Source organism: Neoarthrinium moseri (assembly GCF_022829205.1).
Source record: "Neoarthrinium moseri strain CBS 164.80 chromosome Unknown scaffold28_Wmoseri_CBS_16480, whole genome shotgun sequence".
Classification (NCBI taxonomy): domain Eukaryota; kingdom Fungi; phylum Ascomycota; class Sordariomycetes; order Amphisphaeriales; family Apiosporaceae; genus Neoarthrinium; species Neoarthrinium moseri.
Window position 1 is genome coordinate 1 of NW_026055142.1, and position 135,515 is coordinate 135,515.

The 135,515-nt window shown below is 51.8% G+C and overlaps 41 protein-coding genes across 41 annotated transcripts in view; 22 read left to right on the top strand and 19 right to left on the bottom strand.

Annotated features, from left to right (window-relative positions):
* Positions 1 to 433: 433 nt before the first annotated feature.
* JN550_007304 (uncharacterized protein) lies at positions 434 to 4,023 on the bottom strand (the record flags this gene model as incomplete). Its single annotated transcript, XM_049319140.1, has 6 exons — positions 434 to 1,109; positions 1,169 to 1,365; positions 1,421 to 1,989; positions 2,076 to 2,889; positions 2,942 to 3,628; positions 3,787 to 4,023. 6 exons carry the CDS (start codon positions 4,021 to 4,023, stop codon positions 434 to 436), a joined length of 3,180 nt encoding a protein of 1,059 aa, XP_049170586.1.
* A 1,505-nt stretch (positions 4,024 to 5,528) lies between these two features.
* On the bottom strand, positions 5,529 to 6,876 carry JN550_007305 (uncharacterized protein; the record flags this gene model as incomplete). The annotated part of the gene is made up of 3 exons (XM_049319141.1): positions 5,529 to 6,030; positions 6,133 to 6,218; positions 6,304 to 6,876. 3 exons carry the CDS (start codon positions 6,874 to 6,876, stop codon positions 5,529 to 5,531), a joined length of 1,161 nt encoding a protein of 386 aa, XP_049170587.1.
* Positions 6,877 to 8,471: 1,595 nt separating this feature from the next.
* JN550_007306 (uncharacterized protein) lies at positions 8,472 to 9,243 on the top strand (the record flags this gene model as incomplete). The annotated part of the gene is made up of 2 exons (XM_049319142.1): positions 8,472 to 8,751; positions 8,807 to 9,243. The coding sequence occupies 2 exons, from the start codon at positions 8,472 to 8,474 to the stop codon at positions 9,241 to 9,243; spliced, it is 717 nt and encodes a 238-aa protein (XP_049170588.1).
* Positions 9,244 to 10,679: 1,436 nt separating this feature from the next.
* JN550_007307 (uncharacterized protein) lies at positions 10,680 to 12,089 on the top strand (the record flags this gene model as incomplete). Its single annotated transcript, XM_049319143.1, has 1 exon — positions 10,680 to 12,089. The coding sequence occupies one exon, from the start codon at positions 10,680 to 10,682 to the stop codon at positions 12,087 to 12,089; it is 1,410 nt and encodes a 469-aa protein (XP_049170589.1).
* A 255-nt stretch (positions 12,090 to 12,344) lies between these two features.
* JN550_007308 (uncharacterized protein) lies at positions 12,345 to 14,153 on the bottom strand (the record flags this gene model as incomplete). The annotated part of the gene is made up of 1 exon (XM_049319144.1): positions 12,345 to 14,153. One exon carries the CDS (start codon positions 14,151 to 14,153, stop codon positions 12,345 to 12,347), a length of 1,809 nt encoding a protein of 602 aa, XP_049170590.1.
* Positions 14,154 to 15,591: 1,438 nt separating this feature from the next.
* Positions 15,592 to 16,822, bottom strand: JN550_007309 (uncharacterized protein; the record flags this gene model as incomplete). The annotated part of the gene is made up of 4 exons (XM_049319145.1): positions 15,592 to 15,767; positions 15,851 to 16,582; positions 16,687 to 16,715; positions 16,776 to 16,822. 4 exons carry the CDS (start codon positions 16,820 to 16,822, stop codon positions 15,592 to 15,594), a joined length of 984 nt encoding a protein of 327 aa, XP_049170591.1.
* A 1,169-nt stretch (positions 16,823 to 17,991) lies between these two features.
* On the bottom strand, positions 17,992 to 19,807 carry JN550_007310 (uncharacterized protein; the record flags this gene model as incomplete). Its single annotated transcript, XM_049319146.1, has 7 exons — positions 17,992 to 18,069; positions 18,132 to 18,217; positions 18,277 to 18,388; positions 18,445 to 18,897; positions 18,954 to 19,187; positions 19,272 to 19,483; positions 19,543 to 19,807. 7 exons carry the CDS (start codon positions 19,805 to 19,807, stop codon positions 17,992 to 17,994), a joined length of 1,440 nt encoding a protein of 479 aa, XP_049170592.1.
* Positions 19,808 to 22,169: 2,362 nt separating this feature from the next.
* JN550_007311 (uncharacterized protein) lies at positions 22,170 to 24,750 on the bottom strand (the record flags this gene model as incomplete). Its single annotated transcript, XM_049319147.1, has 4 exons — positions 22,170 to 22,946; positions 23,046 to 24,089; positions 24,158 to 24,583; positions 24,652 to 24,750. The coding sequence occupies 4 exons, from the start codon at positions 24,748 to 24,750 to the stop codon at positions 22,170 to 22,172; spliced, it is 2,346 nt and encodes a 781-aa protein (XP_049170593.1).
* A 647-nt stretch (positions 24,751 to 25,397) lies between these two features.
* Positions 25,398 to 26,715, top strand: JN550_007312 (uncharacterized protein; the record flags this gene model as incomplete). Its single annotated transcript, XM_049319149.1, has 2 exons — positions 25,398 to 25,463; positions 25,534 to 26,715. 2 exons carry the CDS (start codon positions 25,398 to 25,400, stop codon positions 26,713 to 26,715), a joined length of 1,248 nt encoding a protein of 415 aa, XP_049170594.1.
* A 1,724-nt stretch (positions 26,716 to 28,439) lies between these two features.
* Positions 28,440 to 30,033, bottom strand: JN550_007313 (uncharacterized protein; the record flags this gene model as incomplete). Its single annotated transcript, XM_049319150.1, has 2 exons — positions 28,440 to 29,842; positions 29,895 to 30,033. The coding sequence occupies 2 exons, from the start codon at positions 30,031 to 30,033 to the stop codon at positions 28,440 to 28,442; spliced, it is 1,542 nt and encodes a 513-aa protein (XP_049170595.1).
* A 378-nt stretch (positions 30,034 to 30,411) lies between these two features.
* Positions 30,412 to 31,065, top strand: JN550_007314 (uncharacterized protein; the record flags this gene model as incomplete). Its single annotated transcript, XM_049319151.1, has 1 exon — positions 30,412 to 31,065. One exon carries the CDS (start codon positions 30,412 to 30,414, stop codon positions 31,063 to 31,065), a length of 654 nt encoding a protein of 217 aa, XP_049170596.1.
* Positions 31,066 to 31,894: 829 nt separating this feature from the next.
* JN550_007315 (uncharacterized protein) lies at positions 31,895 to 35,982 on the top strand (the record flags this gene model as incomplete). Its single annotated transcript, XM_049319152.1, has 9 exons — positions 31,895 to 32,104; positions 32,161 to 32,947; positions 32,992 to 33,489; positions 33,553 to 33,695; positions 33,750 to 33,895; positions 33,943 to 34,468; positions 34,521 to 34,970; positions 35,021 to 35,467; positions 35,533 to 35,982. The coding sequence occupies 9 exons, from the start codon at positions 31,895 to 31,897 to the stop codon at positions 35,980 to 35,982; spliced, it is 3,657 nt and encodes a 1,218-aa protein (XP_049170597.1).
* A 1,257-nt stretch (positions 35,983 to 37,239) lies between these two features.
* On the top strand, positions 37,240 to 39,992 carry JN550_007316 (uncharacterized protein; the record flags this gene model as incomplete). Its single annotated transcript, XM_049319153.1, has 8 exons — positions 37,240 to 37,636; positions 37,696 to 37,854; positions 38,242 to 38,705; positions 38,768 to 38,909; positions 39,144 to 39,464; positions 39,518 to 39,625; positions 39,676 to 39,904; positions 39,965 to 39,992. The coding sequence occupies 8 exons, from the start codon at positions 37,240 to 37,242 to the stop codon at positions 39,990 to 39,992; spliced, it is 1,848 nt and encodes a 615-aa protein (XP_049170598.1).
* Positions 39,993 to 40,980: 988 nt separating this feature from the next.
* On the top strand, positions 40,981 to 42,222 carry JN550_007317 (uncharacterized protein; the record flags this gene model as incomplete). Its single annotated transcript, XM_049319154.1, has 1 exon — positions 40,981 to 42,222. The coding sequence occupies one exon, from the start codon at positions 40,981 to 40,983 to the stop codon at positions 42,220 to 42,222; it is 1,242 nt and encodes a 413-aa protein (XP_049170599.1).
* Positions 42,223 to 42,653: 431 nt separating this feature from the next.
* On the bottom strand, positions 42,654 to 44,634 carry JN550_007318 (uncharacterized protein; the record flags this gene model as incomplete). The annotated part of the gene is made up of 3 exons (XM_049319155.1): positions 42,654 to 43,759; positions 43,816 to 44,216; positions 44,279 to 44,634. 3 exons carry the CDS (start codon positions 44,632 to 44,634, stop codon positions 42,654 to 42,656), a joined length of 1,863 nt encoding a protein of 620 aa, XP_049170600.1.
* A 646-nt stretch (positions 44,635 to 45,280) lies between these two features.
* Positions 45,281 to 46,120, top strand: JN550_007319 (uncharacterized protein; the record flags this gene model as incomplete). Its single annotated transcript, XM_049319156.1, has 1 exon — positions 45,281 to 46,120. One exon carries the CDS (start codon positions 45,281 to 45,283, stop codon positions 46,118 to 46,120), a length of 840 nt encoding a protein of 279 aa, XP_049170601.1.
* A 1,305-nt stretch (positions 46,121 to 47,425) lies between these two features.
* On the top strand, positions 47,426 to 47,936 carry JN550_007320 (uncharacterized protein; the record flags this gene model as incomplete). Its single annotated transcript, XM_049319157.1, has 3 exons — positions 47,426 to 47,588; positions 47,665 to 47,743; positions 47,822 to 47,936. 3 exons carry the CDS (start codon positions 47,426 to 47,428, stop codon positions 47,934 to 47,936), a joined length of 357 nt encoding a protein of 118 aa, XP_049170602.1.
* Positions 47,937 to 49,138: 1,202 nt separating this feature from the next.
* JN550_007321 (uncharacterized protein) lies at positions 49,139 to 51,299 on the top strand (the record flags this gene model as incomplete). Its single annotated transcript, XM_049319158.1, has 3 exons — positions 49,139 to 49,587; positions 49,655 to 50,506; positions 50,582 to 51,299. The coding sequence occupies 3 exons, from the start codon at positions 49,139 to 49,141 to the stop codon at positions 51,297 to 51,299; spliced, it is 2,019 nt and encodes a 672-aa protein (XP_049170603.1).
* A 1,529-nt stretch (positions 51,300 to 52,828) lies between these two features.
* JN550_007322 (uncharacterized protein) lies at positions 52,829 to 53,702 on the top strand (the record flags this gene model as incomplete). Its single annotated transcript, XM_049319160.1, has 2 exons — positions 52,829 to 53,081; positions 53,140 to 53,702. The coding sequence occupies 2 exons, from the start codon at positions 52,829 to 52,831 to the stop codon at positions 53,700 to 53,702; spliced, it is 816 nt and encodes a 271-aa protein (XP_049170604.1).
* Positions 53,703 to 54,526: 824 nt separating this feature from the next.
* JN550_007323 (uncharacterized protein) lies at positions 54,527 to 55,828 on the top strand (the record flags this gene model as incomplete). The annotated part of the gene is made up of 1 exon (XM_049319161.1): positions 54,527 to 55,828. The coding sequence occupies one exon, from the start codon at positions 54,527 to 54,529 to the stop codon at positions 55,826 to 55,828; it is 1,302 nt and encodes a 433-aa protein (XP_049170605.1).
* A 1,810-nt stretch (positions 55,829 to 57,638) lies between these two features.
* On the bottom strand, positions 57,639 to 58,697 carry JN550_007324 (uncharacterized protein; the record flags this gene model as incomplete). The annotated part of the gene is made up of 1 exon (XM_049319162.1): positions 57,639 to 58,697. One exon carries the CDS (start codon positions 58,695 to 58,697, stop codon positions 57,639 to 57,641), a length of 1,059 nt encoding a protein of 352 aa, XP_049170606.1.
* Positions 58,698 to 60,253: 1,556 nt separating this feature from the next.
* JN550_007325 (uncharacterized protein) lies at positions 60,254 to 61,131 on the top strand (the record flags this gene model as incomplete). The annotated part of the gene is made up of 2 exons (XM_049319163.1): positions 60,254 to 60,625; positions 60,694 to 61,131. 2 exons carry the CDS (start codon positions 60,254 to 60,256, stop codon positions 61,129 to 61,131), a joined length of 810 nt encoding a protein of 269 aa, XP_049170607.1.
* Positions 61,132 to 63,572: 2,441 nt separating this feature from the next.
* JN550_007326 (uncharacterized protein) lies at positions 63,573 to 64,604 on the top strand (the record flags this gene model as incomplete). Its single annotated transcript, XM_049319164.1, has 2 exons — positions 63,573 to 63,875; positions 63,939 to 64,604. The coding sequence occupies 2 exons, from the start codon at positions 63,573 to 63,575 to the stop codon at positions 64,602 to 64,604; spliced, it is 969 nt and encodes a 322-aa protein (XP_049170608.1).
* A 225-nt stretch (positions 64,605 to 64,829) lies between these two features.
* On the bottom strand, positions 64,830 to 66,235 carry JN550_007327 (uncharacterized protein; the record flags this gene model as incomplete). The annotated part of the gene is made up of 4 exons (XM_049319165.1): positions 64,830 to 64,842; positions 64,900 to 64,965; positions 65,017 to 66,061; positions 66,130 to 66,235. The coding sequence occupies 4 exons, from the start codon at positions 66,233 to 66,235 to the stop codon at positions 64,830 to 64,832; spliced, it is 1,230 nt and encodes a 409-aa protein (XP_049170609.1).
* Positions 66,236 to 67,754: 1,519 nt separating this feature from the next.
* On the bottom strand, positions 67,755 to 69,241 carry JN550_007328 (uncharacterized protein; the record flags this gene model as incomplete). The annotated part of the gene is made up of 2 exons (XM_049319166.1): positions 67,755 to 68,129; positions 68,180 to 69,241. 2 exons carry the CDS (start codon positions 69,239 to 69,241, stop codon positions 67,755 to 67,757), a joined length of 1,437 nt encoding a protein of 478 aa, XP_049170610.1.
* Positions 69,242 to 75,406: 6,165 nt separating this feature from the next.
* On the bottom strand, positions 75,407 to 75,757 carry JN550_007329 (uncharacterized protein; the record flags this gene model as incomplete). The annotated part of the gene is made up of 1 exon (XM_049319167.1): positions 75,407 to 75,757. The coding sequence occupies one exon, from the start codon at positions 75,755 to 75,757 to the stop codon at positions 75,407 to 75,409; it is 351 nt and encodes a 116-aa protein (XP_049170611.1).
* A 2,817-nt stretch (positions 75,758 to 78,574) lies between these two features.
* Positions 78,575 to 80,278, bottom strand: JN550_007330 (uncharacterized protein; the record flags this gene model as incomplete). The annotated part of the gene is made up of 4 exons (XM_049319168.1): positions 78,575 to 79,848; positions 79,914 to 79,991; positions 80,044 to 80,120; positions 80,178 to 80,278. 4 exons carry the CDS (start codon positions 80,276 to 80,278, stop codon positions 78,575 to 78,577), a joined length of 1,530 nt encoding a protein of 509 aa, XP_049170612.1.
* Positions 80,279 to 91,452: 11,174 nt separating this feature from the next.
* Positions 91,453 to 91,908, bottom strand: JN550_007331 (uncharacterized protein; the record flags this gene model as incomplete). The annotated part of the gene is made up of 1 exon (XM_049319169.1): positions 91,453 to 91,908. The coding sequence occupies one exon, from the start codon at positions 91,906 to 91,908 to the stop codon at positions 91,453 to 91,455; it is 456 nt and encodes a 151-aa protein (XP_049170613.1).
* Positions 91,909 to 94,873: 2,965 nt separating this feature from the next.
* On the top strand, positions 94,874 to 98,891 carry JN550_007332 (uncharacterized protein; the record flags this gene model as incomplete). Its single annotated transcript, XM_049319171.1, has 7 exons — positions 94,874 to 95,143; positions 95,301 to 96,359; positions 96,426 to 96,570; positions 97,148 to 97,161; positions 97,264 to 97,356; positions 97,439 to 98,471; positions 98,536 to 98,891. 7 exons carry the CDS (start codon positions 94,874 to 94,876, stop codon positions 98,889 to 98,891), a joined length of 2,970 nt encoding a protein of 989 aa, XP_049170614.1.
* Positions 98,892 to 99,658: 767 nt separating this feature from the next.
* On the bottom strand, positions 99,659 to 105,628 carry JN550_007333 (uncharacterized protein; the record flags this gene model as incomplete). Its single annotated transcript, XM_049319172.1, has 1 exon — positions 99,659 to 105,628. The coding sequence occupies one exon, from the start codon at positions 105,626 to 105,628 to the stop codon at positions 99,659 to 99,661; it is 5,970 nt and encodes a 1,989-aa protein (XP_049170615.1).
* A 2,758-nt stretch (positions 105,629 to 108,386) lies between these two features.
* On the bottom strand, positions 108,387 to 108,898 carry JN550_007334 (uncharacterized protein; the record flags this gene model as incomplete). The annotated part of the gene is made up of 2 exons (XM_049319173.1): positions 108,387 to 108,669; positions 108,783 to 108,898. 2 exons carry the CDS (start codon positions 108,896 to 108,898, stop codon positions 108,387 to 108,389), a joined length of 399 nt encoding a protein of 132 aa, XP_049170616.1.
* Positions 108,899 to 110,671: 1,773 nt separating this feature from the next.
* JN550_007335 (uncharacterized protein) lies at positions 110,672 to 111,799 on the top strand (the record flags this gene model as incomplete). The annotated part of the gene is made up of 3 exons (XM_049319174.1): positions 110,672 to 110,867; positions 110,922 to 111,722; positions 111,777 to 111,799. 3 exons carry the CDS (start codon positions 110,672 to 110,674, stop codon positions 111,797 to 111,799), a joined length of 1,020 nt encoding a protein of 339 aa, XP_049170617.1.
* An 859-nt stretch (positions 111,800 to 112,658) lies between these two features.
* On the bottom strand, positions 112,659 to 114,423 carry JN550_007336 (uncharacterized protein; the record flags this gene model as incomplete). The annotated part of the gene is made up of 5 exons (XM_049319175.1): positions 112,659 to 113,000; positions 113,114 to 113,473; positions 113,583 to 113,984; positions 114,054 to 114,068; positions 114,130 to 114,423. 5 exons carry the CDS (start codon positions 114,421 to 114,423, stop codon positions 112,659 to 112,661), a joined length of 1,413 nt encoding a protein of 470 aa, XP_049170618.1.
* Positions 114,424 to 115,441: 1,018 nt separating this feature from the next.
* On the bottom strand, positions 115,442 to 117,421 carry JN550_007337 (uncharacterized protein; the record flags this gene model as incomplete). Its single annotated transcript, XM_049319176.1, has 1 exon — positions 115,442 to 117,421. One exon carries the CDS (start codon positions 117,419 to 117,421, stop codon positions 115,442 to 115,444), a length of 1,980 nt encoding a protein of 659 aa, XP_049170619.1.
* Positions 117,422 to 119,534: 2,113 nt separating this feature from the next.
* JN550_007338 (uncharacterized protein) lies at positions 119,535 to 121,137 on the top strand (the record flags this gene model as incomplete). Its single annotated transcript, XM_049319177.1, has 4 exons — positions 119,535 to 119,730; positions 119,795 to 119,944; positions 120,082 to 120,682; positions 120,735 to 121,137. The coding sequence occupies 4 exons, from the start codon at positions 119,535 to 119,537 to the stop codon at positions 121,135 to 121,137; spliced, it is 1,350 nt and encodes a 449-aa protein (XP_049170620.1).
* Positions 121,138 to 122,413: 1,276 nt separating this feature from the next.
* Positions 122,414 to 123,614, top strand: JN550_007339 (uncharacterized protein; the record flags this gene model as incomplete). Its single annotated transcript, XM_049319178.1, has 3 exons — positions 122,414 to 123,038; positions 123,109 to 123,284; positions 123,354 to 123,614. The coding sequence occupies 3 exons, from the start codon at positions 122,414 to 122,416 to the stop codon at positions 123,612 to 123,614; spliced, it is 1,062 nt and encodes a 353-aa protein (XP_049170621.1).
* A 1,397-nt stretch (positions 123,615 to 125,011) lies between these two features.
* Positions 125,012 to 125,774, top strand: JN550_007340 (uncharacterized protein; the record flags this gene model as incomplete). Its single annotated transcript, XM_049319179.1, has 2 exons — positions 125,012 to 125,122; positions 125,172 to 125,774. The coding sequence occupies 2 exons, from the start codon at positions 125,012 to 125,014 to the stop codon at positions 125,772 to 125,774; spliced, it is 714 nt and encodes a 237-aa protein (XP_049170622.1).
* A 1,381-nt stretch (positions 125,775 to 127,155) lies between these two features.
* On the top strand, positions 127,156 to 129,230 carry JN550_007341 (uncharacterized protein; the record flags this gene model as incomplete). The annotated part of the gene is made up of 4 exons (XM_049319180.1): positions 127,156 to 127,905; positions 127,958 to 128,015; positions 128,066 to 128,273; positions 128,330 to 129,230. The coding sequence occupies 4 exons, from the start codon at positions 127,156 to 127,158 to the stop codon at positions 129,228 to 129,230; spliced, it is 1,917 nt and encodes a 638-aa protein (XP_049170623.1).
* Positions 129,231 to 129,844: 614 nt separating this feature from the next.
* On the top strand, positions 129,845 to 131,384 carry JN550_007342 (uncharacterized protein; the record flags this gene model as incomplete). The annotated part of the gene is made up of 6 exons (XM_049319182.1): positions 129,845 to 130,123; positions 130,184 to 130,324; positions 130,378 to 130,414; positions 130,465 to 130,543; positions 130,598 to 130,992; positions 131,065 to 131,384. The coding sequence occupies 6 exons, from the start codon at positions 129,845 to 129,847 to the stop codon at positions 131,382 to 131,384; spliced, it is 1,251 nt and encodes a 416-aa protein (XP_049170624.1).
* Positions 131,385 to 131,603: 219 nt separating this feature from the next.
* Positions 131,604 to 133,542, bottom strand: JN550_007343 (uncharacterized protein; the record flags this gene model as incomplete). The annotated part of the gene is made up of 5 exons (XM_049319183.1): positions 131,604 to 132,236; positions 132,287 to 132,546; positions 132,602 to 132,994; positions 133,046 to 133,170; positions 133,358 to 133,542. 5 exons carry the CDS (start codon positions 133,540 to 133,542, stop codon positions 131,604 to 131,606), a joined length of 1,596 nt encoding a protein of 531 aa, XP_049170625.1.
* Positions 133,543 to 135,399: 1,857 nt separating this feature from the next.
* The window catches only part of JN550_007344 (uncharacterized protein), a gene marked incomplete at both ends in the record, with an annotated part of 3,569 nt that continues 3,453 nt past the window's right edge, over positions 135,400 to 135,515 (top strand). Inside the window, one exon of the mRNA XM_049319184.1 lies at positions 135,400 to 135,515. This exon is cut by the window's right edge and continues 333 nt beyond it. Coding sequence (XP_049170626.1) covers positions 135,400 to 135,515 — 116 coding nt within the window.

Below are 135,515 nucleotides of genomic sequence, written 5' to 3' on the forward strand. Positions count from 1 at the left end.
CCCCCCCCCCCCCCCCCCCCCCCCTAAAAGAACGAAAACTGCCTACGTTTGAATTGCACCTTGGGCTAACGCTCGTGAAATGCGTCCCAACTCTATACAACCCAAACTTGGATGCGCGACTTCAAACTTTTCTTCATGCACCCAACATATTTAGTTGAGCTCACGTACAGTTTTGTTCATATTGATCGTACGAAGAGCGCGTGGCGTCACATGGCAGGAGGTTTTAACAAGAGAACTAAAGCGACTGCTGTGACAATGTGCATATAATTTCCTCCACAGACCTGGAATTTCGAAATACATCCGATGATGCGAGGCTTGTCATCATGATACCGATGATAATCAGAAATTGTGCAGAAATTTAGCCTCATATCAAGAAAGCAATAATCTCTAATCCCAGAGCGCCCAAATTGTATGCATGGAAATACCCATCGGATCAATCAAACACATCCGTGGCAAAGCGCTCGTTCCGATGCTTCTCGAACCACTCAGCCGCTTCCTCTTCCGTGACAGGTTGCCCACTCTTCTCATTCTCCTCCTGGATGATGCGCACCAGCACCTCCTTGACACTCTCTGCCAACTTAGTTGAGCCACATACGTAGATACGAGCTTCCTTATTCCACAGCTTCACGACTTCCTCCCTCTCTAGCCACAAGCGGTCTTGAACATACTTGCATCCGGCCGAAGCATCAGTTCTGCGGCTGAACGCCCGAAATACCGTGACAACACCTGCATCCTCCCACGCATCAAACTCATCGCGGTAGAGATCATCGTCTTCGGGATCCCGGCAGCCATTGAAGAGCAGTGCTGGCGCCAGTTTCTGACCGCTACTTTGGAGGATTGCACGTTCCTGGATGAAAGCGCGGAAAGGAGCTAGACCAGTCCCAGCAGCGATGCATATGATGGACGTTTTATCGACCTCCAGTGGGAGGTGGAAACCTCCCGCGGCATTTCGCATTGCTACTTGGATCTTATCGCCAGCTTGCAATGTCGATAAATAGGAGGATGCGACGCCGACGTGGCGGCCGACGCCCGAATATGCTGGCACATCGAGGACACCATACGTCAGTGTGACTCTTCCAGGTTGTGCTAGGTTTGAAGACGAAATCGAACTGGAAAGGTGCGTGAATTAGTTTGTGATGTTTCGTCACACTTTGGACAATGTACTTACTACTGCCGGACTCGCATGGGGGGTAGCATTGAAAGGAAGTGTTGGAACGGGATGAGCAGACTAGGGAATTGTTCAAGCAGGTCCAATATTGAGAGCTTCTTGGCTCGAACTTCGTGGTCGAAGTCATCCGCTGCGAGATGCTCAAGTTTCGCCTTTATTTGTGCGTCTTTTGCAAGTTCAATAAGAGTTGACAGATTCTAACAGATATGTTAGCTGCACCGGAACAATCTGGCCACTTTTCATTATACATACCCGCTTTGTAGCAGCCTGTGAAAGCTCCACATAGGAACTTAGGACTTCAGAGACTGGAAGACTGCCGCCTGTTGGTAGTGTCGTCACGGTAGAGGCTTGAATAGACACATGGGAATCCCATGCCAGGTGGAAACGTCTCATGGCCCGGGCGACTGTCTGTTTGGGGTTATGAGGCAACACTGCCAGGTAGTCGCCCGCAATATAGGACCAGCCACCAGGCAGCTGGATCTCAATGTGCCTCTTTTCTCCGCCAACATTTGCTTTAGTCAGGCACTTTGCATTAACCACCAGCGCTTCCTTCACATCCTGCCGTAGGTGTGAGACCCTTGGCGCCGAGAAGGAGACCTGCAAGCTCGCAGGTGAACTCTGTCCATTCTCATTACCACCAAACTCGTTGGCGATGGCTGGCCACAGGGTTTCATCCTCCCAAACCTCAAAATCGGAGAACATATCACGATCTTTTGCGTCAGTGGTCCCGATGGGTGCAATCCTCTTTGCTCCGAGTTTCTCAAAAGAAGTGTCCACTAGTTGAGGGACGCGATGATAAGTCTTTGCCCAGTCGCTGTGGCCTGCTCGATCGTTGGGCAATTAGTTTCCGTGCATCTCTCTGGGCTAGCTGGCTGACATAAGGAAAGAAAATTGGTTCATAACATACCGCAGCCCCAAACAGCGTATTTGACGTCTTTCAATTCATCATTGCTCAGACTTTCCATCCAATTGACAAAGTGTGAAGCGTTCTGTGGTGGTTGCCCCTCGTAGGAAGATATGATAATGACGACTGGAACTCCCACAGGAACAGCTTCCTTAGCAACATCCAGAGTGTCGACTGAGGCAGTAAATCCATGCTCAGCAGCATCCGACGCTAGTCTTTGGGCCATGTATTCGCATGTGCCGGCGTTAGATCCGTAGTAGATCGCAATCTTCTTTCCCGAGTCGACTTGGGGCTTTCCATTGCCAACGGGAGCTATTTTTGCAGCTCTCGTCTTGGCATTGTCACGGAACGAGCCAGCTAAGCGCGCTTCGAGTTGCGATGGAGTCAGTCCATCCCTTGGAATTGCTCTGACATAAAGGTCTTTAGGCTTGACAGTCAAGGCCTGGGTAACCTGAAGGGTGTACGACGGGTTATCCATGACAAAGTTGAAGTTCTGCAACAATACGGCAAAAGCCAGAAGCAACTCCTGCCAGGCGAATTGGCGGCCAATACAGCCACGCATACCCGTCCCGAAAGGAGACCAGCTATGGGGGAACTCCTTCTGTATGCGATCGAAATTTTCGTCAAGCATTCTCTCAGGGTTGAACTCGTCGGCATCGGGACCCCAGACTTTTGGATCACTCTGCGACTTGGAAAGGAAGCAACCGATCTGTGTACCAGCTTTGATCAAGTATTTGCCACCGACTATCTCATCTTTGATAGGCTCTCTGGCGAATATAGTGATTGGGGCATTTAACCTGAGAGTTTCCCGCAGAACCTAGAATCAATCAGCCCAGCACCTAGTGATATCACCCCCGGAACGTACTCACCGCGGCCAAGTATTTGAGCTTGGGTATGTGTTCTAGAGTGATGGATCCAGTGCCGATGACGGTGTCAATCTCTTCTTGTACCTTACGATAACATTCCGGGTGTTTGAGGAGGTTGTACATAGTAAATTGGAACGTGGCAGCGGTCGTCTCATGGCCGGCGACGAGGAAGGTGATCAAATTGTCAATGATGCTCTCGTCCGTCATCTTGCGACCAGTCTGTGCGTCGACACCTTCCATCATCGCAGTCAACAAGTCCCTCCTGCTGTCGCCGCCTTTGGAAAGTTTTCTAGCATCAATGACTTGGCTTGCGGTTGTCCGCAGAAGCTTGATATTCTCCAGAAACTTGCGATCCTCGGAGTGGTAGAAGAAACCAGGAAGGAATCGCATGCCCCGCTGGCCCGCTTCCACCAGGACGGCATACATTGCCTTGATGAATGGGTGCAGGTCCTGGCGGTAGTACGAGTTAAAACGGAATCCCATGGAGCAGAGAGCTACAGTATCAAGAGTTAGGCGAGTTAAATCCTCGCCGATATCGATCGCTTCCGATGGCCCTTGTCTAGCCCACTTCAACGCCAACTGACTGGCTACTTCATGCATTTCGTCGAACATGTTCTTGATCGATAGAGGACCAAAGGCTGACATAAGAACGCGGTGGGCGACCCCCCAATTTTCCTCATCTCCTCTGGCCTAAGTTTTTCATTAGATCAGCGGGATCCGTCTTCATCGAAATCGAGGGTGGACTTGCCGTGAACAGCCCATCATGCACTGCAGTTTGGAGCTCCTACAGTAGTAAAGTACAATTAGTCGACGCACAAATTCAGCATGCGCTTCGATAGTTCACTGACCTCTAGATCGCCTTTGATAGACTTTTTAAACCTTGAGTCATCACAGACTTCGTTGACTAGATCCCAATTTGATATAATGACGAGGTCTTGTCCGGCTAACGATAGCTTGTAGATGGCGCCGTACTTCTTGGCTAGGTGCAGCATGGATCCGGTAGGGTAATCCATATCAATGTCGGCTAGATTGCCGATGAACGGCGCTGTTGAGGGTTGCGGTAGTGGCACGGTTTTCTTCGCCATTTTGGCTGTGTCTTGAGAACCAATGTCGCGACTGCTAGATTTCTTGTGCGAGCTCGATTTTGAGCTACTAGGCTCTCTGGTTTTAGTCGTCATGATGGAAAGGAAAACTCGAGTGCTATGCAAATATTGCCAGAAGCCCAGGCAGTGTATTCTAGTAAATACACACATAGAGCTGAGATCTATATAGTTCTGAAGCCTCACTGTGGATATGTTCTCTCCTAGAGACATAAGCCACCGGGCCCCGAGTGTCCCGTCCCATTGAATGATAATCGGGTACGCCGTCACAACTAGGCTCAGATGTGGCCCCCCGGCCGTGCGGGGACTAAGTGGCTGTGGCGACTTGGATGCAACTCTGCCAGAAATGTCGGTTTTATTTTGGGTTAATCAAATATTTCATAAATCAAGTTGTTGGGCATAAAGGGCCGAGGTTGATTGGCAGACCAGTATTACATTTAGTGTATATTGGTCACCATGCTATACACAAGGTTTGAAGGTGGGTTTGAGGTAATTGAAAGGTTAAATGGGATAGTGAATGTTTGTCAGGATTGGCGCAGTCTAGGAGCAGTATAGAAACGCCCCAACAAGTATTCTGCAGCGTCCTATGTTTCTTGTCGCTATATCTCTCTCCCTCTCTCTCTTGCTCCATCTCTGCTTTTACAGCCGTATAAAACAACCGTCACAGCAAACGGCGGCCAGAAATTGCCAATGGAGCTGTCAGTGCTCACTTTTGTGAGTGAGCGCAGCAGGCGCACAGATACGTACCAGTCGCCGCAGTAACCCGTAAGGACTCACGCAACTCCACATGCAACTGAGAGTACTCGTGGGTGTGAGGTGGCTCAGTCAAATGGTGAAACGTAACGCATGCGACGCCCATAGTTAGTCCACGATGTACACGGCGCACGCTCCATGCAGTCAATTTTGCGTATTGTGTCGGCTGTCCGCGGACTCCGGGGTGTGGACCCTCTTTGATGCCACCATAGCTATGTCCCTACTGAACCTACTCAGGTAAGTGAGTGCCATTACTCGTCAGGTCTCAGAACGCCTTCTGACTGGATCACGTACCAACTTGACGGATACTCTATAGCGGCCCCTTGAACGACCACCTTGCCTCCCGACCGAATCTCGGCACAGATCGCCCTCGTCCCTGCAGAGCGAAGTAAATCTAAAAGCAAATCTGAATAAGTGAGTATTCCTTGCTCCTGACCTGGTAGGCTTTCAATTGTCACGTGTCTTGGGACGACGTCTTATGGAGGTCTCTTATCACACAAGTTGATTCTCTCATGCTATGTTTCGTGTCGCGCGTGCCCGTATCCCCGTCAAAATGAAATGCCAATTGAATCAGCCCAGGCCGGGCCTTACCAGTGAATTTTCGTCTATAATCTATATCTATCATGTTGGCTTGGAAACTAGTAACAAGTCATTGCTTTTCTCGTCTCTCTTGGATATCTTGTTTCTCAAATGCGCGCCACAATCAAATTCAGAGTGCAAGATCGTGATGCCCGCCATTACACCATACTCCTCAACTCCCTGATCCAGTGGCTCCTCTCTTTCTTCAGCTGTCTTTGCACGTAAACAATAGTAGCCCAAGCCCAGAAGCCAGCCCATACAAAAGGCAGGCACCAGCCAATGGTATAAGCGACATCGGGATCGTCCAGCCCGTACACGAGAGCAGTTGTCACACCTGCACAGGCCTCAGCACCAACAGCCCAGAAGAATCCAAGCCGTCGTAGCATAGCTCTAAAAATATGGCTCGCAGCGTACCGCCGGTCAAGGGCCACACGAAACTCTGTCTTCCCTCCGCCATTCACGGCGCAGACATCTTCGATCAGGGGATATATTCCTGGTCGCAGCTGTGAACCCTTTGGGATCGACGAGATACGGACAGGGGCTGGGATAGCGAAATAGTGAAGCGCGTCTATAGTGAGGAGAACAGTACCGAAGATGTATAGAACCGTCGCCAGAGGCATGGCAAGCAGTCGTCTCAAAGGACGTTCGGGAGACGAGGCACTAGATTTCGTTCTTCAGGTTAGTAGTCGTTTCATGCAAGCTGAATGTAGAAGGAAATGTCATCAGGACACTTTCTGGATGGACAATGGGGACGTAATTTACACAGCAAGCTCGACCGCAATAGCTATCCAAGAAAAGGTGAACCACCAATGGAACCAGTCAAACGTCCATCTTGTGGCTCCAATCACCTGTGATGCACATGCAATGATTAGTTTCCAAATGCATGCAAGAAAGATGCAAATAGACCAATTCTGGGCTCCTTGCCATACTCACCCTGCAATCGCTGTCTTTCTTCCACAATCTCCAACACCGAAGCACCAACTCGAGGATACTTGTTCCCCCAATGAATGCAGTGACTATACTGAACACAGTATTGGCGCTTAATGGGTGATAGTCGGGGTTGCCTGGCCCGAATCCATACCACAGACCGTAGTAGAGGCCAACCGGCAGCAGCGCGCTGTCCAAAACGAGCAGGATGGTGAAGATGATAATAGACCTGGTCCGATCGCGTAGCGAATAGTTCAGCGACGGCGGCAGCGGAAGATATTCTCGGTTCCTCGTCAAAGTCGACGGCGATGACCATATATCCTCGTAGTCACCTTGCAGACGTGCGCTAGCAGGAGATAAAGTAGATATTCCTCTACCGTGCACTGGGGCGTGAGAGACATCTCCTTCATCTGGGGAATGGAGCAGCGACGTTGCACCGGATGGCTCCTGTGGGACTGAGCGTCTCCAAAAGCTCAAGCTGGGTCGCCCCGACGGTCCATCGAATCTCTGGTCAAATTCCCTACTTGCCCGGGATGATCGCAAGTCCCTCATTGCCGTATCGTTGGTGTCTTTGATCATGACTGCGGTGGTGGGCTGGCCCGTTCCTTAGCCGTCGCTCGCAAAGGCTAGATTGCTTCCTTGACAACTAACGAAGTGTCGAACAACTGGCGGCGTAGGCAGAAGTAATACACTGGCTATGGCCTGGGTTGTAACAACTCTATGCATCCGGGCGTATCCGGGCATCCGCGGTGTCCGCAGACGGGCTGAGGCCGCGTTTCGTCCGGGCGCTTTGTCTTGCCTCGTCATCCAGAGGGCTTACAAACCGTCGTAACACCAAAGGGGAGGGTATATGAAGTTAAATTCACGATATCATGGCGCAGCCATCGCCCAGTGCAAATGCACCCGCATTGCTCGCCAATCAATTCTTATTGCAATCTGAAGCAGCGAGGGTCTTTTCGAGACAGCCACTGAATCGCAGCACGCATTGAGTCCTGGTATACAAAGCTAAGAAAGTTAAAAAAGCCCACGGACCCTGGTTCAGTCGCTCAATGCCCGAACGCCGTTGACGAGAATTGGGCAGTGGACTATCAGTGGGTTCTTTAGCGCCATCGTCGAAGATTCCAGGGTGCATGTATTCCCCAAGTACGAAACTCCTCTGAGTCTCTGAGAATCAGCATAGACCCAACGGGTGCAGCTTTCGAGCCGCTGTAGCCGAGCATCCAGCCCAGCTCCGTACGCACGCCTTTGTTGCTTCTAGAACCCTTTTCAGCACTTCAGCTGTTGGGATGGGTGATAAGAAGCAAGCACCAACCGTCACTCCACGACTGATCAAGACCGAAGCCAACATGGATTACTTTCGCTCTGATGAACTTAGGTATGATTGAATGATCCCTTAAAGTGGTAAAGTATACCTTCCGTGGATCAGCAGCAAGCCTAACTGGGCCATGCCAAGCCCCCATTGTGCATTTTCAGTGATTCTTGAGTCTCCCACTTGGAGAGGACTTGGTAGTTGCAGGGCGACTCATTTTCAGGGCTTTGCCGCCCTCTTGCTCGGTACGCTGGGGCCGGCCGATGTTGAGAATGACTGATACAGAAGTGCTTGGGCAGGGTAGAATAGCGTAGCCTAACTTTCGATCAAGTAACCAATAGGTGTCATCGGCTCAGCTGGTATAGATAGATATAGCACCTAGGTGCAGCTGCCAATTTAGTGGCGGAGGAAGTTGGCTAACGGGGAGCGCAATGCCCAGCAACCCCTTCTGAGATGGTAGCTCCCAGTGTAGACAACCCCGTCACATGAGTTTTCGGTCATCCTCAAAAGCTGGCGATGAGATGCGAACCCGAGTTCAAATAAGATGCTGACCCGACAGGACGGAGCCGCCTTGCATACGGCTCCGTCCATTTGTCTGTTTTGACGGGCGATTATAGCGGGGTTGTCTCGGCAGCGTAGCGCGCCGCTCCACGGCCAGAAGGTTCCAATGTTCTTGGTCAGGCAGATTTCGTCATATTTCCGCGAAGCTATCTTGTTATTTGCCTAGGTACATCCATTGGCACTTATGTCGGGAATCATCATTCCCAATTGATCTTCTACTTGTCAACCACTCTTCATCAGGACCGGCCCAGTACCATTCTACGACAATATTGATTCTGCAAACGAGCGCGCATCCAGATCCACCATGACGACAACAGCGGTCTTCGGCAGCACCGGCTTCGTCGGCTCCCACATCCTGTCCACCCTCCTCGGCCTGGACTCCGTAAAGGCCGTCCACACGGTCTCCCGTCGCGCCCCGAAAGCTGAAGGATCGAAGCTGTCTGCACATGTCGAAGGCGACAACTCGAAATGGACAACCGCCCTGTCCTCGATCGCGCCGCCGCCCGAGGTGGTCTACTCCTCCGTGGGAACGACGAGGGTAGCTGCCGGAGGGATCGCAAACCAGTGGAAGATTGACCACGATTGTGAGTCCATCGGTCTCTACTGATAGACAAGAGCTGACTGTTGCGCGCGTACCAGTGAATGTCGAGATTGCGAAGGCCGCCAAGGCGAGCGGCGTCAAGACCTTCGTCTTCATATCATCCGGCGGCACCCGCGGCTTCTTGGCGGACCGAGTCCCGTACTCCCAGATGAAGCAGGGAGTGGAGGATACAATCCAGTCTCTTGGCTTCGAGCAGGCTATTATTGTCCGCCCAGGTTTCATCCTCGGCGAGCGCGAAGCCGGCCCCAAGCATGCTACGACCATCGCACATACCATCGTTGACGCCATGCCGGGCATGTTCAAGGACAAGATAGGTCAGCATGCTTCTGTTATCGGGCGTGCCGCTGTCAATGCTGCCGTTCTAGCTCAGCAAGGGAAGGCGCCGAGCAAGTACTGGGTCATTGAGCAGGCCGATGTTCTGAAGCTTGGTCGCGACGATTATAAGCTTGATTCGGAAGCCAAGCCGACTGCTTAAACCGTTGCGCCGATATCCTACTCTTCTTCAATAGAACCCAAGATACCCTGTTGTTTCTCCGTAACTTTTAGTGTCCTATGCCATATGATCTCCGAATACCGTCAAATCATGTGATGATCCATGCAGTGTGCACCGATGCCCCAACACCATGCCTGTGATGGCCTCTGCAGGACTTCGATGACTATGTTACCGCTCAAGGTCGGGGTGGCATGCCAGTTGTTGGGTAACCGTCCGCCGAAGTCGTGGCACAACACTTCGAGATAAGATGCAGTTCATCAACAAGTAATTAAGCCGCAGAATCGGTAATCTGCTTAGAAAAATCAAACTTTGCGCCTAGTACCGATATAGATACTTGAGTATTACAGTATAGTTGATGTAGGCCAGCCTCTACAGCTGGCAGTTGACTGCCAGAGATGGCCACGTTGAATCCCTACCTGTGCTTAAGTCTTACTCTTCAGCACCTTCAACTGACCTCGGCCGTCAACTTCTGTCTTTGATTTTTCTTGCGTTTCGTCGTAATCAGCACAGCTCTATCGCCTAATAATTTCCAGTGACGACGGGCGGTAGAAGCCCATGTTTGTTGAAAGCGGCTTGGCAAATATCACCTGAAGATGCCTCTGCAACTTCAAATATCAAGGCCCTGGTTTCAAAGGTTGAAATCACGCAGAGCACCAAGGCGTAGTAGTACAACAGACGATCGTGAACCAGATCAAACAGGTCACCCAGTGAGCAGACCTCACACAGGCGAGGCGCATTTGACCCAGAGTCTTGGCTAGGAGGACAAATATATCGCTCGTCGCTGGGGAAGGGGTGAGATATATCAGGCAGAATTAGACAATACAGTGTTAAGCATCAGCCAAGACCTTCAACCACAAGCAGAGCTCGTGTTCTGCTCACGGTGCAGGAACTGTGTCAGCATCATACTTACAAGCGTCTCGACGAACTTCGCTTATGGGTTTAGAACTCGCCGCGGGCATCACCATAAGAGTCTCGGTGACATAGTCAATTCCCGGACGGCTGGATGTCGCCTTTGCGAACTTTGTTCTATTATTACGGCATATTCCCAACCAGCCAGAGGAGGCGACTGCTGTTGGACGAGGGAAAACCTCAGGCACTCGACATAAATTGGTTCACTTCAGAGGGAACAGACACCTGGCGGATAAACCTCATCATCGACAACTTGAATCCTCCCAAGAAGTCCTGTGGGACCAGAGTCTCTGGCTCCGTCCCACCACCAGTGAGCTAGTGCATAGAGGCGGTAAGTACGATTCTTACACGTGGCTAGTGTTGAGGTACACCTTCTAACACTGCTCGAGATCCTGTGGCCGTTGAGGCGTTGACTGGATCCAAAACATCTAGCCGTCAAATTAAAAACAATGGATAAGAATCTGTGATGAGAACCATCAAAACTTGCCGGCTGCCAAAACCCCCCAAAAATGCTTCCAACACGACTCGTTGAAATACGGCCAGACTATGAACGCGATGTCGTATCTAGCAATCTTACTTCACAACCTGGTGAGGACTTTCGATACGCGACACTAAGCCATTGTTGGGGCAAGTTGGCAATGTTCACATTAAAACGTGACAACCTTGAGGAGCTTCAAGTGCGGATACCCTCCCAGCAGGTTGCCAAAACCTTTCGGGACGCTGTGGATATTACTAGACGAGTTGGGCTTAAGTATATATGGATTGACTCGCTATGCATACTGCAGGACGACGATGGTGATTGGTCCAGGGAAGCCGTGTTGATGAGCGAGATCTATGGTAGCTCCAGCCTCAATATTGCGGCCACGGGAGCTGCTGATGGCAGTGTCGGCTGCTACCAAGAGAGAGACCCTGCCGCAGTCGCCGCCCAACAGCTCACCGCATCTGATCAAACTGGCTCACAAGCATTCGACGGCTTCAACTTCGACATATACAGGCAGAATATCGCTGAGAGCCCCTTAGTCTCACGGGCTTGGGCACTACAGGAGCGTTTTCTCACCCCAAGAACGATTCATTTCACTTCACAACAGCTGATATGGGAGTGTGGACAGAAGCTCGCATGCGAAACCTTTTCCGAGGATATGCCCTCCCCGTTGTCGACGCAGCACGCTTGGTTCCAGAAGCGTAAGAGTAACCTCAATGTTTGGATCGATACTGTCACCCAATACTCGCGGTGTAACCCTACCGACCATTGGGACAAGTTGATAGCCATATCTGGCATTGCGAATTGGCTACAGGGAAAGACCAACGACGAGTACATTGCAGGGCTATGGTTGAAATACATCGAGCATCAAATGGTGTGGTGCACAGAAGACGGGGCAGTAACCCGGCGGCCAGCTGGATTCCGAGCCCCTTCTTGGTCGTGGCCGTCTATCGATGGGCTCATCAGATGGCCTTTTTGGGGCGGTGTGCATCTTGAGATCTCCATTGCTGTCATCCAGGTCATCGAGGTGTTGAAACTGAATTCTCGGTCGAGAACATCATACGAAAGCGCCGGGCTGCTAATCAGATGCCTCGGAGTTCGCAATGCCAGTCGCTCGTCTATCCTCGACACTCCATCGCACGGAGACAAGCTTGTCAAGTCATTTGACGCAGGTACGCCAGACACAGAATATAAGGCTTTGCAAATCACTGTCAGGGCACCAAAGAGGGCGACGGACTGCTTGGCCGCAGGACTTCTCGTGGAAGAGGTAGGGCTGAGTATATATCGACACGTAGGAATGTTCCGCATCACGGCTGCGTATGGGGCTCCTGGACATGTAAGGACGAGGTTGGCGCCAAGAAAAGTATCGAGGAGCGCGACTGCAATCGGGCCAGTGGCAGAGGACGGGCTAGAAGAGGAGATTATTACACTGGTCTGAAGCGGTTCCACAAGAGAACGAAATTCACCGTGCTGTATTTTTGATGGGCTTTGATAGAATGGGTGTCACTTGTATATGCCATCATGTGACGTATAGTCTTATTAAGCCATTGGCGTACGTGCCTGACCTTCATGCAATCTATACTACTACCTGAAGCGACCCAAATGTTGAGATCGTGTCGCAGGATCTACCTTTCTAGATCGCACGTGTGGTTGACTACAGTATATCCAACGCTCATCCCATGGCTATCGTGCTCTACAATCTAATAAGGCTCACATCCAAGATACCCTCCTCGCCAGTCAAATCCTGCAAGACCTCCTTGCCCACCACACCACCAACACCCAGGATCATCAGCGCCTCGTTACCCCTCCCCTTGGTGTTACTGCCATGGGCCTCCATCCCTGCGACTGCACTATCTACCTTGCTCAACTCCAAGCCCTTGTCCCCTTGATCCCCCTTCTCCAGGCTTGCGACTTGCATCCACTCGATATTGACGCCGCGGCGGCCCAGGACCATGCCGACGCCGCCGATTTTTCCGGGCTCGTCATAGTTATGCAGAATGAGCAGTGTGCCCTCGGGCGTGAAGCTGGCCGTGAACCGGTCCAGCTTGGAGATGTAGACCGTCTTGCCGCTGACGTAGCCCTCGATGATCTGCTCGGCGCCCCGTTCCTCCTTGCCGGCGGCGGCCGGGTCCGTGTCGTACGATCGCAGCGTCACCAGGCTGGCGTACGTGCTGCCGCTGTTCTCGCGCGTGTGCACCTCGTTAATCACGATGCCCTTCTCGCGCGCGATAAGCGCCGCGTTCACGATGTTGACGTCGCGACCCCCGGAGTCTGAGATGGAGGACACGAGGCCCTTGACCAGGGCCGCGAAGAGGGGCCGGGTGTTGTTGATGCCCGCCAGTTCGCCCTGGTACACGAGCTCGAATTTCCTGCCCCCTACCATGCCGCCACGGGCCCCGACGTAGTGTTGCGTGTACAGTCCACCCATCTTCTCTATGAGCTTGACGAAGGGCTGCAGCTTGCGGTACTCCTCGGGCAGGATCAGAGGCGCATTGACGGCAGCGGTCGGCAGGCCGCCCCGGAGGATGAGCAGGACCTGGCTGCAGACGTCAAGACTGACGTTATCCTGGGCCTCGACGGTGCTCGCGCCCAAGTGCGGTGTCGAGACGACCTTCTCGTGGCGCGCAAGCTGGGCCGCGACGCTTCCTTCCTCTGGCGGCTCTTTTGTGAAGACGTCGAGCCCTGCGCCGGCGATCCAACCCTCATCCAGGGCTTTCAGAAGGGCGGCTTCGTTGTACACCCCACCTCGAGCAACGTTGAGGACGCGCGCCGTCTTCTTCATCCGCTGAAACTCGGCCTCGCCTAAAAGGTCGAGAGTGCTAGCTAATAAGGGGGTGTGGATGGTCAGGAAGTCGACGACCGGGAGCAGGTCGGCCAGGCCGGGTACGAGCTCGACGCTCGCCTGGCGTGCCACATCGGCACTGGCATACGGGTCGACGGCCAGGACCTTCATACCCAGGCCGACGGCCATGCGCGCGACCTTCATGCCCACCTTGCCGAGGCCGATAATACCGAGCGTCTTACGGCCGACTTCGACGCCAACCAACTTCCCGCGCTCCCACTTGCCATCCTTGAATGTCCGGTCGGCGCGGCCGATGTTGCGCGCCGTGGCTAGCAGCAGAGCCACCGTGTGCTCGGCGGCAGCGACGATGTTGCCCGCAGGCGAGTTGACGACAATGATCCCCTGGGCCGTGGCGGCCTCAACATCGATGTTATCCACGCCGACTCCGGCGCGGGCCACGACGCGCAGACTCGTGCCGGCGGCGAGGACGGCCGCTGTCACCTTTGTCTCAGAGCGCACGATCAGGCCGTGATACGAGGGGATCAGGTCGATGAGCTCCTGGGGCGAGAGGCCGCCCGGCCGGGAGTCGACATCGAAGTCTGAGGCTAGGAGGGCCAGGCCATCGGGCGAGACCTTCTCGGGGACCAGGATGCGCGGCTTGGGGGAGGAGCGGCCGTTGGAGGCGCCTAGCCTGTCGTTCGAGACGGGGCCAGGAACCATGGTGATGATTGAGGCGTGAAGTAGGGTACGAGTTGAACTTGAACGACGAGAAGACTAGTGCTAGTCAGATTGCTCGAACATAATATGAGACGGCTGACTTACAAAGGGGCAAGTTACCTTGTAATCAAGTGAGGTGAGGGGCACCTACTTTTCAAGCAAGAAGAATATGACGTGCCAGTGAACAAAGAGGCTCACATGTCCCTCCGCACTCGCAGCTGACATCAGTGGAGGAAGTCAAACAGGCACGCAGGGGCTAAGTAGCACCAGAGTGCTGCTTCGATATTGTGAAAACTCAGCCCATTGGCCTCAAGGAGGCTTCCACAGGGTGCCTCGCGGGTAAAGCGGGCGGGATTCCGGAAAGGGAGGAGCTTGCAGGAGGACGTAGATTGGTATAATACCAAGTGGCTGCCCAACACCACGCCACGACGAGGACACCGCTGTTACCTGCCTTGATCAGGGAAAGCCCCCTATCAGTCATTTCCACCTGTAATGAACTTGGTGTGCTCTGACCCCCGACGGGCCACGAATACCCCCATCATGCCTCTCGACTGCTTAAGTGAGCATCCGTTCCCGGAATGACTTCAAGCTCTCGACCCCGCGTAAGACGTGGGCAAGGGAGTTGGGGTTAGTCTCTACCCCACGCCGCGCTAATGCAAGTCAAAAAGATGGGCGACCCCCGCGGACAGGGGGCTGCTTGCCAGTCGTGATCTGGGTAGCTTGACTTCATTCGTCAGATGGGATCACTGGGCAAGGGTCTCGCTGTCATCCAGGCTGACGGAATATTGGACCAGCGCTGACACTTGCGAGGGTGTTGTCGGTCTACTGTGTAGCAGCATGACAAATACTCGAAGCTACCCTAAAACGCAATGAGAGTAGCACTGCAAAAGAACCTGCTCCTTTCGGAGCTATCATTAGACCTGGTTGAGACCTGGTTGATCGTCTGCTTAACGAGGTGTCGAAGTGGCGGGTGGTGGTGCAGGCTCGTTCAACTCTAGTCCTCGCACCAGGCGTATTAAACATGGCAACTGGAGTGGCTGAAAATTGAAGATGCAAAAATTGTTATTGACAAATGAATTAGTCTGCTTTGAAATGCCGACAGACCACATGAAACCAGAAGAGTGGCTAACTCCGTTGTTAGCATTCATTCACCAAGGAGAAAATGGTTCAATAGCCGAATGTACAAGAGCGGCAGGCAATGAATGGTGGCATTGAAGGATGAGACGTCATGATTGGGATGTTACGATCATTGATGACGTTCTCGTAAACGGTCATTGGCTTAAGGAGATAGATGCAAGCCGTGCTCGCAAGTATCACTTGACATATTGAGTCTTGTCGATCATAGTGTCTGGTGCTGAAATTGGCAGATATGAAGCTGGAGTGCAACTGGTATGGCAGTTCGTCATGTTAGTACCAAAAGGGCCGAACGTCCATCACCAAATTAAAAATTGGCCTTGCCAGCAAACCGCTCGTTCTGGACAATCTCTACCCAGTAGCCATCAGGATCCAACACGAAAGCAACGTTCTTCATGCGCCCATCCGTGAGGCGCTTCTTCCAGTTGACGTTCAGGGTCTCGAATCGCTGGCACGCAGCATCAATGTTGTCTACCGAAACACCTAGATGTGGGTCAGCGCAATGCTTCGTATGGGTTGCGGTCACCGATGGACGACGGCTGCCAAGGGAAATGTCGACTACTCACAAATATGGCCGAAACCTTGCGGCTGCGAGTTGCCATCGTGGTACTTGAAGTTCTCGTCCTTCTCGGTGCCGTAGTTCCAGGTCAGCTCGAGGAGGCCCTCGTAGTCGGCCGTGAAGCCGTTCTCCGGCACGCCCTTCTCGCCGGGGTAGCCCAGGAAGTACAGGTTGAAGCCGGCGGCCTCCTGCTCGACGGTGCGGAACAGGGTCATGCCCATCTTGTCCTGGTAGAACTCGAGCGACTTCTGGGCGTCCTTGACGCGGATCATGGTGTGGTTCATGCGGTAGGACTTGGGGTCGGTGGCGCTGGGGTCCGAGGGCTCGTTGGGGTCGTCGGCGCCCTTGGTGCCTATCTTGAGGCTCACGATCTCGACCCAGTAGCCGTCCGGGTCGAGGGCGAAGGCGATGTGCTTCATGCGGCCATCGGTCAGCTTCTTCTGGAACTTGTAGCCGGCCTGCTCGATGCGGTTGCAGGCGGCCTGGATGTTGTCGACACTGATGCAGACGTGGCCGAAGCCGCGGTGCGGCTCCTTGTTGCCATTGTTGACGGTGTAGTTGTCGTCGTTCTCGGTGCCATAGTTGTGGGTCAGCTCGATGACGCCCTCGCGGTCAAATGTCGAGTTGCCCGAGGAGAGGGCGTTCGGTGAGTCGTAGGCCAGGAAGTATAGGTCGAACTTGGCCTCGGGGAACTGCAGGTGCTTGATCAAGCTCATGCCCAGGAATTCGTAGAACTTGACTAGTAAGGGACGCCGTGCCTGTTAGTACTACAGTATTGGCTATATTTCCAGCGCGGTGGTTTGCGCGAGGACCTTGAGGGGCAGTCGGCGGCTTTTATCTTACCAGATGCCTTGGGATCCTTGACCCGAAGCCTGTCCCATTTCCACTTTAGCCAACGGCTCTGCAGCAGTAGTGCATGGCAAACCTCTTACATCGAGTGGTTGAACTTGTAGTTCTTGGTGTCTGTAGTCGTCGCCATGTTTGCGAAGCCTCGGAATGCGCCTGGGCCCCAGTTAGACGCCATCAACGACTGATCAATCGCATGCATGGGATGGGGATGGATGCTGTGTCTCACCAAGTGGGCGGGGAGCTTTTTGCAGCAGTCCTGTTTGAAGTCGGATTCTCTGAAAGGCGCGAAGAGCTGACATGTAATGCGCAGACGTGGAACGATATCTGCGTCGGCGGTAGGCGTGGTCAAAGTGCTACCAAAATCTTTATTTCTTCTCCCTACAAGTCCGAAGGTGAACTTACCTCGATAGATCATCGTTGGTCAGCTTGTTATGTTATGACGTGTGGGTTCGTTCCAGCGGGGCGATTCACCACCCCTCGGCATTTTTGCCAAGCCACAAAAGCTCAAGCTACCCCGCCTTGGCCGCTCGACTTGTAGCATAACTAAGCTAAGATGATTATTCCTACATTGCTCGAGATACCACCCGACCTGGAAGCCAAGCGTCTCTGCAACATGGATTAGATGAGAATTGACGATGACGTTCAGGAGGAGGGCAGCGCCGAGGATAGCGGTGAAGAGCAGGAGGGCCCGGCTCACCGCGGCCGTGGTTCCACTGCCGCACAGTTGGCAAGCTTGCGTCGCTCCCCTCGCCTACAAACCAGAGAGTCAGGCGCGAGTTGAGACTCTAGCGAAAGGTATAGATAGGTGATATTAGTGGTAATTAACAGGGTCCCCGAGGAAGGACTCACACACGTGCCTCGTGGATGCGGATTCACAACGCTGGTGACTACGACCATAATAGTATGCCTTTAGATGTCTGCAAATAGCCAAAGAGGAAAAAATATAGTACATATTGAGGGTATGGATTATTTACTGGTGACTTTAAGTCAGCCAGGTACAGTCATGGCTTGGTGGTAATGGCACATGTCAGCGCCAAAGATGCAGCCCTACGAAAGTCGCTCTTTCGGTATCTGAACGACGGCCGCTGACCTGGATTTGACTGTATGATAGATAGATGAATGGATGGATGGATTGTAAGGAAATATTTGGTATCCCTGGACTTCTGTCCTTTTGATGTTGACAGCCGTTGTATGTGTAACCTGCTGTCGCCGAGGTCCAACTTCCGCCCCAGCAAACAACGCTGCGCCGCGCTTCCGTGTGCTCGGTGATGTGGAAAAGGTTCTCGCTCGACCCCATATTTAGAGGGAGTTGTCGTCAAGCGCTCCGCTAGGGGTGACAAAGAATGCTACAGCAATGATGATGTAGAGAGCCATCAACTAGACGAAAGTCAGTATACATATTTCGCAGGTTGAACGAGCTGGGCTGTAATGAGACTTACCATGGCACCCTCAAGGTAATTGGACTTGCCGTCCTGCACAGTGTACGTAACCACCAGAACAGACAGCGCAAAGGAAACCGTCTCGACTGTGAACGCGTCAGTATAATGCAAGTCGATTTCTGGGAGAGGTCGTTTTTCCACGTACAGGTTTCAAAGTGCAGGTTCATGGGCCGGTTCATCATCCAACCGAGGATAACCAAGAACGGCGTAACAAATAGAGAGATCTGGATACTCGAACCAATAGCAACTCCCATAGCCTGCGTCGACAGATTAGCATAAATCGCCCCCAACAGATCTGCATGAATAGGCGTACCAGGTCCATCTTGTTCTTGATGGCTACAACGACGGCAGTGACGTGCTCGGCCGCATTGCCCACAATTGGGATCAGGATCAGACCGATAAAGTTCCGGCTGAGGCCGGCTCTATCTACCAGTGCGTCGATGCTGTCAACCAGATAGTCGGCGCAGATCGAGACGAGGATGGTGGTGACAATGAGCACTCCACCCGCGGCCCAGGGGCTCATGTGTTGCTCCTCGGGCTCGTCTTCAACTTGCGCAGGTGTCGCAACGGGGCCACTTCCTTCGAGCGATTCGACGTTGGCTGCGGCGGCCTCGGCGCCAAAGAGGTTGTGGTGCGTCCGCAGTTGGAACCACAGGTAGAGAATGTATAGGAGGAGTAGGAGGACAGCAGTTCCACGAGACAGATTAAGAATTGTCGCGTCGCGCTGCTCTTTATCGTCTAGGGTCTGGTTAAGGACGATGGACAGCTACAGAGTGAATCAGCTTCGGCGTTCAAGCATCACAGGGTCATAGCGCTACTTACCGCGCCGGGCAGAATCATAGAAGCCGCGGCCAGTGTCATGAGGGAACAGGTTGTCTGGGCTGTAATGGAAGCAAAAGTCTGTTCCTGGCCGTTTCCTGCCCCGTCCCTCATGTTGGCGATGCCGCCGAACACGAAGCACATGCCCATAACAAGAAGAAGGTTCGACAGGATAGAGCCGATCATGGAAGACTTGACAACCTCGTACTGGCCATCCCGAAGAGCGATGATGCTGACCTAATCGGGGCAGTGTCAGCAATCGGCCTAGCAGAAACCCAGCAGAAACCACGAGACATAAGTTGGGAGGAAGAGAAAGCGTACAATCAGCTCAACCGCGTTTCCAAAGGTGGCGTTCAACAGGCCTCCAAGCGACTCGCCGAGCTTCACAGAGATCTCTTCGGTAGCGAAGGAGAGCACGGCGGCAAGCGGGATGATGGCGAGGAAGTTGATGACGAATACTGTCACCGGATCCCACTCGGCAATGCCCGCGATGATACCAATTGGCACAAAGACGAGAAGCACATTCACGTAGTCTGAAATACTGGTTATCCCATGGCTGCCCACCAACTGGACCGAACGCGTCTGAACTTACTGCTGAGCAGTGTCGCCTTTGCGATATGCCACACAGTGGCCGGGATCCTGACCCACGGCTTCGAGCTGTCCGCGCCCGGAGTGTAGTGGCTGTTCAGGAAGAAGTCATACGTCTCGCTGTGCTCGTGGCTTCCACCGAGAGAATCCCCGGCAAGGAGAGGTGTGGCCTCGTGAGCGCCTCCATTCTGATGGTTCTTGGATGCTCCTACGCTGAAAGTGCGGCGCACGCGCTCATGGAAACTCGGTCCTACTGCATTGCGATCCATCGCGGTCCTGATTAGCCACAAGTGCGCATGGGCGTTCGGTATTGGCGGTTGTGATCTCGAGCGGCCATAGACACCACACGATGCGCGACGACGAACACGGCTGGCCGATAGGCTGAAGAGCCGCACCGGGGGAGGCGAGGAATGTATTTGCGTTTGGGTGCAACAACCAGCACCGTCGACGGATTGGGTATCCCGCTGCTCTCAAGGCAAGGGGAGGGACAAAGGCTGCCGGGTGGATATGAAGGGGATCAAATATGCTCTACTTACACACCATGGTGGAAGAGAAACACTGCTTCACGAGGAAAAAAAGGGTAGAGTCGCAAGATCGCAAGGCAGATCCCAATGTGGCTGGAAAGTCTTGGGTATGGGGATACCAAGAGCCTAAGATGTGCTGCGGCAAAGATTGGCTTTTGCAGACGATGGAAAACTAACTGGCGACTCAGGGAAGACGCGCACTATCGATAAAGTGTGGGCGTGGGCGTGGGCGTGGGCGTGGGCAATGGGGAAAGCTTGGTAGGCCTGTAGAGACCGCACAGTAGGTTGAATGATGCCTCCGGGAGCTGCAATGGGTGACGATCGATAGTGAAGATGCAAGGTTGCAAGTCCCGCCCTGCGTTGACTGGAGCAGACCAACAGGATGCGAGCGCCAAGGATTCGTCGATGGGCCAGATTTGCGAGCCACGGGGATTGGCCTGGTTCGTCGAGAGGTGATTTTCTTGGCAGAGGTCGTTTCTGCACCGTCACTTGGGGCTGGAGGCAGCAGGGGGAGTATGTCTCGTCAAGCGCGTAACTATGTTTTGTAACTTGCTGTGGGCAGACGAGCGGATGACGACGTCAGGCACACGGCCGTTTTCTTCACTCGCTGCTGTGGTTCATCTGAGCGTCCTTCTCCGCCCTGCAGTCTTGTGCGTCACACAAGTCTGCAACCTGCTCCGTGCCCCACAACAGCTCAGGGTAAAACGTGGGAGCTAGGCAGGGGGAGCTTGGTTTCAGTTCACAGAGAGCTACCAGACCTAGGTACATCATACCAGATTGAGCCCTCCGTTCCACTCGGATGGGAACTTCTCTCCTTTCCCGTCGACTTGGACCCAATTCTGGCAATGTCGCAGCATCGCTCTCACGCCCTGCACCGACGCCCGACTTGCTAAGGAAACAATACCACGACTCGACGCGAAATTCGCCAAGCGTGGCGGAGTGGATGGTAGAAAGTTTGATGGACTTGGCGCCGCAGTGAGCTGGAGGCCTCCGATTCAAGTTCCAATGAAACAACCAAACCATGGCAAATGGGGCCAGGGGTCTGCTTATCGATAAAGCTGGGTCATCGAAAATCGATTATCGATAGGTACAGTAATGTGACTTATGTGAGAGCACGGCGCATTCGCATTGGAAAGCACCGTCTACAAATCTGTTCACCACCAATATGCCGCTACGGTTGATTCTTTTTTGAGTACGGGTAGGTCAAGGGCTTGTTTTTGAGAGTATGGCACCAAATCTCGAGGGGGAAAAATATATACTTGTATTTCTTTCTTGTGAAATTTGCCTCCGGGGGGGGGGAGGGGGGGGGGGGCTGGCCTGATAAGGGACCATCTCGCTCAATAATACTCTTCAACTACGGATCTTTACGGAATTCATCGCCATTGAATTATCATAATTATTCTCCCATGGGTGGGAGGTACTGCTCAAGTTGCCGGGGAAAGGGATGAGGAGGACGCATGCATGTTGACTAGCGCGCTTAACTCCAAAAGATTTGAACCCATGGATCAAGCCTGTCGGACAGGCTTACTGAGCAATTGCCAGATGTGTTTATATTGTGAGCCTATATAGGTACCTTCAAGTAAGGATAAGCCAGCCATCGAAAATCAAAAGATTCGCACAATGGATCACGGACCACGCACCACAAAATGTCCAATCAAATGAAGAGAACTTCTCGCTATCCCTAAAATAGTCTCTATTTCCCTTGCTATTACCGGCCTTCCCATACAAACAAGTACTGGTCAGCGCTTTTTGCTTCTATGTATGGGAGTTGGTCCGTGATCCATTGTGCAAATCTTCAGAGTTTCAAAGATCAATTCAATGTACCCTATAGGCCTATGAGGTAACCCCGGCCTTTGGCCATCACGCCCCTAAGGGAACTCGTCGCATAGAACACCAGCCGACAACTCCACGTCCCGACAAAGTTGGGAGAGAGACGATGCACGCTGAGCTCACTTTGATAACTTTTAAAGAGACTAGTAGTTCATTTCGTTCGTTATCGCTAAACATTGCTCATATATGAAGCGTCCTAATTTGCCAACCATAGTACAATGCTAGTATACACCACACACTCGCTTCTTCGTACAGGCATATACACACAAAACCCTCGTCAGGAGAGGTAAATCTGCTCAGTTCCTATGAGGAAATCATCTCCCATCATGCCCCACAGCTCATCGAACTGAAGGTCCTCGAACAGCTCGGACGGCAGTTCATCAACACCGCTAGCTCCGTGCGATGTGGTCACGGTGGATGGGAAGGCCGTTGCCGTGGAACCACCACCTGGCAGCACCTCTTGCTGACTGATCCCATCTTGCACCGGCTCGCCGTTCCGGGCGTAGGCGTCACCGCTCCCTGTGCCGGCAGTATCTGCCGTCAGCGGTGTTGCCGCAGGCCCCTGACCGCCCACGACGCCGACACTGCCACTAGGGCTGGCATGGTACTTGGCAAAAGCCTCGCCGATGCGGTCTCTCAGGACGGCACAGCCCTCCACGAAGGACTCCGCATCGCGGCCTCTGACCCAGCGCGAGAAGTGATCCTCGACGTGCTCGGTGGCCAAATTGAGGAGCTCAAGATCGGCTCTAGCGAGGCGGCGGGCAGGCTGGCGGAGGATGGTCAGAGCCAGAATGTTGGCAGCCAAGAAAGGAGGTGTGGCCCCGAGGATCGCGGGAGACCGCACACCTTGGTCTGCTAGGTGAAGAGTCTGGGTGATGGTTGCCCGGGCCGCGGAGGCACAAATCATGGCGCCGTTTTGAAGCCGGGTGTAGCTTGAAGACGACGGTCCCCCAGAGGCGCTGGTGGAGTTGAGGAGAGCCGCATGCCGTGAGACCTCGTTCACGTAGCTATTGTGTGGGAATATTATGGCAACGCGGAGGAGCGTTATATGCGCCTGAAAAGAGTGAATGGTCAACAAATCTGTAATGCCAACAGCACATCACTGGCATAAGATTGCGCAGTCGTTACGTCGGGAAAGGGTGGAGGGACTTACGAAATGAAATTGCAAGGCCAGGAAGCTGGACAAATGCAAAGACTGCGTCTGTACCCCATCACCCGGGCGCTCGCCTATGTTGCCGCCAGCACTCTGACCTTGCTTCAGATGATCCGGTAAGGATCGTTCCCACTCAACGAGCGCCTTGTCTAGGCTCGCTGTCTTGCTGAAGAGGTCCAGGGAGCTCTCGGGCTTACGCGAGTAGATATGATCCGAGATCTGCCCCATGATACATGCAAGCGAGACCCAGGCCGTAAAGATGTCGACCCTCGCGTTCGGCGCAAACACCGTGGGGACCATAGGCACCTGGTCTTCATCATGGTCACAAATCGTAGACGGCCGCCCGCACTCGAGCTGGGTCAGTTTCTCGAGGGCATAGAGCGACCACCAAATTCTTTGATGCAGCTGAGCATCGGTGCGATATCCTTGTGATGCCTCGCCCGCACCTTCACCTCTGCGCATAACCTGCTTGTGTAGGCCAATAGAGTGCGCCGTCCTGATTGCCTGCCCCAGGACATGCCATGCCTGTCCGTCCTTGACTTGGCCTCGTAGCGCGAGGGAGATGAGAAATAACGCCTGGACGCTTGTCAGGTATGGGATTGCAATAAGATGGGCAATCAGCGAGTAGGCCCCAGTGAGGAAGCGGGTACTCAAATCTGATAGTTGCCGTGACGTTTCGTCGGCCCCGATACAGACTATAGCATACACGATGGCCAGCATTGGTATGCTTGTAGGCGCGAGGCGACTTGCGAGCGACCCTGGATGCTTGATCTGAATATCCAGAATGTTGTCGATCTCAGCCTGCACAGCATCACAGTCTACCACTGGAAAAAGTGGCCATACTCTGTCGAAGAAGGCGTCGACGTATACTTTGAGCTCTTCAACAGCTGGTAGCTCCGGCAGGGACAGGGTAAGGGGCAGGGACATCTCCTCGCTCTGGCGCATTCCATGCTTGAACCGTCCACTGGCTGGCTCTAAACCCCTGTGGGCGAGGTGCAGATCTACAAATCGGCAGAGGCACTGAATACTGCTCCCACCGAGAAACTGAACGCGATTAAAATCAGCCTGAAACCCTGATGTACTTGCTGAAGAATTGCTATGAAGTCGCTCACCTTTACCCTGTAAGCAGTGTCATCTGTGTTAACCACTAGATCGGGAGTTGAGGCTGGCAGAGGGTTCGCTCCGTTTCCCATCGTGTTCTCACGATATGCCCTCTCCTGCCACGAAGTTCCTTTTTCCCCACCGCCCGCGATTGAAGCGCGCCGGTGCGGGCGTGGCGACAGATCTGAGAGGCTGGACTCCGGTGGCGTACCCGCACCCGGACCGGTCCCGGACGTCTGAGATCCGGCGCCGAAATGAGACATTCGTCGGTCTCTATCCCAGTCACCAGGGCCACTGCCATCCTTGGTAGCCCAGGTCCGCACGCTCAGCCCTTTGGTCGGGTTGCGCGGGTCTGTGGTTTGACAGTCCTCATTGCGCAAGATGCAATTGCGACACTTGGGAAGAGTTGTATCACATCTAACCTTGCGCTTGCGACACTGACCATCATGTTAGTCTCGAGCCGGGAGTCATTATCACAGAAAAGACAAGAAAAAGACATCCGGACCTGGTTACAAGCAAGTGAAAGCCGGATCCGCTTCCGGTGAGGTTGATCGGCCGCAGTAGCGGAGACCGCCGGCAGACTGCGGGACGGGGACAGAGACATGAGATCGAGAAACTCAATCGTACGACGAGTTGTGTAGGTGGTTCGACTCCAGACTTTTCGGTTCGGGACGCGGTGCCAGCCTGACATATACGTGAACAACTGTTCGCCCGGCCCAGTCCTCGGCTGTGCGCTAGCTACCCCACATGACCCCTAAAACACCCTAGACGGTCCACGACTCTGAGCGTGAGGGGATAGTGTCAGGGCATCTCCAGTTGGCTTCCAGTGGCTTGGAGAATGTGGAGAGAAACGCGGGGAAGTTGGAATTGATGGGTCTCGACCGTCCAATCTCGACACTATCTGACACAAGCCCATGGCCCACTCTCGGTTCGGTTCGGTTCGCGAGAAGATGTCCGCGTCTTACAAGGGGGAGCTTGAGCGTCTCCGAGTTACCGGATGGCGGCCGACTTGGAGATGTTGAGAAGTCCCATGAGGGGGTGTAAAACCAAGCAATTATTTCGCTTCAACTGATTGTAGGATGTAAACAATTGTTACATAGAGAACTCTAGTCGACTTCCTGCTTCAAGACGAGGCCTTCTCAAAGTGTGAAACCGAGTTGTCCTTTGCCCCGTTGAGCACATACACTTATTGTGTTGCGGTTGCAGATCTCCCTGACACGGAAAGGACAGCATACATATAATACTTCAAACATGAGTAGCCTCACGGAGGAAATCAAGATTATAATCGTGGGCGGCGGCATTGCAGGTCTAGCAAGCGTAAGTTTGGACATCACCGCTACTCCAATGCACATAACGGACAGAAGATCTAACCCGCCGTGTTCTATAGGCCATAGCTCTGCGTTCGCCCAGACATCGCATAACTATCCTCGAACGATCACGCATGCTTCGAGAGACCGGGGCCCTGATCAGCCTGCAGCCCAATGCGACCAAGATCGTCAACTCTTGGGACATATCGTCCTTCCTTGAGCCCTGCCAGCCCATGGTCGACAAAGCCTTCCGGCTATTCGACGTGAGTGGCAAATTAGTCAATGAGGTGCACCTCGACACGTCCATGTTCGGCGCCGACCGCATCCTGTACCACCGGCAGGACCTACACTCCGCGCTTTTACAGGCCGCAACCTCCCCCAAGCTGCCAGGACCACCGGCCGAGGTGCTCACTGGGAAGAAGATATCAAGCTGCGATCCCGAGGCAGGGCTAGTCCGAACGGAGGATGGCGAGGAATACGTGGGTGATGTCGTTGTCGGCGCTGACGGCATCCACTCGGTCCTCCGCAACTCCATCGTAGGCGAGCCCCGCGCAGCAATACCTACGGGTATCAGCGCGTATCGCGTGCTCCTGCCTGTCGAGCAGCTTGCCGGCATCGACATCCCTAAGCATATCCTGGACCCGTCGAACCCGGTAACAACGATGGTCGTGGGTCATGACCGACGCGTGATCATGGGGCCAGGGCGTGGAGGCTCTGTTTTTGGCATCGTGGCCCTCGTACCCGATAGTCTGGCGCAGGGGGAGTCTGCGGCTGATTCTTGGGTGGCCCCCGGCTCAGTACCGGCACTGCTGGAGGCATACAAGGATTTCCCAGAGTGGATGTTGGAGATCTTCAGGCGAGCCCCTGATGTGGCTCTTTGGCAACTCCGCGACATTGATCCGCTGCCAACCTGGGTGCGCGGGCGCGCCATCCTCATTGGTGATGCAGCACATGCCATGCTTCCGACTCAAGGCCAAGGCGCGTCGCAGAGCATCGAAGACGCGGAGGCTCTAGCAGCATATCTGGTCGACCTGCCCGCTGGTGCATCTGGTGGTCAAGTCAATGAAGTTCTAAGAGAAATATTCGATGCACGATACGAGCGAGCAAGCCTGATACAAAAATACAGTCGCCAGCAGGCGCGGCCCGGGACAGACGCGAACTCCAACGAGGTAAAGCTCAACCCAGGACAGTTTATGAAGTACAACTGTGCGTACGAAGGTGCGAAGAAGTGGGCAGAAACTGTGAAGGGAGCTGAAACCTAAACCCAAAATACATGGGTGCATACTGTAATAATCTGCTTGCAATGCAATAGAAGAATACTGCTTAGACGCCACGTGCAGGAAGTAATGTCATTGCGTAAACATCGCTTTAAAGAACCACACTGAGCAATTAATGTCCACAAGCCGCGGCCGCAGACCTTGGCGTCATGAACTATCGGTAATTGATTGTGCCGACTGCTTTAGCTTCAGGCGAGCTGCCTCGATGTCTTCAATGGAAGGGGCTCGACTGGCCAGGGTATTCGACTCCGATATCGTCCAAGCCCAATTCCGTGTATGATTCCTGAATTCTTCCAGTTGCTGGGACCTGGCTTTCCTCCTGGCCAGGTATATCGCATTTTCAAACCTCTTGTCTTCGGGCACCCCAAATTCCCCAACGGTTTGAAGACGAGTGATAGTACCGGGCACCTTTCTTCAGCTCCATGTCCTCGCCGTCATGACATGCGCAATAACTCCAACGGCCAAGCCCTGCTGCGACAAGCGGATTACATCACTCTTGTATCGTGATTGGAAAGCTTTTGTTTTGTTGATGCACTCTTCCAGCGGTTTTGGTGGCTTGGTCAGCGTGCGTACAGCCTGTGTACTGATGTTGTTAGAGGACATAGTACGGGAACACAATGCCTGGGATGGTGCCAACCGACTCTTTTCCGGAAGCCCTATTGTACGCGCCAGCGGCTGATGCTCTTATCTGTGACTTATACACCCTTAGCGATCAGGGCACCAGCAATTTGTTCGCAACTCTCGCCATAGCACGTGCGTTCCTCAACTTCGGCTCTTAAATCATCGGCCTTGGCCCGCCGCTCCACCTGGTCAGCGCTGGTCATGCAAACTGCTCAAGTCCTTCCGAAGCCCCGCGGCTTGCCAGATTTTCTGCCCGGCGCGACTGTGCTAGTTTCGATGACAATTTCGTGGCCATTTGTACCCTCACGATCACCATTGTCTTCATCCTCGTCATCATAAGTGTTTATTCCACAGTCCATGTTAGTCAGCGGCTGATAGATCTAGCTTCGCTAAGGCTGGGTGTCCAGGGGAAAGCCATAGTGATGATTTGGGCCGGGGTATGTGTCTGGAAGACTTGTGGTAGGGCGGGTTACATCGCCAGTGAAACAGACGTGTATTACTGGGGGTATACTTCAGGAAAGATCGACCTGAGTGAGTCCATGGTGACCTCGGAGCATTGTGGGTACAGATGTAAACTTCTTGGACGGTATCTCACTCTGCCTCAGACGCTATGATCCAGGTAAGATGAAGGAATTAGACAAGGCGCCCCGGTCTGGGTTAGAGGTCAGTTGTGGGGTGTAACGCCCAGACTCATAGGGTACATAGCCCCTGACAGCACGCATATAGATATGCTTGCGGATATGTTTTAACTGGCGGCCGATTCGTACTATCATAACTTAGGACTAGGTGAAATGTCTCAGGCAATATTAGAGCACTGATTCCCAAACTAATCTGGACGTTATTGCGCCCTTGTTGATCTATATAATGATAATGATACATGTATGCATTGATCGGACGGCCGTATTACTGTCGTGAAGGAGTACATAGCGCGCGGAAGTCTTCCACCTGCCATCTCTCATCCGGCAGATGTCATGGATAGTACATCTTAGTGATCAATTCCAAGATTGTACCACAAATGTACCGCAACTGAGGGACTATGAGGTGATGGAGAGATACTATCGGTATCAGAGTCCACCTTTCCAACAAGTTTACTTCGTGTTTTCAAGACCTTGGTTTTGATTCATTTCATCCCGCTCTTTCCACTTGGCTGCATACTTCCATGTTACAGCGACGCCGGACAGGGCAAGGGCTTGAACGGCAGCACAAATAGTAAAGGCAAGGCCAACACCGATACGATCCACTAAGGGCATCACAAAGCTCGTGCCACCCGCAGCGAATAAGCACCTGGCGAGATTCAAGCTAGCGCTCGCCGCCGCACTCCGATCCGAGAATATGTCCACCAAGTAGGTCATTATAACCGATTGTGTAGAAACTGCTGTCCATCCGGTGATGAATGTAGATACTATAGGAACTGCGATATGGACGCTCCTCGGGTACTGGATGGACCATCCAAAGAGGAGGATCGAGAGACATTGGAGGACGGAAAACACCGGAACAAGCCGAAGCCGAGCTTTCTCGAGTGGAAATGCCTTCACTGGAAGCCTTTCAGGATCGTTATCCTGGGGGTTGCTGGTCGGACGTGGTGTTGACTGGCCCTCATGCTTGGCTTTGACTCGACGATAGTCAACATCAAGGATGCGGCCAGTGACAAGAGTGCCTACCATGGAGCCTACTCCATTGGCAATAAATGTCAGCCCAACCTGTGTTTCCGTGAGACCGTAGCGATCGGTGAAGAGGGATGACATGGCAGTGATGCTCATCTGCCAGACGGCGTAGTGGATAGCGAGAAACACAACAATGGGAGCTGCAGTCTTGTTGAGAATGATCCGGAACGGTCCCGTCACATCGATCCGTTTCCTAGAGCCGATGATCGTCCGATCGGCGTCTAGGCTCATCTTTGTGCTGGAATAATGTTGATAGACGACCAAAGGGTATCGGGCAATCGCATTGGAAGGTGTGCGGCTTCCATTTCCGACTATAGACCTCAAAGTCTCAGGGAGTAAGACGACCATGACGAGCAAGAACGCCGCACAATAGATTGTCAGGAACCAGAAGATTGCCCGCCATCCTAGGGAGCCTGCCAACGCACCACCAATGATTGGCCCAACGGCGACAGGTACAAGCAATCCGGCTTGAAAGATTCCCATGAAACCGCCCCGTTCGCCACGTGTTGTAATGTCTCCAATGACTCCGGACCCTATAGCAATGGTGCTTGCACTGCCTGTACTTTGAAGGCATCTCAGCACGATCAGTGTAGCATAGTCTTTCGTCTCCGCCAGACCAATGCATGCACCGAGAAACACGACAAACGTGCAAAAGTAGGCAATTCGACGGCCCTTGACATCAGATATGGGGCCCCAAAGACTCGGCGCTATGCCCTGGAAAATGAGGTATGATGTGACAGTAAGGTTGACAAGCTCGATCGATACACCAAGGTCATTGGCAATGGTAGGGAGCGCTGGGAAATAGATATTGGACGCGAATCCGGAGACTGATTTCTTCAAGTGAGCGTAGAGGCTTGGATGTAGGGGAACGAAGCTTACAGGTTGCAGCAGTTGATATGATGATTACTATCAAAGCTTTCTGTCGCCTGTCGAAGATGCTGTAAGGATCTTGGGGTTCTGCTGGCGGTGGTCTTGATGAGACGTTCAAATCGTCTACGGGGGGTCTGGATTGAGTCATTGCAAGTTTGTGAGTCTCTGTGAATCTCTGATGGACACAGACAGACTGAATAGTCCAAGGGCTTGTTTCTACTTATAAGCACGTGCCAGTTGAGATCTTTCGTCGTGGTGCTGAGCACTAGCGACTTTTTAGCACCCACCAACCAGCGGACTTGAGCCTGAGTTCCGGAAGTTTGAACGTCAACTCCGGTCAGCTGGCCAATCATAGCCAACCTTTCAACTAGGACCTCCAGGGCCCACGCGAACCCCCGGAGTTGAGCTGCCACATGGCACACTCTGTCTTGGTGTTATCTCTCCAAAGAAGTCATATAAGTACCTCGATCTAAATTTGCAGGAGATGGCTCTCTTCCGAGCACCGTTGACCTTCTCTCAAGCAATCATGATCAACTTCGGAAAGAACTATGCAGTCCTAAATCTGGACCTGATGACTGTTCTCATTGACGCAGTTCGAGAAACAGCCGAGGGACAAGCTTTCATCTCAAACAATTCTCGCTGGGTAGACGCTATCCACTCGACAGCCCAACGTCCTATCAACATCTTCACCAGTTTATTTTTCGAGCAGGGATATCTAGAACTAGCAAAGAGTGCTCCATTCACGAGACTCATTGAAGAATTTGGTTCATTTGCTGCAGGGTCTCCTGGAGTATGCATAGCTTCGGACTTTAATATCGACGAACGAGACATCCTCCTCCAAAAGACAAGATGGTATGCCGGCTCTGGCAATGCCCTGGAACAGATCTTAAAAGCACAGAACATCGACACTGTTGTCATTGTAAGAGACTACCCCAAACTGCACTGCACCGCTAATCAGGGAATCCAGTCGGGCCTTAGTCTTTCAGGAGTTGTCATGAGCACGGTCTACAGGTTGCTGGAATTTGACTACAACATCTACGTCATCTCAGACAATATTCTTGAATTACCTACAAACCAGACAGGCGAGGTCTCGAGGGTGATGCTGGATATACTATTCCCAAAGCTCAATGCGAGAGTCATATCCATCGACGAGGCACTGGAAGCATTATCACAGATCTGAAAACTCCATGTATACTTACGATGCCGTTCTACACATCTCCAGTGTCCCGAGATGTGCGATATGTTCAGCGCCACGACGTTCAAATTGGAAGTGAGATGTGTTATTGAGAATGAGGATATCAAAGTTTTGAAAAAGGATTACAGCAGCATTACCGACAACGATGGTTATGGATATGCCTGGGCTCATTGTCGGTCTGGGAGGCAAGACTATCTCGTGAAGGTGATATTGCTTTATCAAGTTTTAGGGTGAGAATAAGGATGTCAAGTTAGACACTCCAGTTTCCTCTGAAGCTGGCAAACAATAGTATATCGTCAAGTGGTCAGAAGACTTTTGAGCTGGTGAACCAACCCCACTTAGGTTACGAGCCCAGCAGCTGTTCAACTAATGACGCATGTATATGCACATGCAGTTGTACTACCCTGTCACTTCACACCCCATCAATCAGTCAGTGTATTTCATCCATACCGTCTCTCCGCACGGCAATGTCGATTAGCCTGAGAGCACCAAAGGTGTCTCACGAGCATAACTTGAGCTTAATATCAATTAAAGGCCAGATATGGGACGAAATGGCTACTATTCAAAATGCTACGCGATGGGTGTGGTCCGAATTCCCAGCTCCCAGGTGTATAGGGTTGAAGGATTACCGGTATACTAAATTCTCTTTTAGGTGCTTGGATTGCATCACGTGATGACCCATACCCAGCCACCCGCCCGCTACGTTAATTAGCCCCTGTCAGACGCTTACGGCCTTTTACACCACCACGAGGCAGTCGGACTGGAGTTTTCGATGCGTAACGACTAGGTGTCTCTGTCCGTTGTTTTCCAGGTTATGGAATCTAAGCCCGATAGTGCCGGAGAAGAGTCTCCGCATCGCCGCCGCCGCCGCCGAAGCACTGGGGGTAGATCCCAGCGTTCCCAGCAGCGGGTTGCCGACCCGCCGCGTGCGCGGTTCGACAGCAACGTGCGATATGTCCCGCCCCGAGTTTACACAGAAGAGCCTGAAGAATTTGACGACTTGGTACGTTTCCCCAGAAAATTGGTCAGTGAAAATACTGCCAATAGCCTCCATGCCTCAATGCTGATTTGCGACGGCAGTACACCGCTCAGGCAACACAACCGCTTCGCTATTTCACGGAAACCGAGCAAGTGACATATGAGAGGGAACTACCCACTAACCGCAACTACGCGCAAAATGATCATTCCCCTCCTCTGCGAAGGATATGGTACCCAGCGCCATCCGCACCACTAAACTCTGGTCCGTATATTACGCCGCTGGCTCCCTACGAAAGACGCCAATTTCACGCCCAGCCTTATCCCAATCGTGAGACCGCATTCAGTACGCGACCACTGAGGCTGGGCCGCCGCAGGTACTCCACCGAGTCGAGGTCAAGAAGTCCTAGCCGATGGCGGTCTGAGGCCAGGTCGGACTCCGCATCGGATGATATCTCGATATATCCGCGCAGTGAGCCGTATTGGACTTCGAGTCGACGACGTCGCCGGGTCCGTAATTTAAGGCAACACGAATTGTATCATGAGAGACCTTCCACCGCTGGTGTTGATCGGAGAGGATGGAACGAGGACAGCGAAACTGAGGGCGAGTACGAAGACGTCCTCGGAAGGAAGATTTACTCCTTCACGCCCAGAAGGAGTTCGAGCAGCGCTGTTGAAACTACATCTCTTGGTACTGACGACGACGATGGGGATGCAAAACTACAAAGTGAGGCTCTACCCTCATCTCCAATCCAGGTAGTCGAACTTCGAAAAGTGGCGAAACTCGAGACCAGAAATGGGAAGGAAGCTGGAACAATCGACGCAGCGTCAGTATATACCAAGCTGCTGCATGTCGTTGAATCAAAGTACACTGGGGATGCCATCTATGATGGTGACCATTCAGCGAAGCTGAAAGTTATACAAGACCCAAAGCAGTGCGGCAGTCTCTCTACCGATGGGTTCACTTGCAGCAGACACAGTTGAATCTCGATGAGCTATCAGCTGAGATCACGCGGATACCTGGGCTGTCGACTGACGAGCTACATGGACTTACAAAGCTTCTTGGCCAGGTCCGCGGACAGGTCAAGAAGCCGCGCACCGCAGATGGTCGCAACGTCCTTCACATGGAGCCTGGCTCGCTTAGAGTCATGATATCGGGAGACAATCGCGCCAAGGGGCCCGGCACAGGCCCGGCTAAGGGGCCCAAACGATCATTGGCTTGGTTCTGTATCCCATACTTCACACTTGAGAAGTACTCGGGACTAATGGCGGCTAAATCTGCATCAAGTTTTCCCACCGAAACCCTGCTGCAGAATGACTATGGCCCCACCAGCCGAGCTAGGGACATGGAGCAGGTCGTTGTTCTTGCTGATGCAGCTGAAGTTGGCGAATGCGTCCACGTCGCTCAGCTTTGGTGCATTGTTTTGGGTGACTGTAAGTGGTATAAAAGACCAGAGTAACCTACGGGTGGGGCATGATCTCGACTAACAATCACAGCTCTTGTGATCACTTGCGGCCGCATGTCACGAAGCGCTCTTCAAGATGATATAGAACCAGCTTCAAGCACAAGGATGATCTGTGTTTCATACTATCAGGCTTTCCTCTGGGCACTGCCTTTGGACGAATGTTGGACTTGGTTTGTAAGTGCTCAAGTCCACACAAATTGGAGACCGTGTATATTGACATAATTCAAGACATTCGTGAGGCATTTCAAGGACTTTTGGCCTGACGCTGTCCGGTTCTATCACAGGGATAAGGCTCTGACTGAAAATGACTGGCCAAGGATCGTTAAGCTCGCCAGACAATCCAGTACGCGGGTTACACTGGAACTGCGAATGAGGTAATATCCGTTAGAGCCTACAATAAGTAAAAGCTAACGATACACAGTCATCTTCCTCAACCACCCGCAGCAGGTGTACTGCAAACTCTGAAGCCGGACCAAGATTTTGAACCAAATGATCACGGGCCCTCAACGCAAACAATCCAGAATGAGGAGCCTGAAGTTATTGCACATGTCCCTAAACACGAGAATAAGCAATTTCATGTCTTCACCTGGATGGATTGCGGGCGTTCGGCTACCGGCTTATCTACAGATTCGCATAGAGAGCTGATGATGAAGCAGTTGAAGGATATGAACGAGTACTTGCTGAGATCAACTTCCAATGGCGAGCGTGGAGCATACAAATGCTGTAAAACGTCTTCTCGGGAACAGGTCCACGCATATCTTGTAGGCCAAGACCATGATGTTGATGCCAACACGGACGAGGATCTGGAACAGAAGCAAGACCTTGACGATAAAATCGACTTGTATAACGCAGCGGACCTCATTTTCTGCTTCTTCTTCCCCACGTGGTTTGATTCAAAGGCGCCGACAATTGGGAAGTTTTGGTCTGCCGTTGAGAGTATGATCACAGTGAGTACTTCCGCTATTTCTCACACTTATGTTGGAGCTGATTTTGTTGCAGTCGTCCCGTTCTGAGAGCGCGGTTGTTAATCTGAAAGCACGGAATTCGGGGGCAATTGCTGCAAACGTCAGCCCCGTGCGTTCCGCGCTTCGCAGCATGACCCGAGAAATACTCTCCTTCCAAGGGATCATGTCCAATGTGGCACATTCTGACAGATTAGAAATCACTGTACCGGACGATCTTCTCCGCGCTTGGTTACATCTCGTGATGGCACTGGTACAGGCTTCAGAAGGTTCTGAAAATTGGATCGAGAACATGGACGCTACTGAAATACTCCTTTCCAAAGGCATGAGCGAGATTATGCAGGAATTGCCCGTGCATAACCTTCTAGATTATGCTGTGGTCCGCCCCATGGAGCTTGTGCCTATCATGACACGGAAGCTTACACAGGAACTCCAAGGATCCGATTTAAACTTGAATGATACGTACTCACAGTACATCAAACATCTGGTAAGAACAAATCCTTTTGCTCATTATTGGCTCATTTCTAAATGTTTCAGGAAAACATGATTATGGAACATCCGGATCGGTCCCATCAGTATCTCATTGGTCAGGTGAAGAAGGAGATCGACATCATTCGACGTGTGATCAGCTCTCAACAACGAACTTTGGCCGGAGCAGTGATGCAAAAGCCGATCATAGAAGCCACGAGACACAATCGATATGAAGCCCAGTTGCTCGAAAAGAAGGTGGATCATATAACCGTGAGGAGTGAACATCCTCTACATCGCAGCCGAGCACGGGATGGATATTATGCCTACGATCCTTACCAGCACGGTCTCGACTTCGTTGGAAGTAACCGTGACCCGGACGAATTTTCCAAGCTTTCATCGACGGATCCAGGTGGCTTCTCAACGTTCTTGGTGCGCGACTGTCTAAACTTGCTTGATCGGAAAAGCAGCGAGTTCCGCGACTTTTTAATCGAGGCTGACCGACTAGAGGAATCTGTAAGTGCCTTTTTCCCAACTTACTCGTTTTGCGTCCTGACTTGCAGCCGACTAATGTCCTATAGAATGTAACCAATCTTGATATCAACAAGGACAAGCAGGAGAAGGCGGTCTACGCCTTCACAATGGTCACCATAATATTCCTGCCCCTTGGAACCATCAGCAGCATCTTTGGTATGAATACCAGCGATATTGCCAACCTGGAATTGAGTCAATGGATATACTGGGTCACTGCACTCCCAACGACAATATTGGTAATTATCGCAGGGCTATGGTGGATGGGTGAGTTGGAAGTGCTCAAACAATGGCTTTTTGGTGCTCGAAAAGGGCAGAGATTTCGGAGAGGTGGTAGATCAGGTTCCTTGATGACCACTGTGGTAGGAGAAGAAATTTTGATGCCGGATTCTCGGGCTGCAGTTACAAATATGCTGCCCCCAAGATTTCCCAGACGAGTAGTCACGTTCCAGGAGCCAGCGGATGTCTCAATCAAGCCCCAGGAAGAGCGTCGTCGGTAGTACCGCATCGGTCACAGCAGCAGAAAGGCGCAGAAAGGCCAATTGAGTTGCATAAACTCAAAATAATACAACAGTAGATAAAACAAAGATATGAATCTAGCGGGAGGGCTAGTGGCCACCCTTTGATATAAATACGGAATAATCCGGACGAATCAACTCAAGCTTGGTAATACTCCGTTCGCAGGGGCAGCAATGACAGACACAGTCTCATCAGGTGAATTCTTAATCAGACATGGCGCAAATAGGCACACGAGAAACAAATACGGCGATACGCCGTTACGAGAAGCAATACATCATAACTGTCACGACTTCTTGAAGATGCTGCTTCGGACGGGTAACAAGTCCGATGATATCAACAAATCTGGATCATCAATTTTACGCTCGGCAGCTCTCGAAGGGGACTTAATGACACTCGAAATCCTTTCGTCCTTCAACTTAGGTATGTTGGATGTCAGCATACGCAACAACCAGGGATACACAGCAGTCCAGGTTTGTGATAGTAGGATCGGCCTTTCAGTCGCATTCAGGAAACAGTTCTACGCTTTGATACAGTCTCTAGGTTGCACCGCTTGAGCCACGCCTGTGCCTAACTTAAGGATTAGTGCATCCTGTCGAGAGAACTTTCAAGCATCTGAATTGCATCAGAGTCTGGGACTTAGGATATTTACAATGAAAAATGCTCAGAGCCGCGTTACAGTGGGCAGTTCCAAGCCTTGTTGTATGTTAGTGCTCTTATTCTTGCGTTCGCTACAAGGATTCCGTTGGTGATCATGCCTAAGTGAATGGCCCTGCCCCTCGCTCGCACGGCACGGTGCCCCACCGTTCGTAGGCGCTTAGGAGCTCGTTTAACAACGATGGGAACGCTGGTCGCTCTTTTAATGTGAATTGTATATCCTTCTTACGCCCCCTAGCCGCGAAACTCCAAGTACGTAACAAATCCCGCAGTACACGTAAAATGTCCACAACTTGCCGATCGCCTTGTTTGACAGCTTCGTCTGTAATAATGATTGCCTGAGTGGCTGAGCCTGCCTGGCCAGCGGGCTCATTTAGAAGCAAACCACTAATCTTGCAGTACATGCAGCAGAGCCCCGCGGCTGGCCGTTGCCCGCCTGAAATCTGCCCTATGATTCATACAGAGCCTAACGAGCGGACCCTCTAACCTTGATCCTCTTCCCATTATAACTACCTAGGTATTTTAGACCTCGCTGATCTTACGCTTTATTTCAATCATTAATTGTCATCTTGACGCTCAGAATTATGACTGCCTCCCAGTCTGTTGCGAGGCTAGCCCAAATCATCAAGGCACCATCCGGTGAAGCGGTTCGCCATAGCAAAACCGTGTTCCTTGCAGGCACCACAACCGGTCCGCCCGACTGGCGCGAGATGGTTTCCGGCGAGCTGTCGAGCTTGCCAGTGACCATTTTCAATCCCCTACGCCCGGATTGGGATGACAGCTGGACAGAGGATGATTTCAGAAAGCAAGTCGACTGGGAACTATCGAAGCAAGAGAGGGCCGACGTCGTTGCGGTCTACTTTGGTGCTAACACACTGGCGCCCATCAGTCTGCTGGAACTGGGGCTCTGCGCCAAGGAAAACAAGGCCATCGTATACGTCCAGGACGGGTACCAGAAGAAGGGTCAAGTGCGGCTCATATGTGAGAGATATAAGATCGACTTGTTCAACGACGTGAATGACTTCACTCGTGGCATCCAGACGATGTTAAGAGTTTAGTCAAGGACTGGATTGAGCCAGACCGAGCCCGCCCCTTTCGGGCCGTTCCTTGGTCAATTCCAAATGGCCCGCGTTTCCTCAAGTATCTGAGACTCCATATCACGCTTTTGCCAATGCCCGATGAATTTCTACGGGAACGGTGTATGTCTTTGAAATGAAAGATTTCTCTTGGTTTTTGAATGAATTAGGAATGCATACGCCCGATCACACGAAGCTGACTTATTGGACTTGGCCTCCTGATTCCTTCTGTCACTTCCCCATCAGGGCTGATCACCGTGTAGACGACCCGACAGTTTGGAAACCGAGGCACGAGACAGGGGAGCTGGCGGCTACACGACAGCCGTGACTGGCTAAAGAGGACCACACCAGGGCCTAATCCCCTCCCATCGAAACGATGCCTATGCATATCCACAAAAATGAAATACCACGCCTATATATACATGACTTGTTGCCTTCAGATTCGACCTCCACGTCTAGCTTAAAGTGCTATCCCAAGAATCCCCAAGACTATTATCACGACGCTGAAAGGTAAAATGGGTGAGGTCAAGGAAGAGAACAGCGAGCAAGGAGAAAATGTTTCGCAGGGCACTACTGGGGCCTTCAATTACCCAGATATCTCTGCGACTGAGGCGCCGATGTTTCACGACGAGGCGCTGGCAACACATTATGCACAGCATAGCAACGCCGGGCCACAGCTGCCTTTCCCTTCGCAATTGGTTCCCAACTACTCCTTACAGGCTCCCCCATCTGCACTATTCAGCGAGGAAGCGCCTGCATTCGATCCCGCGTTCCTCGGTAGCAGCGGGCATTTTGACCAACCCGCACCGCTTGTTCAACCTGACTTTGCGAAGAGGGCCAACGATTTGATCAATGCCTCCCTGGGACGAACGCCTGGCGGAACATCCGTAGTCGAGCCCGACTCGGTCCTTGAAGAGTGGGGTCGCCTCTACCACGGGTACAAAGAGGGTTCTTACTTGTTGCCCAATGATGCTGTGAGTGACCAGGAATGCTTACGCTATAGCCTTTGTGCCTATTACTTACACGTAACTTGCAGGCAGAACAGGATCGGTTGGATCTTCAGCATCAAGTGTTCCTCCTTCTCCTAGACGGCTGGCTTCACTTAGCTCCCATGACTCGAGTGCCAAACTTTGTGCTGGATATAGCGACCGGCACAGGCATCTGGGCAAGCTCTTATTGTAAGGAAAATCTTCTTCGTCTTTGGAATGAGTTTGACAATGTTGTTGCACTCCCAATCTTTAATAAGACCATCAGGATCGCAAGTATCTATACCACAGAACTAGCTTATCTCCTTATCTATGTTGCAGGTGATACCAGCTGTTCAAAAGCGCGGCAGCTGGCGCAGCTCTCTTAGTGTATACCCCTCTACTAAATCGTATCAAAAATGCTAATTAGAGCGATCCAAACTACAGCTAAACGGTATCCCTCATCGTTCGTAATTGGGACAGATCTCAGCGCCATACAGCCAGATCCTCAGGTGCCAAACTGCGTGTTCCAGAAAGATGATGCAGAGTCGCCGTGGGTGTTCCCTGCGCCTCACCCTCCTGATGCGCACTGTGTCACGTATCCTTGCGAGCACCGAATCATGTTTGACTACGTGCACCTCCGAATGGTGTTTACGTGTTTTGACGATGTCCGCAATGTAATACGTCAGGCCTTTGATAACATGAATTCCGGCGGCTGGATTGAATTCCAGGATGTTGTTTATGATTTGAGGGCCGTAGGCTACGAAGGTATGCTTGAACAGCTCCGTATGCAGAATTCCTCGGGTTGACACAGCAGAAAGGCTCTCCGCTTCAGGTGTATTGCGACGGCATGAATCGAGGAGCTGCAGCGAGGGGCAGGAATCTCCATATTGCAAAGCAGTACAAGGCGTTCCTAGAAGAGGCCGGCTGTAAGTCAAGCCCCGCTGTATTGTCATCTTTCCCTGACCACATTTCGCAGTTGTGGACGTCGAGGAGCGACAGTTTACCTTACCGTGGAGCCCTTGGCCACAAGACAGCAAGTTGAGGAAAGCTGGTCTTTACAATTTGCAGAATTGTATAGAAGGTCTGATGGGTACGGGCTATAAAATGCTCAAACTCGCCGGCCACTCTGCACAAGAAGTTGAAACCATAATTGGACAGACAGAAGCCTTTGTGCGGGACTGTAGAAACCGCACCTGGGTGCCTATGTACGCATCGCAGTCAATGCCAATTTCACGAGCTACTTACTTACATTGTAACTTCCCTAGGTACGTTGTTTATGGTCGCAAACCATAGCCCTTCGCTGGTTAGCCAGTGTTTGTTCGACCGTCCTCCTCATTTAGTTACCACCACTAAGTCAATCCACACGCGTGTCTCATAATGGCCATATATCTTAGAACTAGAAGTATTCACCGGGAGATAGAGGCATGTGCAGAGGCTCTGTTGAATCGCCACCGCGTCTTGACGCCAAATGTATCTTTGCTCCACAGGCTATGCATCATGCTTGTCTGGTGATCTAAACCAAATACTGTGCAGATCTCCAGTATCAGCGTCCGATCACCTCATCTCGGGTAGTGATTATGATGACTTCACCCCCATCTCCTTGTCCTGGTGATATCGTCATACTGTGTAAGATCGACTGTTCTAGGCCAGTGGTACAGTAGACGGCACGCGTCTAAGTCCAATTTGCGCTATGCCCAGCTTGCTACTCTACCACGCAACTTTGCTATTGATCAAGACCTTCTCCGAAGATCTTAAGCACTTCAAACGAAGGGAAGTCGCTGCTTAGCTTGTAACGCCAATTTTTATTTCTATTGTCATTGTCTGCATGCATGTTAGAACATGGGATGTTTAGACATGAGATCTAGGAGATATCGAATACCGTCGGACGACAATCTCAACATGAAGCAGTGTTGGATCTAGGAACTTTCAGCTTTTGGTATACACTTTAAATCATAAGTGATAGGATAGTGAGCTGCACCAATCCAGACTTCCCCCCAAGTTCCCCATCGGCGTGTGGAGCACGGTTCTTGGTGTGGCACCCGATCCAATCCCTGCCCCGCCACGCCACTTGTTGCTCGAGTCCGCCCAGCGCCAGAAGCACAGCGATCGCGGGGCCTGCTCCAAAACCTCACTTGTTCATAATGAGCATGAGCATGAGCATTCCGCCAGGCGCCTCATCGATAGCTCGTACCAGCTAACACTCCTTCGCATACCGCATTTGCTTTTGCCCGGGCGACAAAGTACTCCTATCCCAGCATCAATTCGGGTACCCTCCAGTGCAATGGACGACCAGTTCCAAAGTCGCACAGACGACGATCTGTTCGCCGACGACTTCGAGCCCGTCGAGCAGACGTACGTCGAGCCAACACCACCCGTGCCCGTCCAGGAGCCACGGACAGAGGCAGCCGCCGTGGTAGAGCAACCGCCGTCTACAATAGAGACGCAACAGTCGACAGAGCCCACGCCGAAACCAACCAAAAAGCCAAGCGCCCTGTCGCAATCACGACACAACACCCAGCAGAAGCCCCGCCAGCAGCGCAAACATTCCCCGAAGCCCAAGGCCGCCGTCGCGGCGCCAACAGCGCCGGCCTCAGAAACCCCTACGTCTGATCCCACGACTACTGAGACTCCCGACGTCCCGCCGGCGCCTGTCGAGTCTGGCGCGCCCCCGACCGCGCCCAAGGGCCCTGCCGCCGCGGCCGCCGCGACCGCCGCAGCGGGTACGACGGCGCCGGGCTCCAACACGGCGGGGCCCAACCGGCACCTGAGCGGGCAGAACCCGCGGACCAAGCTGACGGACGCGGAGCTGGAGCAGAAGATGGCGGCCATGAAGCTGGCCAACGCGGAGCGGACGCGCAAGTTCGAGCAGGCGGCGCTGGACGAGCGGTCGCACGACCTGGCGCTGCAGAAGAGCCAGGCCGAGGCCCGCAAGCGCCGTGCCGAGGAGGCCGAGCGCCGCCGCCGCGGCGAGGAGGACCGCCGCAAGCTCGAGGAGGAGCGCGAGCGCAACCGCGAGCGCAAGCTCAAGGCCCTCGGCTCCTGGGACCAGGAGAAGAGCGGCAGCGGCCTGCAGGACGAGCCCGAGCGCCGCCCCTTCCGCGGCGCCAACGGCGGCGTCCGGGGCGAGCGCCGCGGCGGCGGGCTGGGTGGCAGTCGGTTTGCGGAGCGGGAGGGCAGCAGCCAGGAGGACGCGCCGGAGGGCGGCGCCCGGCAGTTCGACGCGGGCGAGTTCCGGGGCCGGGGGCGCGGGCGCGGACGAGGCGGCAGCACGCGAGGTGGTGGAGGACGGGGCGGCGGCCGAGGCGGCTTCGGCGACAACGGCAACGAGCGCAACGGGCACCACGGCAAAGCAGACGCGGCGCCGCCGAACCCGGACGAGTTCCCGGCCCTGCCTCCCCAGCCGCAGAAGCTCGACACCAGCGCCGCGCCGCCCGCGAAGCTCGAGCTGCCGACGCTGTCGCCGAGGGGCAAGTGGGACGAGGAGATGGAGTCTCTGGACGCAGCTGCCGCCCAGCAGTCCTAGCATCCTCTGGCTGGAGATCACACGGCGCAGTTCTTCTTTGTTTTGTTCTCGTAAAGAACCTCGACGGCCTTGGTGCAAGGACATGGGGACAGCGATTTTATAGCATTCGATACCACGAAAATACCATGAAAAGGGGTTACCATTTATTGCAAAGCCATCTCACTGTTCACGCGGCTGCTTACAGCTCAAGATGATAGGTGGACAAATTACTTACGTCCTGTTCAATGCTTGAATTACGTCCAACGCTTGACTTACATAGTCGCAGAGCCTCCGGTATGGCCGCCATCATGGATATTGGAGTGCTGGCAACGTAATACAGTTTTGCTTGCTGGTGAAACTACTTTGTATAGCCATCCCAGTCAGCCGGCGCAGGTACCGTGTTGTTTGATAATATTCTCATATTCCGTCCAGTGTCTACAAATGCACAATGCTTATTCTATCTTCGCAGCTTCCTTTTCTTTTCCCCCAGCAACCTCCGCAGCCATCCCTGGAGTGCCGGGCTTCTTCGTCTTGCTCTGCAGTCTGGAGACGGCGGCCCGAATTTTTCCCTTGAGTCTGACCAGGCTGACTTCGGGACCTTCGTCCTGCCCCACGAATCTCCTGACCAGGATGTTGTACAGCCCACCAAAAGCCAAAGCAATGGCTGTGCTTGTGAAGATGATGACATTATAGGGCATGGAGAAATCAGGGGTGGGCAAGTCCAGCAGCAGGCCCGTGGTCCTCAGGCTGCTGGTCTTTCCGTTTGGCGTCAATGGTGTGATGGTGATGACGGCACCGGCCACGTCGAAGCCTCGGTTGGCATCGGGTGGGTACTCGGTGTAGCGAAGAATACTCTTCTCGAAATCATAGGTCATGAAGACGGTGCTGGCGGGCGGGATGCGCATGCGGACTTCCAGCTGCGTGCCCCGTTCGCGGTCCAGGAAGGGCCGATAGTAGATCTCCTGGATGACGTCGCCCTCTGGCGCCAACGTCTCCCCCTTATCCGATCCGGTGCGATGGGAGATGCGGGCTTGGAGCGTGTGTAGGTAGATGCGCATGAACCATGGTAGGCTCTCCAGGTAGACGAACTCAACCTCGGTGTCGGGACTCGGGTTGGTAAAGATGGTCTGGACACCACCCCGCTGCTGACCATGGCCAGTGAAACTCCTCTCGGCATATAGGAGGGGGGTCTCGGGTTTTACATATTCGTCGGCATCGGATTTCGCATTCTCGCCCTCATGAGGCATGTGCGGCAGCACAAGCTCAAAGTCGTCCTCGGCCGGAGCCAGATAGCAGCGTTCGTTCTCCTTGACCTTGAGCTCCGTGACGCCAGCTGATGTGAAGACATCCCTGCTATGTGGTGCTTGGATGCACACGGGAGGTACAGCAGGATCAGTAAGGGGGCAGGTCCCCTTCATGGACTTGCCAAACACCTGAGAGATAGTCCACTCTTGAGCCGAGAGCGAGTCGGTAGGGAAACACGTGTCGTGGCTGTTGTATGGTTTGGAGGTATTACATTTCAGCTCGTGGCCCGGTGGCGGGCGCGGGATGGGATTGTCTGGGCTGCGTTAGAATAGGGACGAGAAGAGGGGCGGGTGTGGGCAGAAGCATTACCCCTAGGTCGCTTCGATCTCTCAATGTCTAGCACCATGTCTATAGTCTGCTCGATCTCTAGTACGCATTCTCCGCCAGCAGGACAGACGGGACGGACGTCAATGGCCATGCTCTGCCAGGAAGCATCAAACAGCTTGTGGCCATCCAGCAGACTCGAGATGCCAGCCTTGCCTTTGCAGGGCAGCAGCTTCAGGAAGGGAGTCAAGTTCTCCGTGCAGACAACCTCGCGAGGCAGGACACCATGCAGCAAGTGCATGTTTGTCATGGTTGTATTTGGGTGGTCACCCTCGGGCCGGAAGGACATGACGGGCCGGATGGTTCGGGTCGAGTCGATGAAGTTGAGCGAGGCGCAAAAGAGACCAGAGAGGGCATTCGTGAGCGTCAGCCACTTCTGATCGGCTCTGTAAGCGGTGTCAGCTCAGCATGATACGTCCGACTTCCGGGCCCATAGACCACAACCTACTCTTCATCGCTTCCGGCCTCCAACCAAGCCCACAGCTCAACGCCGGTGCTGCCCTCCTTGGTGCCATGCCACGGCCTCGCACCCCACGTCTCGGCGTCCCATCGGCCCAGGCTGAATCGCAGATGAAGCTCTCTCGTGCCGGCGTGCTGTAGAATCTGCGCGAGCGACCGCGGGAAGTAGCGGAAGTTGTGCGCCTCGAACTGGGCGACGCTCGTGTTGGACTTGAAGTCGAAGCTGGCCAGGACCGAGTTCTGGGGCAGGGGCTTCAGAACCAGCTGCTCATGGTAGTCGGAGGCGGCAGCAGCTGACGCTACGAGGCAGAACAGAGGGGTCAGAACAGAGGTGAAGAGTCGCATCGTGAACGTCGTCGTCGGAGGCCCATTGGGACCGGGACCGGGACTTGGACGTGGAGTTGTAGTTGTGATAGTATTCGGTGTGGTCTGGCTCCAGATGTTGAAGCTGCCAGATCAGCAGGGCTAATACCTACAGTACTACAGTACAGCCTTAACCCAGCGCACGCCCTGAAATTGGACGGAGCAGCCAGCCCGTCAGCTGGAGGGAACCGCCCTAAAGCACCCTGCAGCAGCCCCCTGTCCGTGACGGAGCCCGCTAATTGGCTTCCCCGCAAAAGAAGCTTGTTGGCTAGCCCCAGTGGCCAGTCCAGAGGACAACGGCGGGCCCGGGCTGTGGGCGCAGCCTTGCGCCCGCCCGGCCGAACACTTTGAATTGCCTGCCGCCTCGCAGCTTCACGACAACGACGACACTTTCCATCGCTTGCATCAAACCGTCCCTCAAGCCGCCACCCTGGGAAGCTCATCGTGCCGATACGCCGAGCCGACACTGGTTGACAGTGGCTGTCAGCACCACCACCCCCCTTCGAGACCCAGCCCACACCTGCACTACACACCAAAACGACGGAGAGGGACTGTTACGAGAGCAAGCACAACCACCACCACCACCATCATCATGGCGGCTGAACAGCGCAAGCTGCTCGAGCAGCTGATGGGCAACCCCATCTCGTCGCGCTCCAGCCAGCTGTCCCTGACCGACCCCAAGGTCTGCCGCTCCTACCTGGTCGGCACCTGCCCCCACGACCTCTTCACCAACACCAAGCAGGACCTGGGCCCGTGTCCCAAGGTCCACTCCGAGTCGCTCAAGGCCGAGTGGGACGGCCTGCCCGACGCCCAGAAGAAGCGCCACGGCTTCGAGTACGACTACATGCGCGACCTGCACAAGTACATCGACGACTGCAACCGCCGCATCGACTCGGCCCAGCGCCGCCTCGAGAAGACCCCCGACGAGATCCGCCAGACCAACGTCCTCCTCAAGTCCATCGCCGACCTGGCCGCCACCATCTCCGCCGGCCTGGCCGAGATCGAGGTCCTCGGCTCCCTCGGCGACGTCAGCCGCGCCTACGACGAGTTCTACAAGGTGCGCCTGGCCGCCGCCCAGAGGGCCGAGCGCGAGCGCGAGCTCAAGGCCCTCAGCGACACCTCGGGCCCCAGCGGCCACCAGAAGCTGCAGGTGTGCGATGTCTGTGGCGCCTACCTGAGTCGCCTCGATAACGACCGCCGTTTAGCCGATCATTTCTACGGCAAGATGCATCTGGGCTACGCGCAGATGCGCCGCACCTATGAAGCCTTTCCCAAGGAGATGAGAGGCGGCGGCAGAGGGCCACCGAGGGGCCCTAGCATGGATGAGGGGCCCCGGGGCGATGATAGCATGGGGTCTGGGGATTGGAAGGGCCCGAGAGGGCCGAGGAGAGGTGGATATGGTGGTGGTGGCGGCGGCGGCGGAGGCGGCGGCGGAAGGGGAGGCAGGGGTTTCAGAGGCGGGTGGTAGACTCGCATTGCTGTGCTTTCGACAGGCACGGAGGCCATTCGGCATTATGAAGTGACCGGTACTACGTCTACGGTCACATTAAATGGCCACTGGTCGTGAAGGATCATACGACCCATACGGCCAAGCCAAGATAAATCCGGAACGCCGTCCGGATTGCATTATCGGCTGAGGTGGCATGGAATGCCACTCGATGGCCGTAAGTTCTCAAATGCCAGGAGATGCTCGCTTTACTGACGACAGTCAGCGCCGCGACGGCAAAGCTGAGCAGCATCGTCAGCACGGCCCGATTAGAGACAGTCGACTTACTCAGCATTCATCAGAGACTTCTGTCTCGGTGAGTACCTAAGTGTTGAGCTCTGACGGGTACGTTCTTGACGGTTCTTTCCAAGGCATACTCGCATTCTGTAGTTGATACTTGATTTTTCTATAGACTATTCCAGATACCCGTTCCAATCAAGAAATCTCAACTTCAAAATTTTCATGCACTCCTTCTCGACATCACTAACCTTGTCAGACATCCAAGCCGGAGTCTCTCAGTCAGCTCCCAAAGTTAAGAACAACGTGCCCCCTAGTCTGTTCCCTAATTGAGTGTATGCACTGCTAGCCCAGACATGATGCCGCGACGCCATCACTAGTCATTAGTCACACCGTAGTCTCTTATGCGTGCACTTACACCAACTTGGAACTATGTTTCACAGCACTGGTTAAAAGGGCAAGCAGCTCACAAATTGCTCGTTCCTAAACGCCAAGACAACTCATCATAATCTCCGAACGCCGTATAGTGGCCCCAACGTCCGACGAAAGGAAGCTAATCCCTGGGGAAGCCCAGCCTAGGTTTCGCTTTCGGGTCGCCAAAGTAGACCTTTCTGATGTCAGATACAGCAACGAGCGCGGAAACTTGGTCATAGGGCTGATTTGAGGCTTGCCAAGCAGCTCAGCTACTCAACCTCGTGCAACGGAAGCAGACCCGGCGGCCGTTGTGGACAGAGATTCACGGCCCTCCATTCGCATTGCATGCCTTGACCGGTGACAGGCGATGGGCTTGGCGCTCGGTGATCTGCTCTCTTTTATACACTCCGCCAGCCATGTTGCGGCCTTCACGTACGATTCAGTGTCATCTTTTAGTCATTTTGCATCCATCATCCTACATCTCCTTCCTGAACCCGCGCAGTGTTACAATTGCCAACTATAAAAGTCCCAGCCATTATCAATCTCCATAGGTTTGAGAAACTCACGCCCGATCATCGCAGGATAAATCAAGAATCTATCTTCTATTTCGACCTCCTCTAGATACAAGCAGTCAACATGTTTACTCTCAAGTCATTCGCGGCCGTCGCCGTGGTCTTGGGCCTAGCCCAGGCCGCACCGTCCAGTGCCGCCGTGCCCCGCGACATCACGCTGCTGCTGCTCTGCAACGACGCAAACCTGGGCGACTGCTTGGATTTCCAGACCGAGATCGATCTCTGCAGTGAGTAGCAACCACAAGATTATCAACGTTGACGCGCTGGACAAGTCGTTGCTGACCCCTCCTGCCCCCACCACAGAGAACATTCCCGATGGGTTCGACAACTCCGTAAGCTCGGTCAACACCTTCTCGGACTTCAAACTCTGCAACTTTTACAAGTAAGTATTCCTCAATAGAAAGCCCCGTTCACTTAATAGGAGGATCGGGATCTGACGTGTGTCCCCATCGTCTTGTAGCAACCCGGACTGCAACGAGGATGCCGGCTCTATCACGCTGGGTGGCGTGCAGAACACACTGTCGGCTGAGTTTGATGACAATTTCAGCTCTGTAAAGTGTCTGCGCAACAAATGAATGCTGCTCTCACCTGTGGTTCTGGCGTTATTTTGCTTTGGGTGGTTGCACAGAGGCGTTGGTCAAGGAAGTCGGAGGCAACATTGAGTCAAATGATGAACCGCTCGGCTCTTGGAGAATATGAAGTTTGGGGCAAATCCAAGTCACCTCTAACAGATTTTTGGAATCACTACTGGCGGTCTTAAAAATAAAATCACAAGTGTTCTGCCTGGATTCTCAGCTATGCTCGCATCGCCCTTAGGGCCCATTTCCTTTTTGGAAGCCCTACCGACGAGCTTCCAATCTTAGCCTCATCTCCATCTACATCTTCGATTTCTCGCCCACTTCGTCGTCGCTGAAGTGCTGGTTTACATGTATTACCTTGTAGTCAAGAACTTGCGGCAACCGCGACATGTCTAGAATTCTCTTCGTGTCGAGATGTTAGGGCGTCGTCCACCGTGCTGCAGGAAATACTTCATGTTCCCGGATCTGAAGCTTGTGCCGTCACCTGCCATAGCGTATATATTCTCCAGGTTTCATTTCGAACACCTGACCAATCCTCGTGGATGAAGACCGTCGTAAGCACTGTGTGAAGGATGGTCGATACTAGCTCTGTGATGTGTGGAAGGACGAGATGTAAGAACCCAGTGTTCAAACTATACACAAAACTTGAATGTGCTATTCTCCATTCGGACTTACATTGGCAGCAATTGTATGAGTTGAGCCACTGGCTAGCTTATACTGGGATGCCGCACTATAAAAATGTATCTTCTCAAACCACAAAAGAGAGTCCCAATGTATATTTATGTACCCCAACCTATTCCAAGGACTTCAAGAACCACAACATCAAAATGCGGGGCAACGATTGGGCGGATGTACGCTATGTCCTATTGGATGGTGAATACAGACTAGCTTCCAGCTCGACTTCAGCTTTCCAGCCTGATCATGCCTTCCTATCATGCCGGTCTCCTCTCCTCCATGCTTGGGAAATCGTTCGCGGCTGTTTTCTAGGCATGTACTCCGAACAAGGTTTGTTTCCCAATGCTCTCTTGCAATACTACCGAAATTAACTTGTGCGAAGGCTGCGTTACTCATCCTATCGTCTGGCTCTCAAAGCTGAGAGCTTTGAGTGGACTGCTCAGCCTTCCACTTCCAAAACCTGACACCTGGATGCTCCCATCTATCTAGGCACATAATCCACCGCATCGCCCCCTACACTGAGTATGGCCGAGGCAGTAGCATTTGGCGCAAGTGTGGTCGCCTTCCTGCAGCTGACGGACCGCGTGGTTGACATTGCGAAATATTACATCGAGGCAATCAAGGACTGCCCGGCTGACATTAGAGCAATCCTAGTCGAGGTATCCTTGCTGAAAGCCGTGCTGCAGTCTTTGAGCTTCATCCTAGAGTCACGGGAGAAAGACGGCGGCGGGCCGAGCTTCCTGGGAAACCTCGCCGGCGAACATGGCCCAGTAGAGATGTGTCGTAAAGCTCTAGCTGCACTAGAGAAGCTGCTGCCTGCCGACTTCCACGCGGTCCAAGGAAAGCGACAAAAGATTCGTTCCGCAGCGACGCACTTGGCCTGGCCTTTACGAGAATCATCTGCCAAGAAGTTGCTGGAGACAATTTCGCGGTATAGAGCGTCGATATCTTTCGCGCTGACGTACGATGCCACGTATGTTGACATAACCAAGTCTTTAACGCACGAGAGTATTTTGAATATCTGCTCATGGTAAATATAGTCAAGACATCAAAGATATCCGGCGTGATATGAGGTACGTCAAAGAGACGTTGACCGCTGATCAGAGGAACAAAATCTGTCATTGGCTTGAGAGCACGAACCCCTCAAGTAGCCATAATAGCGCCTGGGAGCTTCGCGAGGACTTCACGGGTCTATGGATGACAGACTCGGAAGAATGGGCGAAATGGTTAGCCGGGAAAGAGAAGTTTTTGTGGATCCATGGGATACCAGGCGCAGGGAAAACGGTCTTGGCGTCATACCTGGTCGAGGAGGCGAGATCATACTGCCGCAACTCTGCTAGGCGAAAACAAACCGTTTCTATCGACCTGTCTACAACAAAGCCAACAGTTTCAGTCTATTACTACTGCTATTTCGCCCGCAACCACGATGAGGCGGCGCCATTCCTTCGATGGTTGTTAGGCCAGCTATGCCGACATTCAAATCTGATCCCGACCGAAATCGTGGCTCTGTATGAGACGGCACAAGTGCCAAGCTTATCTGTGCTTCTAGAGGCTGTAAGTGTGTCACTGCGGTACTTCGAAACGGTCTTTGTATTGGTAGACGCCGTGGACGAGAGCAGCCAGCGACACAATCTTTTGAAGATTCTAAGGGATCTGGTCACAGACCACAGGTTTGACACTATCCGCCTTCTCGCGACCAGCCGTGAGTATTACGACATTGAAACTTGCTTTGAAGGGATTTCGACGGCGATTTCCATGAACAATCCAGTGGTCGAGACAGATATCGGGCGTTTCGTGCACTCTGCCCTGCTCGGCAACAAAAGATTCAGAAGTTGGCCTGCAAGCCTAACTCATCAGGTCGAAAGAGCTCTCACGAAGGGTGCCAAAGGAATGTGAGTAACTTATTGCCGTTTGAATACAAAGCTTCTGTAACGCTATAAAGACGTACATACTTAAGAAGGCTACAGGTTTCGATGGGCTGTATGCCAGATCGACGTGATCCAGAGACTACGTAGCCGGGAGGAAATCTACAAGGCTGTATCCGACCTCCCAAAGTCACTGGATGAAACTTACGAAAGAATATTTCATCTGCTGCCGGAAGAAGATTCGGGGTTTGTGCGCTATGCGCTCATCTTCATCTGTGCCAACAACAATTCCCGTCCAGTGCCCATTTCAGCCACTGTCTTACTGCATGGTCTGGCTTTTCGGCTCACCCCTAGTTTGAAACCTGATGGAGAGGAGTATGATGTCGTCTATAACAACGATGTTCTGCGGGACAGATGCGGCTGCCTCATATCCTTTTCGGGAGACGAAGATTCTCGCCAGGTATCGCTTGCACACTACACCGTCAAGGAATTCTTGTATTCAGACAGAATTTCGCGAAGTCAGGTTTCCGGCTTTGCACTGTCGGACAAGCTAGTAACTGCCCACATTGTAACGACGATCATTCATGTGATCGCCGAGAACTGGAATCCGAACTCTTCTGGTGAACGACATACGCTCTACCATTATTGCCTGCTAATGAGCATGGTCGGACCTTCAGGCGGCTCCTGGAAGTGGGATGACGAGCTCGAGCATCAACATCCCAATCGGGCCGTAGCGAAATTCCGAGCTATCAGAGAATCGAGCGAGTACCTCCTCCTTGCGAATCATGTCTTAGTACGGGAAAGGTCAGTGGTTGCGTGATGGTCCAGTAATAACGCGTCTCTATAGAGGGCGAAGGGTAGGCTGCTATTTGCAAGCGCTTGGGTTCAACATAAATCAATAAGTCAAAGAGTCAAACATACTCAGTTCATGTGCAGGGCCCGTATCATACCGAAAGAGTGAACTTTGCCACTCCTTCCGCCATTAAAGTTCACAACCAAACTTGGACTTACTATACCACTACAACAAGCCTGCTCGTTGTGGAGTGCCACATTTATAATATCTGAAACTATGTTGAAAGTTGTAAGTCTTTTCCGCCTGGTGCAAATCTCAAGTTGTCATCTTGCGTGGCCATGATAGTAGCTCCGTGTTTAGAATATAGAGGTCTATACTCTAAACCAATCAACTACCTAGGTGCCTTTGCGCTACTAAAACCTTAATACACACATATCCGTAGATGATGCGATAAAGGGAAAGCACTTTTGAATTGCGGCATTACTCTAGATTAATCCAGTCCCTTGCTCTTCGTCAATGATCCCTCGGGGGTAACAGGATTGAGCAAACAATCGCCTAGCGTCCTCCCTTCTGCAAGACCCCAAGAATCCTAAAGCATCAAGACTGGAGATAGCCATCATGTATCTGAGCCAAATTCCACTTCTGGAACAATTTACAGCAACTCGATGGTGTTGTGGACCGCTGCGCCGCCAGTGAAATCGTTTTAGTTAATATATTACCCAAGCCGTCCAAGTATACTGTCACCTCAACCAAGAACTCAGCTCCATGAGTGCTCATGCCCAGAATGGAACGTTGCCACTACAATATATCATTAATGATTCGTAGCAGCATGCTTGAGCGAGAAGACTCATATCTACTTGGGCGTAGTCGACTGCGGTGTGGTTCTCTTGTATAGTAAGATTACTGTCCTCTACCGGCAATCAATCTCGGTTAAAATTGCCGCGAGTTAAGGTTATGGTAGTGAGCGCCAATGTGCAGCCAGGTCATTGGTGCAACCGAGGCTGAATTGACTTTCGCCAGTCATGGTTTATTTGTGCGGAATAGCTGAATCGCGCGACTACCAAGATTTCTTTATTGTTTCAAGCTCTGCTCGCAGTTAATAATGTTTCTACTGTTGTTTCAAGCTTTGCTCAAGAAGAGATCCGTGGACTAATCGACTATGAAAGCAGAAACAATATTGGGTGAACTCGGACCTGGAGCCGTTTTGCAGGGCTGCCCCTGGCTACTTGGCAGACTTGCAGGGGTCACAATCCGGGAAGTGACCTGCAGGACCCATACAAGCTTGTTTCGTAAGGCTTGGCTGACGAGCCTTGGCGACAGTGCTTTTGGAAGCGTTGCAATAAAGCAAGGAACCTATCGTTGCAAGGAAGTGCAGCACAGTTACCTAGTAGTTAAATTGCTATGACGACGATGAAAAGCAGAGTATTTCTTGTATATAAGAGCCGGTCACCATGAATTCCCGCCACGAGACCATTGTCGTTTCCGTTCATCTCAGCCCAAACTACTCAATCAATACACCACACCCATTACTCTAATACTCCCTCAACTCCGCCAACATGCACTCCAACTCCTTCATCGGGCTCCTTACTCTGGCCACCCTTGGCGCTAGCCAGACCCTCCACGCTGCCGACTTCCCCGGAGCTTGTGAAGCACAGTGCAACGATGCTGTTGGCCTGTCGAGCAAATGCGCATCAGAAACCAGCAATGACGCGGAGGAGCGGCAGTGCATATGTGGTGCCGGTGCCAGAAACGAGCTGATGTACTGCGCTGCCTGTTCCATTTCCAACGGGAAGAATGATCCCGACAGCAGTAGGTACACCGTTATTACTACAGTTTAGGGAATTGCACTAACCCAAACGCATAATAGACCTCGCAGAGATCCTCACCTCATGCGGCTGGAACTACGCCGATGCGGCACAGAGCGGCGCATCATCCGCAGCGAGTGATGCTACCTCGGCCATTGGTGGTGTTGTCACGACCATCAAGTCTGGCGGCAGCGAAATCGTATCGACCATCACCTCGGGTGCAGGTGGAGCAGCGTCCACCATCACATCCGGTGCCGGGGGAGTAGTCTCCACCATCACATCCGATGGCAGCGAGATACTGTCCACCATTACTTCTGGGGCCGGAGGAGTGGTATCTACTCTTACCTCTGACGGTAGCGAGATCTTGACGACGATCACCTCTGGCGCTGGTGGTGTCGTCTCCACCATCAGCTCCGGTGGCAGCGCGTTCCTGTCGACTATCACTTCCGGCGCCGGTGGTGTGGCATCCACCCTCTCCACTGGCGTGAGCGGAGTAGTCTCTAGTGCTACGGATGCAGCTGGTAGCGCTGCACCATCATCAAGTGGCAACGGAGTAGCTGCCGCAACTCCCGTGGTTGGTGGCCTCCTGGCCGGCTTCATGGTTGGCGTTGGTGCTTTCCTGTAGATCAGCGCGCATACCAAATTTGGTGCATAGTCTGGGAACGTCTTGTCTGTTCCGGCGTTTGGACACTATGGAGTCCTTTGCATTGAACTTTAGCGGAACTTAATGATATCATGGTCTATTAGTTAAATATAAATAATCACACATCCTCGCAAAGACTATTGAAGCTTTTCTTAGACATAGCCAACCCTTTTTCGCCACTGCTCTGATTTATAGTTACGGTTTTCCAACCAGCCACATGAAACAGTATAATTTTCTCGCTCGCAACTTGGGTGGACATTACATCGAGAGATTCTGAAGGAGGGTATGTACAAGTTGTGATTGTCACCATCTTCATAGGGTTTTCCGGCCGTTCAAGTAGAGGCTCTTCTGAACGCCTTCAAGCTAAAGTTGCATGCCTGACCCCACACCCTTTAATACCAAACAAGGCTTGAATCATTGATAATTCATGAAAAACAAGCAGTCAGCCGGCGAACTTTGCAGCATTCGCCCGCCTGGAGTTAAGCTGCTAAGGGTAGGGTGATTGTTCGACAGGGCTTGCGGAATTGAGACACTAGTAGACTCGGATCGATAGTCTAAGAATATGGTATGATTAAATCAAACTAAATGAAAATACAGTAGCACCAACTTTGAGTGGCCACTTTCCTTCACTATCTCCTGAGAGCTGATGTATATTCAATCACTGTCGGACCTTGGTCTGTTGACTAATTTTGGCCAATCAGAAGATTTTCCGAAATAGATCAATCGCGCTTTCAGCTCTTCAGCTCCCGCGTAACCTCAAGATCTTGGTACCTAATTCCACGCAAGAGACCCATTCCCGTTCAGCCATGGCCACCGATAGTGGATACGAATATACGGACTTGGATTGGTCCTCACGCCAGATTAGGTTGCTACAGCTACGCTTACAAGCTGGTGATATCGACTCGAACGATATGAGCGAAATTGACTGTAGCCTTCAAACCTTCCAGCTCGCAGACAGCCCTCCATTTTATGCTTTATCGTACGTCTGGGGAACGGATAAGCCTGCTCACAAGATCTCTATCAATAAGCAACCATTCCTTATCCGCTCCAACCTCTGGGTCGCCCTACAAGAGCTCTATAAGCATATTTCAAGGCCGGCAACTGCGAAGTCCCGTGAAAAGACCATATCGCTGGAACAGGACAAATTGTGGACAATTGATGAGATAACCAAGAAAGCCGATGGGCAGCGCGGTCGAAATGAGAATGGACGTAAAGTTGAATATCTGTGGGTCGATGCCATCTGCATCAATCAGAGAGACCCTTTAGAACGCGGCCATCAGGTCGACATGATGCGAGACATTTTCCTGGCTGCAGATTTTGTTCTTTCATGGCTTGGTCTCGAAGAGCATGGATCAGAGCGCGCGATTGAAGCCCTAATCGATGTAGCGGAAGGACGCGGCGATAACATTTGCGACGAAGCTCTTCAATCTATTCTAACTCTTTGTAGGAGGTCCTACTTTGAGCGAATGTGGATTGTTCAAGAGTTCATACTTGCGCGCAGTCTGTTTGTCCTTTGTGGTCACCGAATCTTCTGCTGGGACGATTTGGACGAAGTCTTTCTACCTCCAGGGAAACCCTACACTGTGGGTCTAAGACTTGTGCAGGATATATCGATACGAAGAGTCATGCGAAAAATTTGGGGTGATGCCTTTGAAGCCAGCACACTATATCACCTTCTCAGCTCCTTCCACGGCAACAAATGCTCTGATCCCAGAGACAGAGTCTACGCGCTTCTGGGACTTATCTCATCGAGAGGTGGCTTCTTTGAACCCCTGGCAGCCAATTACGAGATCACCACTAGACAATTATTTTGCCGCGTTTTTAGGCATTTGCGGATTGGTATTATCGGGGAACAGATGGGTGACTTCAAACGAGTATTGCGTATGGCCCTACAAATTCCCGAGGAGGACGGCGTTTTGCTGGATGCTGTCATTTGGGCCAGCGAAGATTATAACCCAGAGATCATTATTGGCGGCCGGACATATTGGAGCCTTGACCGTTTGGAGCTATACAAATTGCATATAGAATACACAGCTCAGGTGGATAAAGCCATCAAACGGTTTCCCGAGCTGGGTGAGGAGCTTAGAACTAGCCCAGGAGAAGCATAAACCCTTGCTGTATAGTAAAATGCACAAATCAGGACTGTTACACAGCAACTTAATTTTTGCCTTCTCAATGACGACTGATACAACTTGAGATTATTGGATGGTAAAACAATGAGATGTACAATCTCTCTGCTCGTCCGTAGGGCAGAGAGGAGAGGATTCGTGGGCGCAACCAGTGCAAGGCCACGTAGAGCCACGGATCCCATCAGCCACACAGTAGCATATGAACAACAGTTTATATAATCATAATTAGTATTACTACTTCTATCTCATCTTCGATTTAAAAGCTATAAAATTTTGAACCATATGCGCAGTGAACATTGGGTTGGCAATCATGCAATTAATGAAAAGAACACTGCCATAATATACCGACGCAGCCCTAATAGATTACTCATCTCACCAAAACTCATTCACCAAAACTCATTCTCATGGTGTACAATTGGAAGGAGGGAGGCACCAAGCCAATTCAATCAAGTACGCGCCGAAGCTTGATAATCTCCCAGACATGAAGGCGTTATACCAAGACAATGTACCTAGTGAATCCGAAATAGCCGAGACACTGTTCGGCCATATGCTTCTTGTTTCACGCCATTCCGCAGCTTCGCCCATAGCCGTTGCCACTGGCTGTCCCCAATACATTTTATTTGGGTGTGAGCCTAAAGTATGTCCAGCATTGTAACTAGGTTGATATTACCGAATACGAACGCCGAGGGTCCTGAGCCGGCGTCGTCGAGCGCTTGCTTCTGGAAGGAGAAAAAAAACCCCCCGGATAATGGCCTATGACTCGAACGTATAGAACCAGGCCTCCCCGAATGGATTCTTAGCCGAAGATCATCATTGCTCCCCCTCCGAACCCTGGCCTTTGTCCCAGAAGCATGCATCACCCTCCAAGCACTGTTCTAAGTGAAGGCCCTGTTTCAAACGCAGGCGTGGCAAGCGAGTGCAGCACCTGACCGCCGATGGGCTGGCGTGCTCGTGAGCCAGACAGCAGACAGGTTCGGAACCTATTAGTGAAAGTTGGGCTCTGTTCACTAGAATTTTACGGCAGCCAAGCCGAAGGGGCCAATCTATATACCTGTTGGTTCTTTCTTTGAGAAAGGCGTTATGGCACAGGGTTTGTTGCACAAACTTGCTGTACCACCTCCCTACTTACAGAAAGTATCCCTCAAGTAAGGCCTGCATAATGGCTTTGTACTTCTTCACACCGCACCTGGCCAAGCCCTTCTGTCATGGCGTGACACCAGTATGCCGACGTAACCTCGACCTCTCGGAGTGGATGTAGCCGGATGAGTCCACCCTACAAAGCAGCGAATGTATCGAATCGAATTCAAATCTGCGACAACTCTTCATGATGTTCTCCACGGCTTGGAGACCTATTTCAGGTCTCTCAGCCCCGTAACCTTTGGGTTCGTATGGCTAGAACATTGGCCTTTGGTGGAAAGTACCCACAGATCCTCGTATCGGACTTCCATTGCTGTACGCCAGGCATTTTCAATCGTTAACGAAATAAGAAACATTGTGGAAGTTTCCACTCCAGTAGGTCTACGTATTCGAATCAAATGTGAACATTTCGCCAACTCCAGCTCGATACGTACAATTCAGCCAAGTTCCAACTCTGCATTGCTCTAGATAGTCGCCTTTTCTCCTCTATTTGACTATTCACGACGTCATAATCTGCAGTTATCCTCACCACCTCTTAGCATAATCACATGAGAAGTTAATTGAAAGTTTTGATGATCGCGAAATTCAATTATGCATTTAGCTTTACCGTGGCTATATCCACTAAGCTCAACTTGATGTACACCACGCACCCTCACAAGCTGTATTCTTCAATCTCCATTGTAGTATTGCCTTCCAAAGCTTTCTTGATGGCTTCACAAACGATAAGAGCTGCAAGACCAGTCTGAGCGGTACAGGTAGGTGTGTCATCTCCACGGATGACTCGGCAGAAGTGGCTTAGCTGAAGTTCAAACGGCACGCCCTCGGAGACTGGGGCACGCTTTTGCCTAAGTTCCGAGTGCCACGACTTCTGTGTACCCTTGTATGACCAGATTGACATATCTGGCACACTCAGAGAGGCCTCAGTGCCGAAAATGCGATAAAAGTCTTGCCCCGTCTTGGGAATCAGAGGATTCTCGCCCGTGCCAGATTCAAAGTTCCACGGCGACGGGACATTATCGCAGATGAAGAAGCTACCGACAGCCCCAGATTTGAACCTCAGAGTCAGTGCTGCGCCCTCCTCGGCTTCGTGGCCTCTGTAGGAGATCGTCTTCTCAGCGTGGACCGAAGCAATTGCACCGAAAAGATAATGAAGGAGGTCGATTTCATGGATCATATTGATGAGCATGACGCCGCCCGTCTGGTTCCTTCTCCATTCCGTAGGCGGGTCAAAATATTCGGACGCCTTGCACAGCGCCCAGAGTCCGTTCACGCCCACGATCCGTCCCAATGAACCAGAAGCAACGATTTTCTTCGCAGCGACCATATACGGATTGAACCTTCGATGGTGACCTACTAGGACTTTAACATTGGTCTTTCTGATATGTTCCAGCAGTTCCTTGCCGCTAGCAACGTCAGTGCTAACCGGCTTTTCGATTAGGACATGAACGCCAGCAGCCGAGAGTTGCTTGGTTAAGGAGACATGAGTATGGTTTGGCGTGCAGATGATGGCGGCATCTGGCTTGGTTTCTGAGTCCAGCAAGTCTGTCACTGAGCCGAAGTGAGGTACCCCAAGTTTAGAGGCCAATGTGCTGCCAACAGATGTCGGGTCAACCACAGCGAACACTTCAGCCTCTGGGCTATTGGCAACAGCATCGGCATGCCGAGGCCCAATAACGCCGGCACCAACGATAGCGATCTTGACATTTGCCATGACAATGTGCCCTCTCGCCTACAACGACCCTGCTCTCAACCACTCAAACGTGTTGCTAGCGAGCAAGTCGAACAGAAGTCTCGAAGGATCAATCTTAGAAACAAACATACCGAATTCGATACCAATCGTGCGAGTTATTTATTATAATCGCGCCCCACTTCCCCGCGTCTTCCCGAATGCATAGCCATTTCATATTCCCGGAACTGTATTTTCTTTAGTGTGTAGGCTAAGCATTCATCCTTTATGAAGTTTGTGTTATGGATTGGGGACAACACGCAGTGACTAACTAAGCTTGCTTTGCCTGTGAGTAGGAAAAATAAAAACAAAAAGAATACCCCTCTCAACCAGAGAGGGATGGCAAAAGAACTGCTCAGCCACAGGATTGAACTGAGGACCTTCGCATAAACTTGATATTTCCATTACAGGAGATATTAGTACGACGCTCTAACCAACTGAGCTAGCCGAGCACGGGCGCGACATAGACAGGATTCGAACCTGTGCCTCCGAGGAGATGAGATAGCTTTGGAATTCTAGTCTCACGCATTAGACCACTCTGCCACTATGCCCGTTGTTGTAAGTCGGCCGCTTATGGGCAATTGAGACAGTGGAACATAGATGGGGCGGCAACGACTCATCTCGGCGCTACAAAAAGACTACCAGGACCAGTCAGTGAACTACCGGAGGTATCCGTTGAATACATTGCTTGGCGCGGAAGATGGCCATCGAACCGCCAGTAAATCGCAAGTCGAGATCTCAATGTAGTGCGTATGATTTAAATGGGTATGGGCAAGGGCCAATGGGTGAAAGAGGTTCGCGGGGTGAACTGGATGCCTGCTTACAGCTCTGGGCCAGGCAAAGAAACTCACCCACCCACTGCTGGTTTTGCTGGCTTGTAATCGATCGAGAGAGCCTACATCAACGGGGAGGAACAGTGGGAGAAGATGATGTCACTAGGAAGAATGTAGAAACCAAAGCCTGTAGGTGTAAACCAAAGCTCAAATTCGAGGTTTCTGCTCTGTCCGGATGTCTTGGTGCCTGTCGGACCCAAGTTTGTTATCTCACCCCGCTGCAATGAAATGGATGAGAATGGTGCGCCCCGCTTACCCCGTAATTGCCACCTGCAGTTTGTCCAACCAAGTAACAATAGGGATCAATATGAGGAGCATTATGTTTACTTCTTTTCGACAAGTGACTCTGAATAGAACGAGATCCAGCCAAATGGTAGCTTTGTTTCTATCTGTTTTAACCAGGGTCAGCTTAGTTGCTTACTAGGCCATGTGCCGCATGAATGGTCGGTTCAGCTCAAGACCGATCCACGCCACACGCACTTTTGGAAATGTGCGACAAAGCGCGAAGCGAAGGAGCTCGATTTCCCAATCCAAGCTTTTATGAAGACACGGAACCTGAGGTGTTTCTTCTTGCCAACATGATCCTGTTAAGAGAAAAAGCGAACCATAGGCGATCCGTTGTTGGATAATTCGAACCGCGCTGTGGAATTATATGAGCTTCTAACTTTACACATGCGACCAGCAACCTCGGATAACACATACGCAGCCATGTCCACAGCTGCAAGCAACATCCCGCCGAGTATAACCATCTACCGTGGCTGGAAAGATTATGGCAAGCATGTCTGGTCTCCATTTGTCGTCAAATTGGAAGCCCGTCTTCGATTTGCTGGCATCAAGTACACGGTGGACGCAGGCTCTCCAAAGACGGCCCCTAGGGGGAAAATTCCGTACATTGAGTACAGTGAGCACTCAACTGCGTCAAGAGGCGACGTGACGCAGCTGAGCGACTCAACAATGATCATCAAAAAGCTTTCGGATTGGAATGTGATACCGGACTTCAATGCAGAGCTCACTCCGGCTGTGAAGGCGCAAGATATGGCCCTGCAGGCCTTGCTCGAGGATAAGCTTTATTTCTATCATGTGAGTCGTTGCATAAGGTGCAGTTGAGACGCATAGAGGTAGAAATGGGAACTAATATGACCTGTCAGACCTGGGAAAGGTGGACGCAAAACTACTATACCATGCGCGATCATGTCTTTCACGCTCTACCTTACCCTGTGCGTCTCCTCGTAGGCATGATGGTGTATCGTAGCACGGTCGCGACACTACATGGCCAGGGCACCGGACGCTTTACACCCGAAGAGATTACGGCATTCCGGCAAGAGATCTGGGTGGCTGTCAACGACCTACTCATCGCATCACGGTCGAAATCTGAGAGGGCCAAGCCGAATGAGCCATTTTGGGTGTTAGGAGGTGACAGTCCAACCGAAGCGGACGCGACGTTGTTCGGCTTCATCGTATCAGTATTGCTCTGCAGAGCGGCTCCAGATTCGCAGAAAGTGGTAAGGGGGTTTCCCACTGTGCTGGCATACGCCGACAGAATACACGATAAGTACTTCCCAGACTACGAGAAATGGAAAGTTTAATCTGCAAATTGCAGATGAGTTGAGTTGGTCGTGAAAATAGGGAATCCCATGTGCGAGGAGTGGGTTGGTCAGGAGATTCACGGCACAGCGACCGCCAAGCTTAAGGGTTTACTGTACTTCCCCACTGAACTTCACCGACATCCAGTTACACTACCAGTAGCTCCCCGCTTCTGTTACACCTAAGAGCCTCATTCTGACGGTAGCACTAACAATGACCAATATCAATCATCGGTGACGTTCTCAAACGGACTTGTAGCATGAATGCTTCGCAAGCGCTTCTCAATGCGCGTCAGCAGAAATTGACTGCATGTAACCGTGTGATAGATCTTGTTCCAAATGGTCGCAGCTCACCATCAGGGGTTAGACCTGATCGTCAAGGGGACTGGCCCAGCTTTATCTTTTTACAAGTGACACTATACCGACCTAAAGGAAACATGTTTGCATGCTCGCCGTTTGACAGAGATGTCTGTGCACAGCAGAGACGGAACTGATTTATCAAGCAATGTATCATGGATACGCGGGTTTTTTCAGTGATGCGTTGGCCTATCGATAAAGGGCTCAGACCAATCTGATATAAAATGTTCACATTGGACTGTCTCCTGTATAATGCTAGCGAAAGGTAAACAATACTGCAACACAATATCACTTCACTGCCGGTGATTTTGAGCCATAGAACGGTAATTCCAGCCATGACCTATCAGTATCATCAAGGCTAGCCGCAGACAAAAAGAAGTTATACGTTACGCGATACTAGGCTTACTTAGTATTTAGTTTCTTGTTTGTGGCATGATTATTATTTAGAAGTGAAGTTCAAGGCACAGTTCGCCACAATACCTAGAACGTGGTAGAGTAAACCCAATGTATGTCTTATCAATCAGCAGCAACATCGCTCACCAATGAGTTAAAGACAGGTATTCAAGGGAGATGCCACGCCAAGATGTCCTATATCCGAGGTCGGAACGACAAAATCATGTTATTTCAAGCCTGCGATGGAAAAGAGTGCTAAAATACAAAACTATGGTATTGCTCGCGTCTGGGAAAATAGTAAATTAACCATATTGAGCCTCTAGACAACGCTCTAATAGCGCCGGGTAATGAACCTCTATACCCTAAACATAGTATACTGGACCTCGTAATTGGGCAAGGGACGGTGGAGACAAGCTGACCCTCCTTGAAAAAAGACAAATCTCAAAGCTACACGATTCTCAAGGCCAAGGGCATCTGTTGGGACCCATCAGGCAACCCGGGATCTCCATCCGCGTTGAAATGGAAGTCCGATTGGACTCGAGAACACTTGCAATGCTTACTGCCAACGATTCATTAACAAGACTGGGCTGGAAGCTACCAGTAAGACTTTAATTAGCACTCCGACCTCACTAGGCAACCTGCAAGTATCCCAGCTAGGTTCTTAGCTGTGGGTACACGTTAGGCTGTAACGTAAGTTGCAGGAATCATATCAGGGACGGATGACACGACCCCTAACTGATGCATCACGTCATGCCGTGGGCCGAAGACTTGATGCGGGAATGGTCGCAGGTAACGGCGCGTGGCTCTCGTATACTTCGAACACTCTCGTTCTAGCCTCGGTGCTATCGATCATTGGCAACAACCAAGTTGCCAGATAAGCGACTCTCGCGTTTGGGGCTAGACCAGACGTAGGTCGCAGCTGATGTGTCTATCCGCAATTAGGCGTTCTAGGAGAAGTTCCACTAATGACTTGCCTCGACCCCTCGACTGCACCTTTAACCTGGCCGTAGTCGCGTGCTCTGGTCATGTTGGGGTGATGCCCACTTTTCGCGGTGTTGCTGGTACCTCTTGGCGCGCCGTCTGGCTGTCTCTTGCGCTTCGTGTTTCGTCTACCGAGTTGTCGATGTTTAGCCGCCCTTGCCCGCCTTGCCACCCCTCGGATTCTGGACTCTGGGCTACGACCCCGCCAAAAGCCCGGTCCGCCTTGTGATAACTCAAAACGTTATCAGACATAATCGGGTGCCAATAGCTTCGATGTAAACCCGGCTTTCCATCTCCCTAAATGCGGGATTGCGGGATGTGAGATCGAGAAGGACGACACCGCCAACCCGAAGTGGATGCGGTGTGGGGATGCTTGGTCTCGCGACAGGCCATGACAGGGCAGGTCGGGCTCGGTGGAGACACAACCTGCAGCAGAGGGAATGCACGACAAAGGACAACTGGCGGCGGTGAAGACGCCCGCTATGCAAGTCACCTACCCAAGATGGATGCCCAAGGAAGCACCGCTGGAGTAGCCGGTGTCGGTCAGGGGGAGTGTATAAGTGCCCCTCGTTGCTGTGTACAACACGGCCAGTCCTCGACTATCATCACAACTGGAACACTTCAACTACGTTTAACACAACATACTTTTTGCAATATACTTCTGCAGTTGATAAAACTGATTCTTGTTTTATTATCTGTAATTAGAAGAAAAGATGGCCGCAGCATCCGTCCTCATTCCCCTTTCCGCCATCAACCAGAACGGAGGCACTCTTCCTCCCAGTGCCCTCGTCCAGCACTCCCCTCGTCATGGCCGAAGCAGAGCTGCTAGCATGAAGGGGAAGAACAGATACAATGTTCTCGAGAACCGAGACGTTGCCATCTCCAAGGCTGTGTCCTTCGTGCTGAAGCGCGCAGTCCTCCAAAGCGATGTCGAGGAGGAGAGCGAGGAGGAAGAGGAAGAATCTACAGACCGCCTCGTCTCAACCGATGATGGCTGGGTACCTGTGTCTGACCTGGTGAGTAACAGTAGAGACAAGATATCTTACTGAACCTATGACTGACATAACCTCTTTTAACAGCTTCAACACTCGCGAATCACCGACCTCGGCACCACACTTCAAGACCTTCGCCGAATTGAATCCGTCGGATCCAAGGCTCGGTTCGAGCTACGCCAGCGTCCAGGAAGCGATGCTGAGGCCACGGAGTCATTCCAAATCCGCGGGACACACAAGCGGGACAGCGTACAGGCGCCCATTCTCGAGGGCGAACCCCTCAAGGCTGATGCTGAGGACTTGCCCGAGTTCGTGGTCTATGAGACCTCGTACGAGGCTTACCCTCACATCCTCGCCTCGGACGGCATCCAACTTGCTGCCGGCGCCAAGTACATTACTTTCACACCAGTCACCATTGACGCTGACGGCAGCGAGTCTCGCCCCAACCGGACCAGCGATGCCGACATCGGCATCTGGGTCCACCTTCGGACTGCTTTGGAGTCTGAGCCCAGCATTGTTTGGCAGCGCACCGCTGCTGGCGGCATCGCAACTGCCAACGAGGTTCCTAAGAGCCTGTGGAAGAAGGCAGTCGCTCGCCGACAGGATATCGGCCTGCTCTTTGAGGATGGCGAGGTCCGGAAGGAGGTTCCTGAGGGGCTCAGGGGCAAGGGATCCAAGGGTAAGGCCAAGAAGGGCAAGGGGTCCTTCAAGAGCCGAGGCGAGGACGCTTCCGACAGCGCCAGTGACGAGTAAAGTCGCCATACAGACGAGAGGGGTTCTTGAAAGACGTTGATGAATGAAGATACCCCGAAGTGTACACTCAAACGCCATTATGCATTCTTCCTTGTAGTTTGAGCAATAGTACACAAGCAACGCCCGAAGGCTGGGCGAATTACCCCTCTCAAACATGATCTTCTCTGCTCTTGAAGCACAAGGGATGTACCGGAAGATTGCGATCCCTTAGGCCTCGTACGAATTTCAGAAGTTACTCCTGGAAGTACGCGTTCAGTCAGTCCGCCAGGTTACACACAACACGGCGCTTACTTACTGTATCCAGGTGGCCAGTAATCCAAGTATCCAGGCAAGAATCGTATTCGAGGCGTCCACAGAGTTGCTTCTCTTCAGGTTTCTGTAATGCTCTTGAATTCGTGACGCAAGAGCCTACCTGTCTCGTCTTAACTTGGGCACGATATCCGCCTCATGCTTCTTCAGTTCCAAAGAACCCTCCAACGAGGTGGTCCATCGCTTCAGTTCTTCGGTCATCTTCATGACCTCCTGCTCTTCCACTTTCTTCCTGTGGGCCTCTAGTCTCCTTTGCTCATCGGCCCACCTGCCATAGTCTTCGTCCTGATGCTCCAAGTCCCCGTCTTGCAGAACGCCGTGGATTGGCTCTGCTGGTCGCAGGAAACCGCGCGCATCGGCTTCAATCATGGATCGGAGTAAGATCTGCCCCATTCTGATGTACGCTGCCGACGTCGGGTGCATTCCATCCCACGAGAGATCGGAATCTTGAATTCCATCAGGCCCGGTCATGTCTGCCAGAACAACGGGTCTGCCCTCATTCTTGAAGATCTGGTATAGACGATGCATCTGCTGGTTCACTACTGTAACATCGGCAGACCCATTGAACCGTTCCGTCTCTGTGGTGGGAAGCAACGTGCCCATCACGATAGTCGCTCTGGGAGATGCTGTGAGCAGGTAGTCAACAAAGGCATAGTAGCGCTTGTAGAAGTTAGGGATATCCCAATGCTGAAAACAGTCATTGGCTCCAACGTTCACAAGTACAACGTTCGGCTTGGTCTTGGGGACTACATCCAGCGCATGGTGATGCATCTGGCCGGTGCGAGCACCAGGGTAAGCCTCGATCTCGTTGTCTGACATATTTCCGACGCGCTGTGTGCCCACAAAGTTGACCGGATTTCCAATCGAAGTCAGGTATTCTCGAATCGGTCGTCGGAATCCATTATTGTCGAAACTTTCGTCTCCACGGGTTGTCGATGCGCCAATCGCCATGATTCGGAGTGGGATTCCATCTGCGAGCGGCAGTTCGTAGCCCGGCCTCTTGTACCCTTGGCCTATGGGAATGAGCGGGGAGCTCTGTATCGGGATCGAACCGTTCGAATTCGTTCCATTGGCGGCAGCAAGGTGGCTGAAGCCGCTCTGCGTCCGCGACCAGGCATTGACGTCCTCCTTCTCGGTCAAAGACACGGCTGCATGCGCCACCGGTTAGCCTTTTCCAAGTCAGGTAGACCCTTGAGCCCTGTGACGCTTTACTCACCTATTAATATTAAGAAAATAACAAATGCACCGAAAAGGAATCGCCGTCTTGCGACAAGAGCCGAGACGTAGGGCGTGGTGGATATGCGTTCCACGAGCTTCTCCATTATGACGTTGGGTATCTTCGAAAACACAGCAGAATCCAGCCGAGGAACAGAGCAGAGTGACCGACAGAACAGAAATATAGAACTGAGGACTAGAGGAACCGACAATGGAAGCACGATTACACAATGGAACGACGGTGCGCACTGTATCCCCCTTTTTACGAAGATATAGGAAACGGGAACAACCTGAGGTCGTCATGACCTCGTGTAGATTGAAATGTCATTAAATCTTGGTTTTACGAACCGAGTCAGGGATCTCAGAGCCACTATTCCGCGGCCCCAACCCTGCCACAGTCCAGGGATAGGAGCCCGCCAAGAGCGCTGGAACAGATCATTGGGCCTACCTCCAGCGATCCTACATGGGTTGGACCTCTAACTAGCGGGAATTGCGCCTACGCGGCACAGTCGGCACTGAAAGTCAATCTTACGGCGGAATGGCTTGCCGAGCACTGGCAGTCCCAACCGGATCTAATTTATATCTAGACTAGTTAGGACCATACAGTTATTTACGAGCGAGTTCAGATGCCAATAGCTAAGATGCATTGTGAACGATATAGAGAGAGATCGCACACGCTGTTCGCATTTTCTAGCTAATTGCGCCATACCTTGGTTATTGCGACCGCTAGACAAGCCCCTTGACGCTGCTGATGTCACAAAGAGGCCACGCAGCCGGCGGATCAGGGAGCTTGGCAACTAACCCATGCTGGCGATAGCCTGTCCACCAGTGACCAACGAGATGGGGCAGAATGAAATAGCGGGGAAGAACTTCCCAACGCAACACGAACACCCAACTGCCGCCGCTATGTATCGGGTCTATTTGCAAACATCGCATTCGAGAAAGGGCGTCAACAACATTCCAAAGACAGTGGAAGCCGCCAATCGGACGCGAATAATAACATCAGAAAGAGCCATTCGGCATTCATCAGCGAAAAGAGCCCTTTGTCGTCATCACCATTATACTTCATCTTTGTCGCGACATGAGTTGGACAGAGCAGCTTGAAGGATTTTGTAGAAACGAAGTCTCTTCGTTATAGCCTTAGCGCGTTGCTCCATTCAAGACTTGGTTGAATTCATTTTAAGCTCCAAATTCTAGATCCAGGTTGTACTTGTCTGGGGAAATTGATACTCGTGGATTGCTACTCATACGGCCTGTGATAGCCTGCCCCTCTACCTACAATCAACATCAGTGGTCTAGATACAAGTCACAAGTTCATTACTACCCCAACAGGGTTATCACTTGGCCCGTCTACTGGCAAAGTATGGAATCATTAGACACAATCTTGAATCACCATGGTTGTACTCACAGTTCTTGGTGTCCCGCCAAGCACGGCATTCGGGAACAAGGCAATCTCGCGTGCATGTTCTGTAAGGGCACATAGTGCACATCGACATAGAAGATAGACTCCCACCGGATCGGCGTGCCGAAGAGGTTAGCGTTGCAATTTCAATTCGAACGATATTTTTAACCAAGACATCTATCAAATCTATCTGTCTAGAGGTTACATTATCAGACACAACAGGTTCAGTTGTTTCTCTCTGCATCTTCAGCATGGCCAATAGGTCCGCTAGATGAATAATCTGTAGTCACAAATGCACGGTCTACTTCATTCAGGCCTTCGGCACAGTATTGAAGTGTCTCAGCAACATCATGGCTCGTATGAAGCGAGGTCTTCTCGTCCAGCAAGAGGTCGAATTCGGCCCAGACGCCATCTCCACAGTGATAACCTGTGACACTCTTGAACCCTTGTACCACCGGTGAGAAACGGTATGCCAAGTACATGAGCTTCTGCTGCGTACGCGCCGATGCTGCTTCGCCAGATAGCCGCGTGATGTTCTCAAAGCAGGTGTGGCCCCAATCGTAAATGATGAACAGCGACAAGACACCAGCGCCAGCAGGCTATTCTCGTTAGTCAACGGTCGAGATATCACATCACGGGCGAAACTTACATCCAGCCACCAAACATTTGCCTTCTCGCCAATGAATGGGAAGAGCAAGGACAGAGTGTTGAAGAACACATCAGTCTTACAGTCCTGTGCTAGAGCTTGGACTTGAGTGCTCTTGATCGGATAGCAACCCAAGCCTATGATTCCCTTAATTACAATTGTCGCCACCATGGCGGCAATGGCAGTGGCGGGCAATTTCTCGGGTTCCCCCTTCAGCGGAGCGATCTTCTCGACAGATTCTTTCAAGATTTGCAAGAATGAGATGACCATGATTATTGAAAACACGAGGATACCGATCGGCTCCAGTCTCCGACGGCCAACAGGAAATCGTTTCTTCAGCGCCTTGAGTCGCCATCCGACCAGCTTGTTCGTGGTCCAAATGATGAGCGTGCACAACAAGTCGAGGGCTGAATCGACCAGCGATGCAACCAAAGACAAGGACCCGGTCGATAGCACAGCAACAATCTTACCGGCGAGGAGCAGAACATTGGCAATGACGTTGATGTTGATTGCCCATTTCGACCTCCTGGCTGCTGTTGCGCGGCGGTGCTTCTCCTCGTCCGGCAGAAACTCAGCAATGTTGCCATGCATATGCTGCAGCCCGCCTCTCCTTTCTTGGTCGCCATCATGATCCGGGTCAGGGTCCATTGACTCGAGCACATCATCAGCGATCGCCATGACTACGGCGTCGACTTCCAACCAGTCATTCAGGCGTTCGTTCTGGTCCTCGTAGAACGCCCTGACCTTCTTGTTCTTGATTGCCTTTAGCTCCTTCTCATCCACGCGGAACTTCTCGAGACCATGGCCTTCAATCCCATGAAGCAATGACTTTTTCAGATTGTCCCGCCGCCGGTCCTCGAGGGCTGTGCGAGCAATATCTTGAAAGCCAAACAGTCGCGGACGTGGTCGCCCGGATGCGTTCCCATCATGGTGACTTAGGCCTCTCTCCAGGTCATCTTGAGGCCGCCGGATTCTAGCAGGATCGCGAACATTCAAGCCGCGTTCGTCGCGTCCGGCACCATAGCTCTGGCCACTGACTGCAAATGCCCCATGTTTCCCTACCATCTTCACCACTCCTCCGGACGTGAAGGTCACTCGTAATCGAATAAGGCTGTTGAAAGGTACAATGACGTCAAGGGTACAATGCCAAGCGCGGGTCAATAGGCTCGGCGTCTAGGGTATTCCCGAGCAGAAACGGATGTCGGCACAAGCACAGTCCAAGGAGATTGACAGGAACAAGCGAAGGAAAAAGTTAATGTATGTAGACAAGATCAAGATCTAGAAGTATGGACAACTCAGGAACAAACTCCAAATCCAGAACGATCCCCAAAACCTGATTCCAGGAACAGCAATTTCGCATTCTGGGTCGTTGAAAGCGCGACGCGTGAGGTTCGGCCACTGTCTGGATCGCTACGGGGAATTACCTAAGTTACACAGGCATGGATGATGACCGCGTCATGGAGATTTGCCGCGTACCCGACCTGCTTAGACAGACCGCCCTGGCCCGCCTGATCGTCATAGGCTTATTCCCGGCTGACGGCCCCTTAATCTGCAACCTGCAAACTACATTGGTCGCGCCGTTGAGCATAATTCAAGAAGGGCATTGTCAAATGTTTGCCGGAGAAGCCTGGCTCTCTCCCTTTGTCTGCGCCTACCTGATTACCAGCATGGTGCAAATGGCTGTACATGGTAGGTAGCCACTGAGGATCAGCAATAGTGCATAACTTTCCTTGTCCTCGTCCCACACACACCTTTCAGCCCGTATGCATTCCCCACATTGGAGCTTGTGGGTAAGGGGAGGTGAGGCTCATGCACAAATGACCCAGCGACGTCGAATCCGATGACGTAAAGATAGATGTTATCTAGGTTTCCGGTTTGGTATATTCACCAAGAATATATGTGGTTGGTCCTGATAGAGCTCACACTTGTTGGAATTTGTGCCTTTTGCAAACGGCTGGAGGCCTAGAAGCTCCAGTCTGAGGTACACTTGGAATATCATAGTGAACCCTGCCTCACAATTAGTACCTTTGGCCTTGATCCAAAAGCTCCCTAGTAGGGTTCTTGACCAAAAGTCCGTTGCAGAGTCCCTAGAACCGGTCAGTTACTGATAGGCCATGTATGAATTACCAGCTCTCACCCAGAATCTCATAAAAACACATTTCAAGCTGTTCACAGGTATCCAAGGTAAAGCGAGAGGCTGTTCTCTAGGGGCTTAATAGTTCGGCAGCTTATTCGCCAGCGCGGATCTTTAGTACTTGAAACCGTACTCTCTCTCTCTCTCTTTCTTTTTTTTTTTTTTTTTTTTTTTTGGTTGTCTCCTTGCTTTATATCCCACCATTTTCTTATTGTATCTTGTATACAATTCCGCCACCGTAGGAGCTGGTTCCACCGCTAAGTTGAATGCTCCATCTCGTGATTGAAAGCCGAGGGAGCATTTCACTGTGTGTGAGGCTAGAGGAGTTAAATGACAACCCGACCGTTAATCATTACTAAAGGTGATGCGCACTTCTGACCAGATATTACCATTATAACTGCAACTTATACGGAGGGTGGTTGAGCAATCTACTACACTACAGTGATTTACAATGTGATGTTTCAACTAGCTAAGACTCTTATCACCGCATTTTTCAACCTGATCAGATTATGAAATTGCGTTGCCATCGCATGAAAGGCATCAGATGTTGCCCCTATAATGGTCAAATGAAATATGGTATTGATTCTCTTGAGCGTTGAAGGACTTAAAAATAAGCATGATCTTTTGTAAACCCTCCGACATCCTTGTCATGCTATATTCACTTCCATCCAGAAGCATACCTGGGTTTTGGGTGATTTCATAGTAAGCAATCGCATGACGTTTGTTGCTTGCATGATCAATGTTGCCCAACCTTGAAAGACATCCTCTGCGAGCCACATCGACAGAGGGCGGTTTCTACTATGTACAAACTAGGTTAATGAAGTACTGCAATTAGTCTTTGATTATATATAACGCCAACATATGCTTTGAGTCGAGAAAACTTCGTTGCTTTTGTCACCACGGAATGACTGCAGATGTTCATCACACTGCGACTAGTCAGAGGAACAGACAGATATCCTCACCAGAGTTTCTGGTCAGCACGGTTATGAAAATTGCGATAATACCTTCAGCTATCATACGATGTTGGAGAGGCTCACTTATGGGCTTTCAGTTTAAGTTAATTGGCTTTAATATTGGCCAAGTGTTATGGACCTATTGCTTGTACCCGGATTTCTCCGTTGTACATCCTATGCGCAGTTATATATAAAAGTCACAGTAGAGAGTCAGGTCATGCCATAGTATCTAGTAGTCCAATACAATGGTTACATTTATCGAGACTCAACATACATATATATTATGGCTTAATTGCGAAATGCTAATTGTCGAGGACTAGTAGATTTGACTCGTGAGGTCAGCAGGATTCGTGCTTTGTTTACGTTTATCACAGGAAAATGTCATTGCGCATAATGTTATCCTGGGAGACAGTATGTTTTGTCTTACTGAAGAGGAACACAAAATGCTTTGAGTCACTATGGGAATTAAATCAATGGCATGCTTTCTTTTGTGCTCTCCACAGACCTATGGAATGACAACTAAAATTCAATACAATTATTCGCGAGAATTTCATATCAATGGTCCCCTTCATTCACGCAGGCAGTCATCTACGGAGTCTAAGCATAGAATCCAGACAGCCTACAAGGATCATTCTGAGTATACATAGAGTGTTTGGAAAGTACTTTGTTATCCCCGAATACATTCCAAAACAGATTTTCCAACGCCGTGAGATTCTTTTCTAAAATAACGAGAGACCCAATGATGCTTTACTATGCATGAACGGCAGGTAACCGCAAATAGAGGAAGTAAGAGGAAAGTCGAGAACCAGGTAAGCATACGTCGGAAATGTTAGTACGAATTAGAGTTCAAAGGTCTGAACAAAAATGAGATGCACAAGCTTCATGTAACTGCAGGTGCGTTGAGGTATGAACGCATGTGTGCATACTACAGACATTTGTGCCGCAAGAATGATGTCCTTGATAATATGAAATGACCAAAGGAAACATCACATCTTTGCAACTTCCCAAACAGTTTCAAGATAGCTCCATGTTTTTTCATATGCAGACGTTGAGAAATCATAATTTTAAAAGGAACTGAATGTTGTCGGCGAAGGTAATGTTACTCAAGATTTGACCAAGTAGGTATTAAAGCATCACCATAGCATATCGGGACTGTTCTGTTAAAGGGCACCAGTGCAGACCTCGCTAGCTACAGCTTTAGAGTCTCCCAATTCCTCAAGCCCAAAGTTTGTAGTCAGACTTTCCGCTTATCATATTCTCTATGTGAACGAATAACTGTATAAGATATACTTAGCTTTTCCGCAAGGGCTGGTTTGGTGTCTTTGCTTCGAACAACCGTACTATAAAGCTTCATGGAATTTTAACGTTGAGTACTTGTTCTATCGCGCCTTTTCACACAACAGTGATGTCGTTGCCGTCTTAGCAGTTATTAATTCATTGGGCATCATAACTCTGGCCAACCGGCGTGTATTTGTTACTGTAACGGCTAAAAACTCAGACGGCCCTGTACTCCTATTCTTCATCACCCATGACTACGTCCAGGCCAATTCGGACAACGCTCTCAAAGGAATATGCCAAACGTGGCATCCGTTAACTTTACATGCGCCTTAGAGACAATGCACGATAAGATGCCGCGAGAGGAAGGCCTTGATCAAACTTCTCCTCTTGGCGACAGCGTGCAACAAGAATTGTCTCAAACTTATGAAGCAGGTCACAACTGTTTCTCTGTAATTCTTACCGGGGTAATCATAATACAAGGCTTCACTGTAACTAATGATGATGGTCTGAAACAACTTATATCCAGCCTGGATATATCCCACGCCAGCATCATTGCAACGTCGCATTTTCGACAAGAATGTCATCCTGTATAGTTCATTGGGAGGGCTTTAACATAGTGGCGTTTCTTAGGGTAGTAGCCAAGCATCTCTTTCAAGCTTCATACATCTAGCCGACGTGTCCGAGCACACAAGAACGTCATGCGTAAGTCCCTCTATCCTTGCAACTATAATGGCCGACGCATTATACCTTCTAGCTGCGCCTCACCCCGCTATCAGCTTGATCCCCCCTTCCATTTACAGGTAGATTGTTGCTCGTCCGCCTTATGCCGGCAGACGAAACTGACAGGTAACACGTGCAGCTGCCATGTGCTTGCCAACCGATCGTGGTTCCTTTTTTTCTCCGACACCATCACTTGGATTGCTGCTACGTACGAAAGCAGTACGGGCAATCTCAGTTTCCTAAACCGGGAGTAGAGCGCACACCGCATTCTGGCCGCACCTTTCCGGAACGAGGGCCCACCAGCGGGAAAATAGAAGGCAGTGTTACATCAAGAAGAAGCTTTGTGTGTCGATGAGGAAGACGTATGATGAAAATAGCTATTTTCCGTTGGAAGGATCAGCCGCATTTCCGGCACTAAGACGTGCTCGGTAGACGTCTTGAAGTAGATACAAGTTTTCTTGAAAGCTTTCTTTCAATTCCGTCGATGTACAATGCGTGTAGGATTGCTAGGAATGTCTCTAAGGTAGCAGTTCCCTACTTCCCGTCATGTAGAACGCAAATGTGGCTATGCCATCTCAAGACGTCGAGAACAGTTACACAATGGTTCCTCTTGCGGCTCATCAATGTGCCCCACGATGCGCACGCTGTCCTAGTGTCCGATTGTCATACGTTATTTCAACAACCTGGATGGAGTATTTGGCAACGGCCCACTACTTCGGACGACAGAATACCTATTCGGTGCTGGTCTCCGCTTTTTCACACGGAGCCATCTCGACCCATTGGTCATAGCTTCTTGAGCTTGCCTGTCGTAGCAATATGCTAATCTGCCATGCGGAAGTGTCAATCTTGGGAGCCGAGAATTAGACATGCATTCGGTTGCGTACGAGAGGCGCACTGCAGTACCACGGGTACCAGGTTGGTAATAACCCTTGCGGAACGTTCCAAGGAATGTAACGGCACTACCAGTTTGGGACAGCTGTCTGAAAAGTTGTAGGTCTTCCCGCAAGGGCCGCCCGACGGTAGAGGGGGGCTGTGATTACTTGTGACGCTGTTACTCGTACAGCTCGCCAAGGTGTACGTCTATCTAAGAACCTGATCCAAAGTTACGATCTTCTATGCGGAGAGAATTGACGTGTCACTTGCAACGGCCTTTGCACCGGCTGCGCTGATTCATTGATGGATTTAGTTATTTTCCTATTTTCCTTAACTTGTAATAATAGCCACTTGTGATGTTACTCGGCAAATTAATTGTACGGTGACAAGTGGGTTCAGGGCAATGAAAGCTGTAACGGGCGCTATTGGGAGGGCGAAACCTGGGATACAAGCTTGCAAAGTCTCTACGCGAGATGAGTAGTGTGTGGCTGCTCACGGTGGTAGAGCCCCAGGGTGCAATCACCCCGAAGAACCAGGCAGTACCCACGCCGATGGGGCCGGTAAGGCTACATGATGCAGAACAACGGGCTTGCTAGTCAATTCGAATCCCTACCGATTTACAGAGTATGCACCATGGTAATGAGCAGCCATGTTCTTAAACTGGAAATGCCCTGGTCCAGGCGAAGACGAACTCTGCAGCCCGCGGCCACTTTGGGTTAATCCAAAGCAACGTCCTTGTTTTGAACAGAGCAATTTCTGAGGGCCATCACCACATGCACCAAGCGAGATTTCCAAGGGACGATTGGCTTGTGATGACAATGATCAGAAAGCGATGTAACAACGGGACGCGGATGCCAACCCCTGAGGTTGGCAGGATCGTCCCAACGGGCCCTTGTCCGTTTCCCCTCTCTATAGCCATGTGGGGTCTGATATAGTTGACAGCTAGGCCGGATTATGTACTTGATGTGCGCCAGGTTGGGGCAAACCAAGCCTAATCTGTCGGTGATCAGTCTTGGAAAACGGTAAAGCGCCAAAAACGGCCGATCGCCTTTGCAGACTGCGTGCTGCTGCATAGACGCCTAACGCCTAACTACGCCAACATGTGAGGATGGCAATAGTGGGATGGGTCCCCAATGAGATTTGGGGAATGCTGCCACGACTCACCACATGGCATGCATATAAGGTTGGAGTAAGTTAGGCGACACCAATATGTCATTTGAAAGGTCTGACACAATGGTGAGGGGAAAGATGGGATGAGGAGTAAGTGGACGTTTAGACGAGGTTGTACTGCTCATTTCTGCCGTGTTCTTCATTGGGCGCAGTCCTGCTTAGTGCATATTCGCCTTCAAAGCCGACTCGCTGCTCCGTGCGCCACGGATGAAAGCTGTCCAGGGTGACCCTGCCGGATGGCACTAAATGGCACGTTTCTGACGACGCGAGGACGATCATGGTATCGGCACCTCCAACGTCTTCCCGCGTGCGCTTGGTGGTGGCAGCGGGTTCCGGGTAGCGTTCCATGCCCTTTTCAACAAACCGGTACAGCGCTTTTCGTGAGGCCTGAGGAAACAGCTTGTGTTCACGTAAGAGCTTGAGAGACGTTACTCCTGTAACAAATTGTCCCATGCTCTAGTGTATCGCGAACCTGGAGGGGTTACATCTGAAGCCGTCGGGAAATACAACCAAGTAGAAGACCACAGGCATCAAAGCTGCATGTAGGGCCTTGCATTTTGACACCCCCAAAATAAACTAACTACCTTGGCCTATGTATCCATTACTCCGTACAAGCTTGTGTACTTTGAGAACCCACCTCAAAGCCCAAAGATGGTGTCTTCATTCGAATTCCCGACTTTTCCGCACCTCACTCTACCGCTCCCTCCTCCCCCACCGCGGAACTCCCATACGAAGTCAATCGCAAAAATAGCTCCCGTGAATGCTTAAGCGAAGACCTATTGAAACCTAACTCGGTTCGTTTTTGACATGCCAAGGCTAGCGCGCGCGCCCTCAAGACCAGAAATTCTCCTTCTATTATCCCTAGAGGCTGCCCGGGCTATTACATGGGCTGTGATAGGTTGTAGCGGCCCCCGCAGGTATACCGTATTGCAACATCGCAGTTCGCACCGTATCGACTTTTTCATACTCTGCCCTAAAGCCCCTTGAGCATGGCAACACAACAAAGTACCCTACCCAACCCACTTCCAAGGGTCAATTCTGCGCATGGGTTGAAGGGAAATGCTGGGTGAGCCGTTTGATTTGACAGGCGAGAGAGCTGGCGATGTCGGGGAATTATTCGGAACCCTGCCGACTTATGATCCTCACAAGCCACCCGGGCTGTCAAGATGCGCAAGGCCCTTGCAATGATTGACAGGGTCGTCGATAATGTTTTGAGACTTCAGTCCCTGTTTCAAGGATGCTTTCCCAGGGGGGGTCGATTATGGCAGCTTCTCTTTGTAGGGAGAGGGCGTTTCAATATGGCTCACCGCTACTGGCCCATGAAACGTCCGATCGTTGTTCCCCAGTCACGGTCGTGCGGATCTGGTGATCGCGAGTAACATCTTACTGCTGCCAGTCGCGGAACATGACCACTGCGCCGCTGAGTGAGCCCAGGTCACTGCACCATGCATGTCTCTCATGTGGTGATGCTGCAAGCCCAGCGCGATGGAACGCCGGTCAAAGGCGCCGCGGCCAACCACGCCATTCTCCGCCATTGATTGTCCTACTTGCAATTGGTCTATCATATGTTACTGGAAGGGCTTTCAAATATGCAACACGGGTTTACTAGCAGCCCGCGGGGTCCGTGGGACTCCTCGAGAATATTCCAAGGCGAGTAACACTGGCTGCAAACAGTTTGCGGCAAATCTCGGCTCCGATATGAGCCACATTACACTGTATCCAGTTGACTATGGTAGTTCCTCAAGGACCTGTGCCGCCTTACCATGGTTGTTACTGTGCGTTCTTTGCAAAAACCAGGGTTTGCTTCACCTGGGGCATTCCCAAGTAAACAGGCTTGGCATAGCGCCTGGAAGTTGGATTGGTTCAGCACTGCCTTGCTGAGCTCTTCAGCGGGACACCGAAGAACCAGCTAGCTCTTTCTCCCTTCCCGGCGCCTTGGAAGACAATAAATTGGAAATAGCTAAGGAATTCCTTGGCTGCCACGTATGGCGTGAGCGTTTAGTCCAATGGGTGATGTGCATAAGACGTTCCATGGTTACAGTAGCTTCGCTCCCGTATATTCAGGCTGCCAAGCGACCCTTAGCCCCCTCAAGATTTTTCCTTTCTGTGATTCCATATATGGTCTCCTGAACTTCCAGCAGAAGGTAGCAAGTCTCGCGCGAATCAAATTCGTGGGCCAAAGAGCTGTTGGCCGGAGGGTTTCATGGAGAAAAGAAACACCCGAGTTAGGGGCAATCTTAGAAGTTTCTCCGACTACTACTGAGGAGCCACAGAGCAATGGTTGATGTTACCATGTGCAGCTCAGGAGCGGCAGTGTCCACTTTCCACAGACTGATCATCTCAGGAAAATTAAAGATGGATATTTTAAGATCATAATGAGTGGCAGAAATTCAGCAGGCAAAAGAATTGTACATTGATTATGACGTTACGGCTACAGTAAGTGTGGAATGGTTCAACTGTCTTGTTTAAGCAACACTGGGACAGTTGTGGCCAAATTTGATAATATGCACAGGGCCTCGAATAATGCGGGGGATGTGCTCGAGGATATGTTTGCATCCCAGTTCATAGGAGGCTATAATTGGCGATTGAATATGTTCAAAGTGGAACGAGGCCATATTTTGTATGCGGTTGTATAGTGCAGTGATGCTTGTAAATCTAATGCTATCCCATATGTTTAACGTGATCTATCCTTGAAAGAGTCGCAAACCCATCCTACCCTGCTTTTTAAACCCCCAACTGGGCTCAGCCGCTGACACTGAGAACCTGAGAAAAACCTCCTGGTGTTGACTGCCATCCACCTTGACAGTCTAAACAAAAATGGAACAAAGGAAACAAGGGAAGAGGATCTGAAATGATTGCTCTGAATCGGAATGTCCGGTGTGGGGTATCATAAGCCAAATGCTAATTCGCGCAAGAAAGGAGACCAGAAAAGAGATGCGACAACTTCCGCTGTGGCAAAGCGCTACCCAAACCTCTCCCAGTCGCGGCGTTGAGTTCCACAATAATGAACAGTCTTGCATACATGGAGAAAATGCACTTTGAGAATTTTCCTTCTGGATAGAAAGTGAATGGCGATCTGATCGAATGCGCCCAAAGGATGCAGGCAATATTGACAATATGTATGATTAGAAGGCGGTACGGCGAAACAATTGAGTTTGACAAATAAGAAGGCTCGTGTAAAGCTCTTTGCTGCAGTTTTCGAATCCGACGAATAGGAGGGCAAGCAGGTGGCTTGGAGCATGCTCAACAAAGATGGACGACGGGGACATGTTAAGCCCCCGGATTAGCTTTAGGAAAACCTACGCTGTCAACAGCGATCAGGTGGCTTGGTACAAACTGGCCCTGCATTGAGTCGGAGGGCATATCGCCTGTCACGGGAGTGCTAATTCCATTGGCTCGTAGCGTTCCGTGATCATACGACCCATTTGCCTGCGTCACGTACCCACCTGGATACTGTGACGCTGCATGGGTATAGACTTGCTCGATGGGGGACCCCGTACTTGATACTGGGGTATGGATAGATTGCGAATGTGCTTGAGGAGAGGTGTTGACGTGTGTTGCTCCCGAATTGAGAGCTTGGTTCAACGCTGGAAGCTGTTGGTCGCCTTGAAAGTAGGAAACATGGGAATGTGACGGGGTATGTTGCAGAGATGGGGATGCGTCTGCTGTCGTGTTTCCGTATGCATATGGGTTCCCAGGCGAATGGTGGCCGGATGGAGAGGCAAACATGTCACCTTGATATGGTGCAACCTGAGTGTCGAGCCGCGTAGATCCACCGCGTGGAAGTCCCATACCAATGCCAGCACTGAACTCGCGCGGGTAGCTCGGTGCGTAAAGAGCTTGCTGGGACTGAGGAGCAGTCATGAACGAAGCATGATGAGCTGGCGTTGACGTCAGCCCTGGGTATGTTGAGTATGGCATCGCGGTAGATATGCTAGGCCGCATCTGGTAGGCATTGTTGGCTCCAGAAGCGGTGCGTTGTCTCTTCCCATCTTGTACATCGCCATATTGCTGTTGGGTGTCGAAGTAGGACCTGTCCGGGCTGGCCACCGAACCGCGATGAGGCTCCATCTCTGCATGGTCATGGACGTTCCGGCCTCGTTTTGTTCCGATTTTTTCCGCGAGATTGTTATTCTGCTTCTTTGTCGTCAACTGCCGGGAGTCTTTGCGCAGTCTAACTCTGACCCCCTGGTCGGCAAACATTCTGGTCAAAGGCGTTGACTCGGCCATGCCGGGGAAAGTTCGCGCGCTGTGTACTGTAAACGGTTCGGATACGGTTTCGCAGATTGTGACCCATTCTCCTGAGATTCCCGCATCTTCCTCCAGGTTCATCAGGACGAATCTAATGACGTATTGGCCCTCTGCTTTCACAGTCAGGTCGGGGAAAACGAAGGCAGCAACATCCAAGTTCTTCATGTCTTTCAGACGGTGTAGAGACGAGGCAGTAGTTCCCATAAGGTGTGATCCGACCTTCTTCCTTTCCTCGGCCGAAATTGCGGTACTCGAAGCTGGCTCGAGGTAGGCATAGACTAGGAGGTATGGACCTAAGACGTGTGTCAGCCATGATTTATACAATCGATTTTCAAAAAGCGCCGCGTAGGTAACTCACTTTGCAAATGCATCGTATGGTCAGGACGATCCAGTACATCAAGCTGTACAAACGGCGGAGGGTCAAGAGGTTTTCTATCTGCAGTCACGTCAGCCGTGTTTGCCCATATGCAGGGGGTTTGACAGCTTACCTTTTTCCTTGCCAATGCCAACCCTGCCATGTTTGGGGTTTTGTATCACTCGGAGAATGTATCCATCGTAGCGTGACCTGTGATCGACATTAGCATGAACGAGTTCCGGGAGGGCATCGATCTCCTCGACCAACCTCATGGGAACTGCTTGTGGTGCTTGAATATGGTCCTGGCGCGAATATGTGTTTTGTTGCTGCATTGGGCCCCAGGAGCCCTGATGCAAAGGGTAGTTCATTGTGAGGCCTCCACAACGATCTATCGAGTGAAAGCTGACCGGTAGGCTTGGATTGAATTTGGCGTATATTGGTTCGCTCTGTCAACGCCGTGTGTCAGTCGACTGTGCGCCTGTGGATAGAACGAGCCGGGTCAAGACGGGGACACCGAGAACTTATATCTCTTGGTGCAACCAGAATACGAGAAAGCTCAGTATTACGGAACGACAGAAAGGTACTTACGCCGAACGTATGATTGGATGACTCAGCTGCGACAAGTGAAGTTCCGCAGATGTATCTTCACACAGACTGTGGCCGGCGATTTTTGTGGAGATACGTAGTTCCTTGCTATTCCCAAAGTATATCTCATCAGTCTGGCGGAGATGTGGTCTGATCGAAGTTGTCAAGAGGCTGTTACGAAGCTTGTCGACATGCGACACGGGCCAAGTGGAGAGGCTGTCGAACTTTCCTCCCGAGAAGTTGCAAGCGATTGGAACGAGGAGAGGGAGGAGGCTGAAGTCTGACAGCTACGAGAGCAGATTAACTTTGGAAGGCGCTTGGGACGACTTCTGCGCACTTTTGTACGTTCGTGCCACCTTGCTGGCCCTCCGCTGCTTGAACACTAATAGGCTCGGAGATGCTCTGTTCGCCTTCGCCTACGGCTGTGAGTCGAGAAACGCTGTCGAGGTGATTTGTTTGCTGCTTGCTTGTTCTTCGAGACGTTGTGATTTCTGTGCTGACAGTTCTGTGCTGACCACGAACAATATCATCAAAGGAAGTTACAGTCTTCAGGGAGCGGCTACTGATGATCGCAAAGAGCTCTTTCGTGTCGTCACGTTCGACGTCGACAAAGTACGAGAAGGTAGAAATCGTAAGGGTTGGTGGAGAGTCGCCAGCCGTAGCGCTCGCGACTATAATCGCCTTTTCCTGACGTGCCGCACAGGTCGATTTTTAGTTCAACAGACTTGCTGTCTGCTTTCGTTGGTCTGGATAAAGTCTTGCGCTTTGGTGTTTCCGACAAAACGATTGTGTGAGCTGTGGCTGTCTCCAAACCGGCGGGCGTAGGCTGGGAGTAGATCCTTTGGGCAAGCTTCTCTGAACCCCACAAATCTGCCGCCTTTTTCGAAAAGCGAGCGGGCTTTATAACGAGTGCGGCGCTTCAATGAATGTAACCGAAGAATCCAGTATGCTGCGAAGGCGTGTCCTCAAGAGCTATGGAGTGTTGTGGGTAGGTGTAAGGGTACAGGGTGCTTTCGACCGTAGAAGGGTTGGTAGAAACTGCGGAGTAGCCAGAGCAGAGACCAGATCCAGGTTATGGCAATCGTGGATCAGGTAACAGACAAGACAAATAGTAGTGACGGGCCGCCGTGACTCGAGGGGTGAGCGATGCTGGAGGGGTGGACTTAGATGGAAACGCAAGGACGGAGGCTTCCGGGGTTACAACGCTCGATTAGCCTTGTCAGTCCCTGACACAGAGCGCGCAGTATTTCTTGAGGTTTATGCCGTGGGCGTATCCGTAGGTTCAACGGCTTTTCGTCCTGGGAAATGTATGGGAGTGGTCCAACTCGTCTGATGGTCCAGGTATGTGTGGGGTCTGCAGTTGGGATGAGGTTTGACTGGCTCGACCAGGGTAGAGATCCGTGGTGACAGCTCGTGACAAAGACAACGCTTCTTTGGTTCTCGCCAACCCTCATCCAGCTTTTGTGCCAAATACTGACAAGCCTTTCTCCTGCAGCTGTCCAGATTTGATGAAGCAAATCTTGGATCGCCCCGCAAACGGCAACGGCTTGATCAGTGAAGCGCTCGAATACCAAGATGTGTCGTCCCCTGATACTCGATAGATCTCTGGTTAGCGGTGACGGGTCTTCTAAGATCTTTGAAAGTACGGCTCAAAAGCCTCTGGTGCTCCTGGTGGTCGTGGTGGTGGTCGTGGTGGCGCCCGTTATATTCGATAGCGTCAAAGCTATGACGAATGCTAAAGTAGCTTCCGTGCTCTACAACGGCGCCTGTGTGGGTAGGTGTAATCTGGTTCAGAGAAAGGCGATCATCCACACTCTGCGGCGCTGTCTTCGTTATTCGAGATCGCTTCAGGAGGATCTTGTGTGGGTGAACCCAGAACTTGGTTGATGGAAGTCCTGGCCGACCAGGCGAGAACTTCTAGCGTTGTTCGACCAGGTTTTTGTAGAGACAAATAGACTTTGAATTATGGGATTGATGTGACAATGCCGTGCGCTTGCTGCGATCAGGAGGTTTCAGAAGATCTTCTGAGGACCCGCCTCCGGAAAGTAGTAGGTTGGTGGTACAAATAGACTAGCTCTTGGACGTCAGACCACCTTCCAAGGCGGCAATATGATGTTGATCAGAGCTCAAGGATGACGAATCTTGGCGATCAGCACACGGGAAGAAAATAGCTCTCAGCAATGGCGAGCAGGCGTGTTCGTTATCTCGACTCTCGATTGTGTGGAAGGTACAGGGCCTCTCTTACAGAGTGTACTGGATGAATATCGCAAGAACAAGAAGATGACGATGATAGAATAGAGTTCTTCAGGATCTACCGGCCGAAAGAGTACTTGAGCCAGGATAGCAAGGCCCCAGTCCATGTACAATATCGAGTACAGTGTGGATGTGACGTTCAGTGACAGATGATCCTCGACCTGAGAACCAACGGGTTGTGGGCGCCCGCTGGGCCGCCTGCCCACTGTATACAAGCAAGCAAGTGGGCAATCAAAGTAGTGGACGGGGGATAAGCACGCGTCACAGTACCTGCAGTCAGCTAGTTTGTGTCCGGCAGCAGTACACAGCGATGATGTACTTGGTCAAGGCCTGCCAGACCGTTCTACTATGGTACATCACCAAGATCAGGGGCCCCTGCTAGAGTCGTCTACTGCGGTCTGGACAAGGTCTGCCCGATTCGCCTGTCCGTGCGTAGGGGTGGGCTACGCCAGGGGATTCATGCTGGCATTCCCGTAGTGCCCAAGTTATTCTGGCGTCGAACGTTCTTGTCGCCCGTTTCCCCCGGATGTCAAAGTTGACGTTCCTCGCATCCCTGCATGGCAATGCGGCATGACGGGACGGGAGCGGAGGACGTGTGAGGGCCTTGCTGCATTGAGCTCAGGACGAAGCCGACCGACCGGCAGACAGGGGATCGCAGCTCTCTTTCCGAGTCGTATCCATCAATTCCACCGACGAGGCCAAATTTCCAACATGGAGCGAAAGGCGCAAACGCCCATGATCAACCTATCCTGCCCGTGCTGTGCTTCACACTGTCAAAGCCCGCAACAGCCAGAAGCTATCAACGTTGAGGGCCCACAATCGTTTTCGGCCGGCCAATCTTTGCGAGCCCAAAGGCGGCCCCGGCTCTCGCAAGCTCGCTACGGGAGGGTCGATGATACCCAGCAATTACCTAGGCCAGGTATCAGGTACGGCGCATCCAAGCCACGGATGGTGGCCGTGACAAGTTCCCTCGACGTCTGCTAGGTATTTGGAAATCCCGTGAGCCATTATACTAGTGACTGGTAGATTGCGGAGTTGTCTTTTCAATCTTAGCATCCTGGGACTGCCGTGCCTCCGTTCGCATCGCTTGCTGCCAAGCGGGATTTCTTCACGCGCCTGGGCGTCCCGGCGCTTGGGGCCCACGACAGGAGCATTGGAAACTGACAAATTGCTCGGGTGACTTACACGATCCTCGAGCAGGATTTGGTCGTCTCTGCGCTCTGCCCCGACCCCAAACCTGTCACACAGAGGGCTGAATCAAGTTCGGCATGCCATCCGAGCTGGAGCCGTGTTTCAGAAGCTTCTATGGGCCCATGTCGAAGATTTGCGTCGGGGGGGACATCAAACAACGAAGGCTTGACATGGGCGCAGCTCTCCTAAGCCCGGCAACAGGCGGCCAGCGTTCCCACTTCATGCCCGCGAAACTGCGACACAGTGCTGTTTGGAGCGCTGGGGCAGGGGAATTCTGGCAGAAGTCGATGACAAGGTTGGCGGCTGGGCCCAGCGGTGCAGGTCGACCGCCTGTCTTGGATCATTGATGTGCGTGACAAGCCAGGGAATGCATGCTCGCTTAGGGGAGTGCCAGAGTGCCCCCCTGGCCAGGCTGGCCCTGAACCGTTGATGCCCTGGATGGTCCCCATCTGCGCTCTGCAGGTGTCCCCGCCCACCACTGCCAGCCCAGGCCCCCCCCTGGACCTTCAGCATCTGTGTCCAGGTCTAGCGGAGGACAAAGAGGGGCTGGAACAGGAAGTTGACAAATTCTACTGCTGCGTCGTTCGTCGGGCTTGTGAAGAAGCATTTGCGGAATACTATGGTAGGCTTTCTTGCTCAGATGGCGGCGGGAGTTCTGCGGCCTTACATGGTTGATGCCCGTTGCCCAAGCGCACGGCCTTTCAGCCTCAAGAGCTACCTCCTCCTTCAGTGTATTCCGCCGATTTCTGCCCATACCTGCATCTGCGCCGACACTCCTTGGGACTCCCCGTACATGACACTGCGGTCATTTAGGTACGTCATGTGCCTGGCCACATCACCACAGGCACATTTGTACGCAACAAGCAACGTGAATTTCGTTTGTAGGGCTCCGCGTCTGCAAGTAAGAACTTGAGACACCAGCACCACAGGGCATGTGGTAGGGCTCCCCCCGCTCTAGTGCTGTGACCTTTGATCGTGTTCTCCCTGTGAGAAGCCGGTTCTGGAACGATCCCACCAGCTGCGACCATAGACCGGCGCGCGTTCGTGATCGCTCACAAACCTAATCTTGTCAGCGACGTTCACCCCAGATCTTGGTTGAGGGATGGCGGTTGCGTGAGGTGACACCCGCTGCTGACCCAGAGATCCTACACAGGTTCGTCTGGTGTGCTGCTAGCCTGACGTGATAGGCGTGCGTGCCGTACCAACCATTGAACTTGAGTGCATCGATCAGACGAACAATGCACTTTGCACGCGGAGCTGAGGCGCCACAGTCACTACAGCTATTCCGGAGGTCTGGAGCTGCCCTGACATCGGAAATCTGCCGCTCCAACGCCCACGTGCCAGGCTCCTGACGAACTCTAAACTGGCCCAAGTCGGTGTAAGTGAGGCAAGGCCACTATTTGCAAGTCGACGTTGGAACACACCACCAAGTACTAGATGCGCTTCTCTTTCACTGCCGCGCCGGGCCACAGGGTTGAGAAATACAAGTCTGCGATTATCTTGCTGTCGGCTGCTTCTATTGCACATTATCTGCGCCAGCTGGGTATAATGATCGTGCAACCCTGCGGCTACAGTACCTACCCGACACGCGACCACCACCACCAGCTCGTCTCACCAAGGCAGCACCGTGGACATCGGGCACCACTGGCACAAACGGAAAATGAACAAGCCCCAGACCGCGTTTCTCTCGTGTTACATCGGTCTCACCACTTGACCCGCTCCTAGACGCATTTGATCTCTATAATACCACGAACCACGCAGCTCCAAGTATGTAATGTCTTGCGCGCTCGATATCGTTGCGGATACCTCGTCGAAGAACATCCCACTTCTCCGCAAGGTCCAGTGTCCCTTGCGATTTGCACCACGCGAACCAGGGCATAAACAAGGCCGAACATTGATGCCAGGCCGTGCATGCAGCATCCTGCAGGACCAGGGCTCTTCGGAACCATCCAGCGGAACATTTGAGCGGGTGGAGCCCTGAACGCTGGGTCCCGTATGATCTACGCCACCCTGTCGTTCAATCTCTGATTTCACAAGGATTTGATCGCCCTCTTCTCATTTAACGGGTCCTCTGGCCTTCGCTTAAAACAAAGTAACTTACGTCCGGCCCTGTGCTCACGGTTCCCCGCTAGCAAATGATCTGCCGTTGAGGATGGCATGCTTCCAGAGTCCTGACAGCCAGATGAGAACAACGTTCCCAGGGTAGCACTCCGTAGCTCTCACGAACTACCCATCTCCAACTACAAGCTGCCAAGGGTTAGTGAATTGGCATCTTTTCACAAGCCAATACTGTGCTAGCGGTGTCCCTTTCTTCCAGAGCTCCTTGGATGCAGGTGCTCTGGGCCGGTTTATTTCTCACCTGTTAACTGACATACATCACGACTCTCCAGACGTCACGTCACGACACGTACAAACAGGCAATCCATGTGGTGTCTCATTTCCCGTCTCAGTCTCGGTTGTGGTGAAGGCATGCTGGTCGGTGCTGACAGATTGACCTTACCAAGGATTTCGAACCAAACAGGCGACGTTACTCGACCTCTTCATTGTCACACTACTGAAGATATGAGCTGTGTCAATGATGATGGACTCCAATGGTGCATCGTAATATGACGGAGATTGGCGCCCAGAGTACGCCGCAGCCCTTCTCATTCATGCTCCACGGGTATTATAATCTTCTGGTGGCGAACCGGGGGTCATTACCATGGTATTTGTGGCAAGGCTCTCCGTCCAATCCATCAAGCCACACTTGCTGACTTGGTGCCAGGGTTCCAAAATCTCCGATTGAACAGTGCTATGCATGAACGACTTCGCATAACGGTGCACATGATGCAACTCGGTTCAATGCACTAATCGACAACCCCATTCAACTGTCAAATGATACGTCCCCGGGCATCGAGTACCGGCGTTAATTCTCCGAAGGATCAACTGGCAGCCGGCACTGTCACCTCCCGCCCAAAGATCAGACGTAGGTCGATCGGCTAGAGTTGGTCACACAAGCCTTTCGAATAATATGCGATGAATTGACCATGATTGGGCTCTTGATGCACAGGGCTGACGCTCGTAGTGGTCACAGGTCACTGACGGCGCGGTCAGGCCTCGTTGGCCCAACCTTCAAGCCAGAAATCACAGTCCCAATGCCCTCTTGTAAGTGCCAAGGTAGCTCGTAGTGTCACCAAACCTTGTCTCAATGATAAAACCGCTCTAGGCTGTCAGTGCCGAGGACCGTATTGTGGTCAAAGAGCACATGTTTTAAGCAAAAACGTTATTCAACTTGAAAACCAAGATCGCCACGTGTTTAATGCCGGTTCGCGACTAGAAAGAATCATAAGTTGAAGATCTTGTGCAGAAATGGACACATCGTCACCTTCTTGGCGCACGTTCTTCGTCTGTCTTCGCACGTTTTCGCATGCAGCATGGTCTGGACGGCAATGCGTCTCTCTAAAATGCCTGAGCGTACAGCATGGCAATGCGCCAGGACTAATTTGACACCTCCACCGAGCTGCTCATTCGGCAGCAAGGTCCGTGAGTCTCCCATATAGGTCAAGGCTCTCTCCCGAACAAGGTCACAGGTGTTGTTTACATGATCGCATCTCAAATTCTGGACAACGCTACCGCTCAGCAGAATGGAGTACATAGAGCGGCAGAGTGTACCCCAGCCGGGTTTCATGAGCCCGCAACATTTCTGCTGAAGCCCTGTTCTCGCCTCCATGATGTAACCTACACAGGGTAGCCAGGTAATGGCAATGCAATCTCGCTCTCAAAGTCGCGGCCAAGCAGCTTAGAAGCTGGAATATTGTCTCTACCCGGGGTGCGATTCGTGATGCATCGTGGCCGAATCGTGCTCCAGGGAGGCTTCAGTTCGTCCGGAGTAACAACCGAATCGGCATGTCTCCACAAGGCCCGGGATCGACCGCTGAAACCCGGGATTCCCACCGGCATAAATCGGATGACAACCATTCAGCGGCATCGTGCATCAGGCTGTTGACTCTTTTATGGCTTTTCTGGTAGTGTGTCAAGTCACACGATCCCTCTTGGCAGATGCCAGGGTTTCATGCTTCTCCGAGTTTTTGGGAATCCATCTTTCAAGAATGTTTCGTTTCGTCTGTAGTTACTGTCTTTGACACCTCCGTCTGGCCATCCCCCCGCAATGCACGCGACTGAGCCCTCCACATACCTAGGCATTCACTCAGCGTGTCACAGAATTCAGTCACTCATCACTGCAAGATTTGTCGTCCCGTGATCGGCCATGTATTTACGTTTTTCTCGCTGCGCTGGATTCAAGTTACTGCCGTGCAGCCCGGTGCTTTTCATCGCCGGTATGTCATTTATCGAGCACAGGATTGGTCTGCTTCGGTAGCACACAAGGTAAGGGATCGCATAGTCTAGAATCTTCTGGGCTTGGCTCGGATCATTCTTGCACCATACCGACCCTCTCTGTATGTTCGAACTGCCACACCCTGGAGGTGTCATGTTTCAGTCCTTCTGGTGGCAGGCACACAGTACCAAGACGTAGATCTCTTATTCACCCGGAATTGGGCCTTATCCATCTGAGACGCGGCTCGGTCTAAGCGAATCGAAATGACTCCCCGCTGGTCATAATCGCCCCCAATCAAACCCCACGAACGCCTTCCGACCAGTTCATTCCATCCATATGTGTAATGCTAACGGTAAGATTACGCGATTTCAAACCAAGCTAGCTGAGATCCTACGGACTCTTTCCTTCACAATGTGCACTCCTCTTGAATTCCAAGAACACTGCTCCAGCTAAGTACCTATACCCTCGTACAGATCCTGTGTTCTACCTGAGTGCGGCTGGTGAGATACCGCACAGTGAAGCTGTCGCGGCACAGTGGTGCGACGGGTGAGTGACTGCACGCCATACACCTTTCATGCATCGCTGGGCCAGCCCGTGTGAGACGGCAATGGAGCTGTTGAAAAGTATCCACCCCCGGGAACGCCGGAAAGCCTCCTCGGCCAGTTTTCCTGACCGGTTTCACGTTGGTTGACGGCTGGTGCCCATCCCTCCCGGTGCCATGGGAAGACCGTTTGGTCATATTAGGGGCCAGAAAACAATGACAGCCTGGAACGAGGCACCAAAGTCAAGCGTACATCATTGATGCCGTCTGATGTCAAAGGACTCTGCTGAATCCAATATCATTAGATGAAGAATGGGGATGCATAGTTTACTGATGGTGGTCTCAGGGAGATATTGGCAACGCAATGACTGCATATGCCGTTGGAAAGGGCTCAGCCACTCTGAATACAACCATTCTTATGGCGCAATGACGCAGCCACATTCATTTCTCTGGAATTGAAATCCGTTGAAGTGAGGGCATATCGTACCGCCAATTACATTTCCTGGTACAGGTCAGACTTTATTGGACTGGTCCCGTCCACTTGGTCTCTGAACACTGCGGACCAAACATTTGGCTCCCAGGTTGACAGGTGTCGATCGTCCACTACGTTGCGGTCGCTAAAGCGTCCTCTATGCTGAGAAATGTCAATTGAGATGGCAAAGATGCATAAAAAGGCCTCTCGGGTCGTGTGAGGGCCACGCCTTGGTCAAATAGCTGTTCTCCGGTGCTCCTAGATGGGCAACACATCAGGGATCATGGATCACGGATGCTGTATAAACTGTGTGAAGCCTCGCTAAGGGGTTTTCCAGATGTTGCTGAGACATCTGAAATCCCTGGGGACGCCATTCTCGAATCATTTCCTAATTGCCTTTTGTGCATTACTTAGACTTAGATCGGTATCTGAGAAAGCTTTTTGTGGAAATATATTACCTGCTTTGTGAAGTCACGAAGACTCTTCATTAAAAATGTGCCTTGAGGGACAACAAAACTTTGAATCGTGTGCGTGCGCAAGCTCATCCGCACAATGGTCATGTGGGTTGGCGGACCATTGTGTGTCCAGGATATCGGAAGCCAGAGCGGAAACCAGCGTGCTCTCTGCATGAGGGGAAATTCACCAATGATCCCAATTCAGGAATCCGGGCCATCGTGGAGTTGGCGGTTAGACGCCTGGTTCTGGTTTCCTAAGTCGTACCATGGAGTGCGGTATCCTGGAACGGTAGCCGTCATGCAGCGCACTTCGTCTTGCCGCCTATCACCCGCACCTTATCAACAGTGAGATATAGGGGGGGGGGGGGGGGGGGGGGGTTACCGGCTTCTTTCCAAGAGAGACCTCTGCGCCTGTACAACCTACATGTTCCTCTTTGGGCAGATATCGGCCCGGACATGCGTGACACGTCTGACCCCTTGGCTATGGCTGACTACGGGTCATCGGATTGGTTGCAATATACAAGACAATGTTCATGCACACTCTGCTGAAGGAGGTCATGTGTCCCAGAACTGGATCTTTCGCAGTCAAGTTTGCAGCTGCGTCGAACTGGATATGTAAGATCTGGGCCTAGAGGCTCGGTAGCCCTGGGGAGGGCACAGACACCCTCCAATATCGATTCATCGACATCCTATCCAGGCTCACTGGAACTCTAAACTAGCCGGTGAGCCCCTTGTTATTTTAATGTTGCCCTCATGGTATTGGCATTGATATTGATAAATCACAGTACAACCGCGTCATGTGTCTAGCGGAGGCCTCAAGAATTGAGCAGTGTCGACCTGCTCAATTGCACGCCACAAACGCACTTGGCTGGTCTGTAGTTAGGTCTCTAGGGCTTACCGCGCGGTTCGATGACCCTTGATCCTTGATGAACGATACCGTATAACCACCCTTTTCTGCCGCCTGCTGATAACCATGGTTCCGCAGTTTGAGATTATGGGCCGTAGGACGTCATTTCCGGGGAAATGACCGATGTCGCTTATTAAAGAGCACCGAAAGCGATGCACCCACGATAGAAGACGACTTCGGTCTGGTCCTTTTGTAACGCGACTATCAGCGCTTCTGTGATTTACATGGACTTTCATGTGTTGCGAGGCCGGCAGCTGATCTATGTGCTAACTCTGCTATTAAAACTCCCTTCTACTACTGTGAATACGCTTGAACGAAGCTTCGTGGCATTATATCTTGGCAGGGCTATTGACTGCGGCGAGAAATGTTTTGCCAGGTGTAAATGCGGTAATTAGCTTGTCGAATATGTTCTTTGTCAAGAAGGCTCCCGGGTATGCCGAGTAAAACTTTGGATCGTCTTCATGCACAGGGATTACGCGTATGGTGTGAATTGGTTAACAGTTTTCACCGCCCATCATAGTCCATTCATGATCTGTTTGACATGGTGCACTCTTCTTGGTAGCCACCTAGGTGATTTCGGGCGACACAAGGAACCAGGGGAGTTGGAAACATAGATATCCGGCATTAATGAAAGTCTTATCAAGGCACGGTACATAACACCATAAGACGATAGCAGACTCTATAAGTGAGATGGAACCATGGTATAAAGGCGATTGTCTTAGTCTTCACTCTAGTTGTAAATTATGACACAACCCAGTCTTTTAGCCTGTACGTTTCTCTATTGGTATAGATGCCCAACGTCCTCTCGAGCCGGGTAGCGGGTCTATGATCGTTGCTTGACATACTTCGTATGGGTGCCACTGGCGACAATTGGCCCAGGCTCCCCGTCGACAATCTTGGAAATAAGGATCTTTGTGAAGGCGAGAGACCCTCCAACCTTGTCGGCGGTTGCTTCAATCTCAATCTCATCGCCGTCCTTAGCAGACGAGAGATACCTCACGTGGATGTCGACTGAGACACCCGTCCTCTCTCGAAGGTCCCATGTCGCGATGGCCATGCCGCCGGCCCAGTCAACAATAGTCGCCGACACACTGCCATGGATACCGCCACCAGAGTTGATGTGGTTCTTGGTGAGCTTCAGTCTGGCCTTTACGCAGCCCTTGGTTGCCGAGTGAATGTGGACATTTGAAAGAAGGAAGTTGTAGATAGGCGAGCGCGGAAGGTTGTTGGCCACGAGGCTCTCGATGTGGGCCTTGATCTGGGCGTCGTCGGCTTCCATTGTGCGTTGGGCCGGTTGTCAAGCAATTCGATATGGTATTCGGCACAGAGTCTCGATATTCTTTCTCTGCTGCAGTTCAGCGAGGACCGGAGCGAACTTTATTGCCGGTTGCGGCCATCTAGCTGCCAGTTGGGAAGGCCTGTCAGCCACACCTGCCGAATCCAGTCGCTCTTTATGACTGCAAACCAATACTATCTATCGTGTTTCACATGCAAGCAGCATACACAAGACACGAATAGAAATATCAAGTTTCAAGTTGGTTAGATGATAAAGTATGCTGTGTGGTTAGATGATGCAAAGAGCAGGAATTGCAGGGTATGTATGGGCAGGCCATCGGAGACCAGCAGGCCACAACTGTCAGTCCCCAGTTCATCCACTTGTCTCCCGGCTCTACACCACGTATCCAGAATCGAGACGGTAGCGTGGCACAACGGCACAGATCAATAGTTATAAAACAATAGAATAAGGTGTTTAAACACTCACTAATCGAGTAAATATGAGTCTTCCAAGTTCAAACAAAACGTACCGTCGGTATACATTACTATCAACCAGCCAACACCTATAGAAAGTGCCGTGCAAGGCACATCGCGTGTCAGCTGCCGCTCTCAACGCAACACCTGACAGGCTTGACATAATTTGGCCTGCCGACCCGGCAAAGGCCACAAATGGAACATGAGTCGTGGCACGCGTCCGAACATTCCAAAAACATCAGAATCGTCAACCTCAGCAAAAATAAAACATCTACAACTCCCAAACGGCCCAAAAAGAGAAGATTGGGTCTGGCCGGGGATTGAACCCGGGACCTCGCGCATATCTGCTGTAGGGTGTGCCCTAAGCGCTGGATGGGATGTTAGCGTGCTGTGTGAGAAATTTTGTGGAGGTGGAATTCCTTACCGAATCATACCACTAGACCACCAGACCTGTGATCGGATTGGATCGTTGAAGCTAGTGGCGCTTAAAGAAATATCTATAGCTGGGCCAAGCCATGCCTCCATGGGCGACGAGTCCGAGTTAGAGGCAGCCTGACCTGCCTCATACATCCACGTCTTCACCGCTCATACAATAGAGTCATTACCAGATCGAGTCACACTGCTTGTCCAAGTGATGGTGTCGGAGGTATTGCCGGGCACAAAATGGGTTATGAACCGACCCGAGACTCGACGTATGCACCCGATTAGCTCGTCAAACCTACAAGATTGCGCGGGAAAGGAGAATTTTCCTCATTTATTGTCTTCAATGGCCACCACATCTCAGTGTGAGACGTTGCAACTTCGTTCTGGCTTTTGTTCTGGCCGTGACGCTGTTGATTTAGGCCCATTGTCGCCGTCGTGCATAAACCCTAACAATATCGTGACTCAACAAATTCAGACCACAGCCTCGACCATAATTTGACGAACGCACAGATTAGTGCCCTTTGTCGAGATCCTGGAGGGTACAGCATTTAGAGGCTTGCTGTCTCGGCTCTCTAGAGAACCAGTATCACCGTGACATACTTTAACCCAGCCGCCAGGACGGCAGAAACGACATTGCCAAGCGACACCACACACAACGGTAGTTTTCGTTGGCTCATATCTGCCAGCTACCTGAAACATTACCTACGTAGTCCCGAAGACATTGTTAGAAAGCCAAAACACAGACGTCTTTGAGTCCATGCATCTGCTTAGCATCGTTGAATACCTTGAATTCGGCTACGATCTCTAAATGCGAGTTCCGTGTGGTGATGCGTTCTGCTCTTCTCTATCTTAGCCATACGATGATTTCGGAATCTTCAAGCGGCCATGAATATAGTCCTGGGCGCACGGGACTCCATGGGAAAGAGGATCTAAAGAGTCATTTCTTCGACTGATAGCTACCACCAGCATAGCCTGCCCGTGTTGATGATGCAGCAAGAGGCATAGGCTCAGCAGGTATAAAGGCCGCAGCAGAGGTGCGATTATAGGGACAGACAGACTGCACTGAGTTGGCTTGAACGCTGTGTATCGTCTTCGTCACGGTGGAGTAATCTGTCCTGTTGTCGAGGCGCATAACCCAGCATCTTCACTTTGAATGGGCAATGACCCAGACTGACACATCCAGAGTGATAGATACCGAAACCCGACTTGGTCATTCTGGGTTTGGATGTTGATTCTGAGAGCGATTTACAATGCTGTTGGTCGTCGGATGTCAAAACTCGGTGAACTCTTTCGACCCGATGTTAGGCTTTTTTCAGAGCTTTGTAGGAGCAAGAGCTTTGGGACCAGACTTCAAGCATTTCATGCCACTAGTCTTTATGATAGAGAAGGGTTGAACCTGTGGCTCCTCTCGTAGTAAGTATGATGATGTACGCTTGACGCTTGACGTTTCAGTGCCACTTGCAGTGTGTCCTCGCAGCATTGTCTGGATTGAGATGTAAAGTTATAATGGATTAATTCATATGAATAGACGTCGAATGTTATCGGTTCCTTCAGTTTTGACGCCTCCACATGAGCAGAGTTTTGAACGGTTCCTATTCCTATACGGCTTGCCAAGAACAAAGACCTGATAGCCTTAACTGACTGTGTTTCCCACGGCACAGCATGCAACTACTGACTTCAAGTAAAGAAGGCAGAAATAAATCGATTCTCTAAAGTGTAAGTATATCAATGCTTCCAATTTTAGCGTTCTCCTACCCTGCATGTGAGCTTTGTCAGCAGGCGTTGAAGACGGATGCCTACGTCGTAAAGGTAGCCAATCAGGTACAACACCGCGTTCAAATACGACGCACAAGGCATCCGAACCAAGAGATACGACGTGGCTTACCAAGGATAAATATCCCTAAGGGGTGTTATTCCTGAGCCCACAATTCCCGCCACTGTCCAATTCCTATCGTGATATTACCGAATACGCACGTATTCTTTTCGACGCAGGATAGCTCGTTCTACCAAGTGCCGGCCCTGGCTCCTTGGCCCTTACTCCGAAGCAGTGACGATTTGCGCGCCATTTTGAGATGGCGGACCCTCTTCGCAAAGTCAGGAAGAGACAGAGCGCCCCAAAAGGCCGGGGCGGCTGCTTGTGCTGCAAGCTATCTCATGTTCGGTGTTTCGAGGAAAAGCCGCAATGCCGCCGCTGTCAGCGATTGGAGCTTGACTGCACTTACGCGCAAACTCTATCCGAGCCTCAGAGACGACGTATGAAAGTCCCTGCGACGCCGATGAGCAGCAAGCCTAATCTGTCGAGCTATCGCCCAAGTCTGAGCAGCTCAGATAGTCCTGAAGTGGTACGTACACTCGGCATCCCCTTCCCTGTGCTATTCGACACAATTCAAAGCAAATTTGCTTTTTCATCAGATGTCGAGGCCCTGTTTGGTCTAAAACCGGCAGCCTGCCCGTATATAGCAAGCTTCATCAAGGGAATTGCTGACTTAATGGGTAAAGAACTATTATGCTTACCACTTTAGGGTCAGCGTAGCTCCCACCATGAATATTGGGAGCTTGCACAGCTGCTCTAATTTCTGGCTGAGAACCGTCCCTAGAGAGACGGCAACCAACGAGGGTGTGCGATACTTCGTTGTCGCTATTGGTGCGCTTGACCGTGCCATGAGTCAGGTGGAAACGCGCAAGCGGCTGCATATGTCCACGGGACCACCCATATCAGCTTGGAACAACGACTATAGAACTGCGCTACGATTTTACGGGAGGGCCATCCAGATATTTCGCACCGAGATAGCGGATCAAGAGCGCGTCATCCAGCCAAGGACTTTTCTGGTCTACTGTATGCTGCAATCACTCTTTGAGAGTTTGCAAGGCAATATGGTTGGCTTTCGAATAGCAACACGTACGGGGTTTGAGGTATTGAAGCACCGTGTTATGCAGGACCAGATCCTGATTGCAGCCCCTCTCGACGATGAGGGCATAGAAGAAGCAGAAGTGTTCCTCTGCCGGATGGTCGCTGTGAGTTATCTCATGGGACCTGCAGATGAAGATGCACAAAGAGCAAGTATCACGATATCCGTTCCAATTCATGCCCCGATGCCAGATAACAACGCGGACGCGTTGAAAGTCTGTAGAATGTTCAGCGCATTCTACTCTCGAGCAGTCACCTGGACCATGGAGTATACCAAGGTGATTACTGCGGGAGACAGTGGTTCTATGCGCATGACCGGCGAAATTTGCATCATCATAGCCCAGCTACGGGAGTGGCTGACTTGCCTGCGGCGCAGGATTCTGATTGCCTCCAGCCCGGTGGATGTTACCCGACTGCAGGTGCATCAGCTTGATGCAATGTTTGGAATTGCTATTCAGAAATGTCTCCTCTATCGCTGCAGCTTGGAGGCTTATACGAGCGACTGTCTCGACATACTCCGCCTTGCGAGGCAAACGGTAGAGAGAGCCACTGGAGGCGACCCAAGATACAGTCGTCTTCAACAAGGCCTACTCTCCGAAAAGCTCTTGCCGCTTGTAAGCCGAGCCGTCGAGAAGTGCCCAAACCAAGAGGTACGACGGCAGGGATGTCAGATTTTTGCAATGATCACAGACTTTTCAGATTACAGTATATCTCAGTATTCTTCCTTGACGATTGCTCATCTGACTCCGGGAGGTATTGATGGCAAGGCTACACAAGAAGGCGAGTTCGAGCCTAATTTGAATCACACAGTGGTGGGATACAGCTGGGATGCACAACGTAACCTATTCAAGGTCAAACTGGGTGAGCCTAGAAGGACCACTGATAAAATAACTGCGCATGGGCATCCTTGGTAGCACAACGCGGATAACGCATGAGCACAAGACGCACCTGGCATGTCAGTGTTCGAGCTGTCTTGCATAATAGAGAAAATAATTCATGTTGAGATCTCCGTGGTCTGTTGCAAGAGATGTTTCACGCATATTGAGATTGACCTGATACGTTGACCTATGCTCTCGCCTCCTTAAGAGACTCAACTTTGTTCCCTTGAATATTGAGCACTTTTTGCTCAACCAATTCTAAAATATTCGAAAAAGCTGTTGCTTGACGTGTCCACGAATTCTTCCAATGCCCAAAAACCTGTGCGGCTGAGCTGGCAATCCCGCTTGGGGCCAGGGAGTGGGGTCCGAGGGTCACCTTGGCCTCAAGTTTTGCTGGGTATTTCGCATGCTGACAGCCAGCGAACGAATGACAAGGCTGGGTCCACAGGGTACTTTTCTACTATCCACCCAAGCATCCCGTACTGGGCATCAAATGGGAGCTTAGATCCGCATACCAGGGGTATGAACTGGTGGACATCAAATCTTACTTACCGCCGCAGATACTTGCAGTGCCGTATGACTGCAGCGACTCTGCCTCACCCTCATTATGCGACTGCCCAACCATTTTTCTCTGTTTCCACAACATCGAGTCTCGATATGACTCTCACTTGATCAGTGTCGGGCCCAGTGGCAATATGAGAGATTCTCGGCCATCGAAATGACAGACCACCAGGCGACGTACAGTACTCTTGAAGTCGCTAGTCCTCCTGTAAGTTCCCTCACAGCCTCGCCTGGCAGTGTGCCGTTCAGTAAACCAGTAAATTAATGAGCTGCTGCTGACCTGGTGGCAGAGGTATCTGGACAGTTCAGCCCCAGAGCGCACCTATTATTCACCGGAATATTCAGATAACAAGATCGCTGTGGATGCTACTACGGACAAGTACTTTGTCCCTCAAGATGTTGGTCTGGAATACGTTCCTCCGACGGTAGAATCGAAGTCACGATCATGCTTTGGGTTGACGCGTAGGAAGGCGTGGATTGTGCTAATAGCTGCGGTTGTCGTTATCGGCGCCTTGGCCGGGGGTATAGCTGGCGGCCTTGTCAATCGAAACCGTGCTGCTGCTCCCGACTCCGCTCCTGTTAACACGAGCCCAAGTGCCTCACCGACACCTTCATCGCCAGATGCCACATCGACGGGGCCTGAGTCCGGACCGCTAGCCGACTCTCAACTCTCTAGTCTCAATTGGACTGATAGTTCTGGTACACAGCGCAGGGCAGTCTTCTACCAGCTTGATGGCGCGTTGTTCTACAGTCAAAAGCAGGGAGCGGACGGATCGTGGTCCGCGTTCAACATTAGTGGAGAATTCCAGCGTCAGAAGATAGACTTGAGCCCGCGGCCAGGCACTGCTCTTGCCGCAGCTGCTGTATCAAGAGAGGACATCGACTTCGGGCTCTCACCATTTGTTGCAACATTATATTACGTTAGCAACGATAACTACCTTCAAGAAATCACCTGCCGCGATGAGAACTTGGAATCCTCTTGGAGTCGCGGAGATCTGGGCAAAGCAGAGCTTGAAGCTGCAACGAACTCGAGAATCGCAGCAATGGGATATTTCTGTCCAAACGACAACGTTGCCTATCTGTGTAATAACAATTTCGCCATTCTCTATCAGGCCTCTAATCAGAGCATCATAACAACCTGGGGGCCTTCCTGGACGACAACTGCGCAAATCGATTCAGGCTGGGCAGGGGCCGGTCTCGCCATGTACCCCTTTGTTTCGAGTGCTGGGACGAACATCTCTGATGTGAGCGAGATTCGTTTCTATTACTATTCGAATCCGTTCATCAAGATGGTCTACCAGAATTATCAGGGACGCACTCAATGTAGGAATTACCCAAGCTAGCGCCCCTTTGTATCTTCGCCCGTTTCCGCTAACGACTTTGCCAGCTACGACCCCCACGATATCATCGCAAGAAGTGATAGACGGCATTGTACCGCAGGTCGTTGCATCACCTAGGAATTTCCACTCGGAGGCCATAGTAATGAGTATGGACGGTAGTGGTAAGTTTGCGGCCAGCTTTTATCAGCCCGACACGTGGACACGCAACAGTCCAGTCCACTTCGAAAACGAAGGAGATATATCTACTGAAGATCATCCTGCGGTGAATTTGACCTCAATCGCCATGGATCATGATGGAATGTTGTACGGAATCGCTTCAGATGGGAAGACCGTGGTGGGGTATACTTGGAGTTCCGGTACGGGGAACAACTTTGTTTGGAAGGAGAATATTACAGTGATATGACATGCACGATTAAAGGATATTTTTTAAATGCAGTAATAGAATCGGATATCCACAATTATAATCTGGTGGCTTTAGAGCTGTCAACCTCATAGTAACTAGTCACCGAGAACGAAGTACTTGCGACACACCCCTTCACGAAACACAGAATGGAATTCACGCTACAGGCTTGTAAATTACATAGATCTTAACTATACAACACTCGCATCGCAAATACCTGATATACTGCCAATTTTGGTTGGTGGCTAATACTAAGAATTGGGTGCACTATACGCGAGACGGAGGACACAATCTGAATATGCCGTGATATTATAACGGATAGAGATTATGACTTCCACGATCATCAGTCTAGCAGAGCAGGGCAAGGGGTAGACGACACCGGGACGCGTGTCTCGTGAGAAAGAACGGACAAAGGGAGATACGAGGAACATGGCAAAGACTTTCACTGAATACAACGGGAATATCTCTCTCGCAATGCAATTGCAATATATACTACACACTAAGCCAACACCCGTGGAACGCCGTACTCTTTCTATGGAAACACCACGCCCATGCTGAATCGAGAACTGAACACGGTCCAACGTACAGCGGCGCACACGCAACCTTGACGTAAGGATACATCGGAATCCGCCGCAACACAGCTTCGCGTATGGAACAGACTGTGCACTAATTGCTTCATACCATCTATTTGTCCCATGCACCACCCTCGAAAGTATACATAGTGTCAGCCACAATGCTCGCGGTGACCTGCTTGAACAGCTGGCAGGTATTCAATGGCTGATGGCAAATTCCCATATGCGTGCTTCCGCATACATCTTTTCCGGCACGGCTGACCTATGCGAAGTAACTCTTCCAGAGTACACCTTCGAGGTCTTCCAGCTGTTCTGAAGTAAAATACTGGGATAGTCAGCTTCAACAGTCGCCAAGTTGTCGTCAATGACGTCACATACCTTCTGGTCAACTCCCCAACTATCCTGTCTGGTCTTCTTGAACTCCGAAAGTATGCCCTTGGTAGCCTTGCCAACTACACCTGGGTCGCTGGCTGCCCGTCTCGCGAGGAGTGCAAGCACTTCAGGCATCCACTGGGGCGGCGGCGTGGCGTACGGGAAGGCCTCGATCAGGGATCCAAGTCCAAGGACAGCTGCATGACGCCGAACCACCTGCTGTGTGACATTAACAGGCGTGTCAGTTCCAGGAGCCTTCTTCTTCGGCATCGGGTTGCGCTCAAGCTGAGTCTCGAAGCGCTTCTTCAGAGTCTTGATGATGGGGTTTCGAATTGCAGCAGGCGAGCAACGGATCATTCCGGCGAGGGTAGCGCCAGCAACCGTGCGGACTTCTAGCTGCGGGTCGGAGAGCATGTCACCCACTGCGTCGAAGAGAAGCTCTCGTTGTGCCGGCGCAGTCAAAAAGAGGCGTCGGAAGTATATGACTTGCATGTTGACAAGGGCACGAAGGCGCTGATGCCACGACGTAGCGCTCTTGCCGATGCGGATCAAGGCCGAAATGAATGCAGCATCCTCTCCAGACCGGAATGGAATATTCGGCAGGTGGCGGTAGACATGATAAGCCAGTCGCATCAGCTCAGGGTCTTCTTTGACATCCATCATGTGGAGCAACTGATCAATGAAGGGCTCTGGGAAAAATGAAACTAGCTGCGCGCACTCCTGGGAAGATAGAGTGCTATCCAACCATGTCAAAACAGTCTTGGAGCCCGACGTGTATGAAGAAGGAGTTTGCTGTCCGGGCTCGCGCTCATGTCTCCATTTCTCCAATCGACCGAACACATCATTGATGGTTGCCGAGAATTCCTCGGTTGGTTTGTAAGGGCGTATACCGATGGTAGATTCGGCTTTGTTCTTGTCAAGAAGAGTAGAAACATTCTCAAAAGACTCGTGATAACGAGTGCGGTAGATTGTAGCAATGACGCGACCGATCGATTCTCGTACAGACTTGTACGGGTGATCAATGTGCGTTAAAAAGTCCTGCAGAATCGACTTCTCAATGCGGAAGTGCCAACCGCAGTCGTTGATGAGAATCTCGAGGAGTAAAACCTTGGAAGACTCCTTGAAGGCAGCATTGGAAGACATATCAAGGCGGAAAGAGCTGAGGCTCTCGACGAGTTCATGAGCACGACGCGGATCTTTGGTGTCGATGATAAAGTGCAGACATGTGCTCCAGTAGTTGAGGTTCTCCGGCGTCAAGCTGTCAGCGAAGATCTTGAGCATCAGTGGCTGGGCGAAGCCCCAGGATCGATCTCTCATTTCAATAGGATCATCCGCAGAGCCCGCAAGCAAGGCGCCAACAATCTCAGCAGTTGCTCGATGCTGATGCTTGTCACTGCCATCGCCATAGACCTCCAGTGTGAGCTCCTTTACGTCATCAAATGTCAGTGCGGTCTGGTCGTAGTTCATCAAGTCAAAAACATGCATCAATAAGATGACATTCTGACTCCGGAACCTATCCGACGAAGAGTCGCGCGGTTCTTGCTTGAGGTAATCAAAACACTTAGCGAGCCACTCTCTGGTGAGTAGCTTGCCAATCTGTTTTCTCGCAGCTCTCTCAACGTCATCGTAGTCATCAAAGCGATTGGGCTTGGCCTTGAAGGCCGTGAATTGCTTTCCCCAGACTAGCCAACCAACGTGGTCAGTATCGATGTAGTAATCGGCATTCTCCGAATGTTTGAACTGGTCAAGGAACTTGTCGGTGTGTGCAGCATCGCTCTCCGTTACAGGCACTATGATCTTGTTGGAGTCCTTCTCCTTTTCTTCCAAGTAGTCCTTGTACGAGTGGTTGTAGACTGCACGCTGGTCGATCACGGTAAAGATGTTTGAAAATGCCGTGATATAGCCCGTACGCAGACCAGGATGCGGATCGTTGGCGCCCTGGATGGCCAGCTCGATGAACTGTGACGGGGCGACGGAATCGAAACGAAGACACAAGTTTGTGGCAAAGATAGCGCACCTGCTTGCTGTTTTCCAGTGAGAACCTTTGGCAATGTCCACCAGTTCCAAGCCGAGGGCGGCCTTCTTCTCCTCAACCTTCTTTCTGCGTTCCAGGATGAAATCATGGCGCGAATCGATGACTTTCGAGCAATCTTCGGAAGGTTGAATCAAGTTCACGATGTTCTCATCCAGCAAGACCATAAGCTCAAAACGCTTCCCGAACTCTATCAGCGGAAACAGAGCGCTGGCGCCGAGGTTTTGGATGGATGTTTTGTCTACCCCGGCGGTCTGGATGTAGAGGCGCATGAGATCGGGGGCAAATCTCCAATCTCTCATCAGAGTCTTCAGAAGACTGGTGAAAAGCAGAGTGTACATAGAGCCCTTGATACGATCGTGGTCCACCTCGGCTAATGCCTTGCGGAATTGTTCCAGGATGACAGGTATGACCAAGGGTCGGCCTCCAATCAAGACTTTGAGTGATGCATCCTGCGCACCTTGAGCCACTCGCCGCACATCGGCGTACGGTGAAGTACATGATTGGGCTAGGTCAAGCAGCAGCTTCTTGTCAAGTTCACTCTTGTTTCTGACGGATGCGTTCTGCTTGACTCGTTGCAAGTGATATGCATCCGCTCGTTTGATTAGCAACGGGCGAGGATAGGCCTTTCGAAGGGCACTGATTTTGAATGGGCCAACATCTGCCTTGTAGAGTCTCTGCAGCCTCTCGAGTGGATGGGCAGATCTTTCGAAGCCCACGTCAGTGATCCACATCCGATATGTAGAATACAAAGACGTGAAACAGGCGACGTCATCGGCCTGATGGCTGTTGAGGAAGGAGTGTGTACGAGATAGGAGGTGGCCAATGTTGTCACGGATGTCGTGAATGCGTGAGTAGAGTGAATCTTCTGGGGTGAGAAGATAGCCACTTTGATATTTGTACTGTGGTCGCGTCTCGTCATCCTCGCCAACCTCAGCAAGTGGATCTTCTTCCTCATCATTATCCTCCATCTCCTCATCACCCTCATGGTCAATGCTACCATTGGTGTGACCGTTGGCTCCCCCCGAAGCACGTTTGGGATCGAACAGAGTAGAGATGCCGGAGATGACCAGTCGCAGTTGACTGAGCTGACGGGAGACCTCGTCAGACCACTCCTTGTTCTTGCCGTTCCTGCTGACAGGCGGATCATCGCTCATGAAAGACTCAAGTCGTTGCATGGCGCCCTCAGCCTGTGACTGGAAGAGCTCGACGGCGAATCTCAGTTCTTCCGGAGTTGCCCGATGCCAGCGGATAGTCAAGTCAGCCGGCGCAGTACCGCGTCCCCAATCGTCCACGTCCAAGCCCCGCTTGATCACATCGGGTTCGTACAAGGCATTGTCGATGGGATATGTGTGTGTCAGGTTCAGTAGCAGGTGATGGATATAGTTGCTAATGTGAAGAGTGGGGAGACCGCGGCACTTCTCCTGCATGTATTGAGCAATGTCGAACAGGTCTTTCTTGTACCTCAATACTTCGGCACCAACGTGAACAACACACATGCTGAGAATGCTCACGTGCCATACAAGAGCTCGATCTCGAGGGAGAACCTCAGTACCACTGCTTCGGTCTGATGCGGCACCGTTGTAGTCGATCTCATTGCGTATATTCACTGTCAGCATGGGAATGAAGACCTTGAGTGTCTTCTCGGGGTTGACCTTGCAGAGCGCATTACAGATCCAAGCCATACTGTCGCGAGCTTGGTGAACGACATGGGTAGAAACAAAGGTCGCAAGTTTCTCCAGCGTCATATCGAATAGCTCAGGAGACAGAGACGCAAACAACGGGGTCAAAGCTGCCGGCAGAGTGTTGATGATGTTGTCCTCGGGTGACCCTGAGCGTAGATGGGACGAGTCTGGGAGATTCTCCAGCAGTGTGAAGACTTTCCCGAGCAGGGCCAGGATGAACTCCCCGAAACCAGCAGTCGAAGAGCGCACAATGTTAGCCTCATCTTCATCACTGAGCTCCGTCTTGTAGTCGATCTTGACTTCCTGGCCCTCTCTCTCCATCCGTTCCATCTCTCCTTGGACCCATTGCATTGCGACGCTTGTGTCATGAATATTGGCGTTCTCCTTGGCCAGGTTGACAAACGGTATGCTATAGGCGACGCTCTGGATGAAGTTGAGAGTATACTGCGTCTTGTTCAGATCGTTGGCATCGATTCCAGGCAAGGCCAAGGCAAGCAGAGCGGTGATATGACAACGGAAACCCTTCTGCTTGGACATGATATTGGCGATCATCTGCAGGCCACACAGACTAGAGGTTGTCCGATGCACCTCGACTAGACCTTGCAAACTAGGATAGAACCTCTGCAGAGCACCAGGAAGCATCAAGTCAGGTTCAAGATAGGTCAAATTCTGAAGAGAGCCAAAGTACAAGTTTGTTATCTTGGTGCTCTTACCAAACAGGCCCATGAAGGTGACCTCCCTGAGACTCAAAACAAATCTTTTCTTGAGGTTATCATCAAGTCGTCGATCTTCAGGCGTGTCTTGCTCGCCCCTCTGCTCCTTGTTCCACCTGGACACAAACATCTCCGTAAGATAGAAGGTCAGCTGGGCGAGCATCTGAGTCCATGCGCCCTGATTGGAGGGGTGGAAGAAGGTGTCGACAGACTCCATCAGCCCCTCCAGGCTGTTCAGAATCGAACTGTCCTTACCCAGGCATTTCGGCGACAATGATGAGATGACCCAGCGGGAAATAGTGTACGAGATGGGATATCTTTTCTTATCCTTTTCCAGGAAAAGACCCAAGCCGGATGAGTAATCCAGGTTGGTGTAGGGAGAGTTGGCCTGGCCTACGGGAATCTCGGTCAGGCGAAGGATCGCAGTAAAGAGCAGGTCCGACTGGTCTCGTGTGAAGATGCCGTGCTCCGTGAAAGGCACATGCTGGCAAGTCAGGTAGTCCCTAGCCATGCGCGAGAAGATGTCGAGAAAGGCTGTGTCGAACACCTTGGATCGGGTGTTGAGGGACCAGAGATGGAAGAAGGTGGGCACGAAATCTGCAGGCTGTGACTGCATCTCCGTCAGGGGTGCGGGAGTGGTGGGGAGTAATATGTTGAGGGTGCCAACCACAATGTAGGCGTTCTGAAGGTCTGATGTGCTGAAGTAGGGCAGGATCTCATCCAGCATGGCACGTCTCTCCCTGGGATCGAAGTATATGGAGGCTTGCAAGCACAGTTTCCACAGGTGCTTCAGTCCCCTCCTGCGCGAGGAGTGATGCGCAGGCGCCTCGCCGGGCAAGACCAAGGACTTGATCTCTTTCCAAATCGGGCGCCAATCCAGCGTCAAGTCGTCTATAGGCTTGACGAGGTGCTTCCGCTTGGCCAAGACGGAGACCATCCTACTGAAACGGTCTGCCGTAGTGCCGTCCAGCCCTGGGGCCAGGGACAAGTGGAAGTACAGCTTCGCCAGCTTGGCCCGCAAGTCTCTGGGCAGGTCGAACTTGAGGTTCAGCCATGATTGCAGCTGTCTTGTCCAGTGCAAAGCGCCTGGCGAGAAGTCCTCGGCCTTGATGGCAATATACAGTTGCTTGAGGATCCCTTGCAGCGCAGCCTCACGTTGTGCCTCTTCCTCGACGGGATACGGCAACAGTTCGAAGTAGGAAAACGTCCTCGGCCGGTAGCGTTTGCTGTGGTCTTGGGCGCCGTCGGAAGAGGGGATGCCCGGCGAAGTAGCTCTGGATATGGTCTCGCCCGAGGCGAATGTGCTTAGGAACTGCGAGGCTCCGGACAAGGCTGCGGCGCCTGAAGGGTCGAGCTGGTCTTCCATGGTCGATGCGGAGGCGCGTGCGAGATGGGATGTTCTCGGCCTAAGGGTGGCGATCGTTGGGGGAATGGTCCGCTGTAACACGGTGTGCAGTGAAGGTGTCGTCTCCGTCGTCTCGTGCGTGGCCGGTCGCGAGGCACTGCTCAGTAAGCGATGGCACGCCTCGAGCCGAGGAAATGAGGAAAAGGATGAAGAAGGGTCGTCGACAGCTCAGCCGTAACGACAGATATCGAAGGACGGGGTGAAGGGGAGCTCAGATATGGCAATGGTCTCGTGGTTCGACAGAGCTTCCGATGACATGTCGCCGCTCGCAGCTCGTGGGGCGTTCGATAAGCTTGGTTCGGGTTGGAGCTGGGGAAGAGAGCTCTGACTGCAATGTGAGATGCAGTTGGTTGGTCGCACCCAGCTGCACTGTGCCAGACCTGGACCTGGACCTGGACTTGGACCTGGGGATGACAGCGAGATATGTGGACCTTGGCTTGCGTTGCGTCGGTGGCCGTTGGATTATCGAGTCGCACAGCTTCCCATCGACTGTAGCTGGTATCACCAACTACCTACCTGTGAGCGAGCGGGAGTTGGGATAGAGTGAAACTGATGACGACACTGCGTCGGTGGATCTCGTCGCTATTGTGCGTGGTTGCGAGTCAGGTCGGGGCCGCTCACAAAGCAATTGTTATCAAGAGACAATCGGCCTCGGGCTGGAGCTGACGTTGGCGTCTCGGGGGCCTGGAGGGTCGGAGGGCTGGAGGCTAACTCAGTTACAGCCCAGGGCTGCTGTGTATAAGCCGGGCTGGCAGGCTGGATGGACCTCGGGAGCTCAAGCCAAGTTCCTGGAGCTGCAGCTAACGCGCACGGGTAAGTTAACTAACTACTGTAGGAGCTGAGATCTCCGAGCTAGGAGCCTGGGAGCTGCTGCCGGCCCAGGGTCGAGCTGTCGGGCTGAGGCCCCAAGGGTTCTACCAAGTTCCAATGCCTGGACTGTGCTGTAGATAACTGACTCGTGAGTTCTGTCTCGGGCGGCCAAGGACGAGGACGCAGTCCGACCCTCTCAGTGAGGTGTCAAGAGAATGGAGTGCCTGCCCTTTCCCGAGCGGCAAAAGCAACGCCTTCTATCGACGAACCCATGCACCACACGGCCTCGGTGATGCCTTGTGATGTGTTTTCTTTTCACGCGTTCCGCAATGCTACCGTACGCCCTTCCGCAGTTGGGTGATCACACACTCCAATCTGGGATGTCGATGCGGTGATGCTCCAAGCGCGTGGGGTATGGGTGCAGTTGGTTGTGGTGTGGTGTGGTGTGCTGTGCTGCAGGCCAACCGCGGACCGTTTAGCGTGCTGCAGGCGCCCTATGCAGCGCGTCCGAACCCTATGGGAGGCTACAGGCAGGTTATGCGTCACGCTCAGTGGCAGCCTCGCCGTCCGCGCCCAGCTTCTCGACGCATGTGCTTATGTCAAGGATGGCGTGCGCCGCTGCTAAGTTAAACCTGCGCCTTAGAGTTCAGCGGAACGAAGACCCATCGTTCCCCGGTTCGAGTTTGTATGTGGGAATCAAGAGCTGACAGAACTCTGTAAACATGAGATGATGCAGGCTTACCTAAGCGATCTTTTCGAGGGTCGAATATCGTCTCTACACAGTAGGCGCTGTCCGGACTCTCGGGTGGATAGGTCACTGGCCCGGGACACTCGCGCCTCGCTTGTATACAATACAAGAGATAGCCGTCGGAAGTGAGCAGTGACACTGCAACCTAGGCTTACAAGTCTTGCCGTGGAAAGCAGAGGTGGAAACACGACAAGAATCAACCAAGAAGCAGTGATGCGCTCCTGTACACGTTCCCTGACAGAGCCAACTTCACCGAGGACTTATACTCATTTGCTTTCTTTACTAGGCACACTGGCGACGACGAATCACACTAATCGCTAAACTCATGCGTCCCTTGCACCTCTTTTTGCTGATCGGGTGACTGAACTATTCTTAGGCCCGCCACAACGCTTCTCTCCTCTTCAGGCTGCAAGGGATATACGCAAGCCAGGTTCACGACTGGTGCCCTGACACACCCCTCTTGCAGCGCCTGTGGTCTTCTCTGTAAAGTTGCGATTACGCACACAAGAGACTGCCTTCCTCGCCGGGCCCAAAAAGGAACCTGCGTGGAATTTTGACGTGTGCCACAAAAGACCTGGTCATGCGGGTCGGTAAGCCACTGCGATACGAGCAGCTTGTCTGACACCCAGAATACACGCTGTACTACCCTCTACCTGAGCTCTGGGAAGCTTCTTTCCAGGACCTAAGCCGGCGTGCTTGATTACATGATTGTCTGCACGCCCTTGAGCCCGTTTCAATGCATACTTGCACAATCCGTTGTTAAATGCCCGTAATGTCGGCTCATCACAAGTCAGGTATGACCATCCATCATCTTGAACCCTCGGGATAACCGGATAGCTGGTAACCAACCAGAAAGTATCGTCCGATGATTAATAATGGCATTTCAGTGTTTCCTTGTCAAAGGCCATCGATCATACAAAGGTCCCATGGCCCCTGTAGACACCAAGTTCTCTCAACTACAGGGTGCGTCTGGTATGTCACAGCCACCCGGTTCCAAACGCCCATTTCCCACCCGCATAGCATGCGAAATCCCAGGGATTGCTCGTACTTCCTTTGAGTTGTACAAATCCCCGCGTACCAAGTGGCCCGCGGATCCTTCTTGAATCCAGTTGATTCCTTCACAAGGTCACCCACCTTGCGTGATGCGTGCAGCCCTCCTCCCTAATGTCGATACTCAATCCACGCACCTATGAGCCCACACAACAGAAATGGCGTAAAGATGTACTTCTGCGGGAACGCCGGGCCCCCGAACTCCGGGTCCACACCCGTGGTGCCCTCGGGCAAGATGCTGAGCAAACCCGTGACCCAGTAGATGGATCCTACAAATGCAGCGGTCTTCATGAATTCTCGGTGCAGCGCCGGGCTTGGGGCTCGCCGCCAAGCAAAGTACAGCGTTGCCATGGCGAGTGTCACGGCTAGCCCAACCGTTTGGGCATTATGAAATCTGTGAGCGAGCGTCAGCCATCATGATTCCAGTAATACTCGCCAGAGGATGGCCAAGTGAAGTTATGGCTAGCTGGCTTATCGTTTCTGCAGGGAACGATGGGCTCAACTCACTTGGCGTGCGGCGGCCAGTTCGGATTGAACATATGTGTCTCGCTGAAGTAGTCGGCCTTGAGCGCGCCGATCCCCATGCCCAGGGCGTCGACGGTCAGGAGGATGCGACCCCACATATCTGCGCAGTGATTATGTAGATGCCAATGGATAAATCAAATTGATTATTGTTTGTAGAATGCAGACCTGCAAAGTGCCAGTCGAGTGCAACTAGAAATCTTCATAAATTCTCACAGGATCGGGTTTTAACAGGTTGGGATCGGACCCGGCAAGCCCGGCGATGATGAACGTTATCCCCGCATCCCGGTGTCTCGGTTCGGACGAGTGATTCCACTAGCCTACCTATGTGCTTATTTCCGTCCACAGTCATGATCAATTATGTCGAAGTCCTTTGTCTTCACTGTTGTTGAAAACATAGCGCCACTGGTTCTTATAGATCTATAGATTTCGGTAGTGTTATGGCCCAGACCCCATTCTATCCACTACAGGCCCTTAGTAAGAAAATCAGTATATTCTGCGCATACGGAATGACGTATCGGGCATACGTTCGGAGAATCATATTACTTCTCAGTAGCATGCTTGGTGAGACCGCCTTGTGCTTAATCCCTCCTCCAGCTGGAAGTTTGCGCCCTTTGGTCAAACGGTGCAAATGCACTTAGACTCTAGGTGAGTCTGTTGTGATCGTTCAAGTGCAATGCGGAAGCGTCTCTGTTCCCCTCGCCCTCTTCCATACCTTTGGAAATACGTACATGTACAAATCAACATGTCGACCTCCCCCAACTTCTGGTACGACTTTTTGCAGACCACATCTACGGAAAAGTAGAGAGGAAGCTGCAGAGTGCCCTTTTCTCCTCCCGTCATCATCCTTCCACCATCCGTCTCCGCCTCCCTAGTTATCCGCCACGCATCATGATAGGCTCTTGCTCCAGGCCTCGGCCAAGCCATCCCAAACCAAACCCATGCTCTCTGGACAAAATTTTCAGGACCCAAAATCCGCAAAACCGCAATCTTCTCGCTCGGGAACGCGCAGATCCACAAGTCTGCGTTCGACACGCTGGCTTCACAGCAGGTTGTTCGAGATCAAGGTCTACAGGACATGATCTTGAAGGGCGATTTCGAGTTGGAACGACATTAATTCCTGTCTCATGAATCATGTTCCGATTAATCCTTGGTCGAGGTTACTTCAAATCTCCGCTCCTAGGTGCCAAGCTTTCTAACAGCCACATTCGCCTCGACTCGTCCAAAAAAGAGTGTACTTTTAGATCCCTCGTTATCTCGGACAAGACATTACAACCTTCTATGCTTGGATGATGTATCGTTTGGCAAGTAACGTATTGCCATACGCTAAGCTGGCGTAGACGAGGGTTATCTGCTGTCCCATTGTTCTGGGGCAGGATTGATTTATAGCCAAGCATAACTGGCCCCACAGTTCGAGTCAGACTGATTCTTCCAATACCGTGGGAGAGTGAAAAGCTACTATTCGGTCTTGATATGAATTTAACCACCTCCATTTGCCACAGTAATATTGCCAGAAAAAGATGGTAACTGGAGATAATCTAGAGTCCGACTCGTGCACCTACAGTATGGTTGAACTTCGAAGGGAAATGCCACATCTCAGGTCACCTCATGCTCATTTACGTTACATCAGCCGGGAGTATCGCTTGGCATTGGAGCTGGGTAGGGAATTGGCGACATGGGTAGTGCTTCTAAGGCAAGGGTAAAAGAAGCACGTCCGCGGGCTGGACAGATTAACGTATGTGATCTTCATTCATTTTCAAGAAGGAGATCTTTGGTATTGTAGCGAGTCTGTCTTCAAGTCACCACATTCCACAACGCGTCGAGTACGAAATGCTCTTAGTTCTGTCTTGAAGATATTTGTTCAGCTTCACAAGATGAAACTCGTAATGGGCGTATGTCTGCTAGCAAGGCTTACCAATGCAGCGTCTCTCAACGTTACGCTCCAGATGATTGGCAACACTGCAATTAAAGTCATGACCACCAACAACGGCGGCGAAGATCTTAAAGTCTTGAGGACTGGTACTTTTCTGGAGAGTACGGCTACAGAAAAAGTAGAAGTGTTCCAATCTGGTAAGAGCCCCTCAGTCTCCCTCGTATAATCGTGAATTATTAATTATATGGTAGGCTCAAGGGTTCCTTTCGATGGCATCCGTCTGCTCGTTTCAACTGCATCGCTGGACGAAGATGCTTTTCAGACTATTCCAGTCAATGAAATGATCGAAACGGAGTTCGACATCTCTCATATGCACGATCTTAGTGCTGGGGGTGTCTTTCAAATTATTGCAAACGGTGCATTATCTTATGCTAGTGCTGGCAGTACTGCAATCGCCGGCATCGTTCCCTATACGAGTAACATAATTTCAAGTCATATAAACGGATCCCAAGCGCAAGCTGCGCGCAAAGCCTTCCTCGAAAAACGCACACTATTGCAGTCCGATTGTACTGGGACAAACTTGACCACCCTGAGAACCACAATTGATAATTGTGCGTTATGGGCTACTCGGGCAAAAGAAGCCGCAACCGCTGGAACCCGACTTGTTGAGTATTTTAAGAGCAACTCGTCATCCGTCAGTGGTACTGTCTCGGAAGTATTTGAGAAGATCGCCGCGGAGTGCAATCCTACCTCTGGCATCTCTAAGACTTACTGCTCAGACAGGTATCCAAACTGTGTACCAGGAGTGTTGGCTTACGCAATCCCTTCTCAAAGCTATATCGCTTATTGCGATCTATTCTTTACCTTGCTTCCGGCTGTCACGCAGGATTGCCATGCACAAGACCAGGCAGGCACAATGGTGCACGAGTTCACTCATCTTGATCAGATCAAGGGGGCCAATGATTATGGATCCTATGGCTATAAAGCTGTCCAAGCATTGCCGGCCGACAAAAACATTAATCATGCAGATACCTATGCGCTATATGCTCAAGGTGCGAAGCCTACTGATCCGAAAATATGTGAAGCTCGACTAACCTGTGTCACAGCTGTGATGCTGGATTGCGACTAATCAACACCGAGCTGCGGTCTGGACTGCTGGGGTAATTGGCGGCGATAAAATATTCGCACAACGATTTCTCGGCTTTCCATTCAACTACACATCGCTCTCGCCACACGAAACGAATAGGCACTTTCAGAGTTCTGCTGGATCTGGCACTGGCCTTCAGCATGGCAATCTTCATCTCAAGCATTCAAGCTCCTCAGACACATAGCCAAAAATAGATCGCAGAGGGCACACAGCTTACCATGGCTGCTCATGGAAGTTCACCAAAAGGTTTTATGGGCCAATCGTGAGGTCAATGGAAGTTGGTGGGTTTCTACACTGAGGGATAGCATCAAGAGCTCATGGGGCATTCAATACTAATAGCAGCTGCATTTTGTGTTAGCAATCTTCACGGCCGGCCTTGACTTCTGATAGTATGTGGCGAATCCCACAATCAGCGATATGGTGATATGGTTTTGCTGTTTCACACACATGTTTGTAGGGCTTTGGTTGGCAATAGCACAAGAATTCAAATCAGTCTGTCAGATACTAAATGATCATTCTCAACGAGTTACCGCTTAGAGGTCGTTTTATCGAAGACCGCTTTGATTATGAGCTGGACATGAACTGTGTTCAAGTGAGCACACTCGCATAAAAATGTGTCTCAAAACCTGCGTGGAACTTTTGTAGTAAAACCCTAGAGCCGATATGTTTCTGAGGTCTGTGATATGGGATTTAAAACACGATCAACTTATTGGTTGCAATCGATTAAGATGGAAGCATAAACAATGATTCTGAATAGATTTTATGTCGTGTGCGACTTACCAAATCACAGGAGTGACATGACAAGCGTTTCCAGTCTTCTCCAAATTTGGGCCCCCTCCCCTTACTCACTCTTGCGCCCAAATCTGGGTAGCCCCAGCCAGATTCCGAAAATCACAGCCAGCAGCGCCAAGATAATGGGCTGCAAGACCTGGACTCCCTTTGCTTGCGCAATGGCACCAACAGCAAAAGGTAAAATCGCAGCACCGGACCCTCCGAATGCGGCGGCGAACCCGATAGCTCCGACATGTAGATGGCGTGGCAGCAGCTTTGACATGGCTACAATGGCGGCTGGAAATAGAGGGCCCAGGAAGAAACCCTGGAATGACACAGCAATAGCTGAAACAATGAACTGTGGAACCAGCCAGAAGAGAAGTTCCAGACCGATCACAATTGGGAGATAGATCTGTGGTGGGTCATGTCTCAGTGTCAACTTCTCAAGGATAGGGAATCTGTAAGAGAAGCCAGAACTCGTCGGGCCTTTGTAAGGAGCAATATACTGGGCTTGGGACTACTCACACTAATAGCCAGCTTCTCGCCGATCCGCGGCGTCACAAACCCTAGGATCACGCGTCCGACAGTGATGCCGAGCCAAAAACCGGTGGCTGTCATACCGGCTGCGAACTCAGCGCCTTGGCGGACCTGGATCATGAAAACGACAATCCAGCCCCCCAGTGCGACCTCGATACCGACATAGCCCAGCAAGAACAACGCACAGAGCCAGGTGACGCGGGCTGCGGGCCGCTTGGTCAGCGCCGCTCGCAGACTGCCCTTCGGTGAGTCCGCCGACGATTGCGTCATGGACGCCCGGTACTCGGCGGCGTTGGCAGACCAGAAGCCCGCAGTGGAGGTCATGAGCTCAATACCCGCGAGGCCGATCTGAATATGCTTGTTAGTGAACATTCCAGAAAATGAAAATTCTCATCGATTTCCCCTTCTTGGTCTAAAACCAAGCTACCAGAGTCGAATGAAAAATAGGGCGACGAACCATGAGATAATAAAACGTATACCACTGCAACCCAGCTTTGGCAACCATACTCGTGGCAACGAGCGGACTGATGACTGCCCCAAACCCGTAAAGTCCATGGAGGAACCCGAGGATCTCGTTGGCATGATCCATGTTTCCGATGAACGCATTCCATGCAGCATCCGCGAGTCCGTTGCCATATCCAGCGATCATGAATGCGATGACCAGCACGGGGTACGGTGGGTGCAGCGCGATGATCAAGTAGGCGATCATATGGCAGCCAGAGGCGAGGAGGGCGACGCCTCTCTGGCCAAAGCGATGGTGGATCATGTTATTCATGAAAGCTGAAGACGTGTAGCCGGCAAAGGGCGAGAGGAAAATCAGGGAGACAATTAGATACGTCAGGTTGTAGTAGCGCTCAATCTGCAGAAGCGTCAATATCCGTGATCAAGTATAAGGGAGCCTCGCCCTCCACCAGGGTAAGCAACGTACGTAATGTATTAGTGCCTATATCTCTATCAGTCTCGCGGTCTCTGATTTTCAAGAATTTCACGTCAAGTTCACTTACACCATATGCAGCATCATTTGCACCCATCACGACAAAGCTCCAGAAACATGCCGCCACCTTGGGAACGTTACTCCGGGGATAATTCCATCGCTGCTTCACACTGCTCGCCGTGCTCGGGGGCGGGAGGTCATCGTCCTCGCCAACAGTACGGCCATGATCCTGTGTCGTGGGATCGGCGGGTGTGTCAAATGGGATGGTAGCTGATTTGGTAGAGGGTGCCAAACGGACGGGCTCAAGCTCGATAACTGAGGTTGAGGAGGAGCCTCCGTTGTTGGTGAACGAAGTGGACGCCATAATCAAATGACTGCTCTAACGATATTTCCCTGTTAAAGCGCTGGTTGTGTGTCCCGATTCAGTCTGCCAAGGCACCTATACCGTAGCTTGCGTCGATAACAACCACCGCATACGACTCTGCTAGAAGAACGTAGGTACCTGACTACTTATATGTAGACAAGCCAAAGCATTAATAATACGAGGCCCGGTCATCTGAACACGTCAATCGTCAGATATGTAAGGAGAAGAGAAGGAGTCGCGATCTCCTGCATTTCTCTAGTTTCAATAACGTAGCTCTCCGCACGGGGAAGGTCTTGGCATACAAGGATCGCTAACGGCCTGACGGCTGGGTGAAGTTCGGACCTAGCTTCTAGCGCAAGATCTCCGCGATGAGGGGCGGAGTTGGGGGTGCTTATTCGTTGGCCGGAACGCAGAGTTCGGCAGGCTGGCCGATTATCCTGGGACTTGAGGGTGTCGGTAGAACTTCGTGGCTCCGTAAGGCGTGGATCATAACGCTCCATTGAGTCAGGCGGCGGGAAATTCGTCGCTTGAATCCCTATTGGTGCCAGGTTTTGTCAGCAACGCTGGATAGAAAGCTGATGCGAAACTGGGCCGGATGACACGAAGTTGACTTCGTCGACTAGCTCGATGAGTTCCAACCAAAACTTCGAAAATAAGTGTATTGTTTCTTGGATTCTAAAAATACAACAGCTTGGCTTGAATTCTATTTTGCTGTCCTACAGAATTGTTTCAGACCAAGCCTTGGATGGTTTATCCAGAGGTCGCCGCGTCCAACGCCGTATAGTCCAATCAGTTTGAAGGCAAAATGCTAAGGGTGCCTTAATTCTCGAAAACCGTCCTTTGAATACTAATACAGCCAATTCTGCCCTTGCAGGCCCGGTTCGTCTAGACGCGTTTCGTCAACCCATGGTATCGATGGTAATAAAAGATCCTACTCCTATGCCGTATTGCTCCGAGGCCGCCCCTTTACCCCAAGAATGCGTGTCCTTCTGGATCCAAGGTGGGATCTGCAGGCTTCCTACCGCGACCGCAGCTTACTGAACCACTGGCTCACACGATTCCACCTGTGATGACGGCGTCCATCTGGCACCGGGAGGTCAGTACCTGCCGTTGGCGGCTGCGGGTGTGTCAACATATCCTGTCGTTGTGCGTGATTCTTATCGAGTGGAGATGGGTGCAGAGGGTTAGTGGTGAAAACCTCAGACACAGCACGCCTGCCCGGCTTTGATGCCGGAGTCTTGATCACCATTTGATCTGACCCAGACAGCTCCTCAAGAGGTTGTCGGCCGACAACATCCGCAATTGATGTGACTGTGTGTCGATTCGCAACACTCCCGTTCCAGTCACTACTCAAGACACGCCGGCCCTTGGATCGGATGCTACCCGTCTCGCTTCCCTCTGGTGCCTCTGAAAGCCTTTGGGTCATAAGTCGCTGCATCTTTGCCGCCCCCGTTGAAGTTGCTCTCCTAGGCAATATTCCTGGGCTAAAAGCACCTTCTTCCCGAAGAGAGGGAGATGGATTCCTCCTCCGACCGGTTAGGTCACGCGACATACGCGGTGGTTCGGCTCCTGTTGTATAAGAGCGACTCCGATTGTGTGTTGGTCCCCTTGCATCGGCCGCTTTAGTTCCTGTATTAGCAGATTGCGGAATGAAGTCTGCAGGCCGGAATTGAGGCACCCAGCCGTGTCGCAGAGCCACCCATAAGGCCGATATTTGGATAAATTCCTTTTGCCACTCTTCGACACGCCTGGTCCGTCTCACTGGCGAGGCTTTATTTTCCGAATTTGGGCTCTCAGGACTGCCTAGTTGAGGGGAAGTTGGTGGGAATCGGCCTGCGGACTGGGATACGGTCGTGTAAGCGTCCTGGATTTCCAACGCGGAGGGTTTCAAAGTGGCCATAATCGGATGACGACGGCAGTCCGGGTCAACGATGCTGAAGGTAAACTTGTGCTCCAAAGGTGGAGATGAAGGTGGGAAAGGGAAAGAGAGGGGACCAGAAGTGGGAGATACAGGGGTCGAGATGGGTGGTGTAGGAGGCATTGTAGGAGATGTGGTGGTTGGTGGAGATGTGCTGGTAACCTGGCGTCGAACCCAGCGAGCCGTGATTACGTGGCCATTCTCATCGACGTTGGTGAACTCGTAGGAAAGACTTGAGCCGTTGACCCGTGGAGCAGCCACCCACACATTGCCATTGGGGAGCGCAATTTCTGCCTTGTCTTGCCCTCTAAGCGGACTCAATATGGCCACCAAGTCTCGGCTCTTGATGTTATCCTCGTCGCCGTCACTATCGGAGTCGAATGTGGTCGCATCGTAGTTCTCACTCTTGACCAGCAAAACATCTTGTATACCGACTTCCTTCTTGATCCGGGCCAATCGAGGGAAACGCTTGCACAAATGTGCAGCGATCGAGGTGTTCGCAATGCCAAGCGAAGTATATACATCCACGGTTGGCCTCGGGCGTTGGTCGGCTGACAATTGCTGGAGCTGGAGCAGTAATTTGGGGCGAATGTGCAAGAAGCGTTGTTTCTTGCCTAGGCTCGGGGGTGCTTGGGCGAGCAAGTAAGAAGTGCACTTCTTCGTAGATCGGCGCCCACGTTGGCGGGTTGAGCTCGCAGCACGACTTATGTCGCTGTCTGAGACGTCGACAATGGAAGAAGCTTCATCCTCACTCATTGCATCGGCTTTGGTGGCAGGTACCAGCCCATCTTTCGGTTCAAGAAATCTCACGACAGATTCTGGCGTTGTTGTTGGGGATTGCGTGTAGGCATATCCGTGGTCCGAAACGGGGCGTAATCTTTTCAGAGTCCTTCCGGTGGTCCCAGCACTGGGTGAAGTCGAAGGAGACTCTACGGAGGGCGACGGTCGACTCAACGGCGTGCCAAAGGAGGATCGTAGCAACGGGTTGCGGCGAGGGGCAGCATGTCCAGTTGCTGGGGTGGTTCTGTCCCTCTTGGAATACTCATGGCCATGCAGGCTGGCACCTGAGTGGAGGAACATGGTTGACGAAACGGCACGCTCTCATTGAGCCGCAGGTGCTGCTATCCCCCTTGCGGGCCCGACCAGGTGCAATTCGAGGGTAATTATTCGGTTCGGCGGGGCTGCTGAAATGGCGTCTCATATGAAGAAGGTTCAATGACGAGGCTCCCCCTTTCGGAGAAGAGAGTTCATTCGATCGTCTCGCAGCCGGACTGAGACATGCATGTAAACATGCGCAAACTCTCGCCGCCGGTCGCTCACCACGCAGAATCAACAAGACTAATCACCACAGGACCACTTCAACTAAAGGGATAAGCCGATAGAAAAGAAGAAAATTCGAAATCAGGAGGCTAGTCAGCCAGGAACGTCGATGAGGCTAGAATCGTAAGACCGTGGTCCAGGTAAAATTGCGGAGTCCGGGTAGTTTATTTAGGGGACGTCGCTAGGGCTGAGCCAATGAGAGACAGCGCGCCAGTAAGCGAATGCCCCAGGCCGGGGAGCTGAGATGGGAGGCGCAGCTATTGAGCTGAGTGTCAGATAGAGTTGAGCTCGCCCATAATCATTGAAGTCTGATGAGTGCTCGTGATAGATGGACTGGGGATTGGCCAGCGGTGCGAATAGTGAGTGGGATTGAGTGTCTGTCGTGGGTTGGTCGGGCTGAGGGCGAGGAGAGCAGTAAAGTCGACAGATTTGGGGGGGCTGTAAGCTAATTACTGTACGTACAGTAGTATCAGAGTAGGCGCAGCGAGCCTAGGAATGGCAATCGAGAAGGGCGAAAGCTAAACTCGATGGGATTGATGGATCTTGGCGGGCGGAGGCATGTAAAGAGGATGGTGGATGCTGACAGGGTCCAACGGATCAAACACGTTTGCGGATGATGCTGGCAGGAAGCCGAGCTGCCGGCGCCAAGCTTGGCGTCTTGCGATTGGCTGCCGAGGCCCTTTCACAGGTGCCTGGCTGCGAGGTCGATCCCTGGGAAACGGTTGGCGCAAAGCTGCGGCGATCACTGACTATCGACACTTGCCCGAGTCTGTGTGATGCGCTTTTGCTGAATGCGGCGATGGAGAGGTAGGGCGAGGTGATGCAGGCCACACGCGGGGAGCATGCGATGCTCGTGCAGCACACAAGGGTCGCTGCAGATGCAAGTAGCAGAGAGCAGGCCGTCCGTCAATAGTCGGTGTGGGAGAGGTGCAGAGAGGTGCAGAGCTGAACGCACGAAACAGGTTGCGAGAGTGCCTCGGCTGAAATAGTGGGCGTGAGCAGGTCCACGGAACCCGAGCAATACGCAACACGTCTGTAGATGCGAGATATGTGCACTGCTGAAACCAGGCACAGCGATATTCCGGCAGCGGTCGGGCTGCGGTGAGGCCCCGGGCGAATCCGTCACAACTGTAAGCTTAATTGCATCTGCCCATCCGTCAGACTGTGACGTTTATCGATCGACGATTGGATGATTGCGTAAGCTGTCTTGCTGGCCCTACTTATCCTCGGCCGGCTCGACCAAGGCAAGGTCGGTGACCCAATGACATCTTCGGCCGGGCTGGACGGCACGTTTTTGAAGGTGAGCAGTGGTCAGCCAGGTCAGGTTTTGCAGGGCTCGCGAGTATCAAGGCAAAAGTGCCCGAGGTCCGCCGAGCCATTTCTGAGGGCCAGCAATAAATCGTGGGCCTACAATACATCATATGACCGCAAAGCACCCTTTCATTTGAACACGACTTCAGCTAGCTATGGCATGGGAAAAAGGACGCGTCGGGGCTCGGGAATCCGGTGCACCCGTGGTGTCAGTTCATGAAGAGGCAGAACCCGGTGGTCTTCAATTGCGAGCCGAGTCTTCCACAACGTGACACACGTGTCACCCCACTTCCACTAACTTATCGAGATCTGGCAGCCCTATGCGAAATGCGGCCCTGTCGGCTTTTGTGGCTGGCCAGCAGCTTCAGGGTCGGAATGTGATGAATGTTGTGACTGCAGATCAGATAGGATTAATGGTGGTGTGTTGGAACCATAGCATTTTGATTGCATACCTGAAGTCCTGCTGCACAATCCTGAGGTCAATACCTCGTTATTCCACGTGGAATGCTCAATAATCGCGAGGTAAGTGTGGCGTCGCCGCCTCCCAATCTGAAAGTGCAACATGTGGCTACGCGTGGCGTTGGACGATCACGCCTCAGGTCTCGACGTCCCCTTTCCCACCCAGGATCATCCGACAGAGCGTCTTCTTCACAACCGGGTTTCGTCGGTCGACTATGTTCTCAATCGATCCCGGCCGGCCGAGAACCGCTTTGACCAGCGCCTTTGTGGCCTGGAAGTCTATCCTGCTGCTCATCGCCGTTGGTAGCAGCCTCGGTCCGGCATATGATACCTCCACGACTCTGATCGGACCTCATACAACAGCATCCGAGGAAGCTATACTCGATGTAGCGACGAAATTGACGCGATGGGATGCCATATATTTCATCCAGTCCGCGCGCCGCGGCCATGTGTTCGAGCAAGAGTGGGCTTTCGGACTGGCATTGCCGAGCGTCATCTCATTCCTCGTGAAAGGTGCGTGTGAACCTGTGCTCATCGTTCGTCAGTGCGGCCAACTTCGGCTCTCTTCTACGGCTTCGGGCTCGTGTGCAACACCCGTGGAAGACCTGGATGGCTCTGGGTCATAATGCGCGAATGCTGATCGCGGACAGGTATCACGGGATTCGGTATTGAAAACACCGGCGGATTGGAGTCAACAGTCGGCATTGTACTTGCTCATCTATCACACTTCCTCTCCGTACTTGCGCTATACCACTTAGGGCTGAAGCTGTACGGCGAGCGGCGCCTTGCATTCGTTTCCGCGCTGCTACATGTCCTATCTCCTGCTGGATTGTTCCTCTCAGCACCGTACAATGAGAGTCCCTTCTCATTTCTATCTTTTGTCGGGTATCTGCTCTTCGCACAGGGATGTCTCGATAAATCACGAGGTCAACTCGGCGATGCCGCCATTGTAGGGTCCGGCATCATCTTCGGGCTCGCAACCGCTTTCCGCAGCAACGGACTTTTGAACGGGATTCCTTTCGCGATATACTCCGTTGTCGAACTAAGGCAGTTCTTGAAATCTCCGAATACTGTCAGCCTCAGGCGGCTAGCTGCGTTCGGCATCGGGGGTCAGAGCATCGCGTTGGGATCCATCGGCCCACAGGCTCTAGCCTACGAGATTTTTTGCTCCGAGCTTTCCGATGCCGAGCCAAGGCCGTGGTGCAACAAGTTGATTCCCAGTATCTATACGTTCGTGCAGGAACGTTACTGGTAGGTTCTATCTTAGGCCCGGTGCAAGTCTTCGGTGGGCTAACAAAAGCAGGAACGTTGGCTTTCTGCGCTACTGGACACCCGGGAACATCCCTCTTTTCCTGCTTGCCGCACCCATGATCTATCTTCTGATCAAGTCAGCATGGGACATGCTCATTGCTATTTCGACAACTGCCGGGAGACGACGGACCGATTCGAGTGTTCCGTCGGATTCTTCTATGCTCATCGCAGCAATGGCTCTTTCTCAACTTGTCCTGGCCACGTCGGCGGTCACCACCTACCATATCCAGGTCATTACAAGAATCTCTTCCGGTTATCCTCTCTGGTATTTCTGGCTGGCTCAGAAATTATCGGCGCCCGTAACATCCAAGACGGCGAGTGGCGTAGTGACCTACATGGTAATGTACGCAGCGATTCAAGGGGCTCTGTTCGCGTCGTTTCTTCCCCCAGCTTAAATACGTTTTTAGTGTGACACAACAAGACCATTTATTCTCATTAGATCTTTTTGATGCTCAGCTGTTGATCAAGGATGGTAGAAAGGCATCTTTGCCCTGTAGAAGTTTGACGTAATGAATCCCGGCGTTGCAAGTCTTGATCAGTTGATGAGTTCGTTCATGAAAGGACTCAGCTTGTTATTTGGTTTATGATAAGAAGGTGAGGCGGGGTCAGCTTCAGTGTCGCTGACTTTGTGTGTTGTTCCCAACCGGATGTATCAGGAGCCTCCTCGGGTTGCTAGTCCCTGACAACTGCACTTGCTGACAAAGGCCAAGGCCAGCTTTAAGGTGAGGACAAGTCTCTCCATTCATAGAACCCCATTTCGTTCGACTGAGCTACGTTGGCACACGCAACTCGTATTAGGATGCTAGATAGCTGACAAATGAGTGTGCCAACCATGGTTCGTAGAAGTGGATAATCTCTGTGACGCATTTGGATTCGAGGGCTGTGAGTTGAAGCAAACGACCGCTCAGAAATCTCCATTTTTCCGACAGCAATGCAATCATCTTCAAGGCCTGGGTGACGCTAGGGAGCACTGATATGCAATGATTAAGAGGTTTGGTGTAAAAAGGGACTACTCCTCAATGTGTCTCTTCCTTCAGCTATGTTTTCTGGGACGGAGTAACTCCTTGAACTATGAAATCGAACATGATTCAGACTATGAATTTGGGTGCGGCATAGTTTTGCTTCTCGTTGCTAGATGCAACATGGGACAAACCCATTTTCAGTTTCCAGGCTTTCAACGACGATTCGTTCTCGTATGCAAGTGTGGCCAAATTACGTCTTTACGTGTTAATATAGAATACGATAAGGTTGACCAATTGCAAACCTGAGGCAGTGTGGAAAAACTATCGAACATAAGTTGTTACGGCAGCTACAGAGAACATCACCAGCCAAGTTACTCAGAAGCAGACCATCGATTGCGATGACCAGACGATACGCGATATGCTACTGCGGCTTATTCAAGGTGCTCCTTCGCCGTTGGAATTGTTATCTCACCGGTAATTCATTTCAGCCTTCTTAAACTGCCATTGTTCAGATCCCAACCAGCACTTTGGGCAACCACAACCGCCAACAATCAGTATTGGACCAGCCTTGCTCGTCGTAAGTGAAGCATCTTGCTATGCAACGTTTGCTTTCCTCGAGCGCTCTTTTCAACAAGTATCTCTAATGCACACGCAGCCTTTGGAAACATACCAGCGGTTTACTATCAGTGTATCGACCCACGAAGTCAAGATGGAGGACCACCGCCCCCGGTCGGACACTGCTCACGATCCTGACTTTGAGGATTGGCTGACCTTCACTGGATGGCACGATGTCAATTTTCGCCACCGAAAGTTGGAGTACTTTCGCGACCGCGAGGCTATGGAGCAACAGAGAGCCATTTGGACTGCGAGAGAAGCCCGAGTCCGAGATTTCGAGCAGAACTATGGTACTGCTCACGAGATTTACCGCCCCCATGTCATGCTTCCTTCTACAGAGAACGACTCCTCGGCAGGTGATGGCTATGGACCTGACACAACCGATCCAGGTACTGGCAACGAGGTCCGTCACCATAGACGCACTTCGCAAGGTGAGAATCAGTCGACACCGCCGTACGACGATGGCAGTAACGCGACGCGTATTGTTACACCGCAGCCTCCTGAGCCTGCGCAGCTTTGCACACCATATACAGGTCATCGAGCAGCCCGCTTCAGCGACTCATCTCGCACGATTGGTCGCGGTAGATCTCGTAGCCCGGTTCCGTCAGCACAGTTACGTCACCATCGCTACGGCATCATCAACGGCGGCCTATATGCTCAACATCGCGAGTACCGAGAGCGCTCCTTGGGCTCACACCCATCTCAGGAACTTGAGCTGGGTAAGAATGGCGGTAGGGCACAATGACATCGTCTACTACCTAGAGATACTGACTCGCACATCAAATCCAGACACCCGTTTTTTTGTGATCAGATCCTACAATATTGAGAACATCCGAGCATGTATTCAGGAGGGTATCTGGGCCACGAAACCTGCAAATGCTGGAAAGCTCTGTGAGGCTTTCAACAGTTGTAAGAACGTGATCTTGATCTTTGGAGCAAATTCCTCTCACGCCTTCCAGGGATATGTAAGTGGCGTTTTTACCGTGTCTTATTAATTTCGTTGTGTCTGACAAACTCCGGCTTGACCATTACAGGCTAGGATGATCTCACTTCCGTCAGCTGATGTTCCCAAGCCCAGTTGGTACCACACGCTGCGCTGGGCCAAGTCGGAGCCTTTCCGGGTGGAGTGGATCCTAACAAAGAGCGTTGTTGATAGCCATGTTCGAGGCTTGAAGAACCCGCTCAACGAGGACTTACCGATAACCCGATCTCGTGACTGTCAGGAGTTGGACGACTGTTGCGGTCGCGATCTGCTGAACATTCTCCAGCGTGAGGCCACAAAGGCTTCGAAGTAATCAAAAGATGGTAAACTACCGCTGAGAACAGCCTTTCAACAGCGAAGTCAGTGACTGGAACTGAGGTTGCAAAGCAAGTCCATTCAGTCCCTGCAGGTGGGATGCATATACCTCCAGAAAAAGAAAATTGGGTGAGACGGAAGGTGGGAGGAATTCTGCAGACCTAGATGGCTTCTCGCGGTATGAATACACATGTGCTCTGCTTGCACATGGAACATGGCTTTGGTTCTTCTGAATGTAGAGGCACAGGGAGACATAGCTTTCTCTAAGGAATGGAAGCTATGATGCATCGTGGAAAAAAGGAGACTCTTTCCTTCAAGCTTTATCCATAACTGAGGTAGTTGAGCCGACTAACGCAGCCCAAGAACAGCGATCCAGAAAAGTATTGCTTCGGGTGGTTTCCCCGTTTACAACGATTTCTATCTTCAACGAAACACGCTAAATTAGCAATTAACCCTGCTCTTCGTCAGGAAGCCAACTCCGCAATGAGTACTGATCCTGGAAGAGGAGAGTCCTTCGAAGTCTAACAGAACGTCTGGCCCTTTAAAAGCCACACGTAACTAGTGATGAAATGTCCCAAGATGGTGACACCCAGTGTGCTTTGCACACATGTGCACCACCTATTGTCGAAAATTGGAGCATCGAAGGCAACGCAGTGTGTAGCTCTTTCCTAATTGTCTCGTTTTCCCCGAAAGTCGTCGTAACAGAATTCCTTTTTCACCCCGTGCCATTGTATATCATTCAAGTGCCATGCCTTGGTTTGAGATCCGAGGCTTTTCTGCCATCCTCCAGTTGTCTCAGTCGATACTCATCAACAGCAACTTACGATTAAGACATAAGACGCCACCTTACTAAGAGGCATAGGTATGTAGGCAGGCCAGCCAACCAAGCTGGATCAGACCCTTTCGGATAGTTGCCGTACCGCCAATTTTTCAATAAGTATTACCCCATCAGAGACATAATTATGCACCTCGTTATTTCTGGGTTGCGACTTACGCAATGCAGAAAGCCTCACCCGGATAAGCGTAGCTTGGCATCATTCTAAACCCTTTCAGGGCCTCGTCTGAGACCAATAACTCAGACATATGAGGTATAGCATCTGGTTATACTGAGCAGCGCTCGATCATGAATTATGTGATACGCATACATCTCAACTCATCAGCCAATAGAGGACATCAAGGACTCCATCTGGAAGTGGCTGCATCGTTTGCGTCCCCTTACTTCTTGATCGATTGCTCTGGTCATGATGAGGAGAAATAATTCCTCAACTCATGTATAAAAGCGTTGGCTAATCTCAGTGTTGGTTGAAAGCCCACAATCTACAAAAATCACCAGATATTCCTGTTCTACTCTACATCATTCCCTTTGAGCCCAGCCAAGAAAGTCGACCAATCACTATGCGTGTCACCAGCTCCGCCATTCTGCTCTGTGCAGTCAAAGTTGTCAGTGGAGTTGCCTTTGAACCGAGACAGGCTGCAAGTTGCACTCCTGGCATCAAGCTAGCAAACGTAAATCCTGAAAGCTCCCCGCAATTATTTCTGCTGATCTGGTATCCAGTACAATGACTTGCCCGCCATAGCTATCGATGATGGCAATACCGGCCTGACCAATTTCAACCCGTACCTCGACCTCAACTACACCCGCTTCAGCGTCATCGCTGCACAGCCTGACAACAAACTTCTCTTCTATTCCTTGTCCCAAATCTCTAGTGGCCCACTGGCCGTTGTCCAGGCCGCGCTCGTGGCACTGCTAGGGCCTTTGGGTGGAATCCTGCCCCCTATTCTGGCCCCACCGAGCATCATCGGTGCCACACCGCGCACTACCTTCAGAATCAACAGTTTCCAGTTTGGCTGCAGCATCCGAGCTGGCGGCGCGGCCACGGTCATACCATTCAGCTGTCGAGTCACTGTTCGGCCGGTCGAGCCGTCCCGCGCCGGCGAGTCTGCGACTTGTACATACACTGCTAACCCGACAAGTCCTCCGGTATTCCAAACCTGCAATGTCAATCTGGCCGCAGGTGTAGGGTACAAGTTCCAGACTGTAGCCACAGTCTCAATCCCCGAGTTCGCACAGCTGTCATCGCTCATTAACGCTGCTGCGGAGAACTTCTTGGTCACCGGTCTCGATAACTTATCATACACTGAGTTCTGTGCTCCCTAGGCGGCCTAGGAGGACTTGAAGTGAGCATAGTCTTATGGGCTATGAAGCCATATATGGCATAAGTGTAGCGGAGGCTGCGACTGAGGGAACGAGAATAGGAGCACTCTAGTATGACCTTTTGTCTTGAGGATGTGACTTCCATTCAACATGGAAGCACTTCAGCAGCTTCAATTGATGATTAAAGCCTTTGTTCTTTTGTGAGCCTATCTTCAAGTCTCATTTACGTGAAAGTTATCTCAGTCTTGTTCTGGGTTCAGCCATTTGGGGATGCTGATATATCTGACCCTGAAGTGGCCAGAAACCAAGTTTGCGTATCTAATGCGTCCACTTGTGAGAACCAAAGTATTTCGCTGAGCTGCAGACGATAGGCTGAAGCTAAGAGCCAATGGCGCCGAAATCAGTAAGGATAATGCATTGCATTTAGCTATTAGCTTGATATGAAACGGAGGAGGCTCGTAATGTGAATCCTTGAAAGTATATTTCAGTCTCACCAAACGTGACCGGAATTGGGGCTGTCAGCCTTCCTTATTTACGTTTTATTTTTTTGTTGTTCAGAAGCAACTTTAGAGTATCATTGTTAAGTCATCCCAGCGGCGTATCACCAACACTGACTATTCATCTTAAAAAAAAAAGGAAAAAAAAAAAGCGGCGGCGCGGGAGGGGGGGGGGAAGGGTTGCAAAAGGTGAAGAAGTTGTAGGGAGGCTTTGTTGTACCAAAATCTAGCATACCTTGACTCGATGCGTGGTCTCAGCCTTTTCCCCGCAGCCAATATGATGTACTGAGGTTCTTCATTAGCGCGAGGGGTAAACTCCCTGGTAGCAATACAGGGGTCAAGTTCGCTTCATTTCTTTTCCTCGTCAGTCTCAGTCTCTCAAATCAGCCGGCAACTTCAATCAACCTAGTCTTAATTGTCGATTAGTCTATGACCTTCTACATTGTAAATTAACTACTAGTTACGGTCTCAAATAAGCTTTGCCAATTTCGCCAAGTCTATGCTTCACTGATCCTGGGGCCCTGATCCCCACTTCCCCGTCTTTTCGGTATAATTCATGCCATTGCGGAGAGATCGTTCCCGAGATCGACATCATGACGATCTCCACCAAGATTAATGAGCCTTGATAACCTGCGGAAGGTGCATTTTGGGAACAGTATATCGGCCGCATGCGCACGTTCTCGAGGCGCCTCACCATCCCTCTACCCATTAGTTCTCCTAGCCCAGTAGCACGTCTAGAGTCTCAAGTCCTAACGCGTATGATGTGGTCTTCCGGAGTCTTTGCTCTGCTTTTAGCAGTCTGGACAGTTAAAGCAGATTCTTGTTGGAGAGATACGGCTTGCGATGGCCATAGTGGTCCAGCGTTCCCAGGCACGTGGGACACATATATGTACGCTCCAAGATCGCGAGATGTTGAGCCTCGATTCATTCTCACTCTCGACAACCTGTCGTCAACCTCTTATAATGGGACTGTCTACCTTGATGGAAACGGCGCTCAGGCAGTCCTAGACTTTGGACGCGAGGTTGGTGGTATTACTTCCCTAAGCTACGCCATCAATGGCACAGGGCAATTGGGTTTGGCATGGAGCGAATCTAAGAACTATATTGGGAAGATGTCAGACAGTTCAAACGGACTGAACGGATATGATCACCCTGACGGGCATCTGATCGTCAACTTTACGAGCAGTAGCTCTGGATTCTATGAGGTGCCATTGGAACAGATGCGGGGCGGTTTCAGGTATCTGACACTCTTTCTTCTGACCACCGACGATGCTGCAATCGAAATAAACGACATCAACCTCGAGATAAGCTTCCAGCCCACTTGGGCGAATCTCCAGGCTTATCAGGGGTATTTCTACTCTAGCGACGACATGCTCAATAAGATCTGGTACAGCGGAGCCTATACCCTCCAGACGAATAGCGTGCCCGTGAACACCGGCCGGCGCGTCCCTTTTGTAACTTCTGGATGGGCCAATGACGGGATTCTTGGAAATGGAAGCACCATAATCGTCGATGGCGCAAAGAGAGATCGCGCCGTGTGGCCGGGCGACATGGGGATTGCTGTCCCAGCGGCATTTTACAGCCTAGGCGAGCTGGATAGTGTTAAGAATGCGTTACAAGTCATGTATGACTTCCAGGTAAGTGCAGACTCGGCGCTTGGCTTTTCATCGTAGCTTATAATGGAGACAGAACAGTGACGGCTCTTTGCCAGAAGCCGGCCCACCTTTGTTACAACAAGGCAGCGACAGTAAGTTCTTGGTCCAAAGACAATTCCACGAATGCTTATCAAGCCCGCAGCCTACCATATGTGGACTATGATTGGGACATGGACGTATGTCCTGTACAGTAACGACACGGGCTTCCTAAGCAACAATTGGGGCCGTTACACAGCCGCGATGAATAATGTCTACGGGAAAGTACTAGACTCAGGTTTGCTGAACGTAACCGGAACGAGGGACTGGGCAAGATGGCAGCAAGGCTGGAACAACAGTGAAGCGAATATGCTGTCAGTATCATGTGTGCACCCTCTGGTTTCACGAGCCTCATCTAACTGACTGAAAGGCTTTACAAAACGCTCTCTACAGGCGCGGAACTCGCAAACCTAATGAATGAGGCCGAGCTGAGCTCTTCGTACGAGAACCGCGCTCGGAGATTGAAGACTGCCATCAACAAGCATCTGTGGGATTTGGACCATGGCGCCTTCAAGGACAACGCTACAGAGACGATGCTTCACCCACAAGATGCCAATTCTCTGGCCATATTATTTAACGTAACCGACTCTGAGCAAGATCAAGCTATCTCAGAGCAATTGACTGGCAACTGGAACGCCATTGGTGCGGTATCACCGGAGCTCCCCGGCCAGATTTCTCCCTTCATCTCGTCCTTCGAGATCCAGGCGCACTTCCTCGCGGGCCAGGCCCCGCGAGCCCTGGATCTCATCCGCCGGAGCTGGGGATGGTATCTCAATCATGAGAATGGAACGCAGTCAACCGTAATCGAGGGGTACCTGGCAAACGGCACGTTTGGATACCGCTGGAACCGTGGCTACTACAATGACCCGTCGTATACCAGTCACGCGCATGGCTGGAGTGCGGGTCCGACATCCGCCCTGACCAACTTCGTGCTGGGGCTCACAGTTACTGGACTTGCAGGATCGGAATGGACTTTGATGCCGCAGTTTGGAAATCTCACCTTCGCGGAGGGAGGCTTTTCGACGAGCTTGGGCAAGTTTCAGGCGGCCTGGGGTACTGCGCAAGGCAATGACGGCTATAACGTCACCGTAAGTACGCCCGAGGGAACTTCGGGTACTGTGCTGCTACCACTATTAAACAATACAACCGAGGCCAGAGTCATGTTCGATGGAGAGGCTTCGACGTGGACTGCAGGGACTGTGGGCAAGCTAAGAGGATACGTGAAAGGCGTAGGAGGAGGAAACCACACATTCATAGTCTGCAGCCCCTAGAAACGGCTCCGCAAGTGTTCGCCAAAGTAATTCTACTTCAAAATACTGTTCAAGTCTTTTACAAATGTACCTGGTCATAGTCAAGTGGCCGCACTGCAACGTATGTGGACTGGAATTGTTCACTTCGGATGATCTTGGCGATGTTATTGCAGAAATACCCCCGCTCAATAAGATGCACTTGTAGTATTCAACCTGGTGGCAAACGGGCACCTCGTCAGAATGTCACAGGCAACTTTGATGAGCCCAAGTTACAACAAGTGTCATTGGTGGAATCCGCTTCGCGATGATCCACCGGCTCTATCTGTCCGTTGCAATGGCTATGGCGCGCGCGGGGAAATGTTGGCAGCGCGGACCTGTAACGCTTTAGTACGTGCATGTACCCCGCCAAATCTTGATATACTCCGGGTCATTGAATGAAGAGCTCGTTGTAGTCTAAACGGGAGAGTAGATGAAGTATTGAGTGTTTGCATGCGCCCGTATCTGAACAGGTTGCAAAGTACTATATATATGTAGGTATGAGATGTGAAACTGCAATGGGCTTGACGAAATGAAAGACTGCAGAAGGTGCGATGTCAACATACCCCATAAATCTGGTCCAAACAACAAAAATCACTATGGCACTCTTCAGGATGCTGGCATCGTTTGCTTCAGTCGTGTTTTTCGTGTCCACTGTTCAGGCTACTACAGCACACGCTCCGAGGGGCAAAGCTAACACTTGTGTTATCGAGGCCAATGGCAACGGATCCGACGATGCTCCAGCCATTCGTGCCGCATTCTCCAAATGCAAGCGGGATGGCCATATCATCTTCGAAGACAAGAAGTATTATGTCAATAGCCCGCTAAACACGACAGATTTGTCCAACGTTGATATCGACCTTCACGGATACCTCCTTGTGCGTTCCTCTGCTGATCATCTGCCATCGCGGCAGGAGTGTAACTGACGGCTCCACCAGTGGAGCAATGATACAAGTTACTGGCTCAAGAATTCGATGCCCATTGGCTACCAAAACCAATCGACGGTGTGGTTTCTCGGTGGTCATAATTTGCATGTCAATGGCTTCGGCACGGGGACTTTCGATGGAAACGGACAGGCCGTAAGTCAGATTCAAGTGTTCTGTTTCGTTAGCCTCCGTATTGATTCGAGAAGTGGTACGATATTGTGAAAGGCGTGTCTAATTACCCTGGTAAGAGTCGATAATTCTTGTTTCTTATTCAAACACTGACTATGGCGAAGACAGGCCAATGGGCTTGACCATTCAGGGAGCCGTTGACTCTTCCTTCGTCGGGCTCAACTTTGTCCAGAGTCAGATGTGGTAGGTCATGTCGCGCTATCCCACGTCTTATCTCGAGACTAAAGCAGGGTGAAGGACCATGACCATTATGCATTCCGACAATGTCCTGATGGAGGACATATACGTGAACTCGACCAGCCATAACGGGAACCCAGCCAGGAATACAGACGGCGCCGACACAATGTTCTCAAACAACATCGTCATGCGCCGGTGGCGGGTCGACAACGGTGACGACGCTATCAGCCTCAAGGCCAATTCGACAAACATTGTTGTCGAGGACAGTATCTTCATGACCGGGCAGGGTTTCGCCCTCGGCAGTATTGGGCAGTACGTTGGCAAATTCGAGACGATCGAGAATGTGACGGTGAGGAACATCACAACGATCGGGACCAAATACGCGGCGTACGTCAAGACATGGACCGGGAACCAGGTTGACTATCCTCCCAACGGCGGCGGAGGTGGATTAGGCTGTAAGCTCGCGTCTAATAGAAGTGCATCGTTTAACATGCTGAGCGAATTGGCTAACATGGAGCACCAATTAGTCATCCGCAACGTCTCGATCCAGGACTTGAAGCTGAAGGGAGTCCGAGATGTCGCGGTTAACATAGGGCAGTGCACTTCGTTCTCAGGGGCGAAGGGTGATTGCAACAGTTCTTTGTTCCACGTCGGCGATATCAAATTTACCAACTTCACCGGTGACATTGCTGGCAAATACATAGGTAGCATGCAGTGCAGCTCCGCAGCTGGAGGATGTAGCGGCATCGAATTCGGTGATATAGACCTGATCAAGACCGCAACAAGCACAGTTGTGGATGACTACAAGTGTAGCAACGTGCAAGGACCGATCGGCTTCGAGTGTTAGTTGCACACTGATGATAGAATCGCATCGCTGTCTACCGGAACCGACTGTGTCAATAGGATATGGCCATTATTATGCATTATCATAACTACATATTCATATTTAACATGTGCCTGGGTATCTCTGAGCACGCAAAGCTACAGCGCGAAGAAAAAGCAGCACCGCCTGCCAGGAAGCTTGAAATTAGAATCCGCAAGGCTCGGATCTCATTGCCGGCCCTGTTCAAGCCTGACCCCTGGTAGAGTCATCGACATGCAGGACACGACCCGAGTCATCAATATCAACCTTGACCTTCTGGGTGCTTGCCTTTCTCGGGTTGGGGGCCTCAAAGATCTCTCCCAACTCCTCCAAGGTCTTGCCAGCGGTTTCGACGAAGAAGAAGTAGATGACGACGATCTCAACCACGATCCAGCCAATGTAGACCAGGTACAGCTTCCAGCCGATCGCTTGCATGCCAACAGAGATACCGTAGGTGTTGACAACCATGGCAATGTTCAGGAAGAGGAAGTTAAGACCAGAACCCTTAGCACGCGTGCGGTTCTCCAAACATTCGACAGCATAGAGGGTCTGAAGAGGCGTGAAACCCCACGCAAAGCAGATGCCGAAAAGGTAGATCGAAACAATGGTTCCGTAGGCAAGGTTCGGGTTGCTCGAGGTCGAGGCAGTGAATGCAGTCAGCATACAGTAGAAGACAAGCGCACCCATCAGGCCGAAGAGCATCATAGGGCGGCGACCAAGCTTGTCCAGTAGAGTTGCGCCATATACGGCAGCTATCATGCTGAAGATGGGGTTGATAGCGTTGATCAGGAGTTGCTTGCTCTCGTCGTGAATTCCGGCAGACTTGATCATTTCGGGCTGTTGCTGTTAGTGACGGTCAAATAAGTGCTTGGATTGTGCCTCCTTACCATGAAATAGCTGACAACGTTGTTTCCACTCCATTGGCCGAAGAACGACATGCCGATGACCATGGCCAGTCTGTAACGGGCAGCGCGGGTGTTGACCAGCTCGCGGAAGTCCCACCAAGGATTGTCATTGCGTGTTATCTGGGCCTCCTCCACAATCTCACGGTACTGCAGCTGAACCAAGGGGGAGTTCGCGTCGCCGTCACCGTGGTACTTGGCGAAGATAGCGAGACCTTCCTCAGCTCGGTCCTTGTGAATTAACCCTAGCCCCGTTAGAATGGATGCGTACGTTGAAGTCGAAAAGAAAAGAGTACTTACAACGGGGGGATTCGGGGAAGAACATGATCAGACACATGACAACAGCAGGCATACCAGCCTGGACAACGGTGGGAATACGCCACGCCCAGCTGCTCTGCTTGTAATTCTCAAGCGATCCGTAGGTTGTCCACCCAGCCAGAATGTTTCCCAACCACCAAAAGTTGTTGTACATTCCAGCCATTGTTCCACGATACGCCGGGTGCGCCAGCTCGACAGTATAGGCAGGGCCGGCGGCCGAGGCAATACTAGCACCGAACCCGAGGACAAACCTGCCACCGATGAATTGAGGCAAGTGGTTGGCGGTACCCTGAACGGCAGTTCCGATGAGGACAATAAGACATCCGATGAAGATGCAGATTCGACGACCGTAACCATCGGCCAAAAAACCACAGACTGACCTCGTTAGACCAGATCAGAGCTAGCCGGCCTTCGCCCAAGACTTACAGGGAAAGCTGGCAATCTGGCCAAGGTTATAAATGATAAAGATGATACCGGTTGTAGATCCACCGCCGGTCAGTCCGAAATCGTTCTGATACGATGGCATGGCGTTGATGGCACCCATGAGCGAGCTATCGAATCCGTTCATGGTAGACACAACTATCAACACGATCTGTAAGCAAACGACCACCCCCGAAAGAGAGACACTGTCTTGTAGGCGAACTAATACATACTGCCATCCATTCATTAGTATATTTTCTATCAAGAGTGCCGGAGACAGGCAGAGAGAAAAACCAAGCTGGCTTGTGTTGGACATACCGGTAACCAATTGCCATGATGCCATACAGTTTAATCATGTTGGACGAGAGAAGGTTCGGCTTCTGCTCTGCGACAGCTGCCGCGAGAGCGACCGAAGCGGCCTGGACCTGGTGAACCTGGCCATGAGGCTGCTTCTCGTCGACGACGGAAACCTCCGGCTTGAGGTTATTGTCAGAAGATGTCATCTTGATCTCTTAGTCCAGAACCGAGGAGAAGGCTGGATAAACAGAGCTGGTGATGCTCGATACGGATTGGAGGACAAGACGAGGGATCGGCAGACACTTTCCTGAGGGAAGTGGGCAGGACTTATATGCGAAACCGCGCCCTCGGTCCGCAGCGCACCGAAGATCGTTGATCTGTGTGGTTCCCCCAAGCATTCCCCCCAGATTCCAGATTCAAGCTGACGCCCGTTAGCCCCAGAAAGGCTTGACCTATTCTCCGCCGCATTTCAAGTACCCCACAGGGTCTAGCAGCGGACCCCCTGGGAAAGCCTGGGGGTGTGAAGGGTGATGGCTTGGCTGGGGTCGGGAAACTCTCCAGATGCGGAGGTGGAGTCGTGGTCGTTGGAGCAATGCAGGCAAATGGCCGGTTCAGAATCCTCAATGACCGGTAGCAGACCAATCGTCGGAAGCGTTCACCGCAATGCCAAGGCCGGGATCACGAGGCCTCGGCCCATCAACCGGGTTGCTCGAGGGCATGCCGCAGGACCTCGAAGGGGCGACAAGTATGTGAGCAACGGCAAGTAAGGGTTTTGGTCATGCACGAAGATTCACTGGGTGTTGTCCCATTGGCGTGCGAGCCCGTCTAGACCGCGAGATCACCGCTGCTTGCCCTTTAAAGTCGAGGAAGGGTTACCAAGTCGCTGCCGGCAGGGGTGCGGCCAGCGGTTGGCGTCAGGGCGGAAAAAAAGAGAAGAAAAAAAAAGCCTAACGCGCATGGCTTCCCCGTGCACCAGACCAGGCCCTGGCTGTCTCCCAAGAAGGACGCTGCCGGCAGACGCAGCCACTCAAGCCACTTCCGAGATTTCTTCCAGGATGACGATTAATATCCGACAGAAGACCTTTTGCCGCTTGGATTTTGGCCATGTTCGTTTGCTGGATGGTCAAAGTGGTGATGGGAAATGCCGAGGATCATGTAGTGGCCACCGGCCAGACTCATTCGCACCCATCATTTCCAGTCAAGTCCCGGTGCCTTTGCCCATTCGCGAATTAGCGGCAGTCCTCCCAACTGTCGGGAAACTGGACCACGAGCCAAAATAGCGCCCACGGGAGAGGCCTGTCAGTGTCATGGCACGATGCTGGTGCGATGGTTCCCTGAGTCGCTGCCCTCGCCTCGCCGCCCACGCTTGTGTTGCCCGAAGAGGGCACAGTTCCAGTGGACCAGTACCCGCCCTGCCCGCCAACGTCCCCAAGAAAACCTGCCCATCTCACGTGGCAGCCTCCCCAGTCTCAAGTCTTCCCCAGCGGGGGACACGGCCAGCCAATCACCTACGGTAACTCAGTTGGGGGGCATTCTTTCTCCGCCCTGTACTGTTTCTCCAATACGTTCCCCCGCACAAGGATCGCAACCTGGCCGACCTCCAACCTCTTGTCAAGTCCAGCCGTGCCCCAGGCCAGCTTGCCAGCCCGCCTTTGTCAAACCAATCCAAACAGATCTGGGCCACCGGATCTCACTCAGCCCAGCACTGATTGACATGCAGTTACGACTTACATGTCACCCCTGATGCAGCATCTGTCCTGGGCTCTCCGCGACCAGCCCGTATTGCTGCTGGCTTGACTTCGGACCTTGCCTCGCTTCGGGATAGGTACGCCGCATTCGACAATCACAGCTCGCCCGCTCCCATAGCACCGACCACGGCACGGATGCGCTCAACGCCAACGCCATCCATCTGTCCAGTCTGCTACAAGCTTTCTGGGGCGCCTTTTTAGCTGGAAGCTGGAAATTGCTTGCAATAATCTCACTCGCCCGTCCCTACAGTGGCTTGGGAATTTCCCGCCAGTTTTCCAGCACCACCGGCGCCGGGGCGACTCCACTCAGTCCTCATGGCTCCGAATAGTTCGCTGCCCCACACCTGCCCCGAGGGCGACCTCTCGGCCGAGCTGGTCATTCGTCCACACACTCGCCTCCGGGTTGACTTGAATGTCGCTCATTTGGAGCC